The 104,637-nt window shown below is 40.4% G+C and overlaps 1 protein-coding gene across 2 annotated transcripts; it reads left to right on the forward strand.

Annotated features, from left to right (window-relative positions):
• The first annotated feature begins 16,373 nt into the window (after positions 1–16,373).
• Positions 16,374–83,175, forward strand: ATP2B1 (ATPase plasma membrane Ca2+ transporting 1). Of its 2 annotated transcripts, none has more exons than XM_082309034.1 (21): positions 16,374–16,431; positions 44,379–44,789; positions 49,736–49,933; positions 50,802–51,056; positions 51,137–51,262; positions 51,634–51,777; positions 54,722–54,760; positions 55,867–56,028; positions 58,032–58,246; positions 59,409–59,651; positions 63,140–63,381; positions 66,196–66,433; positions 67,875–68,054; positions 68,138–68,225; positions 68,552–68,658; positions 70,623–70,814; positions 71,016–71,229; positions 71,363–71,574; positions 73,497–73,604; positions 75,520–75,702; positions 81,697–83,175. In XM_082309034.1, exons 2-21 carry the CDS (start codon positions 44,585–44,587, stop codon positions 82,006–82,008), a joined length of 3,663 nt encoding a protein of 1,220 aa, XP_082165160.1. In that variant the 5' UTR covers positions 16,374–16,431; positions 44,379–44,584; the 3' UTR covers positions 82,009–83,175. The 2 variants fall into 2 exon arrangements, with proteins under 2 accessions (XP_082165160.1, XP_082165159.1); XM_082309033.1 differs by lacking the exon at positions 16,374–16,431 and adding an exon at positions 16,665–16,762.
• Positions 83,176–104,637: the final 21,462 nt, after the last annotated feature.

The following is a 104,637-nucleotide window of genomic DNA, read 5'->3' on the forward strand; positions in this document are numbered from 1 at the left end:
TATCATTAGCATTCATTTTATCAACATGACAAAGCTGTCATTATTTTGTCCTTGTCTGTCCCATTTTACATATCACACTATTTTTTACAGTATTTCATGTTCAAAAGAGCATTATATTTGCTTTACCAATGTATGACTGGAGGAGGCTATGCAGTGTTGGTGTATTGGCCTTGACCCCCTAAAGGCTTTGTTCATGTTTAAATGTTTACATATTTGAATTGTGATAGTTTCCCTAACTTAAGGCACTTCAGCTGCTGACATACTTCTTGGGAGTGGTTCACAAACAGACATAGAAGAGCAGGTCCTTGGCAGAGAAGATATCCCAAGAACATAACCTGTATTGTTCACCATTGTAACACCTAATAAAGCACCCAGTTCTGGACACTCTCATGTAACTAAGGAGATTCAGTTACTGACTCCCATGTTGAGACCTCCACTGTCTGGACAGAATCCAAGTGCTACCTTTCAATTTGAGAATATAGACCAACTATCTAACATTTCTCCTAAGAGCCAAACCCACAATCAGGCTATGTGTACGTAGGATGCAGCTCCAACTACCACCATAATTTAGACATACCTTTTCTCAGAAAAAAACACACAATAATTATGAGCAACTGCACTTCTGCATGACCTTTTCAAGCATACAGTTTCATGTGCTCAAAGGAGAAAACAAAGATAGTCAGAGGCTGCTTTATAAGTAGCAGATCTAAATACAGGACTTCTAAGCCCATTCGTCTTGAAAGCCCTGAGGGCCCAGCAGTCAGCAAGAAGACAGGAATATTTCCTCTTCCTTCAGACTGCTCTTGCAGACAATTTCTCCTTAAGTAGGCTGTCAAAAATGAAAAAGTATATGTATTTTTTTTAGCTCCTTCTGTTCTAAACCTTCCAGTCTGTCTGTCAGACAAGACCCATCAGATGACCACAAAATCCTTCTGGACAAATCTGTTGACAGAGTGATCTGTACAGTTCTACTTCATTTCATAGAAACTAACTCCTTCCTCTATGACTATGACGTTTCAGTTAGCTGAACAAACCAAGCTATACAGATAATTCCACTGAAATTTTAGTTCACTAAAAAAGTGGAACACTTTGGGATAACAAAGCCTGACCATACAACCATTACAGAAAAAAGAGTTGCAGTCTGCAGCTGACTTGTGTATATCTTATAACATTAACCAGTATCAATCAACTATATATAGCTAAATACACAAATCATCACAGATATGTGCTTATATATTTGTATTGAAAACTAAATGCAGAAAAAACCTCAAGGACATGCATGACTATTGGAGATACTAACATAAAACTGAGATCCCAAAGGGAATTTCATGAGCGCAATGAGAGAAGCAGCAGCATATATGGTACAGTGACAGTTCTCACAAAGGAGGACTGCTTATCCAATTTAGCTGCTCTATTGTACCTTGTAGAGGAACTGCCAATCAACCTTTCTTCCTTTAAAAATTGTAGGAAAGGTAAAAGAAGACATAGCTTTCTTGCAACAGCGAAGACTGTGCAGATCCAAGCTGCTTGCTCTTTTCCTGGGGAACTGATCTTAGTATTGCTGTGAAATAGCAACAATGCAGAAGAATTTGGGAAGCAAATTCTCGGCAAGAAACCGAGCACACAATGTAGCCCACTTTGCTTTGTAATCCCCATATCTAGATGAATAAGAATAAATAACTTCAAAATAGGCTTAAAAAAGCACGTTGGCAAATGAGAAGATATCCTATTCAAGAATTAGGGATGCAGAACTCGGAATGAGCCATATTATCCTCCAGATGAAAAATACAATGGTTTTGCCTGCCATGCTGTCAATAAAAAAATGTCCAGTTTTATAAAGTTATTTTTGAAGTTATCTTTAGCACATTGTGGTAAGAAATATTTTTCATTGTCACTGAACTATTGTTTCCATGGAAATTTTCTCACTAAACTCCTGTTTTATTTGCCCTTACACAGAAGACCAATTCTTTTAATGTCTAGTTATATAGTTACAATCAATTCAGAAATCTCACTGAATTCCTTAGTGGTTCTATGGACAGGGAGGGAGAGAAGGAAGAAAAGAAGAGAGGAAGGGAGGAAGGGTGGGAGGGAAGGGATAAAGGCAGGAAAAGATGAAGAGGAAAGGGAGGGAGAGAGGTCTTCTGCTTCTGAATACAACTGATGAAGCTCCAACACTCTTCTTCAATCTCCTCAAATGAAAAAGAGGGAAAAAAAAAGCACTGTTATAGCCATAACTAAGCAGTCTTCTCTGTCCTAAAGCTACACATGGAGAATAATGCAGTTGGAATTATAAAAGCAAGTAAGTAGGCAGTGCCTGGATGAAAACATTGAACCCAGTAAGCAATGAGATCCTGAGATTCAAGAAAATGCAGAAATTAACAGTGAAGCCTTAAAGACAAGAAGGTCACAGAACTAATATAAGGCATATCAAGCAGATCTTTGCATAAAGGCTTGAACCCTTTCCTCCTTAATCTGGTTTTGCTTACTGAGACTATAAAATCCTGCAGGTTGACAACTTCCTAAGACTGGGTTTCAAGTACCTGCTATGCCTTGAAGCACTGTAGAGCAAAGAATGATAATACTGGTGTGGTTCAACAGCCTCAGCATAGGATTAGGATTCATTTGTCATACTCCTTTCCAAAAGCTGGGAAAAGAAAACTCCTTACCACGGCCAGAAGTATGTTGTAAGCACCCTAAACACTGGTGTGCACCAGCCTAAAAGAATGGATGAGTCCCTCTCTTGCTAGCTGTGCAACCCTGCATGAAAGATTGATGCCTGTACGGTAAAGTCTGTTCCCTCGTATGTGCTGATCAGTCAGACTGCGTCTTGTGCAACTGAAATGCTGGGGCAAGGGTGGAAACTTTTGGCTGGGAACATTTTTAATGCCTTCAAACACAGGAATGTTACATAGAGAAAACAACTGTATCAGGCCAGGGATACGTAAGCTGTTACAGGATATATTTCTACATTTCACTAGCTGCAAATTCTTAACATTTTCTGCATTAAAGTGCTTCACTAGTTCAGATGTGCTTTCCATATTTCTTTTTTTACCTGAGACCACCCATCACACACGGCACTTAATTTAAAAAGTGATCTAAAATGGTTTCTGAAAAGACCTATTAGAAGTTTGGCAATTCAGAAAAATGACCAAGAAAGTATGGATTTTTTTTTTAAATTATCAAGGAAATGAAACAAGAAATTAAGTGAACTGAAGACAATATATCACAAAACAAGTAACTTGAGAAGTGCTATTTAAATCGGAAGTAGTATTTCACAGGTAAATAGTAACCGTCTTAAACCGCACCTAATAAAAGTACTGAAGTCTCATGAATGAGACTTCTTTTTTTTCTTCTCTATTTTAAATATATGATGAAAAGTGACAGGGCCATTTTTTTGTGCGGAAATTATGAAGTGTGCTCATTAGTTAAGCATGTAATAATGAGGTTATGAATTCCCAACATGCTGACAGAAATTTAGGTGTCTGAAAAAACATTGCAGAGCTGTGGCTATGAGTTTTCCCTTCAGCTTCTTCTTTCATTTATTTTTTTTCCTATGATAACTGAACATATGGAGATTAATTTAAGTGTGGGAGTGACAGTGTGGATGTCTAATTAATTGCCCTAGAAAATAAAAAATGTTTCTGCCTTAGTCATAGAGGCCATTTGGCTGAAGTGGTGCCTTGCATTATCAAAATCTGGATGTAATATGCAGTATTTGATGTAAAAAGTGAACAAAAGGCAGAAAAACTTAGTTAAGAACCTGGCTTAGCCATTAGCCAGAATTTCAAGTTGGAGTAGGCAAGTTGTGCTGTCACGTACGTGTGTTGGTTACTGCTTGTCTGCTATTGAAGAACTACAAATATGAACAGGTACAAGTAAAAGAGTGATGAATTTACAAATAAACCGAATGGTATGATCAAATAGACATACAGGTGAGTTTTCCTTCTCATCTTTAGCAGAATTCTGCTGAAGCAGAACATGGTCTGTTCCCCTTATATGTGTCAGATAGATAGATACCAGATTTATATTTCTAAGATTTTGGGCTTTATGCTTTGTTAATTCTGGCCTTATTTTCCCCTATGACCAGTTTCTCCATAGCATAAACAATATCTGGTGGATAACTTTTAGTAAAGAATTTCTATGCTTCTTATGCTACAGGGCCATGTTTCTTATGCTACAGGGTTTTTTTCTGAAGAAGAGCTAATGGACGTTGTCATTACACTGCGTGCAAATCCCCTCTTCTAAGGGGAATATGCTCAAAGGATTTTCAAGCTGTTACATGAGAGAAAGGTGTTTCATGGATAAAGCAGCTCCAACAACAATAAACCTAGAGAGAGTGTCTCTGAAAAACATACCCAAAATATGCAGTGATCTCTGTCAGATTGACTGCAATGCTGATGTAAAAACTCGGTTGCGCCACAGCACTTCAGACCATTATACAAGTGCTGCCTGATTATGGATTTGATGAGTAGACACTGTACTACAGACAGAACTCTTGAACAACTACATAACTTAGTAGTGAGACACTACACAACTTAGTAGTAAAAGACCACATAGCTTATAAAATAAGTCGGGTACGGTTAAAGGAAGACAACCATCCATCAAAACCAGAAACTTGAATTCTTCTCCTTTAAAGTGTCTCGTCGTTATCCTGCAGAGGCATAGTTCTCATAGGTTTATATTGGCTATGAAAGACAATTTATATCCCATTCAAGTCTTCAGAGGCAACACTATTTTTTCTTCTGTGTTTTCTGTTTCCAAATGACATTGCCCAATAAATCAAATGTTTTGAACCTTGCAAGCCTGACATCAAACATCCAGAGGTCAGGAGAACACTTAAGTGTGCATTAAATAAGAGGATAAAAGAGTGTGATGAAAAGGCAAATAGTTTCATCTAAGAATTGGCAGCAATTCAGTGGACAAAAAGAAAAGGATATATCATAGAAACCTTTTGTATGGGTAAAGTAAATTGTTTAATTGCAAGGTAATACTATCATTAAATAGGGAGTAGCAATTATATCAAACTATATTTGTAAAAATGTATCCCTATTATTATCTTGTAAAATGAAATTTAATGAGTGAACAATACATAAAACTTAAAGTGTACCAAAGGATAACAAATATCTCTTTGTAGATTAGATTTTATCTTTAAAAATAAGGATTGTAAACTTTATTAAGGAAATTAGAATTTTAAAATTTAGAGAACAAACTGATCTTATACACTGTTGATACATATTTTCTTTCACTATATCATCTGATTCTCAAAGCAATATTAACCCCATTGTTAGGATAAATATTAACTATGGAGGAAAGCAAATATCAGGGAAGACAAGAATAAAATATGGATACCTTTATCCCAGCTGTTCTTTAGACTGTTAGAAGCTTGACTCTGCCATGCTCATTCTGGGTGAATATTGCTTTATTTATTTACCTACTAAACTGGTACTATGTGGCATTTAGTGAATTAGTTTTTCTAAAAGCGGTTGCATTGATAGTCCATTAGAAGGCTGTTCTCTTTTTGACTACAATAAAAAGTTAGCATCTTGTCTTATCAATGTACACAAACATTATTTTAGCTCATCTGAATCCTCATGAACCTTTCATATGTCTTCCACAGTTTACACAAATATCACCTTTTACTCCTTCTTGCATTTGATTTTGATAATGTGAAATGTCTCCTTCTTCAGGGAAACCTGACTATATTTTAAACTTATTTTTGGCTTTGTAATCGGATAAATCATAATTAATGCATAGAATGTATTACGGTATAGGAACGCTGTAGAAGAATAAAATGAAAGCATCAAATACCAAAAATTATTTCTCCAAAGACATTTAATATATAGGAAAATATGGTAACTATTCTGCAATGGTAGTATTAATTAAACAGATCCTCCAGTCATCAGCTAAGTGTACATAATTTAGAGATAACAATGGAAAAGCAAGCCAAAAATAGAGAACAAACAGGCATTATCAGGAAGGAAGTATTGTATAAGAAGCATAGCGAAACGTCATGAGTCACGTTTAAAAACAAAATAAAACAAAAAATAACTTGTATGACTAAAGCCAAGCGGAAACAGACCATGCCATTGATGTTTATATAGATTATGGTATAAAAATGCAATATCTGTCTTAAACGCTAAAAAAAAATCTTTGAATCATAATTTAAATAAATTTGGATTTATTATACCTCTTATTTCACTGATGGCTCAAAATACAGATTAAAGGAATTGCAATACAGGTGAATGCATTCTATTTGATTAATTATTTGTATTTTTGTGCTCAGTTAGTTTTTAATTCCTGTAGACTGATAGAGTACCTCTAAAGACGGCCCTGAAAAATAGGAGATGGCTAGATTGCACCAGTCCGTGAATGAATATCGAAGATGCAATGACTCAGAGGCTCCTGCTTGAGATCCATTACCCCTCTGATTTCTCCTTACTCTGAAGAATAAATGTCTTTCTACTATAACAGGTCAACATATACAAAGTGGTAGCTGAGTAGGGTTGTGTGGAACCAGGACTTCATTGATTAATTTTCTTCCTTCCTCCCTCCCTCCCTCCTACCACTTCTTGAAAGAGGTGAACTCTCAGCAAAGTCATTCATCCTTTCCACACAGTGGGCCACAGGTAAAAACTGGGAAAAGTTGAATAATGAAATAAATTGGACCTGCCCAGTGATTTCTATTTTAAAAATACTTGCTGATCCTTGTAACCCTGCTGAAAATGACACACACTATGAGGCTTCAGATCAGATACTTCTTTGCTGTATTTCAGGACTGCAATAAAGTTGAAATATATTAAGAAAAAAAAAACCCAAACATTCCTTATTCTCATAACAATGGAAAATAAGTGCACATGTTTAAATTTTCAAAGGAACAGACTGGAGTTCTGGCAAATGATTTTTAATATTGCAGATGGAAAACAATGACTATACTGAGAGAGATACAGAAACTCCCTGATACAACACAAGCAATATATTTTCATGAGTTCCTTTAGGCAGTTTATGTCCTAAACCTGCAAAGGCATGCACAAGTTTAGCTTAATCTACATACATGTTTCTGTTTGGAGCTTGCAACAGAACAATAAAAAACCATCATCTGATACAGGTATGAGATGTATTATATTTATTGCTTTCTCTCACATAATTTTATTTACTTTTGTCAACCGTAAAACCAAAATTAAAATAAGAATACATTCCAATGTTCAGAACACATTGAAGGAGAAAATAGAAATCTTGTAGTAAGCTATTCCAAAACCCTACCCCTCAACCTCAAAACAAAAAATTTTGAGGGAAGGCAAAAAATTATCTGTGTTCTTTCCTATCTCAGTATTATGTCAACAATGAGGAAACCCCACACACCGAAAGTACTGCAGTATGGGATAAGAGTGATGTCGCTTCATCTCTGAATTTCCTGGCATTATGGGTTTAAGAGAGGTACTTTATCTTAGCTTTACTTGTCTGCCAATTTAATGTTTCATGTAGTTTTTTATCTAATTTAGAAAAGAGGAAAAGATCAGGGGTAAAAAAAACACCCTTATCTGTACAACATTACCTGTTTTCTGGCTTCAGAGGTCTTAATTGTCTCTTTCTGGTTTCATTTCTCATGGTTAACATCCATTGTTTACCACAAGAGTTCTGGTTCCTTTTTAAAAAAAGAACAAAATTTTGTATGGTTCCCATATAAAACCATCAGACCTCCTAACTTTTTTCTAAAATGGACAGTTTTGCTTGTCTTCTCAGCAAAATTAAAATGGATGGGGATATGCATGAGGAAAAGATCAGTTACAAGGAAAGTAACAATTTTGTTTTAGGTAACAAGCTGGATTTTCTAATGCCAACAGAACGTATGGACATTTTACTCTTGGTTTATAATTTTTAAATTTTTATTATTTTTGCTAAATGTAATACTGGTTTAGAGTTTAAGCTGGATGTATTTTTAGATTACAGTTTCCTTCTAAAGCAAGTTCTCTTTATGTATATGTATATTTTTCTATTTATTTGTACACAACAACACTATATTTTTGAGGGGGATTCTCAACACTTTTCCGAGTGCTGACTTTTCCCTGCACTTTGGCAGAGCATCATGGACTCCCACAGAACCACGTAAAGGCGGGAGGCAGGCAAACATATAGTGATTAGAAAGATCAAACCTTAAGTCTCAGTGTCACTCAAGTCTCAGTGTCATTTTCAAAATAGGCTGTGATAGTGCTGGCAATTTAATACTGCATCTCAAATCTTATTCTTAAGAAACTCCAGTATGGGACCTGCACTCATTTTCTTCCCATGACTGGCTGGTCTAACAACAAAGGATACAGTCTCAGGGGATTTTAGTCTAAACTAAAAGTCTAATCAATCAGGACCACAACCCACCAGCTCAGGGGAATTCAAGCCAGGAGCCATGTCCTGCAAGCCTTCTGCATGCCAGTATCGCTTTCCTCACAGATAGCTCCATTGGACTCAGACATACTTCACTCATGTTGTTACTTAAGATCATGTCATTTACTTCATAGAGGTTATTCACCACAATTCAAGTTTCTGTGCATTAATTACTAGAAGTTGTTAGCAAAAGTTGCACTAACTAAACAAGTTGCATTCATTAAAAATCACTGGCAATGTATAGTTTTAAAACCTGGTTCTCCTAGTGTATTTTTCTACTTTTGGTTTCTTGGCATACATTCTCCAGTTCAGTGGCCACTTAAAAGTAATGGCTGATAGATTAAGAGAGTCCAGAAAATCATGCAGTCTGAAAGAGAATCTCACATACCCACTGTTAACCTTCTAAGAGTTAGAAATTTAAACTACTCACCCTTGTTTGCCTCCAGAATTGAAGGAGATATATAGACAACGGTAGAATTATCCTAAACGTTAAACTTAGAATGACATATATTGCCTTCTGGAGGCTGCAGATTCTCACCATTTACTATAAAAGGAGCCTGGGGTTACTAGTACAGGTCTAGATGTGTCCCTTTTAGATGGACATATGAGGACAAAAGAATCCCATCCTACTGACAAGAGAATACCACACACCAACAGCACAAACTGCAAATTCATCATCTGATGCATTAGTTCCATGGGATGTTCTTGGGGTTTGTTTTGGTTTGGTTCGTTTGGCAGGAAGTGTGGGAAAGGTGTTACTTGGGAAAAAAAGCTAAACTGAAGGAAAAGTGAAGGAAAGAGTACATAAAGGGAAAAGAGGCAAAGGGAGTTATGCAAAGGAACAAAGGGAGTGGAAGAGTGTGGTTCAGGACTTTGGTGCAGGGCTGCCTAAGTCCTAAAAAAAGATCTCTAGAAGATCCCAAATGCCTACCTCGTCTGTTTCTGAAACTGCACTATGATGTGACTAAATCCTTGATTGGTTTGCCTCTGCATTTTCCCTATGTACAGCAGAGAAATATGAATGCTTGGGTCATCTTCATTATAAAACAAAAGTCTCCCATCCAGTATTTTTAGTCATCATCCCCAGACAATGGGGAGAGGTGATTCTAGCTGAGCTTGATTTAAACCTCCCACACTCCAGTGCCATTACAAGTCCTTCTGCAGCAACCTGTAGAGCAAGTATTCCTGTAGAGACTGATTAATTAACAGTAAGTAAATATGTGTTTTCAATGTATACAGCCAAAAACTGCACAAATGCGCTAGAATAGTGGTTCTCAGATGCTTTGGAACAGTGGATTATCACCGGCCCTTAACGTTTTTAAAAACCATTACATATGCTGTCAAGGACATCTCATACATTTACTCCTAACTATAGTCCCACAGACCAGCTGTGGGCCCTTTCTGATATCCTGGTGAACCGTTCTCAGTGTATGGCTTGCAGCTCAAAAGCCACTGCTGGGGCTTGGGGGCTTGAACGTGAAAAGCACTGAGAACTGGCTGGAACAGTGAAACGGACCTGGTTGTTTTTAACATTAAGCTGAGTGAAACACAAAAGATAAAAAAAATTAAGATTTACTGTAAATCTAAAATTGAATAGATCTAAAAGCCTTATATGAGGATTCATTTTTAAATGCCTTTCAGTAATCCAAGGTATTTTTAGTAACATAGGTGTCAGTTTTAGTAATTATTAAGCGTGTGCAGCTCTCACTAAATCCAGTCAGAACTGAAGGTAACAAAACTGTCAATGTTTGGACTGCTGTCATGTACAAAATATTTTTATATCTTTTAATCCACTTCTGCCCTAAACCAAACTGTCTTTACTGCTGCATAACATGTTGTAGCCTGAAAATAACCTACAGCAGTCCTATTGCTAGATGTGCCCATAACATGATATATTTAAACTCTAGTGGTTCAATACAAGGCTGCCATGTTATTCAATTGACAAAACGGAACGTACGGAGAGGAAAATCCTATTGATCTTTTTCTACTAGTACATAATAGAAATATAGTTGATGTCACAAGAACTCAATTTTCCTTGTTTTTATGAGCTAACAAGCAACATTCTAAATTATTTTTAAAAGTTTGTTCCTACTTACCTTAATATTTATAGTTGTATTATTAGCTGGTAATAGAGACAATGCCCTAGTCAAGACTTTCCTCTTTTGACTACCCATAATCTATGCTTAAGCACTCTAAGCATACTTGATTTTATATATACACAAGTATAAACATTTTATGTAATACTTTTGCTATAATTTATACTACTGTGAAGAGCGTTTTATTTTAAGGCTTTGATACTAGCTATTTTATATCTACACCTTTTCATAGATATCCAAATTTTTATCTTGATAATTTTCAGATCTGTTATTTGTCATTTGGAAACGATTATTCCTGAATAAGGCTTGCAAGGCTGAGCCCAGAGTTTTAAACTATACATGTAAAATAGGTCATTATCAATATTTTTAAATGCAATTTTAAGTAGGTGGGATATTTTTGTTAGTATCTTAAAAACAGGCAAGATGATTTAGAGCTGTATCTGACCAACAAAGAAAACAAATAATTTATTCAAGTATGTTCCAGTCATTGTTTATCGTTTGAATGATTAATTCTTGATTAAGGTGGTGGGAATAAGGTAGTGCATTTTTTCTGATACTCCTCCTTGAAGGAAATGCAGAATCGGAGCTATTAGCTCTAATGACTCTTAAATGTTTCAAAACCATCTTGAACAATCGCCAAGGGGCAGAAATGCTAATGTTTGCTGAAGGAACCTAAGACTTAACTGAATTATCTATTTTCTTATCCAAAGCACTTTGAAGTAGCATTGCTGAGAGACAATTTATTGTTCTCCTCAAGACAATTACCCAGCACTGATGAGAGAGAGGAGGGGCTACATTTACTCTTCCTAAAACTTATTTTTTCGGAGTCGGGAGCGGGACTCAGACTGGTCAGTGATGTTGATGTTAGCCTCAGAGAGAGATAGCTTGGTTACCTGTGTTGCTTCTTATCTCGGGGAGGGGAGGAAAAATAAACAAAACCCTTATCACTTGATCACAGAAGAGTGGATCACAACATTACAATTTATGAACCAGATATTCAGTCAGCATGAATTGGAACAGGCCCACAAAAACAGTGAAATCAATGAAGCTTCAGAAACTAACATCAGCTGATGAGAGGCTCTCAAAGATAAGAACACAACTTCATCAGACAAGTTCAGCAGAGAAGCCTTAAAAAGCAACACATCTAAAAGTACCCACGGTAGCATAAACCAAATGAACTAACACTTTTTATTTCAATGCGGAATTGTACATACCATGAACCCTCCAAAAGCACATTTGTACCTTGGTAATTATAACAGATATTCCCACATTTTGAGTCTTGGGGTGAAGGTAAGCGGCCTGACCGATACATATCCATACCATGGACAGACATGGAGAGACGATGGCTATTAGTAGCTTCAGGGAGATGGGCAACAGCAGTGTTATTTTTAACAAACCCTCCGAGTGAACTGGACCAGATTGCTTCTGGGACAGCCTTGCTTGAGACTTTGGCCATCCTTTAGGAATTCAACAATGAAGTGGCAAGGGTCGAGCCATGGGGGAGAACGTATCAGCTCCAAATTGGGGAAATGCTCTGTAGGAAAAGCCACTGCAGTGGAGGTAGCTGGGTGCTCGCTGTATGTATTTTTGAGATCTACTAGTATGCTGTTTGCAGAGTAATAGCATGCATTCATTCACCAGCCATTTCTCCCTTTCTAAGAGGCAGCCATGGTCATACTGTCTCATCACATCCATACTTGTTTTTTATTTTTTTATGTTTTATCATGAAAAGCTTCCCAAACATGTTTTTTTCCTGTTCTTTATAGCAGTGTAAAGTATGGTTATCCTACCCTGCTCTCTTTCTTTCTTCTCCTCTCTCATGCCTGATCCAAGTCTTTTAATTGGTCAGATTCTCCATCAATTTCAGGATTTTATGTTTTGTTATTTTTTTTTTCTTTGCATGTAGACATTGTGCCTTTGTTCACGAAATATCTTTCTAATCTTCCACCTGGTCTGGGGCTGTAACGCTGCTATGCTGTGGTGGCACCTGAAAAGAACATACAAAGAAGAAACAGTTAATGTATGAAGTCCAGTGTATTTTTTCTGATATAGTTCAAATATAACATATATGAAAAAGCGATTTGTTCAATAACTGTTGCTTCTCGCATTCCTTTGTTTCTTTCTTTTTTATCTTTCACCCTCCTGATCCTGCAGTATCACAGTAAAAGAACATAAATCTTAAAGAAAAAAAATTAAACCAAAAATGTTGCGAGGGAAATGGAATAGGGCAAAAAAAATTCAAGTATTTTAAATTATCATATGCATTCACAACAGGAATCCTGAGCTCCTGAACAGTCAAGGGAAAGAATTCTGAGCTGATAAAAATGCAAATGTTTACAGATAGGCCTCTTTCCTAAGGGAGGGGTGGACTATTTCAGGATGAATTGCGTGATATTGTTTTGTTTCACAAGGTCATTGCTAGGCTGCGGGGGTGGATTATAGAGCAGTTTGGTCATTGTGACACCTACAAGATGAGTGAGCGGTCAATTGTTTGCTTATCTAGACAGTTGTCTCATCTTTTAGGCAACAGACTGATCTGTTAGGATGCAGGATACTGAAACCATCACAAGATGCAGCAGCTCCACCACCCAGCAGTAATCGGGGCAGGGCCCCAGCCAGGAGCACAGAGAACAGGGATCTTCTCCAGGGTGGTCTGTGGAGAGTGGTCAAACAGTAATACTGGGCTGACAAAACTGACTGGGAGAAGTGTAGCTAGTATGGAAAATGTTTGGCTTTGCAAGCCCCATGGAAGCTTTGGACATTCATCCCTCCATGCTCACACACAAATATTCTCCCAACTTCTCACGCTTTCTCTGTGCTCTCCAGTTTCATCAAATTTAATTCATTGACTGCGTTTGAATAGGATCAGCACTAACAGGATAGTCAAGAAACCAGCTTCAAAAGGAAATAAAGTTTAGATCTATGCACAAACTAGGAAAAGTCTGTTTTCTACTTGTTCTTCTCAGGTCAAGCCCATAATGTGATTTTGCCAAAAGGTCCCTAGTTCATATGGGATGGTGAGGTGGTCACTCAGACCTTGGCCGCCTTACTCATTTTTGACCAAATATTGTAATGATCCCTATACTCCAATTAATACTCTTTTTATGTTAAAAGTCTCATAGTAAGTAGATCAGATTCAGGCAACCCACTTAAATTCTCTGTGACACATTTTCTGCCTCTGTTAAAATGCATGATACTTCTGTCATTAGAGTGTTGGTCACGGAATGAGTTGAGCTATTGTCACTGATTTGTCAAGTCTGGCCTTTCCAAATTGCCTGCAAACCACGCTGAATTTTCCTGAAATGGTAATGTTTCCTCAAAAGTTAAATGAAAGATCTCCAGAAATATTCCTTTGTGTATCTTGGTTTTGCTTGCTTTGTATGATTGGTGACCTACATTACATGGAATGTTTTCTGTTAGTCAATTACATGTCCTAACCTTTAGAAATAGGAGTGCCTATTTTCTCACAAAAATCATGAAGAGTGTTGTAGCTCGAGGATTAATTTGGAAAACATTTTTAAATCCTCAGGGAGAAGACTCTGTAGAGCTAGAAGGAATTTCTTCTTACTTTCAGTCAATGTGTTGCACGTTTTTATGCTATCCTCGTGTATCAGTGCAAGAGGAACATTAAATGATAACTATTTTCTGCCTTGAAAAATGTATCCACTTAGAGAATTCTACCATAACAGTTTCTCAAAAAATTAATGTTGATATGTACCCCTCCCACCTTTGCTTCCTTCCTGCAAAGAAAATAGGATATTATTCCCATTTCATAGACAAAGAACTGAAGCACAATCTACCTACCTTCCCTCAAGACAAAAGGAAGCAGGTACAGACATGTACCCAAACTGCAATGCGTTAAACACATCATCTCTTCCTTAGCTGTACCAAAGCTAATTTTGTCTGCCTGAGAGCTAAGGAATATGACAGAACTGTGCAGAACACATCTGCCAGTCTTATAAAGCTGTATCGAGAAATGCAATTTCCAAGTGCCTGGGGAAGCCTCGCTGAGCTACAGCGATCAGTGCAGAGGAGGGTGCTGAACTGCAGACAGAATGTATGAGAATTTGTTTTATATGTGTTCACATAGTTTTATATTCTTCTTCTGGGAAGAAATGCAAGAAATCTCCTCAACAGAACAGTCTGCAGGATTGCTTACCTCAGTATTTTGATTTTTCAGTTGACCTCTAGATATGGAGAGGTAAGGTGGTATTTTTAGCAACATCCAAAATGGGCAGGAGCCATTTACTGCTCACAGTCTCTTTTGATTGCCTCTCTTGAACAAGGAGAAAAATGTAACAGGCATTCAGGTAAGAAAGAAAGAGACAATGAAGCTCAGGCAAGCCATGATAATAACGTAGTTAGGATGATTTATTTATTTGCCAGTCCTTGTGGGCTGTTTTGTGCTGACTTCATCCTGTTGCTTTAACCCTCTAGGCTCTGCACCATCTCGGGTCTGCAACAGTAGTGATACATGAGCTTCTCCGTTTCATTTCTTTTGCAGCACTGGCTGCAAATCCAGCAGTGGGATTTGAGCGGTAACAAAGGAGAAGCAGGGTATTTATGGCAGGCTCAAAGAACCTGACAGACTGTGGCCAGTCATTCCAGCGAGATGCCCAACAGAGGGGCGGGTAGGGTGTCAAAACAGGGCTCGAAAAAACACACAAAGGGGTTACAGAATTACGTATGGTTTATGGATGGGGATTTTTCATTGGGGGTGGGGGGTGATCTACTGCATCGGGAGAAGAGAACTGAAATCAAGGTCTTTTATTTCCAGTTCCATTCCCAGCCCTGTTACTCACTTCCACCGTCTCCCCGAACAACTCACTTGGGCTCAAACGTTCATAACCCCATTTATTTTCCTTTCTCCAACCGAAGAGCCTTCGGCTGCAGACAGGGAGGTGCTCAACACCTGCGGCCCCCGCACCTTCCCCGCCCTCCCGCGGGAGCCGCCAGGGCTCCCCGAGCGGCGGGCACGCCTGACGGCAGGCTGGACCCGGTGCTCCCCGGTCCCCACCACCGGCAGCGAGCGACACGCTCGTTCCTGCCGCTCCGGACCTCCGCGGCCCCGCGCAACGGGGGACGCGACACCTCCCGGCGCGGCGCGGCGTGGCGCGCCTCGGGGCGCCCGCTTCATCCCTGCCGCCGCAGCAGAGCCTCGCCCCGGCTCCGCCGCGCTCCCCGCGCCCGCTGGTGAGGGGCCGCGAAGGCGCCGGTGACGCCCCCGCAGGCACCGACCCGGCGCTCATGGCCGCCCGGCTGCCCTCGGGAGGGGGGAGGCCGGGAGGCGACGCCGCCGCGGGCCCCGGCGGGCACGGCACAGCGCGGCACGGCGCGGCGCACCACGGCGTCTCCGCGCCCCCTGGGGCAGGGGAGGACCGCGCCCTGGGCGCGCGGGCGGACCGTTAGGGCGTCCCCGCGCGGTCACGCCTCCCCTCACGGCGTCGCCACCGTCCCTGGGACGGCCCCCGCCCACCGGGGCCACCGGCCCCGCGGAGCGGCTCCCGCCCGCCAGCCCCTCCCTCGCGGGCCCGCGGCCTCTCCCGCTGCCGGGGGATCCCCGCCCCCCGAGGCAGCGCCCCGGCCCCGGCCCGCGACCCACGGGCGGGGGGACGGGACGGGACGGGACGGGACGGGACGGGACGGGAGGGGAGGGGACACGCCGCCCCGCCCCGCCCCGCGGGAGCCGCTCGTGGCAAAGTCACCGACCCCCGAAGCCCGCCGGGCTCCATCAAACGCCGCGGCCCCGCCCACCGACGTCATGGAAACAAGCGCGTCAGCCTCCCGCCCGCCAGTGGCGGCGGCGGGGGGCGGGGAGAGGCGCGGGGCCACGCCCCCGCAGGCGCCGTGCCTATCGCAGCCCCGCCTCCTCCTCCCCCATTGAAGACGCCGCACGTCGGGACCCCCCTTCCCCGGCCGCGCGAGGGGCCCCCGTCACGTGACCGGCGCCCCGCAGGCGGTGAGGGGGGCGGCGGGGACCGGCGGCCGCGGCGCCGGCAGGGGCGGGGGCGGCGGGAGCGAACAAGTGAGTGACCGCGGCGGGCGGAGGAGGAGGAGGCGGCGGGAGGCGGGCGGATCGCTGCGCTCCGCCCCGCCCCGCCCTGCCCGGTGGCGCCCGGCGGCGCCCGGCTCCTGTAGCGGTTGCTCTGCGGCGCTGGGGCTCGGCGGCGCGCTCGGCGCTGCCCGGTGCGTGCGGGGGGAAGGAGGCGGGCGGCCCCCGGGGAGCGGCGGCGGCAGCGGCGGCGGCGGCGGGAGCGCCCGCGAGGAGGGCGAATCGCTGGTTCCTGCCGGTGAGGCGACGGGGGCGGGGCGGGCGGTCCGCGCCCCCCCTCCTTCCTCCTCCTCCTCCTCCTCCCCCGGCTCTCCCCGCGCCGGTGCCCCCTCCCTCCCTCCGTCCCTCCCCAATTCGGTCGCCGCTTCCCCCCCGCCCCCTCTCCCGCCCTCCTCCCTCCTCCCGCGGCCGCAGGGCGGGGGCGGCGCGGCGGGGCCGGCCGGCCGTGGGCAGGGCGGGGAGCGCGGGGACCTTGTGCGCTCGGCGAGCGGGCGGCGGCAGGTTCACGGGCGCCTCGTCCCGGCCCCCGGCTGGCGGCTGGGCGGCGGCGGGGTCGGCCCCGCGGCGCCGAGGTAAGCACGGCGGCGGCTTGGGGCGGATCTCCCCCCGGCTGGCCGGGGCGGGCAGCGGCGCGGCGGCAGGTGCAGCATTGCTCCGCTCCCGCCGCGGGGCTGCGGGCCGTGGCCGGGCTCGCCCGGGGAGGCGGCGGGCGGCGCGGCTGGTGCAGCGGGGCGGCCGCGGCGGCGGGGCCGCCGGCGGGGCCGGGTGCCGCGCTCCCAGGCTTTCGCCGGTTTTCGCCGCAGGTAACCGGGGCGCGCACCTGGCCGCCGCCTTTCAGCCGGGGCGCGGCGTGACCTTGAGGGCAGCGGATGCGGGGCTGAGCCTCCGCGGGAGCGCAGCCGCCGGGCGCGGCGCCGCCGCCCCGCCGCCGAGCCCGCGGCCGGGCAGGGCCGGCACGCCGCGGCCCCGCAGCCCCCGGCGGGCGGGCGGGCGCGCACACGCCGCGGATTGAGGTGGTGCTCAGCCCCCGCCGCCCGCCGGGTTAAGTAGCCGGGATTAGCCCGCTGCGGCTGCACGACACCGACATCCCGGGCGCCTCTCCGCCGCCCCGCGGGGGCCGGGAGCCCGGCACCCGCACTCGCGCAGCCTCCCCCGCCGCCTCCTCCTCCCTCCCTCGCCCGCCCGCCGCGCCCCCGGGGCGGTGTTCTTGGCCGCGGCTGGGTCGTACGCCGCTCTCCGTCGGAGCGGGCGGGCTGTTTTGATTTATCGATGCCTGGCCGGGCTGCTCATCGACCGGCGCGGGCCGGGAGGGGATGCGGCGCCCCTTCGGGGGCCGGGAGCGGGAAGCTCTCGGGGGGGTCGCGCCGCGGGTGAGGGCGGACCCGCGCGGGGCCGCTCGGCGGTGGGAAGCGCTTCTAACGGCGGCGGTGTCATCCTCGTCCCGGCGGTGCGTGTAACCTTTGGATGTGGCACCACGTGAGTTTGGGAGCGGGCCGGAGCCTCCGCCGGGGGATGGCTGGCCGCTGCCGGGCGCGGGAGGGAGCGCTCGCCGCTCACGGTGGAGCGGGGCGGGAGGGCGGGTGGCCGCGCCGCCGTCTGCCCGGGCTTCCCGCCGAGCCCCTCGGGCTGTCGGAAGAGGGCTGAGGTCGGAAGGATTTAGGATTTCGGGAGGAAGGTCTCCTGGAAAGCTGACGGGTAGAGGTGGTAGCCTGCTCTTCGGCAGCGTTTCTTCCCGCGCGGCGTCCGGCGGAGCGAGTGGTGGCTGCCGGAGGGGTGGGGGTGTTGGCCTGAGCCCCGAGAGGCGTTTGGAAATCGGGAGCTGTGGGTGAGTCTGTCCCAGGTTTTTCAACCTGAGGGGCAACCTGTTTGCACAGCTGTCATAGGAGTCTGTGCAGTGCTATGCGTGTTCCACACTCGACATAAATCCTTATGAATATTTAAATGTATTTTTACGTTTTACTTTTTAAACTGCATGGGGGGGGGGGGGGGGAGAAACATGCACAGTAACAATATTTCGTGGGCTTTTTTTCTTGTCATTTTAAGGTCCCCATTACAGAAATCCTTAAATATCTATTACGTATGGCATTCTTAAATTTGTAACTTCAGGTGTTGAGGCTTTCTTCTCAAGGTCTGTTCAAAAGGAACTGGTGATAATACCTTGTGCCTTGTCTTAAACTATCCTTCTGAGCATGTGTTTGCATTGGTATCTGGCTTAACAGTATCTGAGGGGTGACTAGCTAGGTGAATATTCAAATCGTGACCCTTAACATGTCCCTTCTTGGAAGCGAAATCCCAAGCCAAATGTACCTGTGAAACATGTCTTGCATCATTAGCGACTGGCAGTGTTGTCTTGCTGGGGGTGAAGTAGAGCATGCCTTTGGAAAACCACCGCCTGTCCAAAAGCTGTTGCATCTTTAAAACACTCATAGTTCCTAATGAATTTGAGTTGAAATAGTGTTTTTAGGTGCTCAAAAATATCTTGGCTAAATAACTTGCCAACTCCTTGGTTCATCATACAGTGTATTCAGAAGGTAGTAACTATAGCTGGTGCCATTTTTTTTTTTTTTGCCTGTTTGTTGGAGCTTTTCAAGGATTTGTTCCAACCACCACAGATCGTGAATTCCAACAGAAGTAAACTTGTGTATCTTTGAACTATTGGCTCTTTTCACAGGAATAGCTTCCAATGTACTAGGACTTTAATACTTATGGCATAATGAATGGAAACTCTCTCGGTGTCAGTGGAAAAAGTGGTCACTGAATTCAGCGAGGAAAAAAAAACTCGTACACTTTAATGTGAAATTTTTGGTCTGGAACAGCACTGTTGGATTGTTTGGTGTATTGCTGCTCTTTCTGTTCATTATGGTAACCCACCCAGGTTGGGTTATCTGAAGAAAAAAAGGGATCCTGTGTTGTGTACAAATACTTGAAGGTTTTCCCAGTCAGTGTTGCTATCTCGGTGCTGAATTGCAACATTAGTACTTCATTCAAAGAAAAATGATACTTGTGATGTAGATAACTAAAATGATACAAGTCAAAACTAATTTTAAAGGGAATTGTGACTGTACTCTGTATGCACACATACAGTGACTCACTATTGCATATTAAGCAGATGTGTTTGGGAACTTAAAGCAGAAAGCAGACTAGTGTCACATTAGCATTGGGTAAACTGTGTATTGGTTTCTTACAAAGTTGCATTACATACAGATAATGATATAAGCAAAGGATCCCCATTCATGTAATACACAATCAGCTAATAATCTGTGAGTGGTCCTGCCAATTAAAATGCTCTGCAGTCTAACGTTAAAATCTCATTTAGAAAGTGGCTCTTTCAGGGACTGCAATATAGAGAACTTCTGTCAGCTGTTAAAATTGAGAACCTCTAAACTCTATGTTGTGGAAGCTTAACAGGAAGCTGAGAAGCATGTAAATGTCCTGCAGCTCACAGTCATGAAGGTCCAGTAATTACTTTTTTTTTTTTCCCCCTGTTTGAGTTTATTCAGAAAAGAATAATATGATAAACTGGAGACAGTCATAAGATGAAGATATTAAGAAGGAAGAAACGTAGGTTGGATCTGCTGAAGCCACCTCAAAAATGGATGCTTCGGAAGAATTAACTTTCCCAACATTTAAGATTTTAGAGCTGAGAACTCAATATCAACTGACAAGTTCAAAATGGACTTGCCATAGCAAGCAAGTCTCCCTTGACATAAGGGTGGACAAGATAACCTGAAGTATCTTCTAACTCAAATTTCTTCCATTAAGGTAGACTAAATATTAATGGCACTGAGCATTCTTTACGGCTGAAATGTGACCTCAGTGATGTCTTTCAGTGTTTGAACTGTTTATTTTAATATACGTTCTCTTCTGTTTTTAAAGGGAAAATAACACTAGTGCAATGAGGATGCGTATTTCGCTCAGAATTGAAGTCAGCTTTCAGTTAGCAGAATTTAATCTAATGCAGAATAATGAACAGCCATGATTAGCCCAGGGCATTTAAATGTAAATATCTTTTGAGAGATAAGGAAGACTACTTGAATTTATAGGAGATTTCGTTACCGAAATGCATGCTTACTTTTCTCGGAAAGATCAATAAAATTGCAGTAATATTCTTAAATTTGTACTCTTCGGTATTCTCAACTTGTCTTAAAATGAATAATAATAACAAAACTTGTTAAAAGTTGCTGTTCAGGAGATAATGATCTTTCTCGGTAGAGTATTTTAATTAAAAATTAGATAAAATCTAGGGGTTGCAGTATTGTGTCTAAAAAGCTAAGATTAGCTCTGTCTACTGGCTTGCTATAGTGTGTGCAACAGTGTCAAGTAGGTTTATTTTTTTTATTCAAACCTGTTGAATTTTCTCTTGAAGGCATCATTTTTATTTCTCCTTACAAAGTTAACTGATTGAAGAACAAGGAGGGCAGCGGACATGAGGTGATACTGTTGCTTGTTTGAAAAAGAAAAGTGAACCTATGATGATTTACGTAGAGGTTGGGTATTTCTCACAAGCATTAAGAATTACTAATCTAACTCAAAATGGCTTGTCTTTAGATTTGGATTTCTTCAATTTAAATAACTGTCACTAATGTTAGTTTTCTCTTGGCTTCGGCTTCAAACAGCGGAAAAGACTGTATTCACTAATTGCACAACAGAGTGATAAAAAATAAGGAAAGAATGATTTTTTTTTTTGTTTGTGAAGCCCACCAAACATTTGTATCTGCATGTAAAAACTAAAAATGTGTTCAGCATCTCTGAAACAGGGCAGCTGCATACAGAAGATGGAAGCAATGATAATAAGCAGTACAGAAGGAGGATTTCTGGGTGGTACCACGTGCAATGAAATCAACAGGCAAAAAATTAGACTAACCCATCTTGGAACAGTTGCATCTCTTCACACCAAATGTAATTTTAACACAAGTGCATGGTATTGTCCAGTTTGTCTTTTATTTCTAAATTATCAGGCTTTCGAATACAGTTCATAAAAATGAGTTAGTAGTTTTCATGACAGGTTTCACTTGGTATGAACAGTGAATTTGAGAGATCTGCCTGTTCAGGCTATTCATATTCCAGTAAACATTATGAAAGTGGTTTCTGCTGCCACTTATAAATCTTATTCTAACTGACAGATGACAGCAGGAGGTGTTATTAGTTTAATTTTGGTGAATTGCAAAGTAGGCATGAGGCTTTCTCAGTTGGTATTTCAAAGGTCTGGTGGGAGAAGAAATGCAAAGAAAATGTAGGAGGCATTTAAAAAAAAAAAAAAGCCAGAAATAGCTCTGAAAATAAATCCAAATTCTTTTTGTCCAGTAAGAGGTAAGATGTAACAGCATGTTACAAGACAAAGAACATCTGCACTGCCTTTGGAGGGAAATGGACTGAAGAACAGGGTATACCCTGCCCTTACTGCTGTTGGCAACCATACTGTGCAGTTAAGGAGTACATGGATACATTTTGAGGATGACAGAGTTGATGAGCTTTGGTGCTGGCCACTAAGTCTGGCTGGTTTTGCCACTTAGAACATGACTGGTGTCTCACGCTCGGGGTAGTGTTGGCTTATTGCAGGCTGTTTCTGATACTGCTTTGGAGAAGGAAGAGAGCTAGGCAAGTTCCTGCGTGGCTTCCCACTTATGCAGATCACTGAAGTTCACCATGTCTCAGGTTTTTTTAATATTGCTTACAAGCTGGATGCTGCCTTAATTCCCAGTGAGCACAGGAAACACCGTGTTCTTGAAACACACTTCTGCGGAGTCTATCACTTGTAATCTGCTACCCTTACTTGTGCCCTTATATTCACAGAAAGATAAGGTGGCAGCAGGGAATACAACACTATTGGGTTCTGACCACTTGGTGTACAGTGTCTGGTCTACGAAGAGGAGGCCCGGGATGTACTGTACTCTGCATAGGTGATAGTGACAAACCCCTTCTCAAGGCAGAAAAGATGATTCAGGCATTCTTGGTTTAAGCAAGTATCTTAACTTCCTCAGACTCGACCCAACGTTCACAGCGGTGTGTGCTTGTTTTCTGCTTGTCTTGCATCTTCATTGAAACTCAAGGTTTCGTATTCATTTTAAGATTTTGAAACCAAGATGATCTTAATCACCTTCACAATACATGCACTAGTGGAAGAAAAATCAAGTGCTCTTTTTGCTGGAGTGTTACAGATGTGCCCTTACACAGAGATCACACAACCTGTTTTGCACTTGCTATTTGACAAGTGACTGGCAGCTTGTCCACGTGGCTCTTCCAGGATTGCTTCTGTTTCTACGCAAATACAAGGATGTGTTGCTTGCGGTGTGTACTTTGGCTTCCTGAACTACTGCATTTCTAATGAAATCAAGACATCTTTGGTCTTGCATAACAGATCTCTTAAAAAAAAAAACAAAACAAAACAAAAAAAAAACCACACAAAAAAAACCCCAAAAAACCCAACAAACCCCAACGAACCAAACAAAAAAACCTTCATCTGCGAATCAGATCAGAATATCTATCTGGATTTAAAACAAGTCAAAACGAACTGATAGCTCTGTATGGGGAAGGGAGGAAGAAGAGACATTAGCTGTGTTTGATGGAGTTCTTCCACTATAGAAAGAAATAGCTGTAGTGCTGTGCTCTTCAGTGAAATAAGGAGCTTGGCCAGTAGCAGTGCAGAAGTTTTGTAGCTACTGTAAACTTTTTTTAGGAATACATGTAGAATATTATAAAGAGTTAAGAGGATGGCCACAGGGACTCTCCAAAAGCTTGGAAAACATTTTTTTTTTTTTATGGTAGGTGTTTCAAGAGGTGGGAGTCTTTTAAGTCCTGATCAAAAGACTTGCTAGTTGCTTCTGTTAATAGAAGATGTTTGATTGATTGCTTTTTTTAATATTCCAGAGTTATGGCACACTTCTGTCATGACCTTCTGAAGATTCTGTGTTGATCAGCATAATCCAAGAGACTGTGAGGACAGCGAGACAGCCTCATTTGTACTGGCCTCTTTGGCTTGTCTCTGTGACTGGGAAGTTTCATGGGGTGGCTGAGAAGGCCAGACAGCTACTTTCATTTCCACCCTGCCCTGGGCTGCTCAATACTCCCCCATCCTTTGTGCCACCTCTGCTCCTTTGACTTGCTGTCCCAGTAGGTGATTTGTGTTACACAGTCCTTGTGCACAGACTGGGCTCTCCAAGGCGAGAGGTGAGGCTCACGTAAGGGAAGCAGCACGAGTCTTCGGATCGGTGCTGTGGGAACGTTCCTCCTTGTGCGGTTGTCAGGTGAAACCGTTTCCTATAGAGCATTAACCTTTTCGTATAGAAGAACTTGAAGTTACTGTTCTGACAGTAGTTTGGAAAGTAGTTTGATTGCCAGCCTTCAACTAATGGCTTTCCAGAAAAGGTTATTTGGATCTCTCCGTAAAGATCTTTGCACTAAGTACAATATTAAAGAATATTACAACACGTTAGCTGTATGCCTAGGTGGTTTCTGATACTGCAGTGGAGTAAATGAAAAACTGCTTGTTGTATTGTGCGTCCAGACTTGCTTTCTGAGGTTTTTACTTAGAGAAGACTGAGGAGATAGATAGTAATAAGAAATGGGTAGAAAAGATGGCAAGTATGGTTCGCCCTTAAATTATCTGAGAAAGGGTGGTATTTTTGAACCTCTCCTGGCTATTTAGGTATGGTAGAGACTAAAGCAGGATCTTAATATGTATATTGAGCAGGAGTTTTTTCACTTCCATCTAGGTGCTACTGCTTTCACTGTTGATACTGCACTTGAAATTGCTTGACATCTCTTGGGTCTGCCCATTTTTTTTCACTCAGAAGGGAAGCTGGTGCAAAACTTCATGAAGCCTATGGAATACAATGCAAATCAATACTTAAATTAGAGCAATGTCTAGCATCCTCACTCCGGTGAGGTTGTGTGAAACATGAAATGATTTAAACTGTCTGGCAGGATCTGTGCCAGACGGCTTTCAAATGCACATAGCTGAGAAGCTGGAGACTGACAGCTGGGGAGGGTAGGGAAGGTAAGGTGCTCTACCACTGCTAGCACAACTGCTTTACTTCTGCTTTATTAACAACTCAAATCACTTCAGCTTGTGTTCACCTATTTCAGCTCTGAAATCCATGTAGCTAACAGCGACTGATTTTCACATTCTGCAAAGAGCTTGCTTTGCATAGTGAAATGTCTTAATGTCTTCACAAAGTCTGATTTCAGATGTGTGTTTTGGTATTAGGTGGATCTGGCTGTGGTGACTGCAGATCTAGGGGCTTGTTTCTAAACTGGATCTGTATTTCTAAAGCAAGTTGAAAGGGATTTGGTAATAAACCACTAAATTATCTAGGATTTGAGAAAAGCATGGTCTCTTGCCTTTTGGGTTTGTTTTTGTTTGTTTTGTTTTGTTTTTTTTTTTCCATGTTAGTTGGTTTCTGTTAGTGGAGGCACTACTAGTGGAGCTATCCCTCAGATGGAGACAGCCGCTCATGGTGCGTGCCCGGTTACAGGAACCTTCTGAAAGAGCTTTAGTACGAACACGCACTTTCAAAAATGAAATAACAGCATATAAAGCAGTGGTACATACTAAGGATACTGTCTGCTTTTGAGTGAACAATTCACATGTGGCTTTGTTTTTTCCTTGTTGATCCTGGCGTTGCTGGGCACTGGACAGCAGCATCTCAAACCATCTTACCAAAACCACTCAGAAAAGGTTGTCTTGGTTATGCAAGGTCTGACACCCTAAAGCTGCGGTGTGAACTTAAGCTACCTCAAAGCACAGGAAATCAGTTTACCAGATGGAAAAATACAGGGGGTGGATACTTGAGGGGATTACTGTATATTTTCTGGGAAGATACTCTGGTAACGTTTAGATAAGTGGACTACTTACTCCAAAACTGAAACGCTGAATTTGCATAGGCTCAAAGTTTTATGTTCTCACTCTACTGTCAAATCGAAAGCTAGAGAAATGAATATGGAGAATAAAGCTATATATATAACCACAGGCAAAATACTTTGAACTGGACAAAGTAAATACATGTTTCTTTGAGGCAGTGATGATAAAACAGGCCTGTTTCAAGCTGCTGACGGGAGTTGCCAAAGGCCACTCCTGAGCATTACTGAGCTGTCAAAGTAAAAACAATACTGAAGGGCTTTCCTCTTCACTGCGAGGGTTGGCAGTAGCTGGAAATGGCAATGTGTGTCTGGTGCTGGATTGTGGTGGTAGGGCTGCCGGGTGGTCTGGATCCCTGGGGGTGAGGGTGAACAGGAAAGCTGGGGCTGTTCCGGCTGCCTGGCGCCTGTCCCCCCACGGTGGGGTTGGAGGAGGAGGTCTGTAGGAAAGGTCTCAGCCACCCTGCTGGATGGGGGAGCCTGAGTCAGCAGTGGGGTGCTCCTGTGCTGGTGAGGACTAGCCCATGCTGGGCTGCATTAGCAAGAGCGTGGCCAGTGGGTTATTGCCCTCCATCGTGCTCATGAGCCTGCATCCAAAATAATGTCCTGTTCTGCACTCTGCTGACAGAAGGAGGCCGGCAGAGGGTCACTAAGCTGGTTAGGGGCCGTCCTGTGGTGTGTGGGGAGAGATTGAGTGAGGTGGCTTTGCTTGACCTGGAAAGGAGAAGGATAAGGAAGGGACCCTGGTAACAGTCTTCAGTAGGGCTTCACAGGGACGATGCAGCCAGGCTCCTCTTTTTCCCAGGATGAACATGGGGGTGAGCAGAAGAGCTTTCATGATTGACTTGAGCTGGTGAAGCCTGTGCTGTGCTGGAGGGGGACAGTCCCAGTCACCCATGTGACCTTCAGGAGTTACCGCCGGCGTTGCTGCTGTCTTCCTTGTCACCGGTTCTCATCTAGGGCTGTCCCCTGACCTTGTGGTCAGGTGAGCGTCAGTGCTGGCACAAGCCAGGGCACAGGACTGCACCTTCTGGCAGTAGCGTAGGCTCGGATATTCCTAAACTAACTGTGAAACCACATCCTTCTCCTTCGTGTGCCTGCTCTGACATGGTGGTGCAGCTGCTTGATATGAGAGTTCAGCCCAGCCGACTGCGCTTAACTTCAGCAGTGCAATCCTGGCTGCTTACATAAGCATCTTAAAAACTGAAACTCGTCACTGTGGGCCTCTTCTGTTCTTGAAGAGACACAAGCATATCTAAGATGAGATCCATGTGACTGTTTTACATCGGGTCCTAGGTGGCTAAATTTAATCTTTTGGCAGAGAAGTTATAATTTATCCATTTCCTATTAAAAAAAAAAAAAGCCTAAAGTGCCCTCATTAGATATAGGTGTTACCTTTTGGTCAGGTGAATCTCACATGTGATGGGAGGAATGTCAAGTTTTAACCTGTGGAATGCAAACAGGCTTCAGAACTTCAGACAGGACCTCCAGGTAGTGAGAGGAGAAGGGGATGGGGAAGAGCACAACTTCAGCATTGCCTTCTAAAAAAGTTTTTGCATCTGCTGCACGCTGTCTATCACTAATTATTGCAGTACTAAAACTTGGGGAGTGATTAATACTGGAATCATTAATTGTTCAGCTGTATACTGAATGTAAGGTCTTAGGCTTTTCAGGTTAAAAACTGAGATAACAAACCTCCATAGATCCTTAAAGGCAGCTGTAGTAATTTTAAAAGTGTAAAATTCTGTGGAATTTTTTGTAGAAACTTATCCAAGTGCTCCAAACATACTCATGTTTCAAGGGGCCTTTCAGTGCTTTCACCACCCTACCTATTCCATATAAATGGATCGCATGTTTTAACTCTCAAATATAAAGGGTATTATAAACATAAATATATGCTATTAATAAGTTCACATTCTTTTAGGACTAATACAGCAGCTTTAAGTGAAGTACACTCAGCTGTCAGTGAGATACTTTTTTAAACTAGAAAAGGGAAGACTTGAAAGGAACAAAAAGCTAAGATGCCAAATTATTATTATGAAAGATACTAAATTATTTGGGAGCTTAATGAGATTCCAGTTGCAGGATGAATTAGATTTGTAGTATCGTACCCAACCAATGAATTGCTATGTGAACTTTTGGCATTCACCTTGCTTATACCACCTTTTTGTGACTTCATAGTCATAAATTCAGTCATGTCTTTTGAAAAATGCGCCTTTCCTGCAAGTATGGTTTCACATTGACTCAGGCAGGTTCTGTGTCCTATTTTGAGTTGGCACTGGTGTTGGATTATCTGTGTGGTGAGTCTGGGTAGCTAACCAGTCTGCCTGAAAACAACATTTTTCCTCTCTGGATCAGCTTCTTATGTATCTGCAGAAACTTCACTGTTGTCACAAGAGACAGCAATTATTCAGGGAAGGGCAGGAATGATCAGAGTGCTTGGGACGGATCCTGATACTTGGGCATCACTGTGTTTGTGATGGAAGAGGCAGGGCTTTTCCTGCCATGGTTGCCCTACATAAAGTGTATTTAGCAGCCTGGCCGGAGTCCTGGGAACTAGACGGGTACAGCACGCAAAGAGGAAAGGGTGCTGGAGCCCTGAATTTTGAAAGAAAAACCACGAGGTGGTCTTCGCCTGTGCTGGGGTGAAGCTATACAGTATTTAACTGTAAGCAAGCTCTGTAAGATGGGAACCAGTTTGACCCACTTTGACTTATTCATTTAGTGAACCTACTATGGGAAAATGAAGCTGGGAAGTGAACATCGCTCTCCTGTAGGAAATGGGGAGCAGAAGCAGCCATCTAACTTGCCAAAGGGTGGTTCTTCTATTTTCAAAACTTGAAACAAGCGAATGCTAAATTCCATAGCTACAGGCGCATTCTTCTTCTTGAGTAGGTAGTAATCAAAATCTAATGATTCAAGCTGTCAAAGCTTTTTAAAGTTCATGTGAAGTTTAAGAGGACTGAAATTTATCTTCTTTGGGGGGAGGAGAGTGTTTTGCTGCTCTGAGACTAAGGAGCTCATCACGTTTGTGTGAGGTTTTCATAATACAAATTTTTAAATAGTGAAAGTTAGAAATAGCCACCCAATAAAATAATATGATAAATTCTTAAGATTGGCAAGAACAGTATTTTGTCTTAGCTTAGCCTCTTACCAACAACTTTACTTAAAAAAAAAAAATAAAAATCTTGTCAAAATTTTGCAGTGTAAACAAGCAAGGCGTGTCTCTGGAGTTTTTGCCTGAAAGGTATGTTGTCTCATGTTGGCCTAGAGCTTAGTGTTCACCTCCATGAGGTGGCAAAAAGCTATCAGTCTGTCTGCTTAAAGCTTGTTCCTCTTTCAGACTGTTTCCACAGTGTCCGCTGTGTCAACACTGTTCAGTTGTAATTGCCAACTCCGAAGCAGACTGATCAATGGAAATGCTAAATAAAGCAGCAGAGCTCTTGCCTCAGAGGATGTGTAAAACCAGATTTGCCAGTAGGTGCGTGCCTCTGCGAAGGCCAGCAGAAAGGTTAGCTGTTTGTTACCTTTCAGTCCAACGCTGCGCTGTACCTTCCCAGCTCCTTTGCTAGTGTGTTGTCTTAAACTCTGAGTTTCTCAACTTTTTGAAATCCAGGTGAAGCTGCTTTTTAAGAAATAAACAACGAAAAGCATTTAGCTTTTCTGAAATTGAGAAACAGCAGAATCCATAGGAATAAAAACTGTTGACTAGCTTGAAGCCTAGCTATAGAACTTTTTTTTTTTTTGGCATATGAAGCATCAGGCTTACGGTACTTGTTAGTACTGTTAGAGTTGATCCTGCCATTTTTGTCAGATACGAGACTTTGAGATGTTACTGCTGGCTGGAGACCAGAAATAAAACACCAACTCTACTGGCCATTGACATACATGTCTGTGAAAGTCTGAGGAAGTTCTTGGCATGCTTTAAACTAACCGCATTAGGTTTGCAGCCGCAGCTCTTTTAGTGGTTTCTAACAAGGTATCTTTTCCACAGCTGATAAGTAAAATGATGTCTGTACTCCCTCTGCTGGCTCTGCAAAAATAGCTTTCATGAGTTTAAATAGTCAAGTAGCACCTCTTACAAATATGCCTGTGTGAAATTCTGAGTTAAGAACAGTTTAATGAATGGAAGAGGGATTTTCCTGAAAAATGGGTCAACAAATACTTACTGAAAGCTAATCAGGTGTCTCAGATGCTATCTCCCGCTATAATGGTAAACACTGGTGTTGTATATACCTTTGTAATTGTAGTCTGGTCTGTTTTTGTGTATCAATGATTGGATGGGGCTATCCAAATTAAGATACCAAATACTTGTGCATCTAGTCGTACATCTGAGTCCTATTTTTATAGGTATTGTGTGCTATATATACATAAAGAGGTATGATATCTGGAAGCCTTCCACAGGGAAGAGAACTTATATCCTTCCATAAAATACAGTGCTTTGTACATTTATTTGCTTATTCTGAGATTACTAGTTTCTTCCTATGTGAAGAGATATCTGATTTAAAAATTCTCAGCCAGAATGGAAGAAGTTAAGGCCTTGAATGAGGTCTTGCTATAGATAAGTGTTGTGTACATAATCAAACCAATTGCTCTTGGAAGTCAATGAACATCTTTACATGCCGATGCAGTTCATTCTGTTTTCTTGTTTTCTGATACTATTACTCTATTATACTAGTATTCTATTTTTGCTCTCTGGAATTTAGGGATGGTTTAACAGTTTCGGAGGACTGAAAGAGTAGCCTACCCTGCTATACTGGTCAGTAACTGGTCTGAAGCTGGATAAGTGGAATAACAAGCCAGACCGCCATTTTAGCATTTGCTCAAAAGTTCAGGATATCTCTGAACAAGAACCCCTGAGCCTTGTGATGTGGAGAGCCTGACTTCTGGTTGCTAAGTCTGAGGATGTTTACTGGCTTTTCATGCCCTCAAGGTGCATTTCCTGGAAAGCGCAGTCTTTTGTCCAGACATTTGCTTGTATAATTCATGACTGTCAAATATTTTCAAATGGTAAGACTACTGTGCAAACCTGATTTAAGAATTCAGTGCAGCCAAACACTCTGTCGTCCCTCCTGTTAGATTTCTCTTTGGGTATACCTGTGGCTGTCTGCAGATGTCTTTAGGCATTGCTGTACTGAAAAGGGACTGCTTGGCTGTATGAAAACAGGCAGTTGCCCAGGCGTTCACACAAAGGATAGAACAAGTCTTCCTCTCACAGCGAGTGTGTTTCCCCTACCAAATATCCTGCTCTTCCAGTTTTTCCCTTTGAGCATGCTAGTGTGGATTAAGGTCTTGAAGTTTAGCCCTATGACTTGCATATCCTCTACTTATGATCAGAATTTAGAGTTATTACTACCATGCTCAATAATCTTTGTTTTAATGTCCAAAGTTGTATTTTAATAATGTTAATGTTAGTTGACAAGTAAACCAAAGCTTTCGGACCTGCATAATATAGGCCATAAAATTTAGCTTAGCAATGCCTGCCTTGAACCCTAATCTTGTCAAGCAAGAACAGCTGAGGATTCTTAGTGCACAGGGAAATGCTTCCATTTTTCTAGGAAACCCTAGTGTATTTTAGAAACCTCCAAGTTAAGGAGTCGGAGATTTCTAATCTTAAAATAGCTTAAAATAATAAAGTAGCTTAAAATAGCTTGGTTTAGGCTTTCTTTGAGCAATTTTGCTGTGAGGCAATTGTTTAAATACTTGAAAATATTTGCTCAGTGAAAAATACTTTTTGACAGCTAATGGCTTATTTTAATAATAATTGCTCAACAACAAGGTAATGCTTTAGTAAGGACCTACTTCTTGAGTTTTAAGGAAGAAAGCTGTCTCAAAAGCTGTTTAGTCTTAATTATGTGCATAAAGCATCATGCCTCAAACTAGATTGTGGTTTTGACAGACAGCTATGTAACTGCCTAAATTTGTTCCTTTACACTTGGTTTGATTCTGGACTCTGAGTGTACACTGATCACATTGCTGAGTTCCTTTAATTAGATAACTGCTCTAAACTGTGCTCAAATACCAACAAAATAAGATTCCCCCCCTCCCCCAAAACAAAAACAAAAACAAAAACACAAAAAAACCCAACAAACCCAAAACCCACAACCATGACCTCAGTTTCATGCTGTTTTGGTTAGTGGGAAAGATTTCAGTAGGAATGGATATATGTGCAAAAATCCGGCTCCTGTAGCAGGAGTGTAGCACACCAAGAATCAACTTGCTATTAATAGTCTAGAGAAAGCTACTAGCTTTTGATATTGAGTCTACAAGTGTAAAATACAAAACTACACATAAATGTTCAGTGTAAATGCATGTTTGTTCTGAAGGTGAAGTGGAAGCACTGTTTATGAGCTGCACTGCTATACCTGAGAATGTTAAACGTATGAAGGATATTCAGGATTCTGTTGGCATAAATTTGTGTCTGTTTTAAAGCATCCCTTTCCTCCAGAAAAGGAAGAAACAGAAAGCAGTGTTGTAAAATATTGGAAGTAGAATCAAACTAAGAATTTAAGTAAACATGGATTAGAGACCACGATAAAACTTGGATTTCAACCTGCTTGACACAATGTACAGACTTGAATATGCATGTAACTTAAATGAGCCAAATTCGTAACATAACTTTAAAATGAGGCATGTGGTTGTTTGTTAATGCATAGGACTCCTCAGTAAGAAGTTTCAGTTCTTCCTAACCAGTGTTTGCTAGCCTGCCTAGAGAGAACTTACAAAGTCTGAAACTTGTTAGTGTGAAGGCTAGCAGACTTCATACTTGCACAGTTTTTTTTCTAAATCTCATCTACCTCAGGTAGGTTTTTGGAAACACTACTAAAATGTTACTTAACTATAAAGGTTTTCAGATGGCTTCTTCTGTACTTCCCTCGACAAACTAATTAAAATAAGTCATTCTTAGTAGGACTGAAATAATAAACAGGTTTTTGGAGAACAGTCCTAGCATAGCTGCTTCTTAGCAGTCTGCTTTCTCTTCTCTGTTAGAAATGGAGGCAGACTGCTATGTGTCCTTCAAGCTAAAGAGTCTGTTGAAGGTGCTGAGAAACCAGGTGATGGTATCCTGGGAGGAAGACAGGGGTACAGGAGGCTGCTTAGGAAACTTGGTGGAGCACTAGGAGGCAGAGGGGGGGAAACTTCTATGCGTCTTCCAAAATTACCTCTAGAAAGACTGAGTCCCTAACTGTGGGAGTTTTGGTAATTCGTGTTATCTTTTGTTTCACAGTGCTGTGTCGCTCTCATTTCGTGACACTCTAATGCTCTTCTCAGGCACTTCCCTCCAATGGGGAAATAGTCATTTCCCTGAGTCTTGCTAACCTCAGGCTAGAAGAAGCGCTTAGCTTCTCTACTCTGTTTTACCTGTTTGCTGCAGTAAGGGAAACTTGTGAGCTGTAGGGGTCAGATTAAAAATGTAGTTAGCTTCTGACTTAACAGGGCTGGTCTGTGAGCCCCTACTTGGCTGTATGAGGAAAGGAACTCACGGTGAGCTGAGGTACGCTACAGTCAGACATGTAATTGCAGTGGCCCTTTGAGGAAGTTTGTTGGAAACCATGAGCTGGACATAAAAATCTTGGTTCTTAAACCAGTTTGTGCCTTTAGCAGTGGCCAGTTGGAATTAGTCTCACATGCACAAATTCAACAGTTTAGCAGGTTGCTTGAAGTTTGTCACTTGGGTGGAGGAGCTGATACTTCTCTTCCCAATTCGCTTTCTTCAGAGATACTGTATGCTACTGCTAAGAAGAACCTGACTGCAGAAGTTGCAGAATGTTACCATGCTCCACTGTAAAATAAACAAACACTTGTGGGAAGCAGCTTTATATAGCAGGAACAAAATAGGTCTGACTTAGCTGAGTCAGAATGACTATCTGTAGTCTTCATGGATGGATAGACTCTTGGCCCTGAGGGTCAGCTGCAGCTGAACCAATGGCAGTAGGTTCCCAATTCAGATGCTGTCTTTTGGAAGAAGGAATATTACCGTTATTGAACTAGCCACTAGGAATTACGGCTGAGAATTCAGAGCTGCCTTAACAGGAGACTGACACATTGCTATGTATGCCTATGGTAGTTATTATACTCTAGGCACCTGAGTGCCTCCTGGTTTACTGCGTTATTTCTGATAGCCTTCTGCTTCTAATGGTCAGGGGTCCAACCCTCAGCACTGAATAGGTCCAGCCGGTTGCTACAAAGTTTTTCAAGGCATGGCCTTTCCCTGCCTAGAGGAATAAGCATTGTGCTGGAGCTAAATAGACACCTAGTTCACCTCTTAATTTGAATGCTTGCTGTTTAGACTGGAAGCACAACCATCTACAAATTGCATTAGGATCCACTGATAGTAGTGAAGAATTAAGACCTTTGGTTTACAGGAAACTAGGGGAGGGATTTCCTTACTGGGTGGAGTAGGACTTTTAAATATTATCATGGAGCATGGCTCCATTTGCATTCTTTTCCCCAGTCACTTTGTTTCTAGTGAATTAATTGTGCAACTGATGTTTTTGTGCTCTCAGAAAGCTAAGAAGTTATGCACAGTGCAGATCTTCACACCTGAAGACTTTAGAAATGAAGCTGCAATTGTTAATTGCTCATAGCCAGTTTGTACAGCAATTACTAAATAGCCTACCAAAACTGAGAAATGAATTATGTTTCCAAATCTGCTTGAGCTGCCATTTGACAGTCTGGTGAATTTGCTCTTCAGCTCAAACTGTGTCTGGCCTTGGCAGTGAAGTGATGTATCATGCGATTTGTTTAGTAGCACGTCACTTTACCTGAAATAACAGCGGGAAGATGAACCTTTCCTTGAATGGAGATTAACGTTATCTTAAAGGTGGCAGCAACAGAGTTCCATGATGAAGATGCTCCCAGCATTAGCTGAAGGTGTATCCCTTAAGTTGGCATACCCACATTGCCTTTATGACTTCTACAAATAAATGAGCTATTCTGGCATCTTGTGGAAAGACTTCTGGGGAATCTGTTGTGGTAACTTGTTCAGCCAGTAGAAACCTTGGTATGTAACTCTTCTGACTTTATTTTGTGGCTGGGGGGGAAATGCTTTTTGGATTACTGCTTTCTGTACCAGGCTGCTGCAAGTAGCCCACTCATAGACTGTAGAGAAGTGAAATGCATGGCTATGGTCACAGCTAGTGGAAGGGTGGAGGCTTGGGAGTATGCATGGTGCTTTCTATCACCTTGGATCCGGAGGGGCAGATTGCATTGCTGCCAAAAAAAATTCTGTTCTTAAAGATCATGGAAGTGCAGGGAGAAAGCAAGAGCAGTGGAAAAAGGATTAGTAAAGGAAGGTGCTAAAACTGATTGGAGTGCTCTGTGTCCCATGAGAGATGAACTTAGAGCAGGACCCAAAACGAAGTGCTGTCTCTCAGTGGCTGAGGTGCTGTGAAAGAAGAGTAAAAGGGCACATAAGAAGTTACTGTTCTGAGCCCTGAGTTGCCTGTGTGACTGTTGTGACAGCAGGCTTTCACAGAGTCTATTACTTCATTAACACAGTGCCAATTAATGTAGGTGGCTTTTCCCAATGCAAAAGGATAAGGGTGGCAGGTGTTAAGTTGCGGTGTTTTTAGTGTCAAATAATGAGAGCTGCTTCAGGACCTCTGTGGGTGGAAGTCTTATGCCTTGACACTGTAGTGCAGCCATACCTTTGGTCACCTGGGAATGTGACAGACTTGCTGCTTGCATTGTTAGACCTTATAAATTGGGACAATGGGAACCTCAGCTTTGTGCATCCCATTTACTAGCAGTGCTTACACACTACCTGTCTATGTTAAAGAAACAAGCTGCCAAGAGAAGAATTTATTACTTTATATCGAATGGTGGACCAGGGATTGTCACGTAACTCATACTGATCACACAGCGTTTAATTCAACATCATTCTATGGACAGGTACCAACAGCTATATTGCAGTAATGTTTAAATGTATGCAAAAAAACCCAAGCCAGCAACCAGCCCTGCATAAATGAGAAAGTTCTTTAAAAGGAAGAAGAGCTAAAAGAGCAGGACAGTGCAGGCAGCATGAGAACTTGGCCTTTAAGTGGGTGTCAGGCTTGAGAAAGACCAAAAAGTATAATCATGAGGAAGGACCAGTTTTGAAACTGGAGATGTGCCTGAAGGATAAAGCAGTATGTAGCCTCACTAAATGGTAAAACATACCAGATATTACTATGAGGCTCAGTTTACTGAAGATAATTCTTATATTGTACCAGAAAGAGGAAGCCCACTAGTATGGATTAGTGCGCTAAGCTCTCAAAATGTGTCAAAAAGAGCTAAAGGGACCCTCAGTATACTCATAATTAAGAAGTTTGCAAGAGACTCTACACCTATGTTTCTTGCAAAGTCATACAGTAGATTTTCAAATTCAAGTATCGAGGTTAAAAAAAAAAAAAACAGACACAAAAAACAACAAAAAACCCTGAACCCCCTCTTCCCCACCACCAGTAGGAACAGCAAACGTGCAGTAATTCTGAAAGAGCTACTCAAGTGTAGACTAGTTATGATATTTGAATTAAAAAAAAACTTTGGCTCCTTAAGAATGGATGACAAACAATTGCAGTTTATGAAAGGGATTCTCTCAGAATGACTGTTTAGCCAGTTTACCTGGTGTGTTTTTTGGGAGGCAGGAATTCATATAGCATCCAGGGGAAGCTAGCATAGCTTTCAAGTTACATATTTTTCAAGAAGTAAGGCTTTTTTAAGGGTTTAAGGGTAAGTATAAGCTGTGTTCTTGTATTTCGAAAAGGCTTTTGAAAAATCTGAAGATGAAACTCTTAAACTGGCATGTTACGAGACGAGAAGGAAGCTTCTTAAACTTTGGCCATGAGAGAACAAAACAGATATCCACTTAGCATCGTAGTGTGTGCTCATTGAGATGGGTGACCAGAGCTGGGGTTTTTGTTTTATTTTTTTCACGTTTCAAACCATTGCTTGGCAGGGATGATTTGGAAGATCATATATGGATGATTTACCACATAAATATTACTATTTATATATTATGTGTTTACAGTTCCATGAGCATATAGAATATTTCATAGTACTGTTTCTACATAGCAGTAAGCTAGTCCAAGGTAGCAAAAAAACCCCTTAAAACTTACTCACTAAGCTAATGTTACTGCCGTAATAGAAAGGAGTCAGTCATGATGCAGAGTGACTTTACAGAAGTAATTAGGCTTAATCTCATTAGGCATAAATATTTCCTAGTAGTTTTAAGACTAATTTTAAATTTATCTTGAGGTTTCCTGAATACAAAAAGAATCAGGTAGGGATGGACTTTTGCCCTTTGCCTGAAGGCTCCTAGCTCTAAGGACCTTTTGATACCTCTTTGATACCGGGAAGTATGCTTACATTCACAAGCATACCACTGTGCTTAAATGGATATTAATATGAAAGAATACTTTACAGAAGAAAAAAGAGGGAGTGTTCAAATCAGGATGAGATGGCAAGTGTCTGGTTCAAGTGTTACATACAATTTAACTTTAACATCTCTTAATTTAAATGGGTGCAACATGTTCTGAAACAAGGTTTCTGGTGTTAAGATATCCTGAAGTTGACTTGGAGCATTTCCACTAGTGCTACTTACTGTCTAATGACATGGGAAGGGAAGAAAATCATTGCTCAGACTGACTATGGGAATTTCAATGGTATGAATATATAGTATTGTGGGAATTGAAAGATGGAAGTAAAAATAGAGGTAACATCTGAAATGCATGTTTAGCTCAAGAGGTATCGGAAACAGGGTTAAGGAGAAGCAGCAAAAGTTAGAGGCTTTGTGAAAAAAGGAAAAAAAAATTATCAAGACAAGTAATATGCCTGTGGGAATAACTGTTTCGAGGAAGTCAGCTGCTGTTTTGCTCTGAGTCATAATTATTGTCAGAACTGACCAGCTGGATGCATTGCTTACAGGCATGCACTAAACTTTAAATGCAACAAGTGACTAAAATCCAGGAATCCAATTCCAGCTCTGTTGGATGAAATTTGGTTCCATCTCACTTTCCCTTTACTTGAAACTTGGCTGCATATAATGATGTCATATGCCTCATTTAACACATGCCTGACAGGTTTTGTGACTGAAATACATCTTGTAATTTGGGAATGCAAGCAAACTGTTGTAGTCTAATAATGCATAATTTCCAACTGTGGTAATCTAATAATGCATAATTTTAACAAGTAGGATGTCATGCTACCATCTCTTTTTCAAAAAGTTCAGCTTTTTGTATTGCAACTTTTGCCAATACCAAATATTGATAAGAAAAGTGTAGTAAGTTGTTCGTCAATCTATTGATGTGAATATTTGGCAGTGGATCACTTTACTGCACCCAAAAAAAAAATATACTTTTAGGTTTATATATGAAGTTACTAATATGACAGACCTGTTAATAGAACTTACTTTACAACATAATTATCCTGAATAAACAGGATAAAAGCCTGAACTGTGCAGGATTAAGAGACTTTAAATCCTCAGTCATCTATTTAGGAGTCAGTGGATCTGAAGTGAAGGAAAAGATTGATGGGTATTAGGCATTTTTTTTGCTTGCATTTTTAAACACGAGTAGGTGGAGCCTTGTGATATCCCAGGTTTGCCTTCAGCCATCAGCTACCTTAGTCCAAATTATGGCAGCTCCACTCATCTCAAGTTATCTGAGGAAGCTGGTGCACACGGTAAATGCATCTTAGGTACCTGAAGCATCTTAGGTGCTTGAACATGCTAGAAATAATGCCAAATGGGACAGAGCCATATCTAGAGGTTAAAACTTTTTTCTCTGGGATTATAATCTTAACTTGGAATTAGCTGGTATTATAAACAGCTCTGTCAAATTTAGCCTTTTTGTTTTAGTTTACGATGTTATCGCAGAGTGAAAAAGTAGATGAGACTAGTAAAAGGAAGTACTGAGAAGGAAGCCTGTGGGTGAAGAAGGGAGAAGCTGTCTGAGCGCTGGTCTGTGGACTGTAGGAGACCCTTCAGGACAGTGCTCTGTTAATGGATATCTGGAATGAGTAACTCCTGCTTTAAAGTAGTTAAAAACTCAACTCTTCTGCATGGGTTTGTGTCTTGAAGTGTTTGGCTTCTTGTGGGCAACTCGGCATTGTAATATGAAATAGGAGAGTATGAAAGCCTAGTAGTTTAAATATATGGGACACTTGATGCTTTTTGTAATAATGACCACATTGGTTTTGCTCCCTAGGGCTTTCCAGTATGTCTCAAAGTCTAATGTTCCTTGAAAGTGTTTGTAGGTTCTTCTGAAGCCCTACTTGTTGGATCAGTCTCCTGTATCTATTTAGTTCTCTCATCTTCAGGTTAAAATACCTTAAATTCAGAAAGCTAATAATGAGTTTAAGCTTCTGATAAAAGTTTTTCTACTCAGACTATTCTATACAGCACTTTCTAATCTTGTTTCTTAATCCAGCTGTCATTTCAGTGAGAGTTGACTTGCTTCGTGTGTAAAGGCCATGGCTTGGGAAAGGCAGAGCAATACAGGCCTGCGTGGTTGGTTCATGGTACAAGACAATGTCTGATCGTTTCCCAGGCTCCTTGCAGAAGCTGTGGAGCGAGCTGCTTTGTAAAAGAAGGTCATGTTCTTCATGCCATGCATAACCATTAATTCAAAGGAAAGCTTCTCAGCTGCTTGATGTATATAGTAAACCGATCCAAATTTGTTGTTATTAATTGCCTATTAACTCACCTTCAAGACTGTTAAAATTTTCCCTTGCTGCTACCAAAATAGGAAGGAATTGGTGAGGGAATCCTTTGCATGAACATTGCTAACTTGTACTACTGAATTGACTTCAGACTACTGAAGTCCTAATTTTTTAGCCTTAATTTCTTCAAGAAGAAATAGTTTGGGGTCTTAAAGAAACTACCATTGGATGAAGCTGCTACTGCAAAAGTGGCAATCATGGTAGGCACCAGCAGTCCTTTACAGTAAGTGTGGTAAATACCAGTGTTTACATCCACTGCAGAGTCCAGGAACAGCAGCCAGTTGTTATTTCAGTTAGGTGAGTACATCTGCCTCCCAAGAGATTAAGCTTCAGAATGAAGTTAAATTTCTCTTTGAAAACTCACACAGGAGTTGTAATAAGGGAAACTTGTCATTACAACACTGTTGGGCACATTTAAGGCTGAAGGTGATGTACTAAAAGCTCTGTTGGGGAGTGTCTTCCATGGTTGTGCCCTCTTCCTCTTAGTTGTTTGATCTACTTGTAATTGTCGCTTTGTAAGCCAGGCTATCTGAGGTGCTTGCACTAAAACAACAGCATGCCACTGAAGTGGTATAACTCCTAGTTGTTCAGTTAGGCACATTTAAACATACGGAATAGGGATCTATAAATGCATACTGTTCTGTATGAACTTTCTGTTTTATTTGCATTCATTTGTATGGTGAGTTTCTGTAGCCTTTCAAGTAGGTATGAGGGTCTGTCTTTTAAAGTAAGAAAACTGACCCTCCAGAGCAGAATACCTCAGACTTCTACAATGTGATTTCCGGATCAGTTTCTCAGTTACAATTGCTCCATTATAATATTATTACAGACAACATTTTTTTTTCCCCCTAAGGAAAAATGTCATGTGATGGCTTGAAGCTGTGGAACATACTCAGTGCTGTGCATTTCAAACTAAAGTATGCAAAGGCATATTATATTTTTCAGTATCTTAAAAGCTGGTTTTTTTGGAAACAGATTAAAATGGCATGACAACTGAAACATATGGGGACAGTTTTTATCACTGCAACCTCTTGGTATGTAGATCTGTCCAGTCTTCATTGAAGTAATTAGATTAAACAAAGGCTTTCCTGAGATAATCACTTTGCAAGCCTTTTCCTATATTACAGCAACCAGCTTTAGTGTGTTGTTGAAGGTCAAATGCTAGTACCAGCTAATGCTTAATATCTGAATGTATAGCGTTCAAGCAGATATATAAATTAAATTGAATGACACAGGATATGTAATTGCTAGAGCTTTGACTCTTGAGGTGTGAGTTTGCTTAAGTGTTTTAAGATTTAATTTTCTTAATATTAAAATGTATTTCCTGTAGGTTGGTGAAGCAAGTATTAATTGCAAATTCAATAATAGGAAAGGCTTGGATGGGGTCTAAAGTATGCTAGGTCCTGTGCATCTGGGCAATAGTAATTATGCCACTCTTGAACTCTGCTGTTCATGTTTGATTGCCAGTGTGTGGCCACTGCAAACTATCACTTCAAGGCAGCCTTAATTTTAATGAATGTGGAACACAGATTATAGCTTTCTTCCAAATAGAGGGAATTACTAAATACTAAATTACTAATTGCTAAATACTTTCATCTATGGAGGACTATTTCTGGAGTCCTTTTTGAAGCACGCTTGATGTTCGGGGCTCCCTCAGTAGTAGCTGCTTTTTGAGGCGGGGAAGGGGGGGAGATTAACATGGGTTTATATTTAAAGTGTTGTTACAAGAACACTTTAAGAAACATGTTCCAACTTGTAGCTTGGTCAACACGGTATGTTCTGGTGGCACTAAATAAGAGTTGTAATCTATAGTCTCTTCGTGCTTTGGTAAACATCTCTACATGTAGACTTCTGTTCAGAGCTTGTCCTTTTTCCAGTCCAACTACAGAGGCTTGTGAGGTTGTCAGACTTTTAACACTGATGAAATTATCTAACCTTTGTTTCATGGGTTATGGCTTTGAATTATTGTCTTTGTCTGGTAACAATGCATACTCACTTAACAATAAATACCAATCTGATTTGGGTAAGGAATTTAAGATGCAGTACTCCTCATGGGCAGCTGTAAGGACATGATACGTCAGCGATGCTATTACAGTCATAGAGAAGCAGGGTCTTTTCAGAGAGATTTACACAAGTATCTGAATCCTGCCTATGAGAGTATGGGCTGCTACTGTAAGGTGTCTCTGCAGTACAGGACTTTTAGTCTCTTGAGGGTGACAGACAATAGCTTTAGAGTTGCTCCTAGTCTCAGTGATACGTAAACAAAAGATTATCCAAAAGTTTATGAAAGACAGACTTCTCTTGATCCTCTTGTGTGCAGTTTGTGTAAGCTGGACATTAACATCACTTCAGCTGAATTAAACTTTAAATAAGATGGAACTTCAGTAATGTGTATAAGTGACTTTTAGTTATGATAACTGTTTCTTGAATTTTAAATTTGAGATACTAGCAGATTGGAAGTTTGAGGTGAGTTGCTTTTAATGATTAATGCTTCAGAGCTCATGCTGCTCAAATGGCTGCTGCAAGAATTGAGTTGAGAACTGGAACACTGGACAAAAATTAAATATTCCACTAGTTAGAGATAAATATTATTAAATTATCTATGTAGCTTAAAAATATGCTTTCTTTTATGATACTTGAATTTCACTGTTTATAGTTGCATTATGCATCTCGCCACTTTGTTACAAAAGTGGACTGTTGGAACTTGCTGTAACAGGAAGCTATTGAATGTTGCAAGGTTTGGTGTCAAACTGCATTAAGGATATTTCTTAAAGAAATTTGTAGCTAGATTTTTCTGTAGGAATCAGCAAAGAAACTATGTTAAGTCCATTCTGTACCCATGTGCCGAGAGGCTTTTGTACTGTCCATTGAAATGCCTGGTCAAAACGGACTACTGGAGCAGATTCTTTCTGGTCTGATTTGATGTAACTATTGCTAATGTTTAACCAAGTTTTTATGATTTGGAGCAAAACTGCTCTTGCTCAGTATTGAGAATTTGAAGGTTCTTCACACTGTTCCTCTCAGTTTTCCAGAGCTGTTTCCTAACATGGATGTGCCCAGTCGTCTGTAACACTACTAGAGCTGATCTGCAGAACCACACTGCTTTTGTAGTGTTATGTAAGCTTATTGAACTTGTCTGTGAACCCGAAGGGTCTGTTGGTGCGTAAGGACACCACTGAGGTACTTCAGAACATCTGAGAACCTCTTTCAGTGTAAACTGTTAGTAATAGCTAATCACTGGACTATTATGTCTTAACAAAAAGGAATCTAGATGCATGGAGCTGATAGAACCAGAGTGCAAAGCACAGTGTGAGCTGTGATTAAGCAGTGTTACTGCTCTTAAGATTACTTGCACATGAAAGCAAGTCTTGCCCTGGCCCAGTATTCAGTCTCAAAGCTTTTCAATGCCCAGTGAGCAGTGACTAGAGCTGTAACTTTTCCTGACCTCATGTCTGTACTTGGATTTGGGTGTATTTTGGCCTCAAGTGCAGGGCTCCTGCTAGACGCTTGAACAGAGCTTTTCTTAATTAAAATTGAATCAAGTTGATATAATTAGTTGTGGGGCATTCTGCTTGGTCTATTTTTGCCTAATTAGCAACTGCAGCATCTTCTCCATAGCTATACAAACTCATTTGTCTGATCTGCTTCTTGTTATACTGTCATAGCTTGTGATCAGATGCCAATTGATAAATCCTTCTAGGCTACTAGTTGGCCAACAGCATCCAGCTTTTGGGCATCAGATAAAGATGTGGTGTGGCTTTAAAGAGCACTCTTTAGTACATGATATACATGAATTTCTTCACTTACAGGGTACTCTAGCAGAACATGTTATAGTCAGCTGAAGAATGTGTGTTAATCAAAACTGCATCCTAGCATGCAGGTTAACACCATTGTCATGGACTCTTCAACTGTTGTAATATTTTTTGCAAGTAACTGATAAAAAAAATGAAGATTTAAAATGAATTTTTAAATTAGGTACCTTGTTGATGTTATTGGATGTTGAAGTTTTATGCATATGAATATTAATTGCTTTATGATTTTTGTCACTCTCCAGAAAACAGCCATAGACAGTGCTTTGGATCTCAACATAGGCACAGTGGTTCAGCCAAACAGTCCTCTAAGCCAGCAGGGTAATAGCCAGAAATCTTTGCTATTTGACACTTTGCCTTCATAAAGCAATGCAGTCAGTGGTAACTGTTTGCCTTTGCTAGGCATATGGCACCTGAGGTTCTTGTTGACCTGGAAGTGTCCAAGTTACTGTTAATCTGAGCCTGGCAGTCATAATATTTCATGGGGGGATATATTGTTACTTGTGCTCGCTGCACCCTGTGACATCAATAAAGCTGACTTACATGATCAGACTTCGGTCTTCTGCACACAGCAAATCTTTATGTAGGCATGAAGTGTTTGTGCATTCGCTATACTGTTGTGTAGATACACATGTACATGCAAGATGTGTCAGCTGAGTGGGAATTAAATAGAGAGTGCCTGTGCAGGTTAAGAATCCTGTGGGTAGATGTTAATTTCTCAGCTACAGTGCTCTGATAATCAGACGGAAGAGCTGCTCTTAGTCTCTCTGTCCCTTCTGTAGGAAGGTGGTATTGTGCAATTTTCCCCTCTGTTTAAAGAATTAAATGCAGATACTGTGGGAGACTTGAGTTGTGATGAAATGGGCTGGAGCGGGGCTCAAACTGTTGGGACATGAAAATGCATTAAGACCTAGGTCTGCCTGAAGATATACTCCTACTTACACTACAAAAGTACTTCATGCATGGGCTAACTTAGTGTTGAAACTATATTCCTTGAGGTTTGCGCAAATGAGTTCATGGGAACACACAAAAGCTTGCTCATCCCAAACTCTGAGGTGAAAACTTTGGTGAAAAGTCGGGATTTTTAACTGAGCTTGTTCTTACCCTGTGTAGTATCAGTGATGGATGCTCCAAACTCCATTTCCCTGGAAACAGATTTACTTCCAGGTGTTTTTAAAGGTTTCCTTTTGATAAAGAACCATATGGATATACCAAGCAAAATGCAAGACTTAAAGACAACAGCTGTACTAAGAATTAATGAGTAAAGAAAGTATAATAATGCAAGGTTATTTGGGGATGGGAAGCATCCATTTTATGACTCGTCGCTCTTGCCCCCTGAATGCCACTTAAAAATATTATAGGAAATATGAAGAAATTGTCCTTAAGCAGAAATTTGTTCTGTAACCTCAATACGAAGAGTAGGGTTGTCTTATGATGTATTTCAGTATAGCTGTTATGTGACTGAATGTATATTTATTCTTTCCCTAGACTGTACATGCCATTTGGCTTGGGGAACAGAACACGCCATGGGACAACCTCAAAGATATCTCTCCAGACGGGGTCTCTTACTTGGGTGATGTGTCTGCTCTCCTGACTGTCTTCATACCCAAAGGATTTATTTTCCTTTTGGAAATATTTTAAGTTGAAATCTTGTTCCTTCCTGGAAACTGTCTACACTAAAGACTGCAAACATCATGGGTGATATGGCAAACAACTCGGTTGCATATAGTGGCGTAAAAAATGCTGTAAAAGAAGCTAATCATGGAGATTTTGGAGTTACTCTTGCAGAGCTCCGTTCTCTTATGGAACTTCGAGCTACAGATGCACTGCATAAAATACAGGAATGCTATGGAGATGTACATGGCATCTGTACAAAATTGAAAACTTCACCGAATGAAGGTAAGTCGATTATAACACTGTTATTGAGGAAACTCCATTTAGGAAAAACCTTAGTCAAGCAACTACTTTTTTTTTAATATAAAAAAGTTTATAAAGCTATTTCAGTTGCCATGATAAAATACTGTTTCTTACTTCTCTAAGGCAGAGGTATTCAATGGTAATAAGTAAGCAAGAGTCTTTTCAATTGGTCTAACTGCACGTGAGATGTTGGATTAGTGGTGAAGCTGCACTTTGGAATAAAGTTCATTGACATAGACATCCACATATGAAATAGCAATGCAACGTAGCAATGTTTAACTTACTGTGAAAGTGCAAGTTTTGTGAATAGCTCATACAACTTATAGTTCACAATTCAGATCATGCTGTCATAGAACACAGTTTTAATAGTATAATGTAGGGCTTATCAATGCTTCTGTGTTGCTACCTAGGTCTTATATTCCCTAATGCAACAATTTTTAAAACTGGTGACATCTGTTTTATATTTGTACTTTGCTGAACTCTTAAGAGCAGGATCTAGTTTTTAAATCTATAGTATTCCTGTAGATTTCATTTGATCTATACAAAGTAACTATCAATAATGCTTTAGGCACTAAGAGGTACTGTCACTATTAGTAGAAGGTTTGCAAAGTGATCACGCAATCTTATTCTCTAGAAATAAGCATCTCTAAAGAAGTCTTTGCCATGTTGGACTTGATGGCATTCTGTGAAGTGTGGCTACCTGATGCTTTTGCTCTCTAGAGTTATTACTCCAAGATGGACTGTACAAAGGGAAGAAGGAAATAAATGTATCGTCTCCTTCCTGAGAGCTTTCCAGAAGTTTTCTTTAAGATCTGGCCCTCTCTTACTACTCTCTTCCAGTGTAAATGAAAACTACAAGCTTTAATTTGTGAAAGAAAGATGCAAGTCATATTGCTTAAGATATCTAAACCATAGTATCCTGTACAAATGTGTTTACGTATTTTTATCTAACATTAACTCAAACTTAATGTGAAGTCCCGCTGTTCGTAGTGATTGAGAAGTACTAAACCCAAGATTTTGGCAAATTGTGGTGTCTCAGCATTTAAGCACTCACATAGCTTTTAAACAATGTGGTGTCATGTTGGTGGCAGTAAAGTACCTGCTGTCTTAATCCTGGAGAGCTGTTGCTTTCTGTTCTTCAGAAATGCTGTGGAAATTTGTCTCCTTGGATCAAGAACAGCCTACTAATGCCATAAGGTATCTCTGGGTACATCTGCATTTAGCATGTTTTGGCTTGATCTGCTTTTGAAGCCAGACTCCTGATTTCCAGACTCCTGAAATTACTTCAGTACATGAATTGGGTTCCTCTTACCAAACTGAAAACAGCCAGCTCTCATGCCTGACCTGCCAGTGAATGGGAGTAGACTAGTTTTAGGCTGAAGAAGAAATTTCTAAAACATGAGAAGTGCAAACTTATGTTCCTCTGCATCAACAGAATTATAAAGTTTAGTGCATGCGTGTGAAGCCCTACTGTGTACAGGCAATGTAACACCTCTTAGATAGGAGCAGCAGTCTCTCATTACCCTGTTGATCTGTTGCATAGTATTGAAAGGCAGTCTCCTTTCTCAGTGAAAAGGGCTGTAGTTTTCTACTATCAGGAACTGAACTGAGAGTTGAATCCTGTTTTACAGTAATCTGAGAGGATTAAGGGCCATTATTATCGTAAGCTAAGTGGGTGTATGATTGTAGATGGCCATGATGCACTAAGCACCAAATACCTGGTATACTGCAGGATTCACTTCATGTCCCTTAATGTAACAAGCAGGTTAACACACGGGAATGATGAGTGTCAGCATACTAAAACTAGAAAGGGTTAGATGCCCTTTCCTGCAGATTGATTCTGCTGTACTGAGGACTGTGTGATCAAGGCCTTTCCCTTTCAAAAGGATTTGACATTTAGAGGTACTGTTCTGCAATCAGTTAAATACAATCACTAACTTGATAAAAGGGCGCCATCTTTTTTTTGAAGTGTGAGAGAAGCTCATAAACACAGCAAGGCCTCAACAGTTGAACACGATAATTGGCTCAGAAAACATTAAGTAAGCTGAGTTAGAGCAGTGTCCTCTGCAAAGGTGTCGTTTTGGCTCTAAATCACTGCATGAACCTTTAGAGAACCAGCCTCTCTGTCAGGTAAGCTGCTATAAATTTCTCAGAGGTAGTACTGGAGAGCTCTTGTAAAAGTAGAACTAGGTCTCTTCTTTTGTCAAATTCAAGTTGTACGTATAGAAATGGAGACATTTCTAATGGAGAAAATCTAGGCAAGATCCATGCAGAAAACTGCTATGTGTTACTCTAGTTCTAGCGCTCTCAAATCTCGTGTGTACACCTGCAAGGCCCTATGACACTTCTTCCTATTCAGAAGCTTTATGATATGAAATGCTGACTTGTGTAATTACCAGTGGCTTCACAGCAGCAGTACAAGTAGTTCTGAAATGCTACACAGTGGATGAATGCAGTTTGTATAATTTCTTGCTTTGAAGTTGTTGACAATGTAAGGCAGTGTCTGTTCTCAGGCAAAATGTGAATCAGACCTACCTGATTTGAAATGAGAAATGGGAACTGTCCTTTACCAATATTAGTAAAATAAGACACTGAGCAGATTTTACTGCTTAGCATTTAATGTTTATTATGTCCTTTATGTGTGTACTGATGTATACAAATGTGAATAAATGAATGTTTGACATATCTGTAGTAGCAAAAGTCCTTCCTATATTCTGGAGAGATGGACCACCGTCAGTATTTCCACAGGTCTACATAATTTTGATTATCTAGTAACTTCTAGATTTCTAATAAAATTTGTATATGAAGCTTTAACCTAGTCCCTTGCCTAATATTTTTCAAACTTAACCCCAAATAACATAAATTACCTTAGTTAAGGTACATAATGAACAATATAATGGCTGTAGGTTTGACCTCAGGACTGTGGATTGTGAACTATGAAATGGCCAGCTGTGTGGTAAATGTAGCAAGTTGGTGCATGGTGTATTATGGTCAATACTAAAAATACAAATGCTTTTTGTCTTTGCTAGGCTTATTTACTAATCTTCACTAAGTGGTTCTGATAGTAGTTTGACTTTATATAGCCTTGTTGGAAAACGCTTTGTATTCTTCAAAGACCGTTGCTGTATACTTCTGATGTTCTGCATCCTGGTACCCTGTGAAGGGAGGAGGAAAGTGGTGCAGCTGACATAATGTAAATAATTTTCCGAACTCTGCCATGCTAAAAGGAAGAGAGAAATGGTATCTGTTGCAAAATAGCAATATGGTCCAGCCTTTTGGAATGGCCAAGCTATACAAGAGGATCTAGAGAAACTCAGGACAGCTTGATTTTCAAAATGATCTTGCAGTACTCTGAGTTGAGAGTGAAAGTAAGCACCTCAAAGCCTGAACTTCAAGAAGTGTAGTGTTATGGCTAACCAGTAAAATTGCTCCTTTGTATTAAACCTCCAAAGCTGTGAATTCAAGGTGAATCTAAGAGTGTTATAATAAATTAGATTTATTCTATACACTAAGAGTATGTTTAATTTGTTTCACTTTTGAAAAGATCTGCACATAATATTTTGCTTTTCAGTTAAGTGATTACATAGCAGTTGTTAGCATTTAAAACTGAGCTTTGCAGTTCAGTAGTCTTTGCAAAGTGTCTTGAAACATCATGTGGTAGTTTTAGGAAATGTCTGTTAGAGGTGTTCAATACCCGACTTATTATAAAAGCCAGTTGCAGCAGTCACTCTTCTTATTGATTACCTAGAGTGTTTGCAATGCCTTTATCACTAAGCAGTTGGGTTAATGACTAAAAAAACTGCTAGTAGGAAGATTGTTGTCTTTAAGCAGGTGCTAATCATAACCGTGGGGCCCATATGGTTGAAGTATCCAGATCGTTGCTCTGAACGTGGCTGGACGTTTGGCTATTTTGCTTTGAAAAATGAGCTGGTGGCTTAAATTCTGAATGGTGGGTTAGGCAGCTGGAAACTGTCGAAGGAGTAAACGGGAGGTGTACTTACAGAAAACCTTGAGTGCGTGACCTTGCACTGAATATACTCGGTATTCCTTTATTTTTAAGGACTTTGCTAACTCTTGAAGCATGCAGTGCCTTTTAGTGAAGGCCTCTCACTCTTCTTGCCTGCTAGTGTCCCTTAAGGATGGTACAAGAGTTGAGAGAGAGAAGAGATATGAAAGAAATATGGCATATAAGAAAGATAGGTACAAAACTGAGGTGACAGACACTGCACAGTGCTAAATATGGGCTTTGTCTATGTGAGAGAAGATAGAATGAAAGTGAAGCTTCAGAAGAGCAAACTGCTGCTGTCCAGGTGGAAGCAGCATCACTAAGTGGCTGCCTCTCTCCACATGATGCCTGGAGAGCTTCACCAGCTTTTTATAGTATTTTATATCATAATTAAATAATACAAAAATATAATATAGTATTTTTATATTATTAATTATATTAAATATTTCATTATAAATGTTACATTAATTGTAGGATCCTAGGATGTTATCTCTGAATACAGAATCCCTACAGTGGGAACCAGAGCTGGCTTCACAGTCTGTGGTCATGCTAAAGCTGCATGGTGCTACTCAGTCTCGATAGTAGTAACTCTACTAATGATCTTGTCTTGCAAACTTGTTTACTTTGTATGAAGGTATGTCTGTTGCTATTACTCTGTTGCTATGTCATATTAAGTGCAAGTAGGTAGACCATCAGCTTTCTTTATATTGGCAAACTGTGAATTATAAAATATAACTGGCTTTCTATAGGGACTCTGATTTAAGGATAATACTTATGTAATTGTATTTGAGATATGACTTTTCAGTATTGTTACTGAAATACGGATTGGGACTTGACTCCATGAACGGGAAACCGTCAATCACTTCTAATGTGAGGGTGAAATGCAAATAAGCGTCACTAACTTTGTCTTGTTATTAAATAGGTTTAAGTGGAAATCCAGCAGATATAGAAAGGAGAGAAGCAGTTTTTGGGAAGAACTTTATACCTCCTAAAAAGCCAAAAACATTTCTTCAGTTAGTATGGGAAGCACTACAGGACGTTACACTAATTATATTAGAAATTGCAGCTGTAGTATCCTTGGGCCTTTCTTTTTACCAGCCTCCAGGAGGAAATGAATCACGTAAGTAAACTTTTTAAAAAGTAGGCATCTACCTGTATTATATTCCTGACTTTCCTGGTCCAACATGCCTATACTGTAAATTTGATGGGTTTTCAGTCAGTGGAAGAGCAGTTTATTGTTCCTTATTGAGAGAACGCTACTAGAACTCTAGCTTGCCTTAAAAGGGCAACATGAGATTTCCCTGGTCATGATCTGGTATCATTCTGACCAAAATAATGCCAAGGGTAAAGTGCAAGCAGTGGGAACAAGGACTTGTCTTAGATCCAGTCATGTTTCTGTGCAAGTGATTTTTTTTTTTTAGCTACGCCTCAAATATTTAAGCAATATATGATTTGCGGTCATGTGCTTTCTTTGGGGAGTCAGCAAGTCTTAAATTTTCCTTGATTTGCAATATGACACTGGTAACTTTCTAATTTAAGAAATGAAGCTATATTTATACTTCTAAACGGAAGATGAAGGGATCTGGCCTTCATTGAACTGAATTTTTCCAATGATATCTGGCTTGTTAAGATAAAGTGGGAAATGTTGACAAAGCAGAAGGTGGTTAACTAATTGTCTAGTCTGGCATGCTTATGCCATCATTTAACAAGATAATAAGGACAGGTAACTTTCTATATCAACTTCTTATGTTCAGGTAACCACGGGTATAAATTCTAGGTGGTTTAACTTTCTTGAGCTGCTCTAGCTTTCAGGTTCTTTAGCTTCTTTGTATGTTACCCTTACTGAAAATAAATGTAAAATTGTAAAGAAGGCTAGCATAGAAAATGTTTAGCAACTATTAGTAGTTCCTTCTGTTTGGCAAGACTTTTTTGTTGTTGAAATAACTGTCTACGTGAACTTTCTTAAATCTAAAACCTGTTTTCTGCAGTATGTGGATCAGTAAATATTGGTGAAGAAGAGGAGGAATCTGAAGCAGGTTGGATTGAAGGAGCAGCAATCCTCCTATCTGTAGTTTGTGTGGTATTAGTAACAGCTTTCAATGACTGGAGTAAAGAGAAACAATTTCGGGGATTGCAGAGCCGTATTGAACAAGAACAGAAATTCACAGTCATCAGAGGTGGCCAAGTCATCCAAATACCAGTAGCTGACATAATTGTTGGAGATATTGCACAAGTGAAATATGGTAAACATATTTTTAAAGTTGAACTTTCTTTTATTTTTAAAAAAGGAACTGCAGTCAACATACCCAGTGATCTCTCGTAGGTGATCTTTTACCGGCTGATGGTGTACTCATTCAAGGAAATGACCTCAAAATTGATGAAAGCTCACTGACTGGAGAATCTGATCATGTTAAGAAATCTCTGGACAGAGATCCTATGCTGCTGTCAGGTGTGTGATATTTGACAATTCTTGAAGAAAGTTGTTTGTTTCTGGAGGTGAACTGATTATTTAAAATTTTGAGGTTAAAATCTGGCAAAGTGGACCTTATCTAGGCTGACTCCTAAAGTATCTAAAAACAGTGCAACTAGTACAAAACTTTGTCAAAGCGAGCAGACTCTTAAAACTGACAAACATTATGTGTAGTTGCTTATGGTTTTCTTTTCCAGATAGTTTTGGCAATTAAAGCTCTAGGGGAACACAGCACTATCTATACACACATCTTAACGGTTTCATCAACATGAAGTCTGAGAACTCTTTTCCTTTGTGCTCTGCCATATAACTGCTCAAGACTCAGTGGGAAACCTCATTCAATCTTTCAGGTACACATGTGATGGAAGGCTCTGGAAGAATGGTAGTTACTGCTGTAGGTGTGAACTCTCAGACTGGAATCATCTTTACCTTACTTGGGGCTGGAGGAGATGAAGAGGAGAAGGAAAAGGAAAAAGAGAAGAAGGACAAGAAAAGTAGGCATAATAATCTTAAATCCCTGGGGATGGAGGGGTGAGCTCCTGAATGTTACTGGATAAAAACATGTTCTAGTCATCTGGAGCCAGAAATCTTTTTTTTTTTTAAACCTCATACTTTCAGTAGGTTTTACAGGAAAAAAAACCTCAGGTCCAGTGACCTGGGAGTACACCACTGCTAATAACTTTTGTCACATGGATTTTTAATTAAACTTCAGATCTCATTGATCAATTAGAGGTTGGAAAGTTTACAACTCCTAACCAGCCATACCACGTATAAATTGTTAAACTGCCATCTTGTGTAACTTCACAGTACGTTCATGTCTAATAGCAAATATTTGTTTATGGCAAACAGGTTATTACCAATAACTCAATAAGTATCTAGTTCTGCTTTTGACAGATAGAAAGTGTCCTATATAGGGAGTTCTTCTATGACACTTGAAGGGGAAAAGCTTGTATCATTGATACTGCTGAGTTTGTGGATATCTTAAACATAGAGAAGACTGATTTCGATAAAGGTGAGCAGACAGCTGCTTCTGCCACTCCTTTGCTTCCAGAGCTGAAATTTTGAATGTTCAGATATATACGCAAGGCAAATCTCTAGTGGCACTTTACTGTAAACTTATTTTTGGAGGGATGAGGGATTTGTAACCCAGAGCATTTTGGAGCCCTTCTATGAAGTGTGAAATGGATTGTCTTCCTTATTCTGAAAGACTTGCTCAGTAGCTGGAATTATAAGGTCACTTATCTAAGCCATAGCCTTTATCCTGAGAATCAAAGCTTAGAAACATTAACCAGTAATATTTTGATACTAGCTCTCACAAGGTGTGTTCAGGACTGAGCTTTACCACAGCAAAAATTTTTGTAGAAACTGTTGTGAGGTCTACTGGATGGGACTGAGTCTGCAGATTCTTGGCAGAAAAATATGCTTTTTCATTAGAGGAATATGAAACAGTAATGGAAAGCCATAAATGGAAAGCTATAGAGAAATGTGCTTAGGAATCTCAGTGCCTTCAAACTGAAGTGGCAATTGTTGAAATTCTGTGCAGGAATCAGGATTGAACTGTGCTTTTTGTCGTCTTGTCCTAATCCACAAATATATTACGGTTCTGACTCTTCTTGAAATGTAAAGGAGTAAGTTTCTTCAGAAGTAAGTTACAAGAATTGTTACAAGAAGAATTGTAAGTTCAAAGTTAGTTTCAAGCTCAAGTGTGGTAGTGAAGAGTAAAAGGTGACCTGCAGTGCTTCCAGGGATTAGTGTGGAGCAGTTTCCATCCTTTGCTCTTTCCCTTACAGAGGAAGGAGGAGGAAGCAAGCAACAGTACCCGCTGCTACAGGAGATATGGAGAAGATTATAGCTTTTATTAATAGTCTGCCAGTGTATATTACTCTATAAGCAGAAGTCTTTTTGACAAGTAGTGTTTTGGTGTATCCTAGGGCCTGAACACTTGTGGGATTTTTTTGTCTGCCAAGATAGACAACTTCCTCTTTCCCTTAAGTTAGATTCCTGATAAGATTCTCCTTGGTAAAACTCAGGTTAAACTAAATTAGCTTCTCTGTGAATGTTAAGGAGATTAAAGTGGCTATTTTTAGTTGTCTGTGTATGGCTTGGTTCATAGTGAAAGCAAATATATGTGCAAGGAGTTAGAAGTAACTCAAGTTTAGAACTTGGAAAGAACAAATACTAAATTAGGAGACAATGTTGAATTCTTAAGTCTGAAGTGGCATCTTCTGGAGAAGGTGAACATGCTTTTCTTTTTTTTTTTTTTTTTTTTTTTTTTTCTCCCCTCCTCAGCTGTTCTGAGGATGCTTGGGGTGAAATCTTACGTACAGAAATCAGACTATGTCTACAATAATAATGTAGTGGCGGTATTAAATGTCATGCCAGACAGGCTGCTTGACAATTTGATTTTCTTCTACCTGAGTGCTACATTTTGGTCTACATAACCTAAGTCCAAAGACTTAATGAATTACCAGTGAGACTGAAAAATTCTGGGTTTAATTCTAAATTCCTCAATTTTGTGCTTTCATTTTAGGTTATTGTAAATAGTAATATAACCCCTGCTTTCTCTACTTAGGAGAAAAGTTTGTCACTTGCCAAGGTAGTATCTAAACCTTTTTATCTGAAAACCCAAACAAAAAAAGGTAGTGTGCCCCCCAGCCCCAATAAGCTACACGACGTGTTGGTCTTCTAGTTACCTTTAATGTTTCACTCATTAATTTCTTCCATGATTTCACTGTTGTTTATATCTTGTTGAGCTCCATTTCTGAACAGAGGTAGGAGCGACATTTTATTACGAACTTGAACTATTCTCTTAGTGGTGTAATACTGGTATGTTGCCAACAGATTATAGTCATGCTTGCGTAAACAGGGTTAGCATAGATCCAGTAATCCAGTGCTGCACCTCCATTAAGCTTTGGTGTGGATTTATAAGTATTTTATACTACAGTAGCTTCTGCAATGTTGTACAAAAGCACTGATTCTGGACTTTAGAGCCTACAGTTCATTTACAGTAGTAGTCAGATACAGTTGTCAAGTGTTGGAAGAACAGAGAGCAGACTGAGGCCACCAGAATCACTTTAATGTCACAAATTTCTTCCCTAGAAAAATGTTTAGGCAAGCCTTTTGAAAGCTTTCCTCACAAGTAATAAATGTCTGTGTCAGTAATTTGTGTGAACTTAATTATGGTAGCATAACACTACAGGAGTCTTGTATGCGAAAAGTGAAGTCCAAAAAACTGATGTGAGCTGTTTCTGTGAGTTGACTTATACTTTTAAAGCCTCAGTTATGTCATCCCTCTGTCTCCAGTTTGTTCTACACTCTTTTTAAAAATGCAGTTGCTTGTTTCAGCATATGGTAACGGATGTATTATATATAAATGTAAACACTGAAATAAACTCTGCACAGCCAATTTAAAACACAACTTGTTCCCCTTTGCAACAGGTAAAAAGCAAGATGGAGCTGTTGAAAACCGTAACAAAGGTAAATGCAGGTTCTCTGATCCTTTCTTGCAAGTCTATGTTCTGAGAGTGTATGTAATGAATACATACTTTCCTATGAAAATGCATATTGAATACTTAGATCCAAAGTGCTTATGCTAAAGACGGCATAAGTGAATCTGTGCAAAACAAATGCTTAAATGAACTTGGTATTCTCAACATAGGTAGATAGTACAAAAGTAAACTTTACCAAGGTTGTTCAAGCTATCTTGTTGAGCTGACTTAACCTTGGCTGGCTGCCAGATGCCCAGCTAGCTGTTCTCTCACTCCCCCTCCTCACCGGGATGGGGCAGAAAATAGAATGTGGTGTGAGATAAGAACGGGGGGATCACTGACCAATTATCTTCATGGGCAAAACAGACTTAACTTGGGGAAGATTAGTTTAGTGCCAATTAAAAATAGAGTAGGATGGTGAGAAACAAAACCAACTAAAACCACCTTCCCCCCAACCCCCCTTCTTTCCAGGCTCAACTTCACTCTCAACTCCTCTACCTCCTGCCTCTGAGGAGCGCAGGAGGATGGGGAATGGGGTTTTTTGGTCAGTTCATAACGCTTGTCTCTGTTCCTTCCTCCTCACGCTTTTGCCCTGCTCCATCTTGGGGGCCCTCCCATGGGATACAGTCCTTCATGAACCTCTCCAATGTAGGTCCTTCCCCCGGGGAACAGTCCTTCAGGAACAGACTGCACAAGCATGGGTCTCCCATGGGCCACAGCTCCTGCCAGGAGCCTGCTCTGGCACGGGCCCTTCACAGGCTGCAGCTGCCTTCAGGGCACATCTGCCTGTTGCGGTATGGGGCCCTCCATGAGATACAGTGTGGATATCTGCTCCACTGTGGACCTTCATGGGTTGCAGGGGGACAACCTGCCCCACTGTGGTCTTCTCCACAGGCTGCAGCTCCCCTGCTGCCAGCACCTGGGCATCTACAACCAATATGCTTCTTTAAATATTCATGTGCAGTATGGCATCTCTGGATACAAGGTACTACGCAGTACTGGTGTTTAGTGGAACCTGGTGTTACTGAGCTTTTTATGTATCATTGACATTGGGGACTCCGGAGTGGCTAAACTTTATTTGGTCTTAACTTCTAGCTAAAGCTCAGGATGGTGCAGCCATGGAAATGCAACCACTGAAGAGTGAGGATGCTGGGGATGGAGATGAGAAAGACAAGAAGAGAGCAAATTTGCCAAAGAAAGAAAAGTCGGTTCTCCAAGGCAAACTGACAAAGCTCGCAGTTCAGATTGGCAAAGCAGGTATGATGTATCAGTACTCTCCTTATGTTGATGTCATGCATTTGAATAAAGTTGGAACATGCATGATTTGTGATGGGATAACTTAAGTAGCTACCCTTGACCAGTTTGATTATTTTAAGTGCAAAATTCCAATGCATGCAAGTATGTGATTGTGCCTGAGCGTGCTGATGGCTTTCCAGACTGTGTCATGTGGATGGCTTTTATTTTTCCTTGAACTAAGTAGATTCAGGCTTTAGAATGTCAGCTTCTGGGAGAGAAAATTTCAACTTCATAACATTGGACAACTGTTACAAAAGACGTTTTCAGATAAGATGCAGCATTTAGTAATGTACCTAGAGAACTATAAATTGACTGAAGTCTGGAAAATGTGGTAGGGTCAACCAGGTTATCTCTGGTACTTCCAGAGGCTTAAGAATTTCCACTTAACATATGCCTCAGTGATATGTAACATTCTTATTGGCTTTCTACTGTCCTTTAGCTCTTGTTACTCTTCTATCGCCTAATATTCAGCTGTCTTGTCAAGACATTTGATAAACTGTTGCTTCTTGAAAGTAGACTAAAACACCAGTGAAGTTCAGTGTAAATTTTAGGCTATGTTATCTAGTATGTAGAGGTTCAATTCAAATATTCAGGATTTATTTTAGTGCATGTAGAATTGTTGAAAGGTTTAGGCTAGAAGGAACTTCTAGAAGTCTTGTAGCCCAGCCCACAGCTCAAAAAGGACTGACTTCAGCATCTCTGTCATAAGACAGTTACTATGTGAGGACAAAGCAATTAAACTTTTAGCTTTAGCGCTCGATAGTTACGTATAGCAATGTTAATTTTTCAGAGGAACTTGTACTAACAGACATTGAATGAAGCTTCCATGGTATGCTTAGTGTAAAATACTGTTTTTATCAAGCAATTTTTTTCATATCTTTCATAGCAGCTGTTGTTTTCCTTTGTGCACCTTTTGACCCGTTGTAATTCCCCACACGCCCTTAACGCTCATCTACTTCGTGCATGCATTTTTCCGTCCTGCTGCTTTTGGATGGTCCACACACTGAAGCATTCTTATATAAAGAGCTGACACTTCAGTGACTTCTGTTCCTTTATTCCAGCCAGGTCCATTTTCATAGAATCATAGAATCGTTTAGGTTGGAAAAGACCTTTAAGATCATCAAGTCCAACCGTTAACCTAGCACTGCCAAGTCCACCGCTAAACCATGTCCCTAAGCGCCATGACTACACGTCCTTTAAATACCTCCAGGGATGGGGACTCAACCACTTCCCTGGGCAGCCTGTTCCAGTGCCTGACAACTTGAGGCAGTTTCCTCTTGTCCTATTGCTTGTTACTTGGCAGAAGAGACCAACCCCCACCTGGCTACAACCTCCTTTCAGGTAGTTGTAGAGAGCAATAAGATCTCCCCTCAGCCTCCTTTTCTCCAGACTAAACAACCCCAGTTCCCTCAGCCATTCCTTGTGTAAGACTTCTTTTTTTTTTTCCCCTTCACTGTTTTCCTGTGATGTCTTAAGTGTGCTGCTCAGCTTGCTAACAGCAGTTCTGATTTCTCTTCCCAGTTACTCCCAGTTCATTGAACGCTGTGCTTACCTGCCATATTTAATCCCACCTTCAGCAGGAAGCATGGTACAGACTGTCAGCAGCTTTCTCTACTGAATAAGTTAGCAGTACAATTGTTGAAGGCCTGCTGAATTATTTCAGTTCTTATTCTGCTTAGTCAGTTGACTTTACGTATTGGTCCCTCCTGTTCATAATTAGATCTACACTTTTCAATTAAATGGGAAGAAAAAAGAAAATATTTTAGAAGTTCCTAGGTGAAGTGCATGAGGAAACACTTGCATTGGAAGTTGGAACACCTTTGAGAACTACCTCAATGTTTCCTGGCTTGCCTGTTTGATATCTTAGCTATAAACTAACTTCTATAAAGGCAAAAGTGTTTGCGCTTGATTTATCCACAGTCTGTGGATAACTTCTGAAAACTGTTTTTTCTGTTTTTAACAAGGTTTATTGATGTCTGCAATCACAGTCATTATCCTTGTGTTGTATTTTGTAATTGATACCTTCTGGGTTCAGAAGAGACCTTGGCTTGCTGAATGTACACCAATTTATATTCAGTATTTTGTGAAGTTCTTCATTATTGGAGTTACAGTCTTGGTGGTGGCAGTACCAGAAGGTCTTCCACTTGCAGTCACTATATCTCTGGCTTACTCTGTTAAGGTAAGTGGATAGATGGGGAACAGATCTTAAAGGTAGGTGGGTGTATTCATCAGCTGTAAAATCTCGGTTGAGACACGCTGCATCACATGTACGTAACAGATTGGGGAGAAACTTTTGTTGTTTCCCTGAACTGTGTAAGAAATCCACCCCAGTGTTTTTCTTAATCTCTGAATACACACTAACATGAACAGTGAGCAGTGAGAGCCTGTTGTCACCAACTAAAGATTAATGGGTTTAGCTCATAACATTGTAGCATTTGCTTAAAATAAATACATGTGTTAACTCTTCTGTAGACGTGAACTTCTATCTAACTGATGTGTTAAGCAACTACTACAAAAGTTTCCAGATTCATTCTGCTTGAGGACTGAATATTGTAGAACATATAGATTTCTATTTTTTACACAGCATGGTTTTTAACTCATGTCCTATTAATTTTCATATTGCTTCAGCATGCTGGGACTGGTTATTGATCTGAAAATCTAATTGTAAAGACAATGACTGTTCAGGCTGTGTTCTAAAACTTAATAACTTACAGTACTAACTAGAAGTGACCTTAGTATTTTGTCATTTGAAGTTATGTTACCCCTTCAAGGTTAAAATACTATCCAAACCTGTTGAGTAAAGAATTTAAAGTGATGTTTGACATGGAATTTGCATAGTCCTCACTATCATAGCTGAAACATTAGGCTCCCAGTTTGTATTTGATTTTTAAGTCTGACTCTAGCATCTTTGAAATACATATCATCTGATGTTCGGATAAGTCTGTAACAGTTTACTTGATCTTTCTTGTAAGCAGAAGGACTTTTTTTTTTAATGTTGTATCTGGTAAAGCTCAGTCTGTACCTTTCTATTTCTAAATATCATCATAAACTATTTGCTCATAACAGTCAGACTAGTATCAGTAGTCAGTGTGACATGCAGATACAGGAGATGAAGACTGTATTTATGAACCTTGTTCAAAATGAAGTTTACTGTGACATGATAGACTTAAAGGAATCCGTACAGAATGTGGCAGCTACAGTTCTTCCTCTGTAAGATGCCAGATAACTTAAAGGCTGAGAGTCTTCTGAAACTGCTGTGTAAGACTGGCCACCCTAAATGAGAGTTTCTGAAATGTGAAGTAATGGTCATGGCTAGCTGTTGACTGCTTTTATTTCCTTAGAAAATGATGAAAGATAATAACTTGGTGAGACATCTGGATGCATGTGAAACAATGGGCAATGCAACAGCTATTTGCTCAGATAAAACGGGAACATTGACCATGAACAGAATGACAGTGGTCCAAGCCTACATCAATGAAAAACATTATAAAAAAATTCCAGAACCAGAAGCTATTCCAGAGAAAACTATGGCTTACCTTGTGACAGGAATTTCTGTTAATTGTGCTTACACTTCCAAAATACTGGTAAGTGGATTTCTTCATTCTAATCAAGGTAACTAAACAACTTCCTCAAAAGATGCAAATTGTCTGGTGGCCACATGGTTGGCAGTTAAGTGTAAGTGTGTGGCAAAATGCAGTGTAAGGTATTTTGTACCTGCTGTAAATTAGTCAACTGTTTATTTCAGACTAAACTCCAAAAATAGCTTATTTCAGTTAGAACTGATAATTCAAAGACAGTCTCAGAAAGATAACTTCCTTTAAGTTCACAGTTGTTTCTAAATTTGTTTTTATAAGTGGGGCTGTTTACCTTACTTGAAGAGCATCTTGGCTTGATTTGAGTGCTACTTCAAAGTAAACATGTAAGAGAAGCATAACATTAGCTAGAGTAATAAGCAAATGCAAGTACAGATGAAGATTTTCATGGACTTTTATTCCAGATACTGTTGTATGAGTTTGTAGGCTTTAGAATTGTAACACCTTTGCTCATACCTCGCTTGAGACTTCCAAAATATTTTTAAATAAAAAGAATAATGGACTATTACACATTATAAATACTGGACTATTAAGCGCTCTTGTGTGCATCATTTTCTGCAACTCCAAACATAGCTTCCTTGCTGTAGTTATTCCAACGTGTTGCATAACTTATATTATTTAAGGCAGCAAAAAATAATAATTAGGATTTAGCTTTAAAAAAAAATAAGTACATTAGCACTTCAGGATTTAGTAGAAGCCTCCACTATGAATGCTTTGTACAGGAATAGCAGTAAAACCCCAGTCCAAAAGCTACTTTTCAGCCAATAAAGATGGTACCTCTGCAAGAATTTCCTTAATTGCAGCAGTACTTGAGGCGGCGCATCAAGATGACCAGCATCAATTTCTCTGAAACAAAACTGAAATACTACTAATGAGTTATAGCATGTGAGGAGTTTGACAGTTTATTTTCTAAAGATCTTGTTATAGAAAGAAGAAAAAAAAGTAGCTGCATGTAAACCGAGCAGGTCCCTTATTACTACAATTTTAATCAAATTGTATACAATGCAGTCAGAGTTAGTCTGTTTTACAGAATCACAGAGGGCTGAAAGGGACCTCTTGAGTTCCTCTGGACCCACTCCCCTGCTCAAAGCAGGGTCAGCCAGAGCACGTTGCTCAGGGCTATTTATGTCAGGTTTTAAGAATCTCAAAGGATGGAGACTGCAACCTCTGGGCAACCTGGTCAAGTATTTGACCACCCTTAGAGTAAAAAGGTGTTTCCTTATGTTCAAATTGAATTTCAGAGTTCCAGTTTGTACCCATTGCCTGGTGTCCTCTTGCTGGGTACCACTAAGAAGTCTGGCTTGGCAGTCTTTACTGTCACTTCACCCACCTGCCCCATTCAGTCATTTAATACACACTGATAAGTTTCTTCCCCAGAGCCTTCTCTTCTCCAGGCTGAACAGTCCAGCTCTCTCAGCCTTTCCTCATATGTCAGGTGCTCCAGTCCCTTTATCATCTTTGTGGCCCATGGTTGGATGTGCATGTCTCTTCTACTGGGGAGACCAGAACTGGACATCTTAAACTGCACATGAAAATAAACATTTTGAGAGTGTGAGTATTCAGTACAGCCAAATCTAAGATCTTGCAGCTCTGAATGATCACTGACTTATGACCCAGCACTCTGTGCTAGGTTAAAAACTGGCTGGACGGCCGAGCCCAGAGAGTGGTGGTGAATGGAGTCAAATCCAGTTGGCAGCCGGTCACAAGTGGTGTTCCCCAGGGCTCAGTGTTGGGGCCAGTCCTGTTCAATATCTTCATTGATGATCTGGATGAGGGGATCGAGTGCACCTTCAGTAAGTTTGCAGATGACACCAAGTTGGGTGGAAGTGTCAATCTGCTGGAGGGTAGGAAGGCCCTACAGAGGGACCTGGACAGGCTGGATCGCCGGGCTGGGGCCAACTGTATGAGGTTCAACAAGGCTAAGTGCTGGATCCTGCACTTGGGTCACAACAACCCCATGCAACGCTACAGGCTTGGGGAGGAGTGTCTGGAGAGCTGCCTGGCAGAAAAGGACCTGGGGGTGTTGGTTGAGAGGCGCCTGAACATGAGCCAGCAGTGTGCCCAGGTGGCCAAGAGGGCCAATGGCATCCTGGCTTGTATCAGGAAGAGTGTGGCCAGCAGGACCAGGGAGGCGAGAGTGCCCCTGTACTTGGCACTGGTGAGGCCACACCTCGAGTACTGTGTTCAGCTTTGGGCCCCTCACTCCAAGAAGGACATCGAGGTGCTGGAGTGTGTCCAAAGAAGGGCAACGAAGCTGGTGAAGGGTCTGGAGCACAAGTCTTATGAGGAGCAGCTGAGGGAGCTGGGGTTGTTTAGTCTGGAGAAGAGGAGGCTGAGGGGAGACCTTATTGCTCTCTACAGCTACCTGAAAGGAGGTTGTAGTGAGGTGGGTGTTGGTCTCTTCTCCCTAGTAACGAGTGATAGGACGAGAGGAAAGGGCCTCAAGCTGTGCCAGGGGAGGTTTAGGTTAGACATTAGGAAAAACATCTTCACCGAAAGGGTGGTCAAGCATTGGAACAGGCTTCCCAGGGAAGTGGTTGAGTCTCCATCCCTGGAGGTATTTAAAGAACGGATAGATGTGGTGTTCGAGGACGTGGTATAGATGGACCTGGCAGTGTTAGGTTAACAGTTGAACTCGATGATCTTAAGGGTCTTTTCCAACCTTAACGATTCTATGATTCTGTGATTAGTATAGTTCAGTTCTAGCTGTTTGAGGAATGTTAGGCAGAGTAAGTACTGCTGCTGTTTTTGCTACAAACTACGCTGCAATGTTTTAGCTGTGTAAGCTCAGAAATATCTTGAGAGAAATACTCCTTTACTTATAGCACTAGTACATGCATATTTCACATTGCTGAGATAAGAAACTTGTTCTGGTATTGAAGGGTTGGAAACTTGTTTCTGAACTCTTTCTAGTTAAATGGGCCATGACCTGGAAAACAGAACTTGTAATGAGACTTAAGAAGCTTAAAGACTAAGTTTGTTCAGTAGAAGGCTAACAGGTGATGTGATTGTAGTCTAAGTCATTGAGGAAGAGTTATTACAGGAAAGGATACTTTAATTTAGCAGAAATAATGCCATTTAGCTTGCTTAAATTGGTTTAATTAAACTTATGTGTACTTTCAAAATGTGAAATAATTATTCAGGGGCTACACTCAATTGGTCAGATAGATATTTCAAGCAATGGAAAATGCCTTCTAGAAGGCTCATGTTGGGATTTGATACAAACTTAATGGGTGGGGTTTTTTTTGAGTCTGAGAAAGGGACTGAAAGATCCTAAACAGGTACAGAAGTAACTTATAAAAGCCAGCGGTATGATTCAGCTCATGACTTATAGGAATTTATAGAGTAAACATTGTGAAAGAGAAACTTGCCCATCCCAGAGCTAAGGTTGGCCTTAGCTTCCTTGTTTTCTAAGTGCTGTACTTCAGTGGTTCATAAGTTAACCTCCTAATCAGCAAAGGTTCTTGTTCTTTTTGCAGCCTCCTGAAAAAGAAGGTGGCCTACCACGTCATGTTGGAAATAAAACTGAATGTGCCTTGCTGGGATTGCTCTTGGATTTAAAACGTGATTATCAGGACGTAAGAAATGAGATACCAGAAGAGGATTTGTACAAAGTGTACACCTTCAACTCTGTTAGAAAATCTATGAGTACTGTGTTAAAAAACTCTGATGGCAGTTTCCGGATATTCAGTAAAGGTGCCTCTGAGATAGTTCTTAAAAAGTAAGAACAACTACTATTGTACTTCAGCACCTAAATTTGGCTAAATGTTGTGATAGGTGAGGAGACGGAAGTGCTAAACATTGTGCCATAGCCCACGAAATATTTCTGTCGCCCTATTCAGAAACAAGTGCAGCAGTCCTATACCCTTGTGATTGCAGCCAGCTTCCTAGCTTGTCTGCCTCAATTGTTTGACTTTATACAGTAAGATGGGCAATTAGCATTTCTGTTACTTCAATTCTCACATCCCACTCCCAAAAAAAGAGTGGGTCATGATTAATTTTAACTTGTGAACTCTGCTCTGATACAGGAAAGTGTCTATGAATTGATCTGTTATCTAGTTAAACTATTATAGTTTTAGGTGTGTTTGGCCAAAATGCTCACCTGTCTTCCAGTAAAGTCGCAACAGCTGATATGCCTAAATTCCAGGAAGGATTTATGCCTTTGAAAAGTGATTACTTTTAAGATTACTTTCAGCTTCAAAAGACACTGCAAGTCAGTGTCCAAGTTGATCATTTTAACAGGAGGTTGAACTTGGCCAATGGAGAAACTTGAGGGTTTTTAACGTGAGAAAGCAAACTGCTTCCTTATGCATCTGCCCATCTATAGAGGATTTATTAGAATGAGATTAGGCTATTAGTGAGACATTAGTCACCACTGGGACAAACCTTCAGATGTTAAGAAGGCTGTGGTAACTCCTAACTAGGTGAGGAGAGCAGTCAAGCATGCATGCGTCATGTTCTCTAGGAACAGCAGTTGTAACCAGTCTGGTTTTGGTTCTAATGTCAAATTATTTCTAATCTGAGTAGTGCATAGATTATGTTCATCAGTTCAATTTACCTTTTTGCTTGCTACTAGCCCCTCAAATCATTATCTGGAAAAGTACTAATGCACTAAAGAAAAAAAAAAAAAATCTTCCTTCTCCTCAACCTAGTGCTGACAGCAAAAGGTCAATCTTTAAAGGGCTCTTATTCCTTTTGATATGGAACTTAGATTTAGATGTGATTTCTTTCATAGCTAGATTTTAAGATGTCTCATCAGTGAATAAATATAGTATATTTGCATTATTTCTACCTTCAGAAGTATTTTATACCTTATTATCTCGAGCAGTTGAACTGTAGAAGCTGCTGAAGCTCATTCCATCCAGGCTCATGTGGTCCACTTAGCTTCATAACTGAGATAAGAAAATAAATAGTAAGGACATTTGGCAAAGAACAAGAAAACCTAGACTGATTTGGATAGTATTGGGGTAGTTGTAATTCCAAAACTATTTCAGAGGATGCACGGGCTAGGAAAAAGCCTTAGTATCATAAGCCACTTTCTTTACCCACTACCTATGCAGTGCCAGAAATTAATCTCAGAGCTTGTAACCTGGTTTGTCACTTGTGCTGCTCATTCTTTATTATAACATATATGACTATTCTCGAGCCCTGAAAGCTTAAACATTAATATTTATATGACACAAATGGGTCGCTAATAAGTGTAGAAGAAATGCAGCAAACTTTTTCAAGCAGAGCAGTTTTATTCTTCTTTCCTTACCATCAAGTCAAATATTTGAAGTGAGTTTCAATGAAATCTTTGCATAAAGTTTATTGGCTTCCATTTAGTCATCTTGGAATGCTTTGAATTTATCACAAGCCCTATGATAGCAGGTAACACAAGATATCCTTAGTGGTTTCTGACATTTCAACCAAAATCCGGAAATTCAAATAGACTTCAAATTTCAGTTACGATGAATTCTATGAAGCTTTAAGGGACTGCTTCATTTTCATTTCCTGGCTGAGGTGGAAACTTTTTTATATATATTGCACCTGGGAATTCCCTCAACCCTTGCACTAAATACTTAAATATAACAGTAGGCATTTTAGCAGATCTGCCAGGTCTGCACTTGGTGTTTTAAAAAAATCATAAATTCTTATCTTTTTTTCATTGCCACGTTAGTACTAATTTGTAAAACAAATGCTTATGGCATTGCTTTATGACAAAACTTTGCTAAGGATGCAGATGAACAAGGCTAAATTTATTGTTCAAAATATTTGGTAGTGTTGTATTCATGGCATCAATATTGGTGAAGTATGTATGCTGTCTATGAAAGCAGTAGCACCTTTGGCATGAAGAAACACAACTAAAAGAGCATGTGTTAAGAGTACGTAGTGTTGATCTAGTCTCTTTAACAAACATTTAAATCAGATTTAAGTGGTTTTCATTTAATACTTCACATTAAGAACTCTATGCTAGATGCTCTCTGAATGGTCTGTACTTAGCTGGGGGGCGGGGAGGTGGGGCAGCAAACCTTACTACTCTGAAAGATAGCATTAGTTTCATCATAGTACCAGAGTTTGCTTTTAGTGCTGTAAGTTTAGTGCTTACAGCTGATTCAGCACCACATGCATGTTCTGAAACATATCGTACTTCTGAGACTTGTCTAACTCCTAACAAGGTGGGATTATTTTGTTGAACTTGAAACTGGATTGACTGTCTCAACCAGTACAGACACTAGTCTGTTTATGTACGATGGAGAAATGGATACTTCTGGGATGTAACTAATGTTTATGTCCTAAGTTCATTGGACACTGTTTTCATCCTAAGATGACTGGCTCAGTTAACTTTCTACACCTAGTATGTTTTTGCAGTTGGAAAAAGATTAAGTGCATACGGAGATGATTACCTTAGGGATGCTGCTACTGGCTTTTTGCGGGTGTGTGTGAGTCTAGCGAAAACAAAGCTTGTGGAAACTTAGTGGAGTTGACTAGTAAGCCATTAAATGGGCTGAACTTCTGGTTAAAACTTGATAACTCTTTAAACCTTCCTTTTCAGGTGCTTCAAAATACTGAGTGCTAATGGAGAACCAAAGGTATTTAGACCTAGGGACCGTGATGATATTGTGAAAACCGTAATTGAGCCAATGGCTTCTGAAGGGCTCAGAACCATCTGCCTCGCATTCAGAGACTTCCCAGCAGGGGAACCTGAGCCAGAATGGGACAATGAAAATGATATTGTTACCGGTCTGACGTGCATTGCTGTTGTTGGGATAGAAGATCCTGTGAGACCTGAGGTAGGGTCACTGACTAAACTGCAGCGATTCTGTTACAACGGATCTTGATTCATGTTGTTGTTGGTCATGCAGCGAGTACAAGGAACTGAATTGCTATTGTGTGCCTTAAGCACAGTTGATAAATGAAAACCTAATTTCTTGGGGGGGGAAAGTTAATGGAGCTATAAAAGCAGATTAAAACTTCTTAATGTCACTTATGCTGTGTTACTGAAGCCGTGTACAAACTAATGACTTAAGGCGCTTACTGTGCAGGGTCTCAGTAGATGGAACAACTTGCCATTTTTTTTTACCTCTTGGAGTATTAGGAGTATTGTTTAGGATAATATTAGCCATTGTGCTTGTTGCCAGCTTCTCATGGGGAATGATGGAGAGGAGGGTTTGTCACCTGAGAACTGAGGTAAGGAGTCTGGCTTGTGGTTGAGGTCTGAGGAGGGCAGTATTTTTCAATAGTGAAAGCTTTTATGCCACATATAAGGAGAACTCCAGTCTGAGCTGCACTATCCACACTAAAAGTCATGGATGAAGTAGTGGAGTGTGAGCTGTAGTTTATTTCACATAATCATAAATGAAAAGCCAGTACTTAGTACCTTTGACTACTACAGCCTAATATGTCATGAGGATTTTTGTGGGTTTTTTGAATACTGCGCTGACTGCGCGCTGAATTCTCTCAGCGCCAGGAGGCACACAAGGCGCGAACATCGTTCTTCTACTTCGATCGGTCTGCGGCTGCGTGCCGTGCCGCTTCCCAAGAGTTCCAGCCTGCACCATTCCTCTCAACCTCCACCATCCAACGCCAGGTCGTTTTTGGGCGACCCCGCTTTCTTCTTCCCTCTGGAGTCCACCCAAGGGCCACAGCGCAGTCTTCTGTCGGGTTTTTCCTCAGGACATGACCGATCCAGTTCCATCTCCTCCTCCTCACTTCGTTACTGATATTCTCCATCCCTGTTTTTTTTGAAAGTTGATGCTCGTCGTTTCTGCAACTTTTTATTTTTTTTCCGGGAGGAGGTAGTTGGCCTCCTGCCCAACCCCCATGACTTGGAGGGCCAGTGGTTTTTCTGTCAGGGTGGCCTTCCCTTAGGCTGCACTGGTTCGCGGCACCTTCTTCAATTTTATCCGGTGCACCCTCCAGAGAGGGATCCCCTATCCACCACCCAGGGGACGCGCCTTCTAGCCGTGCTTTTGAATACTGCAGTATTTGAAAAATGAAGGGAGGGGGGAGGGGACATGACAAAGCCCCTTTGGCAGAATTGCCTGTGTTTTTCAGGAAAAGAATTGTGGTAAGCTACTTAATTTTTTTAAATGTTCCATAACAACAGTCTTGATTTTAAAATAAGAGTTATCCTGGATTGAGCCAAAAACATTCTTTTCATTTGCATGTCTAGATTTATTCAACTAATGTGCAGTCTCTGAGCCTGTGTTTGTTTGTTTTTATTGCTTACAGGTACCTGATGCAATAAAAAAGTGTCAACGTGCAGGCATAACTGTACGTATGGTCACTGGTGATAACATTAACACTGCTCGTGCTATTGCATTAAAATGTGGTATTCTGAATCCTGGTGAAGACTTCCTGTGTTTAGAGGGCAAAGACTTTAACAGGAGAATACGCAATGAAAAAGGAGAGGTAAGCATACTGATTATGTAAAGCAGATCAGAAGATATTCTAAGTCTCCTAACTGTAAAATATAACCAATGCTCTTTTTGCAGATAGAGCAAGAGCGAATAGATAAAATTTGGCCAAAGCTTCGAGTTCTTGCAAGATCTTCTCCCACTGACAAACACACTCTAGTAAAAGGTAAGTAAAAGCTATCTGAGCTTCTAAGTAAAGCTAGATTTTTTTTTTTTCCCTGCTTCTAGAAAAAAAAATCTAGGACTGAGCATCTAGGACTGAGCAGTGGGGAAATGCCTATCAGGGTGTCTTCATTTGCCAACTGGTTTTTTGTTTTGGTTTTTTTTTTCCCTGCTTGAGAAATGGACCCAACTAGAACTCTGTGATTTTTTTTTTTTTTTTCTTTTTTTTAATGACTCTGAGGAAGGCAAAAACTGGGTTTCTCTTTCAGGTTTAATCTCTGCTGTGTTGTCAATTTTGAACTGTAACACTGAGATGTCATTTTATTTTAGGTATAATTGACAGCACTGTCTTTGAACAGAGGCAAGTTGTAGCAGTAACTGGTGACGGTACCAATGATGGTCCAGCTTTGAAGAAGGCAGATGTTGGATTTGCTATGGTATGATTTTTTTTTATTTTTAATCTTCAGTATTTTGGAGACCTATTTTGATAAAATAACTTATCAAATCACTTGGAGATTAAACAACCTTGCTTGTTTCATGAGCCTGATATACAACTAAGATAACAGAGTCAACATCTCTCACACTTCATACTAATTACTTTTTCCTCCTCCCTCAGTCTTCCAACTTAACCATGTTTTTATTTGATGGAAAATGTCCTTATGGCATTTGCCATTGAATAAAACTTAAAAAATACAGATCCCCAGTCACTTGCAAATCAAAACCTTTTTACACAAAAACTTGTTGCAAAAAATGTAGGAATAGAATTACAGATACTAAAGATTTCTGAAATGAGATCTGTTCAACATAAGGCAAAATGACTTTAGGTGGTAAATAGCATACTATGTTGACTTTGAGTAAAGCTTATACACAATATAGAATGAGCTTATTCATCTGTTTTCCATGAAATGATGCATAGGAAGAGGGAGACTCTAATGAGAGAGACTGCCAGTTGATGTTTAAAATGGCTTCGAAGGCTATACTAAGAGACATCTCTAGTACAACTGAAGTAACAGCATTTTATGACAATCTAGGATCTGCATTTGTCTGGATGGTTCCTTAGATTACTTGGCTTTCTCAATTAAAATTCTCAATTATCCTTTCAAATGGTAGCCAAACCAAGTCTTGGCTTTAAGTGCTAATACTAGATAGACTCATGCCTTATGTGTGTCGGCTTCAGCTTTTTTCTGTCTCTTTCAAAACATTGTACGATAGACTCCTCAAGCTTCCTCTTGCCTCAATATTCCTCCTCAGTCTTAAAGGTACAGTTTGGTGCTAGTAGATCACTTTAGTCTTTAAAAAGTCATTAATAAGCATTTGAAGGAAAAAAAAAAGACCACCACACTCCTCCTACACCACATGCAGATACACTGACTCAGATGCTAATCTTGAAGGAAAAAATGGGAAGAGGAAGAGCTTTTGTGTCATTTTCAAGGAGCATTTTTCAAAAGCATAACTTACAAATTTGACAGCTACACATGAAATGTTCACTAGACTGTAACAGTATTGTTTTAACGGGTATCTGTTTTCTGCTGTTGTATAGTTGCTATAGTTGGCACTGTCAGGGGCAGATTTTTTTCATCTTCCAGAACTTAAATGTTTCCTGCAGTTGCTGTCTTATGTTCATCTGTGTAAGAAACGAATTTCTCTAACTTCTTATCTAAATAGCACTTAAAATATACCATCTACTATATGATATTTAACGGTACCTTTTAAGGTGTACACATAGCTGTGCAGGTGACTCATGTCCTTGGCCAAATAATGTATCAAGAATAAGGATCATAAAATTTGCTATTGAGTTAGTGTTTTTGAAATGCTGAAAGCAAAATAAATATCCTTGAAGTAGGTATTACATAGAACTCAGCTTAACTGTTTTGATACTGTAGGAGACTACAGGTGCTTAAAACTTAAGAATGTCATATTGCATTGCAATGTCATATGCAGTGATATTGCATATTCTACTGTTTGCCAATGCTCTTCTGGAAAAGGTTTTTGATAATGTGTATCATTCTACTGTGTTATGAACACATGCATTGCCCTGCTGCTGGAATCCATGTAGCAAACTTGTTAGGACATAGACTAAACTGTAGTACTGCACCATCTGGTGGCCTTTAACTTGAACAGGGATCAGTAATATCTCTTTGGGAGAATTTACACAGTGTCTTTATTGTCAACTTGAGGATTTTTATTAAGGTCTTTAAAATAAAGACAAGATTACCCTTTTTTTGTTTACATTTTCCCATGCTTAAGTAGAACTTGCAAGCAGAATTTGATTCAGTAGAACAGAAGAGTCCTTCAGACATGGTGCATCAAAGTGAATACTAACAAAGAACGTAATAATAGCTTCTATTACATAATTCAGTGCATCCTGTTATATTTCATAGTGTTTTTCTTTTTCTACCAGGGTATTGCTGGAACAGACGTAGCTAAAGAAGCTTCTGATATTATCCTTACAGACGACAACTTCACAAGTATTGTTAAAGCAGTTATGTGGGGACGAAATGTGTATGACAGCATCTCCAAATTTCTTCAGTTCCAGCTTACTGTCAATGTAGTAGCAGTAATTGTTGCTTTTACAGGAGCATGCATAACACAAGTACGTACTGGTGGTGGATTGTTTCTGCTAATAAAGGTTGAAAATGTAATGACGGATTAACTCTTGAATTCAAACTTTCAGTTAAATACTAGTCCGAAGAACATAATGCTCTTCGAAACATGCCCATGTTGTATAATAAATCCCTTTAATGGCTGCAATTTCTTCACTTATATTGGAGGGTTTATGTGTCTATCTTTATAGGATTCTCCGCTTAAAGCTGTGCAGATGCTGTGGGTAAATCTCATAATGGACACATTAGCTTCTCTTGCCCTGGCAACAGAACCACCCACTGAAGCTCTTCTGTTGCGAAAGCCTTATGGTAGAAACAAACCTTTGATTTCTCGTACAATGATGAAGAACATCTTGGGTCATGCATTCTACCAACTCGTAGTGGTCTTCACACTCTTGTTTGCTGGTAAGAATACCGAGGCTTTACAAATTTATTTTAAAAGTTGTACAGAGATGTGATCTTAAAACTAATTTTTTTGTTGTAGTGTGTGTGTGTAAATACACCAATTAAGCTGCTGATAAATGCCTTTTATACACAGGTGAGAAAATTTTTGATATCGATAGTGGAAGAAATGCACCTCTGCATGCTCCTCCTTCAGAGCACTATACTATTGTATTTAATACATTTGTGATGATGCAGCTTTTTAATGAAATTAACGCCCGAAAAATTCATGGTGAAAGAAACGTTTTTGAAGGAATCTTTAACAACGCTATCTTCTGTTCTATTGTTCTGGGGACATTTGTTGTGCAGGTAAGTAAATTCTTGCAGGGCAGGGGAGAAATGCACTTAGTACACTGATGTACTTGCTTACCCTGGAAATGTTAATCAACCAGTGCCAGGCATTTCATTTCTGCAATGTGAAAAACCTTCAGTGTGAAACACGCTATAAATCACTTGGAAGTGCTGCTTGACAGGGTTTTCAGGTAAGACCTCTTTGAAATTGGTAAAATTGGAATGTAGAAGTACTTGTATTTACCTGATGAATTTTCTAGTCCTTCAATTTGATCTTAGTGTTCTAGTCTCTTGACAAAATGTGAAGAAGATATGTTCCCCCTGCTCCCTGCCCCAGTCAGAACTCTTCCTCATAGTGTCTGCCTGTGCATCTGAACAAGAGCCCATTTAAACAATTATAGAAAAGTTACAACTTCTCATATCTTTTTAATGAGATTAAGACATGAATAAGCTTTAGAAACTTAAGTATCGTTTTTTATCTCCCTGAGTCAGAAATCAGTTTGTATGTAAAATATCTGTATTGGTACATATTTTACAGTTATCTGTATAGATGCTGCTGGTTTAGGTGAAAACCACTGATGCCTAGGGACCTTCTGTTGGTGCATCTAGGCAGAATTGTAAAAGCTAGTTAACTCAGTATGTGCTAACAAATGAAATTATCTGAAATTGATTGGGTTAACACGCTGGTGTGGAGAAACACCAAGTCAAAATTAAATCTAAAGAAAATAGTTTACAAGAAATAGTTACACCTTCTAAATGTCCTTAACTTTTTTAGTTCGTCAGAAGAAATAACCAACAAATCAGTATATTACTTTTTTTCAGAACTCTTTTTCATTTTGACTTAAGTCTGAAATAATTTAAGATATAACCTACGCCTTAAGCTTCTCTTTAGACTTGGCATTACATGAAGCTTACCAGATTCATAGTGGTTCAAGCAATGCAAATGTACGCACCTCTGCTTCACGTAAAGTTAGTTCACTTATTCTCCCAGGTTTAGATTTTTTTTTTTTAGAGGATGCTTCTTCAGAAGCTACTCTTATTTTTAGGGTTGCATATGCAGCAGACTGACTGTTGTGCAACAAAGTCAAATCTGTAGAAATTACTCCTGACTGCAATTGTGTTCCCTTATAAGCTTGGCAGACTGAATGCCTTCCCAAATAAGTAACTCCAGAGTTGTCGTCTCAGTGTTTTATTCTGTGTTGATAAAAGAAGATACTCTTGGGCTTTTCAGCTGTCAGGTGTCCTACTTAATGGTCAATACTGTCTCCTTTTCACGCCTGCCCTGCTACTTGAATTGTTGATTCTCCAGGGCAGACTTTCATGCATATAATTCCTATGCAGAGGGATACCTTGCTCATTAGGTCCTGTACAGCTTGTTGTAATAGGTAAGTCAGTAGGAGCTCATTTAATTTAGCTTTTGAGATCTCTGCCCCCTCCCCCCAAGACTTAGTACATAGATGTCATACCGTGATGATTTAAAGTCTGACATTTAACACTGATGGGATACATAGTAATATTCTGTTGAATTATTTCTGAAATGTTTTGTCTTGTGGATCTACAACTTCTATTAATAGGAGTTCGTTAATCAGCTTGGTTCTGAGATGGGTGTTCATATGAGAAATAATCACTGTAAATTTGTAGCATCAAATACATGCTGTAATTGTGAAATGAAGGGAAAGAACTGCAAGCAAAATGAAGTAGTCAACAGGTTTTTGTGAGTGTGACATTTGAAGAATAAATACTGCAATACTGAAAAGCATAAGAAGATGGCTTAGGTTTGGAAACTTGCTCAAACTGCTGAGACAGTGGAAGTGTATGCTTAATAAGATGGGAAATCCTATGTTCTAATGCAGAGTTGTCTGTAGTGATCTTGAAGCATTAGGAAGTTTTCTAGTAACGGATCACTGATGCATGTTGTTTAATGATGTTGCTCTTCACAGATAATTATTGTGCAGTTTGGTGGGAAGCCTTTCAGTTGCTCAGAACTCTCAATTGAACAGTGGCTGTGGTCCATTTTCCTGGGCATGGGAACACTACTCTGGGGCCAGGTAAACTAGCTTTTTCAAAATGCCAAATATCTACTCACATTAGAATTCTTTACATGGAAGATACAAATACACTATCTTTAGCATTCAGATCTTTCAAGTGGACTATATGAATATATGGAGATTTAACAGTCAATACAGACTATAATTGACTAGTTCAATAGCTAGAAAGTCCTTAGTTAGATATTCCTTACTCTGACTTGGTCAATTAGTTACATTTTATAACTAGATGCTATGGCTGATTTATGTTTAGTAACTTTTAACTAGAAGCAGCTGTAGTTACCTTTTAAATATGAAATTACATCTTTAGCCAGACAATTATTAGAAGAAGTTCTGTAAGAATACAGATGCAATGAACATGTTAATGTTGAAATATATTTAACTTAGTGTTGAATGGTTTTCTTTAAAAATCAGAGTTGTTAAACTTGCTAGTATTTTCTTGATTTAAAAACTTTCTGGAGTAGCAAGAAATGCAGCAAAACTCAAAACAACTTTCTCTTTAATCTTAATTTGCAGAATTATGAAATAATTGGAAAGTTCTCCCACCTATTAAGCTATTGTATTTTGATTTTTTTATTTGCCCTGCCCCAGGGTTTCATTATTATTGCATGCACAACAGTGCTTGTAAGCAGCAAGCTTATTTACATGAAACTTTAGAGCTATGGAGTTTTCCATTATTTAATGACATAGTTGTCTAAACTTTTCATACCACATGAAGAGTTTTCCATTACAGTTTCTTTCCTTCCATTTTGTAACAGATACTTCAGGTTTCAGTATAAAATTGGTAAGGTGAATTTTAGTTGCGAATACGTCATAGATGCATATTCTAAAAGTGGGTATAAGCTTTTTAATGAGGTTCTCTGGAAAATGAATTATTTAAAAAAATCAAATAGAGTCACTCTGAGGTTTAAAAGTAGCCTAGAAGAGAATCGAGATGGCTTGAAATACCTTTGACCCAAAGTGTCTTGCAAGGGCAAAGCTTCTGTGCTGCAGTTCATGCTGCTCTAGCATCTCATTAAAGTCAAAGAGCTTTTGACTTTTTGAGAATAGTAGAAACTGAAATGTGATCTGGGAGCATTCATAGTAGCAATTTCAGCATAAAGGGCTGTTTATCTTGCTTTTGGAGCAGTCTTTTTCCTCTGCAGCTGTTGAAATGGTCTTCTAGGTTTGTGATGATCAAGGAAAGCAGTCTTGGAACTGATCTGGATCTGCTAGATGGGACGTATCAAAAGATGACTCCCCTTAACCACATAGTTCACCAGAATAGCCCTGAAGGTGGGGATGAAAAGGAAAGCTGGAACAGCCATATGTAGCTTTTGTTTAGTTTAAGATAGATGAACTAGTGTACACCAAGTAGCAAAGCAACAGTTTGGGATAAAGGTTTTGGAAACATCACTCACCTTGCAAATGGATTGATACCTTCCTGGTCACAAAAGAAAGCATGTCTGTTCTGTGTTTCTGAATTAACTGTGGCTGCTTTAATTAAATGATGTAGTTCTCACTTGAGGTAACACATCATGCTCATCAAACTGGTGGAGCTCTGAAAGCTCTAGATACAAGCACAATCTACAGAATTAATGGCTCTTCTAGCTTCAGTACTGCTCCTTCCTGGCACAGTCAAGTAACGTTAAAGTGGAATTCTTTGTCCCTAGCAAGGATGTTTTGTTTTCTAGGGTTGTAGGCCAAGTTTAATTTCACACCTCAGTTGAGGTGGTAAGGATATTCACAGCTTTGCAGCTATTCAGCTGGAGTGATTGCTCTACGTTGATGCACTCATCCCATTTACATAATTTGGTTTTTCACATTTGCTGATTGTACGCAGGGTATTATGTTAAGCCTTAAGCCTGGTATTACGTTTATTATTAAAAAAAAAAAAAAAAAGGAATAATCCTGATTTATATTCTTCATTCACTGTTAGTTGATTTCAACAATTCCAACCAGCCGTCTGAAATTCCTTAAAGAAGCTGGTCATGGAACACAGAAGGAAGAGATTCCTGAAGAAGAACTAGCAGAAGATGTAGAGGAAATCGATCATGCTGAGAGAGAATTACGTCGTGGTCAGATCTTGTGGTTTAGGGGCCTAAACAGGATACAAACTCAGGTATGGTATTGAAAAAGGTAGGACGCAGTGGATGTTATGAGGGAAATCTCTCTTCTTCATCTCCAGTCCTTTGACTAAGGTGGCAGTTCTAACTGGTGTGACTGAGACTGTCAAAAGGGGGTATGGATGGATGTGTAATCCCTCAGGGTCCTCTGTTTTCTTCAGCTCTAAATGCAACTCTTGGCTGTGTATCTGCTCTATAAAAAAAAAAAAGTGCCTTTTTTCTTTACTTTTTATGTGTTATAGATGGGATGGTCCTTTCTCTTGTTCTCTCTCTCTCTCTCTTGCTGAGCAAGCTGTCACAATCTCTGATTCCTTGCAGATGGATGTAGTGAATGCTTTCCAGAGTGGAAGTACCATTCAGGGGGCTCTAAGGCGGCAACCCTCCATCGCCAGCCAGCACCATGATGTAACAAATATTTCTACCCCTACACATGTAGTGTTTTCCTCTACTACTGCTTCTACTACTGTGGGGTGTGAGTGTGTGTTCCTAAAGTGCATGAAATTAACATTTCCTAATTCACGTACCTAACGTTTCTCATTTTCTCCTTAGTACTTAAAACCATCGTTCAGGCTTTTATAGAGCTCTTCCACAAAGTGGAGTCCTCAAGACTTTTTTTTCTTAGAGGGCTGAGAACAGGTGGAACAGTTTCAACAAAAGACTTTAATGTGAAAGCTGTGAGCCTGCACATCCTGTGCCTTCATCCATTCGTGTACAGAGGGATGTTTAAGATAAAGTGGGAAGACTGTTGTAAATTTTCGAGTATATGCCTCTTAGGGTGACTTACATTGAATAAATGAATTAACTGTATAATCATGGACCCAGGTCAACAAAAACAGATGTCTTACACTGCAGCATGAATGATACTTAAGGTGAACAAGCTGATGGGAAAGCAAATGGTATGTTAAAAATATGAATGTAGTTAGAACATGGAGCACTAAATGCGTTTTCTTTGTAGCCTGTAAGGAACTTCTGAATCTCTGCTTTTGTTGGACCTTTTTTACTGAATAACACAACTTTCTCAACATCAGGATTCAGGTGGCGAAACAAAGGCTTCTAAAATGCGTACAAGTCAGAAGAAACATTTAATTAGCTAATATAAAAAGGAAAAAAAGGTTTAAGCATTGAATGGCGAAACTTTCTTTCAAATCTGAAGGGTTTTTTTTCCTCTCTAGGTTCTTCCGGCCGCAGTTCATAAGCCGTCAGTGAAAGTAAAGTTTGTCTCACCTTAATTCTGCCCTCTGGATATTGTGCTCTAAGTGGCATTTCAATTTCAGCCTTCCTCTCTGTAGAGGCTAGAGACTTAATTACTCATGTATGTAGGCTTAAACTCTGGAGCCTGAAGATGCTTAACAGATGTAGTTGAATACTGATAGCTAATATCTATTGTTGAAAGAGTTTTCCATCTTAATTACATATTACATGTTTAATTTCCTTCTCTAACTTCCTAGAAACTGGTTAAATAATTGTTTTCTAAAATAAGTCTGAGAGGGCTTCTTCCCTCCCCCTCCCCCCCTGTTTTTTAAACTTTCAGATTACCAGATGGATGAAGACCCTTAATTTCAGGTGCTGTCTTAAATGAAATGTTCTCTTCTGATTTTTTTTCTTTTTTTGGCTTGGCCATAATTCCTGTGTGAGCTTGCACAAATATTTACCTCTGTACTCGTTCTCCATTGGCGAGACAGGTATTTCCTTACCTTGCAGTAGTATTGAGAAGCTCAGCTCACAAATTCACATGCCTCAAGAACACGAAATAAAAAGTAGATTTAACAGTAAGGATGCACAGGATTGCATCTCCTAGTTAAAATGCTAATTAGTAACCTGTATCCCTAACTACACTCAAGAACATTAATTAGACATTCAGAATTCTCTAGAGAGCAACTTCATGCCATGCTGCCATTTGAGCAGAATCTAATGGACACTGCAGCATCTCATTACATCAAATGACCAATGCAGATACGGAGCTACAATAGCAGAGAACTAGTTTTTAATCCTCACTTAGTAGTACAGCCCTCTGCTACACCCTCCAGGAGAACAACTTTTGATAACTAATATGTATTAATAGGAAGTAGATGTGTTATTTTATCGTGTCTCTCTTTCAGAGCTGTTTGTTGGAAAATAGTGCAGCTGTTCCTATGAAGTGAGGTTGCAACTCTTAAGCAGCCATCTGGCTAGGAGGATTTGGAGTGCTTACTGCATTCCTTGCTATTCTGGTACTAATATGAGGAAGGCCTGATGACAGTATAAATTACACATAACAAATTGTCTTGTTTGCTCCTCACTTATGCAATTTATTTATAGTTACCTCTCTGGTCTAATTATCTTGAGTAGTTGAAAAGAAAGCCTTCAAAACACTAGATTTTCCCTTTTTAAGTATAACTTAAAATGCTGATAGTCTGATTTCTGCCTTCATGACTGGACTCTGAGGGTCCTGGGTTCAGTGGAGTGTCTAGACCACTTGATTAGTATGCATTCTGCATGGGAATCAAGCCTTTATTGTGGGTATGCTTATATTCCCATGATAATTACCGCTGTCTGGTTAAGCCAAAAATTGTTTTCCATTACTGCTTATGTTCTAACTTACCATCTGTAAGCAATGAAAAACCAGTCCCACGAGGCAGTCATATTTCATTTTGCCACATAAATCAGTGGCACAGTGGGATGCAACATGCCAAATAAAGGCATTGCAAACTTTCAGTCTGGCATTGTCACCACTGATTTTCTTGGTAAGTGCCAAGACAGTTTATGCAGCTTGCTGGATTTGTTTAAAGCTCATGTAACATGCCAACTCCTTAACAGAGCACTCAATTTTTTCATGTGCTGAACAGTAAAGTACTAGCTGCTTTTGTAATCTTTTACTTCTCAAGCACATTCACACTATTCCCTGTCCTCCCTTTATTGGTGGTTATGTCCTCCCCCTTGTGTGCCCATCCCCCCGCCCCGCACCATGGTTTCCATGGTTAATGGGGCTCAGCCATGTACCTGTAGTATAAAAATGGGGACATGATAGCTTTTGAGTAAAATTCTTTGTGCAAGTGCTCTGAGGGGGTAGGGGAACAATGCTATTTCTGGAGCTCAAAGAACACAGTCAGGACCGAAGACTTTATCATGTGCAGTGATTCTGTGGTAACAAATTTGATAATGTCAGTCTGACCTTGGTGCCAGGGAAGGTTATGGAGCAGATCATCATGAGTGCCATCACATGGCATGTACAGGACAACCAGGGGACCAGGCCCAGTCTGCATCTGTTTATGAAAGGCAAGTCCCGCTTAAAGAACCTGATCTCCTTCTGTGACAAGGTGACCCACTTAGTAGATGAGGGAAAGGCTGTGGATGTTGTCTACCTGGGTGTTAGTAAGGCCTTTGACACCATTTCCCACAGCATTCTCCTGGAGAAGCTGGCTGCTCATGGCTTGGATGGGCATATGCTTTGCTGGGTAAAAAAACTGGCTGGATGGCTGGGCCCAAAGAGTTGTGGTGAATGGAGTTAAATGCAGTTGGTGGCCAGTCACAAGTGGTGTTCTCCAGGGCTCAGTATTGGGGCCAGTCTTGTTTGATATCTTTATCAATGATGTAGACGAGGGGATTGAGTGCATCCTCAGTAAGTCTGCAGATGACACCAAGCTGGGCAGGAGTGTTGATCTGCTGGAGGCTAGGAAGGCTCTACAAAGGGATCTGGACAGGCTGGATTGATGGGCTGAGGCCAACTGTATGAGGTTCAACAAGGCTCAGTGCCAGGTCCTGCACTTGGGTCACAACAACCCCATGCAACGCTACAGGCTTGGGGAAGACTGGCTGGAGAGCTGCCCGGTGGAAAAGGAGCTAGGCGTGTTGGTTGACAGCCCGCTGAATATGAGCTGACAGTGTGCTCAGGTGGCCAAGAAGGCCAATGGCATCCTGGCTTGTGTCAGGAATAGTGTGGCCAGCAGGACTAGGGAAGTGATCGTCCCCCTGTACTTGGCACTGGTGAGGCTGCACCTCGAATACTGTGTTCAGTTTTGGGCCCCTCACTCCAAGAAAGACATCGAGGTGCTGGAGTGTGTCCAAATAAGAGCAACAAAGCTGGTGAAGGGTCTAGAGCACAAGTCTTATGAGGAGCAGCTGAGGGAACTGGGGTTGTTTAGTCTGCAGAAAAGGAGGCTGAGGGGGGACCTTATCCCTCTCTACAACTGCCTGAAATGAGGTTGTAGCCAAGGGGGTGTCGGTCTGTTCTCCCAAGTAACAAGTGATAGGACGAGAGGAAACAGCCTCAAGCTGCACCAGGGGAGGTTTAGGTTGGATATGAGGAAAAACTTTTTCACCGAAAGGGTAGTCAGGCATTGGAACAGGCTTCCCAGGGAAGTGGTTGAGTCTCCACCCCTGGAGGTATTTAAAAGACATGTAGATGTGGCGCTTAGGGACATGGTTTAGTGGTGGACTTGGCAGTGATAGGTTAATGGTTGGACTCAATGATCTTAAGGGTCTTTTCCAACCTAAATGATTCTGTGATTCAATGATAATGCATTGCTTTTGGGGAACCCTTCTCTGTGTTTACAGTGAGGTGGTTTGGTGTATCTTAGCTGTTTTCAAGTCTGTGCTCTTGATCTGCTTGACCTTCCAATTTCATTCCTTCGCCTGGAAGTCACTTTATTTTTATGATCAAGGATCTCCATGGAAGCACTAGACATGATGTGTTTCTCAGCTTAAAACAAGTCATCTTGGATGTGCTGAAAAAAAAAAAAAAATCTTTAAAATTCGACTTACTGTTTGTAACAGTCGCTCTGCTGCTTACTATACAACAGAGGAGCTTTGGGATTGAAACTGTGCTTTGCTGGAGACTTAATCAGCGTAGTGATGTTGAGAATTGAATTGGGAGCTAACCAAACGTGGAAACTATATCTTGACGAAAGTGTTGGACAAAGAGGTCACTGACTTCTGCCTAACCTTATTTGTTTTATCAGTTCAAGAATGAATCCTGAATTCCTGTCGTTGGTCAGGGAAATGTGTGGGGCGTGGAAAGAGAAGGGGAGGTGTGTGCAGGTGGTTTCATCATTCAAATTACAATTTGGAAAGCTTAAATTCAAGTCAATGTGGACATGCACAGTTTGCAAAATGAAGCTGTACTTTATCTAATTTCACTCTGAAATGTTTATTTATGAATTCTGTAACCTTAGCTTTCTAATTTGAAAAATGTTAGTTAAACAATGAAAGCACTTGAACTAATATTCAGCCTGGGAATTTTGTCCATGAATTCAATGTAAACTGAAGACTCAAGCAAAGGCTGATCACCTGCTTTTCTCATACTTTGTGCTACTTGGAATAGTCTCTTCAAAGTTACAATCTGTCATGGCTACTTAATTGTACAATACAGTATTCAATTTCCTAGTTCTGGTCTTAAGTTTCCAAGCATTATTCAGTAAGGAACTTTCTCTAGTGTGGTAAATGGGTATATACTCGAATATTTACAGCTGTTACAGTGATATCCTTTTTTGCATGACTCTTCGTAAATGTCCGGTCATTGTGACATTGGCTTACACTTGCTTGGCTTTTTCATAGTCAGTTGACATCCTAATTCCTAGCATGAGAATTAGTAACCCTTTTATCCTCTAACTTATTTTCAGCCTCTCCCCTCCTTCCCCCAACTCTCACCTCCCCAAGTATTCAATAAAACTCTCATTGAGATTTATTTAATTTGTGAATAAGTAAATAATTGTTGGCCTCACTTCTGAAAAATGCTTAGCCCATGTTAAGTAATTGAACAATTCTAGTGCCATGTCTGAATTTTTAGGCCCTTCAGCTTTTTGCAGTACTTTTACAATCTTTATTCCTACTGTGCAGACTGGCAGTGCTCTACTGAAATGCTCTTCATTTTTTACAGTTTATTGCAAGTTCCACTGCATCACATACAAATTTGATTCACTCATGTCTAGCTGTTTGTGGATTCAAACTCATAAGAACCATGCCATTACCAGTAAATCTGCAGCATTTTAACAGCCTTTTTTCTTTGTTTACAGATCCGAGTGGTGAATGCATTTCGTAGCTCCTTGTACGAGGGGCTAGAGAAACCTGAGACACGAAGTTCAATTCACAATTTTATGACGCATCCTGAGTTTAGAATAGAAGACTCTGAGCCTCATATTCCCCTTATTGATGATACTGATGCTGAAGATGATGCTCCAACAAAACGCAACTCTACTCCCCCACCCTCTCCCAATAAAAATAACAATGCGGTTGACAGTGGAATTCACCTTACAACAGACATGAACAAGTCTGCTACCTCTTCATCCCCAGGGAGCCCGCTACATAGTTTGGAAACATCACTCTGATTGTAAGCTGAATGTTAACACACTAGCTGCATTGTAAAGAAATTGAAACTGGGTCTCTTCACACATTATGATGGACAAGATGATATTCTTGTCTTGGACTTCAACAGAAGACACACTTGTACGAATGTAGATTTATTTTTTTAAAAAAAAGCTTTCTGCCAGACTGGAGGGTGCTTTTCTGGGGGTGGGAGTAATAATGAACTCTGACAGATAAACAGTAACTCAGCATAAGTGACCTGTGGATCATCTGTTGTACTTAAGAATGGTCCTGAACAGTGTGTTAGCAGAGCTTTAGTTTATCATGATCCTTTTCTGAGGGGAAGGCTGGGAAGGGCAAGGAGGCCCTGGATCATTGAATTGATACTTTAATTTCTGCTGTTGGCTGTTAATAATTTGGATTATTTATGTTTATAAATGATACAGATCTGTTTACAAGGTTTGTAGATACTTTTTTTGTTCCTGTTCATAGATGGGAAGCTTCCTTATAAATGATGCAGAGGAGGAAAAAAAAAAAAAAAAAAAAAAAAAGAAAAAAAACTAGTCCTTCAAATACTGCTGTATTTTCAGGAAAAGGGTGTTTCTATTGAAACTGTACTAAATTTTGCCTGCAATTTACCTTGTTAAATATTGTAGATAAATTGCTAATACTAATAGCCAAATAGATAACACTAATGCTTTGTAAAAACATGAGCAGTGGTGTTCTAATGAAGTTATGGCCTCTGTCCTAATTAGTTTCTTAAATACATTTACTACTTAATGGTTTTGAAACAACTGTTTAATTTTTAAAAATTTTGAGAAACTTACTGAATAACTTTTGTTCCGAACTTAGTAGGATTGTTTAATGCAGGACATCAATATGTGATGGAACTTGCTTGAAATATTTCTGTTATCTCGGGCAAAATGGATTAAATCAAAATACATCAGAATCTTAGTCCTTTGTTTTTGTCTAAACATGTTAGTTTAGTGCTGTCTTGGTGAACTGTGAGTGGAACTGTGATTTTTTTCTAATCTATAGAATCCTTCATGCAGCATGAGGGCTGTTGGCATTTTGAAAGGTTGTTAGTGGGTAGCATACATGTTCTCCTTTTTGTTTTTGAAACTTGTTTGTAAACATGAATAAATCTGCCCTTTTGTTAAAATAAAATTGCAGCAATGGTTTCTTACAGATTTTTTTTCTCAGCTCCTTCACTGGAAACACTGAAAAGTACTCTTTTGTATTACTGGTTAACTTTAAAATGCAATTTCAAGATGGTAACAGCCCCACTAAAAATAGTACTTTGGGTAAATGGAATCATGGTGGCTGCCTCCAGAATGAATGTAAGCTAAAGTTCTCAAAAGTCTTCACTGAGCCAAAAGGATACTCCTTGGGAATGAATAGGTCTGCCTGAAATTCCGAGACTTACTGTGAGTACTGTGTAATATGTGTATCCCTGGCCACTTAAGTGATGGGAAACCGAGAACTGACATAGCATGGGTGAAAATACATTTTTCAGTTGATTAATATCTTATGCACCAAAACTGACCTGCTAGCAATTGACTGAAGCAGTTATGGTCTGCCTCAAGTGTACCATTTAAACAGCGAAGGATGATGGAACAGTGCTCGATCTGGTACTTCCTTATGTTTTCTAGGTCCAGTACTGCTTAGAAGAGCAACCGAAGAGATGAGTTGTCAACGTTTTTTTTTCCTTTCTTTTTCCAGCTCTGTGTTCTTTAAAATAGCGAGTGAATTTTTTTGCCAAGTAATCCAGAATTTTGGAGATATTTAAAGGGGTCCTTTCAAAGGAGTGCAGGAATTAAGCTGGTAATGAGGGAGGAGATAATACTAGAGCAAACTACAGAAATGAGCAGGTTAGGAAGCTCAAGCGTATCTTTCGCTTGTGGTGGGATACATGCATGCTTGGGTGTGTCGTTTAGTGGCTAATGTTCAACCTGTAGCACTGTATCCCACTGTCAACCATTCCTGAATTCAGTCTTTTCTATTGTACTTAAGTAAATACACTGAATTCTAGGCAAGGGGGGTTTGCACTTGACACTTTGTGTAGTAATTTCTCCCACACGTTTCTAGCATTTCCCTTACATCATAGTTCTTACCTAGAGTGCTTGGTAGGGGTATCAGTTTTTATGTAAGCTGTTTTGTCCCTGCTACAAAAGTCAGATAAGCATTGGCTTAAAATAACGAGAGGTTTTTTTTTTACCCATGAAGTACACTGCCATGTGATAAACTATCTTCATTTAACTTCATTAACGCATCATAATTTGACCTCATTTGAAAACAGATTTTAATTTTTCCCTCTCTTCTAGCTGTGATCATGACTGCGTGTTCTCTTTTTTGGAATAAAGTCTACACTTAAGCCTTTGCGGGGTGGGGTGGGAGGGTGAATGTAGGCTTTGTACATCGGTGGTCCCTCTTGATCCTGTTAACATCAGCATGCTGTTTTTACAGGAAATTTCCTTAATAAATAAGGAAAAGTTGTTTAAGAGGGGGGTACGCTTTCTTTGTGATCTCAAGAAATCATAACATGTTGCCTAGATTATGAAATGGTTATCACTAAGCTCATGAGGCCTTCATTGCCTTTCTGGTTGTAAGGTTTACTTGTCTTTCTTCTTGTAACTGAAATAAATAAAAGTGCTGTTCATCTCAGTCTGTATGGGGACTGAAATTCTTGAATGTCAGTACAGTACTGATTTAAACCTGAAATGCATGCCAATTCTATAAAATAGTTCTTGCTACAACTTTAAGCTCATTCCCTTGCAAGAGGTCATGGTGCTCATGGAATTATGATCAGGCAATAGTAACTTTTAACATAAATGCAGTTCTAGACTGACTACTGTTTGAAGTGGCTTAAAATTCAGTATCCTGGGTAGTATGTCTACTATATTTGTGTATAAGACAAACATTAGGACACCTAATCTTGGCTTTGAGGGAGGGATGAAAATTGTTATATAAGAGGACTCATTTTTTCTGTATTGGTCTTAACAGGAAGAGGAAAATGCTGCATCATGGAGTAGTCTGGAGAGAATAATGGAAACAAATGCCTTAATGCCAAACCAATGGGTAAATGCAGGGGTCTGTAGCAAGTGTAAGCAGTCACAAATATGAACTAACACTCTCGGAGACTTTCTTAGAATAACAAGAAGTTTTCCAATGTGTTTCGAAGTAAGAAAGCAAATGTAATATTCATGGAAGGATAACTCTTGTATGGCTGACTATATTGGGAAATTATTCCAAAGGCCTGATAAGTTCAGTTTCTACTGCCAGTAGTGCCAGCCTCTGCAGAGCCCTAGAAGAATCCAGATCATAATTAAGCCTTGCATAAATTAAAGTAGAATGTCTTAATGTCCATACTGCTTTTCTGATGTTAATACTTGGTTCTAAAGAGCTCCTGTTTTTTTCCACTTCCACCTTCTCCCCAAGCAGTGCGTATCTTCTGATCTTACAGATTTCAAGCCCTCACTGAAATACCTTAACTTTGTTGGATGAGCCTGGCCAGCATGGAGGGTCCAGCACCAGCTTATCTCCAGACTGAACTGGCCTTATTATTCAGGGCCATATCATAAGAAATTCTGGGCCAGAATCAAGAGCCTTAGAGCTGTTCCTGCTTACCTTCTCCCTTGGACTGTATACAGAACTACCTAACCACTTTCTTCAAGAGACTGCAGCATCCATCAAGGAGATGTGGCTTACACGGTGTCTGAACCAAAAGCCTCATACAGGTACTACTTGTCCTTTTTGTTCCAAGTCAGGTCTAGGACAAGGATTTACTTAGAAAACTATGGGATGGGCTTAAACACCTGAAAGAAGACAGCATGAAAAAGGTAGCTCACTAGACAGAGGCAGCACCATTCTAGTTGCAAAGCATAAAGCTAGAGCTGGGGGTTACACTGCAAATCTGACAAAGCTGGGAATATTCCCCAGTAGGGGAAACAAATTGGATGTGGCTCTTATGCTTTCATAGTAACTCAGCAGCATTAATAGGAGATTATATGTAAAAGGAGAACAGATTGACATAGTTTATGTCAAAACATGAACAGCTGCCAGGAAGCAATCAGGTTTCTCCTGCCCTGTATGGAGCACGCAGAGGACTTTGTTCTGTGTCCACATACAACTTTATGACCACTTCAGATCTTGTTAGTGTTCTGGGTGTATTCCTTTAAAAGACAGATAAGGATGCCTAGCATTGCAGAAGATGGGCAGTAGCTTGCTTCAGCCATATTTGATCTTCAAGATTTAGTGAATTCCTATGTAACTCTTTACTACTGTTATGTGCACCTGACATGTCCTACTTTTCTAAAAATCTATAAAATTGTTAAGCTGGAAAGGGCTCCTTGGCTTGCCCCTACTGGAAGATGGTGGGAATTCAAGCTTGGAAAAATGACTAGCAAGGGGATTTCTGGGAATTAACAGCTTTTGGTTGATGGAAGTGTACATTCCAGAATACTGGAACATCACCTGGCATCCCAAATTCTGGTGTAGTGACAAGTGTCAATCCATCTATGAAGCAACAGTTGCTCACTGAAATGCAAGTATGCGTTCTGTATCCCTTTGGTTCATTGCAAAGCTAGCAGTATCTAACAGTATTTAGAACATCTTGATCTGCTTTCCTAGGCTGCCTCTCTTACAGGGCATGAAGCTGAAGTATGCTGGAAGACCGTAAGTATGATCATACAGAAAACTTTCTATGGCTTCCTCCATAGGCACAATCTGGGTCTCTGACAATTGCTAAGGCACAAAGTGAATACCAGCTTTTCCTGTTTAAAAGCTTTCAGAGTCTCCTGTAGAGAATCAGAACGTACAGTTCAAAGGCTTCCAAACGTTGTATGAATAGCCTCCCAAAACTTCTGATTTAAGGTACTACAATTAAAAAAAAAAAAAAAAAAAAACTCTACAAATAAACCTTAGAAGATACATCTGTTATCTTTCACAATTTCAGTTTTACAAATACAGAATTTAACCTGACATTTTCCCTCTTCCATAAGTTGGTTGCTCTGATGGCTGTAGGTACAAAGCATTTTCAGTTATGACCTAAGCTAGTCTCAAGATGTCCTGAAGGTAAGCCACTATTTGGCTGATGTTTGTGGGGAAATACAGCGCTTATTTTGAATACTGTGCTGGCTGCTACTGCATAGTGTTTTGTGCTATGTATTGTAGGAGAGAACCTGCAAAGCTATTAATTTAGAACATTCAGATCCTTGTCATAGGACCTGTAAAAGGGTACAGGGGTCAGCATAGATTTCGTGAAATAAGGAGCTCTTGGAATTGATATTTTGTTAGGAAGTGATATGATTTTAAGCCAAAGCAAGAAAGGAACTGACACTTGTCTTTCTCTTATCTTAAACTGAGCTGACCAATGGGCTTGTTGATATTTGCCTGCTGTCACACTTACTGTGATATCAGAGCTTGGATCACTTTTGCTATAGTAAACCTTTTCAAATGATGACTGACCGGGAAAGTCAAAAATTAATGTCTTAAAATGGCATCAACTTTAACTATGTTCTGTAAAGACACAATGGGCCTTCTGGAATCCTGATGCGCTAAGTAACCAGCTAAGCAATTCTGGTGATAGCTCTTCTGCGCTGCGAAACTTTGAAATGAAACTCATACTGTTGTTTTTCTAATGGGGGAAAAAGCTGTCCCTCTATCTCAAAAATATATATTTTTCAAAGCTAGTTCTTTCCATACATCTTGTCAAATGAGCTCTCTCCTATGAGTTGCTCTAGATGACAGCGCTAAAAGAAGCTACCATTTAAAAAGTACTCCCAAAATGATATGATTAAGCATAAGCAACTCTACTTTGCTTGTTTTTTATCTAAAATGCTACAACTTTCAGGCTTTAAGTTACTGCATGCAAGATGATATCCTATGCTTCCTGGCCTGTTAGGTATCCCAGAGGATTTCTTACAAGGGAGGGTCTCAGGTTGTCTAAAATGTCAGTGGCTTTGATCTTTTTTGGAAAGATGGGGCAATTAGGTGCAGAAGAAAGGGGAGAGCATATGTGCATTGAAGAAAACTTGCAGTTCCTGTTCCTTTGTAAAGCATCTTAAAATAAGATAGAAGCATTCATTTCTCTTATCTTTTAGCAGCTCTTTCTCATATCATCTTACAAGTTGAAAATGGAATAAAAAGAATTAAAAGTTTGTCCTATGGCTAATGTAAGTAACATGAAGCTTGGTGCAAATAATGTTACTTAAGTGTTTTTACAGTTCTTAAGAGTTGTTCTCTAGTGAGCTGAACTTAAGCTAAAATCTAATCTTGAAGTCTTCAGTGGTTATATTTTTAAATTTCAGAGACGGTCAGGCATTAAGTTACTGGTCATGAATGAAAACCTCCTTGTAGGAAGCTTCAGATACCTTGGCTTTTTTTTTTTTTTTTTTTTTTTTCTCTCCTAGTGAATACTAGTAAAGATCCGTGAAGCTTAAACTGGACTTGAGCTTTTCTCATCTCCTGTTAGGAGAGAAACCTGCAGGAGAAGTAACACAGAGCTTAGTTTTTACTGTTCAGTGCTGAACAGCATAGATTTTGTGTGGCTTCTAATCCCTGCCCCTTCTCCTCCTTCCTAAGCTTATCCCATCACAGTGCAATGAAGTTCTGCAGACAGCTGTCTAGGAAGATATTCTGAGCTGTGAAGAGGGATACTGGGTTAAATCAGTGTTCAAATGTTCAAAATAACAGCTTATTCAGTTATTCTTTTGTGGAGATGGAAGACTATTCAGCAGAAAATAACTCTTTAGTGAGGAAAATTCACAGCCTTTTTTTCTTTGCAGGCATTAAAGGAATGATGCTTCATGAAATAATCTGAATGAAACTTCATGAAGTTCTACTGCTTTGAGCAGGAGTTTGCATTAGATTACTTCCCAAGGCCCCTTCCATCCTGAACTATTCTGTGATCCTATTCTTAAACTGTCTTCAATGGGTATCTGTTAAACTTTGCTTATGCCTTCTAATGTTTGTGTTTTATAGTACAAGCCAGACATGCTTGGCCACTTCAAAGTAACAGGCTGTAATTCATAGGAAAGCCCACAGATTTTAACGTGATCTCCAGAAAGCTCTGCTGCAGACCTGTGGAAAGCAGCTGCTTCTCAAGGAAGAAGAGGATTTATCACTCTGTTATTTGGCTCTTTCAAATCTTTCAGGTGTATAAAGAATAAAAATTGTAGCTATTTCTAAGGAAAATGAAAAGCTGACTTATTTGTAGATTTGTGTTTTCACTGCCCTGTGCTCTACTTAGGACTCTCTTGCAAGAACCTGCTCCTTTTTCTCAAAGCTACTGTGTTTTTTTTCTGATTTTATGTGTTGAAGGTCAGTTTCTGAAAAAGAAAGTTCTCTTGCAGGCATATGAAGTTAACGAAATCTATATTATTGTTCTAACTGATCAAGAATAAAGAGCACTGAAAAATATATTTTCAATTATAGAAGCCTATAATTTAAACGGAATTGAAAAGCTGACTTTTCTCAGTCATAGAGTGGTGGTGTTACAGGCTTTTATCTAATCGAGCAAAGTATCAGTGAAATTAAATTAAATGCAATATCAGTTCTGCTGTTACATACAAATGCTCCCACTTTTGCCTTGAGTTACAGAAATACTTTGTTACACTTGGAGAACTTATATCAGATTTGGAGTCTCTTTTTACTGGTTCTCAGATAATTGCATATAAAACTTTAAATGCTAATGTGGGAAGCCTGACATTACAAACTACCATTCTGGTCTTAAAAAGGATGTGATAGGAAAAAGCTTCTGTCAAATATTTCACATATAAGCTGAACAGTAAAACTAGCTGGTTGGCTGACCAAATGTTAAAGTAATGTGAGATGATTCAAATAGAAATTTGACATTCTAACTACTGAAAAAATAGCTGGGTTTCTGCAAAACAGTTACCATAGCCTTTTTTGTTATAAATAACACATTGCTTTTAAAACTAAAACAGATTTAAAATAAGTATGTTTAGAAGATGTGGGGGATTGCCTACACCACTAAATCTTAATATGCTGCGTTCTGGCTTTCTGCCTCAACGGTGCAGAAATCCTTTGAATTTTCTTCTGTAGGGCCAGTATATTGCAGCATGTTTCATTTCAAAGGTATTAATGTTTCAACAGAAGATGAACTAAACTCTACAGCGAGAGGTTAAAAGTATTCTGAACTGCCATTTTTGAAGAGCTTGGGATAGCAGGGGTCCCCAGCCATTCCGCAGGCATGTCGATACTTGAATACAATTATTACAGCTTTAAATCTCGCTGACTTCATTCTTTTTCAAAAGGGCCAGAAACAGTCCAAGTCTGAATATCAACTAAATGATCATGTGTCAGCTTGATACCAATCAACATGATCAGCATTTCCTATGTTTGAATGAAGAAGTGCTACAGGCTTTTTGATCACTGGATGAGGAGTGTGAGCTGATAAAATACCACTTGAGAATACTACTTTACATCAGCTTTCTTTGTTACTGTCCCTGAAGACAATTAGCACAACCAATAGACCCTTCAGTGTTTATTTTCTGAAGTCATGCTTGATCTCTGACAATCATTCTCAAAAAGACTGAAATGCTGAAACTTACTCCTGCATGCTATCATAAACCCAGTTTGAAATGTTGCACTTCTTAGAATCAATCCAAGTTCAACAGTTGAGCCGTAGACGGTTATTTCCAAACTGACTACATTTGGGATATTGCCAAATACAAGACAAGTGCTCCTGTGGCTTTCTTGTCTTGTTTCAGTCTTGCAAGGCTTGATGGTTGTACTGTAACTTAGAAATCAGGCCTTTGAGGAAACTTCATGGAGAAATACATATAACCACTAACCACCCAATAAAATTATACAGCTCAAGAGGTTTGCTTTGCGGGGGGCGGGGGGGGGGGGGGAAGAGTAACGTTATGAAATAAAAGGGCTTAGCCATTTCAAAGAATGGAATTCGAGGGGGAAGTGTTATTTTTTTGTTAATGCTTGTTGCTGCTGATACTCTACCACCTCCAAGCTTTTGAACAAGATTTGACACTTGTCAAGGAGGATCTCATGGTACTGGGGATCTCTTTTGCTATCCCAGTGGAAAGCATGGACAAGTTGCAACCTGTTACATATCCGTATAGTCAGCCCTGTCCATTGTTCAGCAAAATTCTCTGAAAATTATACCTGTTCTGAGCAAACTGCTTTGCCTGGTTGCAGGGGGATGCAATCGGGTTGCAACTGAGCCTTTCACACAGCAGGACTGTAGTCCATGATGCTGGCTCAGGTTACCTCCTCTGCTCCGCTCCTCTCTTCCTGTGGTGTCCCCTCAGTTGTGCCATTTCAACAGCTTCGGTGACAGCGTGGTGAACCACACCGGAACCGCTTCTGGGTGAACGGCTGCTGTAAGCAGATGCTTGTTGGATGCTATCGGCTGCATGGGCTGTTCTCTGGACAGCAAAACTCAAGCAGAAAGGTGCTCCCCTCTGTGGCTCCTAGTGCCCCAGTAACTAGAGCTGGAGGAAGCAACAGCTAAAATACTGTGGATGAAGGAAGTTAAGTGGGAGTTGAAAGGGGAGAGTGGAAAGAAAAGCATGAGCAGAGAGGAGGTTGATGAAAGCTTCAAGGGAAGCAAAGCAGGATCACAGGATAGGAGTGAGAGGAGCAAAAAAAATGAGTACAGAAGTTGAAAAGCATGTATCTTAAAGCAGGCTCCGCCAGCTTGAGGCACTGATGTCAGGAGTGCTGCAAACTATGTCTTCTATCAGTTCATACTTTTGCTTGAGCATTTCAGTCATCTTCTTGTTTTGGTTTGGAGGAGAACTTACTACGATCTGTACTGTGAATCTGAATACTGAAATTTGACAACCACTATGGATCATTGTATGATTTCACATAAGTGATGATAGGTTAGAGGGAGTGTTACAAAACTAGAATACCAAATACTCTAAGTAAACTGATGTAAGAAACTTAATCTAGTGCTTTTTATTTAAAATACCAAAGTTAAATGCAGCTAACATAATTAAGTGGTGTGTCACAGTAAAATGTGCCTGTCTGCAAGTGTTCATATGATTTTGGTGAAGACATAAGTTTCACGATCATATTCAATACTACGGCAGGAAAACTTCCTTGCAGGAGGAATGATCTTGAAGGCAACACTTATAGCAAGCATGTAGGACCCTTTTCTGACAACAACTGGGAAATTCAAAGCACATCCTATCTGTTCTATGGGTGCAAAAACAAACTGTTTGTACTAACAGCAGGCTCTGTTCTACAAAACGAAAGTCTAGTTAAGGATGAATTCTCTTAAACTAGAGTGAAAGTAGCCGGCAAACAATTTCTAAGTGAAAATTAGTGCAAAAAAATGCAAGCAGTGTACAGAATAAGCTAGGTGCTATAGGAAGCAGAATGAAGCCCCAGTTATTGAAGAGGTAATAGTCACCGACCTGCTCCTCAGGTGGCAAAGAGGGCCAATGGCATCCTGGCTTGTATCAGGAAGAGTGTGGCCAGCAGGACCAGGGAGATGATAGTGCCCCTGTACTTGGCACTGGTGAGGCCACACCTCGAGTACTGTGTTCAGTTTTGGGCCCCTCACTACAAGTAGGACATCGAGGTGCTGGAGTGTGTCCAAAGAAGGGCAACGAAGCTGGTGAAGGATCTGGAGCACAAGTCTTATGAGGAGCGGCTGAGGGAGCTGGGGTTGTTTAGTCTGGAGAAGAGGAGGCTGAGGAGTAACCTTATTGCTCTCTACAACTACCTGAAAGGAGGTTGTAGTGAAGTGGGGGTCGGTCTCTTCTCCCAAGTAACAAGTGATAGGATGAGAGGAAAGGGCCTCAAGCTGCACCAGGGGAAGTTTAGGTTGGATATGAGGAAAAACTTTTTCACTGAAAGGGTAGTCAGGCATTGGAACAGGCTTCCCAGGGAAGTGGTTGAGTCTCCACCCCTGGAGGTATTTAAAAGACATGTAGATGTGGCGCTTAGGGACATGGTTTAGTGGTGGACTTGGCAGTGCTAGGTTAACGGTTGGACTCAATGATCTTAAGGGTCTTTTCCAACCTTAACAATTCTATGATTCTACCTCTAACAGGCTGCCTTGTGATCATTTTAGCATGAATTTAATATTTTGTCTCCATCAGAGAGATTGTGTGGTGTGAAAATACTTGTTAGCTTGCAGCCTCACAGCATACTGAAGGAAAACTGCCTGTGCTAGTTGTGAATGGGCAGAAGCCATCAGAGCACGCTTCCTGTGCGATTCCTGCTACTGCATCTGCAAAAGATGCAGCGCCCAGATATCCCTTCTAACTTTGAAAGGGGAGGTACTTTGACTTCTGTTTTCTTTTCTGTAGTGCTCAGGGATTACAGTGATACTGATATGCTGCATGTCTTGTCTGCTATGTGGCCCTATTGACCCTCCCCACAGCTGGGACGAGTCTCCATAGCACCTGTATGCTAACTGCCACTGTAAAACACCCTGCAGAATCCCAACCAGATTGTGATAGAGATTCTGGGTATGATGTATTCATATGCAGCAGCCTTGTGATTAGAAGTGTGCAAAATGATAAAAACAAGTAATGTTTTTGATGCAACAGAATGCTACAGGGAGCCTGAGCAGTGTTCTCACAAACTTGTTTTAACAAGAAAATTAGGGGCATTCTTTCCTTCTCCATTTTGTGATATTAAGCAGATGCCACCTTCTGCTTCTCTCCACTGTACAGTATACGGGTTGTTCAGCCATTCAGAAATTGCCACTCTCTGAAACAAAACCAATTATGTTGAGATCAGCATAAAAGTTCATAATATTAGAGTCCCTGCAAGAAGTCTTCAAGCAAGCTGACACACATCCAGCTAGGCATGTATACAGCCTTCCTGCAGGAGAGGAAAGGGAGTTTAAAGAAAGAAGGTGTGGAGTAGGGCCCATTGGTTAGATTTTTATCATTTCATAAGCAGCATTTGACAACATGTAACTACACCACTTACTCTTCGTATCAGACCGGTGTGTAGCTGTCTCATTTATGGTGGCAGCTTTTATACTCGATGCGGGCATGCAAACAGAACAGTGTACTTAATAATAAAACTTCTGAGAGTCTGAAACTACTAGTACTCCCTTCATCATTCTGTGTGCATCAGCCATACAAGTAATATTCAAGAGAAAATCTAAATGGTAGCAGCAGGAAACATCTGTGGTACTCTGTCACATTGTGGGTTTGCCAACTGTCGTGCTGGAAAGTTCTTCCTGCCCAAGCAACAAGTGCTGCAACAGCAAAAAAAAAAAAAAAAAAAAAAAAAAAAAAAAAAAAAAAAAAAGTACAGATGCAGGCTTTCCTTCTTCGGACAAAGAAGTCCCTACCCTGCTCTGGTATAGCGATGATGAACACAGATCAATCAGCATTTAGGGTTGCCTATGAAGTGGCGAAAATGTAATCTGTAAGGTTTTCTCTCTTTCATGTGACCCAGTTTTCTCTGTAACAATCCTGAATCTGAAGCAGCTGCCACTGCTGGCCAGAAACACCTTGCCTTACTCCTGTCCCTCTGGAAATTAACCTAAGGGAAGAGTGGCATCAAGTTCTCCTAGTTATTTTAAGTGTACTAACAAAAATCTAGTTCAGGCCTGGTAAAATAAACTGGTGGTTCAGTCCTTAGATACATGCCACAAAGGGCAGCAGAGGAGAGAGCAATGATATTTCTAATTCAGTGCTCAAGTCATCTCTGGACCAGTCATGAGATACGGAGTTCAAGATCCTTTTTAGAGGATGCATGGATGATGTGGAGCTGGGAGACTAGCATTATGACATTGCTAAACAAATGCATATAGCACAGCCCTGTGCTAAGCACCTGAAGTCTCTGATGGGTCAGACCCTGGCCTTCAGCAAGCACCAGCCTGTGCAGTTGAAGACTATCCCTGCTCTACTGAGTGCGCTCTTCTGCTTCCTTCTCCATCTCTCTGGATACCATGTTCCCCCTCCTTTGCCACTATAAACAGACCTGTTAAACTGGAAGTCATAGTGGAGGACCCAGAAGAACAATTGGCCCACTGACCTCCCCTTGTGACTTTTTCACACCTACATACTCCTTTCCTCCGCTTGTAGCTGCAGGCACCACTAGGTTCCTTGTTTTCCAATAATAGAGGCATATTGCTTTTCCTCAGTTGTTTCTGTAATAACATTTGTTATCATTTCTCATACTTTGTACCTGGCAGTTCTGGTCATTGGTTTCAAGCACTTGCTTTAATTTTTCTGTTGTACCTTCACTGTTCACTCATATTTGATATGTTTATGTGTGTTTTCCCCTCGTCCTCCTTGGGTAAGTGCAGACAAGCAAGCTTATGAAAGACAGAAAGTAGGGTAATTTCCATTTTCCCCTCCCATCAGCAGCAGAAAAAATAAATTAGCATAAGAATCATGATGGTTGTAGTTACTGGTTGAGCATGACGTAGTAGCTGTATGCTGATGAAACTAGGAAAATTAATTGTCTAAGGGTGTAGTTTGACAGCTTCTCTAAGACAATGTATTGGCTAAATATTGCCAAAAGGAGCAGTCCTGCACTCAGCAGCAAGCTCCAACCACTTAATGTGTGCCTGTTACCATAGATCCGATCCTGAGAAGAACCAATTCAATGCACTAAACTGGCAGAACACTAAACCAACAATAAATAAGCAACCACCACACTACTGTTCATGTTGGTTTAGCTTTCTAAACCACTTCACTCCTAGTTCAGGTGACCACTAATGCCAACATAAAAAGAAGGAGTGATGATGCCCCTTTTGGCAGCAGCTAACCACTACATTTATTTATGTCTGTTTTGGTACTACAACTAAGTATAAATATGGTACAGGGATGCAAGAGAATTCAAAATTAACACAGAAACTTGATTTTAAAAGCACCTGAAATGAGCTAGTCTTAAACTAGCATACTTAGACTTACTGTCAATGCACAAACTTTGACACAGCTTACTGATACTGGACTGCCCATTAAGCTTCAGCCTGAGCTAGGAGACACTTAAACCAAATTTAGAATTTATCAACATAAGCAAGAGATATTTAAAAAAACCCCTTGAGTTCTGATTCAAGCCTAAACCACACTGTGAATCCAGGTACTGCCTACATACCTATATACCTCTTGCTATAAACCGCCATATCCAAGGTAATGCAAGAAACACAGAAACAGCCATTCCCTTGTTCTTCCATATGACTCTGATACCACAAAAAAAAATCCCCAACAAATAGCTAGTGGAAAACAAAAGCTACAGACATACTCAAATAAAATACTACTGGTGTGAATTTAACCAGCTAAGATGACAGAAGTGACTACTTCTGTCTTAAACTTAACATAACATGAAGAAAAAGTACAATAAGAAATGGGACCTGAACAAGGCATGACACAAAACATTGGTCGAATCTGGAATAATATCAGGACTATTGTACAGAAAGTGTCATTAGCCAAGTAAGACTGTGTTGTGCTCATTTATAGGTAATTTTAGCAAGTGGCCTTACTTAAAAAACAACTCTTAGAATTCTAAATTTTATTTCTACATAATTTTGGGGGGTAAGTACTTCCTAGAGGCACACTAGTAATTTCTTGGAGCCCTGAAATCAGAATTGAGAATCAGACATTAATTCTGTTTCTGATTTTGCTATAATCCCCCATAAAATTAGTTTCTTTGGAATGCACATTTTCAACAGCAGTCTTCCAATAGACTTCACCACCGTGTATGCTTCTACAGAAATGTGAAAGCAAGCAACTTCCTACCTGTAGAACAACTAATAGAACTAGAAAAGTACTTCACAGTCTCTGAATAAAAAGCACCATATTAATGTGTCTGATTATTTTTGCTATAATATACATATCTTCTAATTTTTTCATTCAATCCTACTAGTTCCCCAAAGCCTCATCGTAACACCTATGCATCCCTTTCTGCTTTGTTCCTTCAAGTGCAGAAAAAGAACACATTCTTGTCTTTGGTCTTCGCTGGTGTATCATCACCTACCCAACCTCACTGATATACTCAGGAATATTACACAGCCTTCAGTTCATGTTTCTGTCTCATACCCTGTTTGTTTACCTATGTACAAAGTAAAATATGTGCATTTTTCAGAGTGTTTCTAATAGCATTTTGGTTTCCTGAAATATACTGATCAGTTGTAATCGGAGGTGGTAAAAACAGATGCTTCTCTACATTTTCTGATTAAAGCTAATGCATATAGTGGTTTTCCTTTTGAAAATCTGAGTCAAGCATGATCTATTAAGGTTTTATCATGCCTTATATTCTCCGTATCTTCAGTTTAATGGTTGAAAACCTCACCCATACAGTTTTAATGTAGTCTGGTTTAAAACAAACCACATGAACTTGTAAAATACCTACTAATATGAATCTGCTATGTTCAAATACCAAGTTTCTCTTTAACACCCAGCAAACAGATTTACTGCCACCTTTTATTCATAAATTTGTCAGCTAAGCCAGAATTTGGTATCACAGAGTCTGGACTTCAATAAAAGCTACATTTTTTTTCTAAAAAGTTCCAATATCAAGAGCTGATTTTTCTAGTTAAATTTCTTATTTTAGTTTCTCTTGGTCCTGTTTATTCCATTCCCTAGTTCGTTCTCCTTACCAGATTCTCTAGGTGAAGTGTTGCCTTGTGATACATACCTAAACAGATACTTCACCAAGCTAGGTATCTCCATACAACAGTTCACTGTTCATCAATTTTCATCAACTCACTCTTGCTGTTAATATCCACATTATACTAGATGATGCTGTTGTTATGCAGTACTAAGTGGAAGATATTCTATGAACACCATTCTAGATGGCATCTGATGAAGCATTAATAGATTTGTTCTAACCTTTGCTACATTGTACTAAATTCTTCTAAACTTGTTCTAACCCTCATGAACCCAGTAAGACACAGGAACAGTTCTTGATTTTAAACACACGTTACCAGTTTGCTGAAGTAACTTGATTCCAACACATTGAATTTTGCAGCATGACAGTTTCTCAGGTATTGTATACAATGGCAAAGAAAGAGTCATCATACCACATATCTATTTAGAAAACAATGGCTTTACTTATTTTTAGGAATCATAGAATCATAGAATGTCCTGAGTTGGAAGGCACCCACAAGGATCATCGAGTCCAACTCCTGTCCCTGCATAGGACAGCCCCAAAAATCATACTATATGTCTGAGGGCATTGTCCAATTGCTTCTTGAATGTTGTCAGATTTGGCGCCATGACTACCTCCCGGGGGAGCCTGTTCCAGTGCTCCACCACCCTCTGGGTGAAGAACCTTTTCCTAATGTCCAACCTAAACCTCCCCTGGCATATCTTCCTGCTGTTCTCTTGGGTCCTATCATTGGTCGTCAGGGAGAAGAGATCCACGCCTGCCCCTCCTTCTTCCCTTGTGAGGGAGCTGTAGACTGCAATGAGGTCTCCCCTCAGTCTCCTCTTCTCGAGGCTGAACAGACCCAGTGACTTCAGCCGCTCCTCGTACGGCTTCCCCTCTAAACCCTTCACCATCTTTGTGGCTCTCCTCTGGACACTCTCTAGTAGCTTCGTATCCTTTTTGTACTGTGGTGCCCAAAAGCGCACACAGTACTTGAGGCCGCACCAGTGCAGGGTAAAGCAGGACAATCACCTCCCTCGACCAGCTGGCAATACAGTGCTTGATGCACCCCAGGACACGGTTGGCCCTCCTGCCTGCCAGGGCACACTGTTGGCTCATCTTCAACTTGCTGTTGACCAGAAGCCCCAGATCCCTCTCTGCACAGCTGCTCTCCAGCCTCTCGTTCCCCAGTCTGTATGTATATCCAGGGTTGCCATGTCCCAGGTGCAAAATCCGGCACTTGCCCTTGGTAACTTCATATGGTTGGTGATTGCCCAGATCTCTCTGCAGGGCCTCTCTGCCCTCAAGAGTGTCAACAGCTCCTCCCAGTTTTGTGTCATCGGCAAACTTTGATAACAAACCTTGTAGTCCTGCATCCAAGTCATTTATGAAGATATTGAAGAGCACTGGCCCTAAGATGGATCCTGCGGAACCCCGCTGGTGACTGGCTGCCAGCCCGATGTAACCCCATTTACTATAACCCTTTAAGCCCAATACATCAGCCAATTGCTCACCCGTTGCATTCTGTATTTAGCCAGCTGTATGCTGGACATTTTGTCCAGGAGGATACTGTGAGAGACAGTATCGAAGGCTTTACTGAAGTCCAAAAAGATTACATTGACTGGCTTCCCTTGGTCAACTAGGTAGGTAATCTTGTCATAGAAGGAAATCAAGCTTTTCAATAACTCCCAGAATAAAAGCTAATGCAAGTGCATTGAAATAAAAATATATTTACCAACATACCCATGTTATTGGCAACACAGCAAACACTACTGGTATTGATCATCCATTTAAACATTACCCCAAAAAAAGAAGAAGGAGAAAGATGTTCTTTAACTTTGGAATTGCATATGGGTATCGAGCCAGCTAGTGATGCCACTACTATAAAACACCATAATAGGCTTATCCCAGAAAATTCCATAGTCAAACCAGTCCCGTTACCAGAAAACAATCACTGGCTGCATACATTCTCAGATTCAAATAATGCACATATACATTACAGAGAGTATGAGTTATAATCTGACACTGAAGGTAACACTGAGAGGTTTACATGCAGCTCAGTGTGTACTTCAGCTGCATATTACTATGTTAGGATTTTTACTGTGCTGTTTGGGTACTTAGGGAGAAACATTAAGGAATTTAATCCCTGTAGTCATTAGAAAGATATGTATCTTTTATACAAAAGCATCAAATTAAAAGGAACAAACAGAAAAACCCCTTTGGATAACATACCCACTTTTATACAAATTCTAATGACTTTAAGACAAGTTCTTTGGCAGAGTAATTGTCACTCTTGGCTTCTAATCCAGATGGTTTAAAGTGCTGGTTTTAAATTATGCCGCTTTCCTTTACACGTTTTCCTTCAGGCACTTTAAGTTCTCTTATTTATCCTTCAGTACTAATGCAATCTATACACTGAACAAGGAAAAATCTCAAATATCTATCATCAGCTACAATAGCCCTCTGATAATTTTTGTGGCCCTCCTCTGGACCTGCTTGAACAGGTCCATCTTTCTTGTACTGGGGGGCCCAGTGCTGGATGAAGTACTCCAGGTGGTGTCTCACGAGAACAGAGTAGAGGGGCAGAATCACCTCCCTCGCCCTGCTGGCCATGTTACTTTTTATGCAGCCCAGGATACAGTTGGCCTTCTGGGCTGCAAGCGCACATTGCCGGCTCATGTCCAGTTTTTCATCCACCAATATTGCCAAGTCCTCCACAGGGCTGCCCTCAATTCATTCATCCCCCAGCCTGTGTTGGTACTGGGGATTGCCCCAAGCCAGGTACAGGACCTTGCACTTGCCCTTGTTGAACTTCATGAGGGCTTGTTGAATGCAAGTACAACTTGCCCATACAACTTCCCATGTTGAACTTCATGGGCCCACTCCTCAAGCCTGGCAAGGTCCCCTGGATGGCATCCCATCCCTCAGGCGTGTCAACCACACCGCTCAGCTTGGTGTCATCCACAAACTTGCTGAAGGTGCACTCAATCCCACTGTCTATGTCATTAATGAAGATATTAAATAGTACTGGTCCCAAAACAGACCCTTGAGGGACACCACTCGTTACTGCTTTCCATTGGACATTGGTTTGATCTCAGAAATGTTACCTCTGTAGTATTATCAGCTTTACTCCTGGAAGAAAGAATGTCTAGTCAAAAACATCCATCTGCTAATCAAACCAGAATCGATTTCATCAGCTCCATCATCCTTGGTAATGCTGCTGGATGACAGTGCCAAGTTTTTAACTTTTATTTAACAGTTTTCCCAGGAAACAAGGAACAGCAATCATATAATCATAGAATCATAGAACAGTTTGGGTTGGAAGGGACGTTAAAGATCACCTAGTTCCAACCCCCCTGCCATGGGCAGGAACACCTTCCACTACACCAGGTTGCTCAAAGCCCCATCCATCCTGCTCTTGAACACTTCCAGGGATGGGGCATCCACAGCTTCTCTGGGCAACCTGTTCCAGTGCCTCACCACCCTCATAGTGAAGCACTTCTTCCTTATATCTCATCTAAATCTACCCTCTTTCAGTTTAAAGCCATTACCCCTTGTCCTATCTCTACATGCCCTTGTATAAAGTCCCTCTCCAGCTTTCTCGTAGGCCTCCTTCAGGTACTAGAAGGCTGCAATAAGGTCTCTCTGGAGCCTTCTCTTCTCCAGGCTGAACAACTCCAACTCTCTCAGCCTGTCTTCATAGGGGAGGTGCTCCAGCCCTCTGATCATCTTCAGACACTGGAGCCATTGACTGTAAATCTGGATGCAACCGTCCAGCCAATTCCTTATCCATCCAATAGTCTATCCATCAAATCCATATCACTCCAATTCAAAGGCGAGAACGTTGTGGAGGACTGTACTAAAGGCTTTATGGGAGTTCAGGTTGATGACATCAGTTACTCTTCCCTTGTCCACTGATGCAGTCACTCCATCATAGAAGGCCACTAGATTAGTCAGGAATGATTTGCTCTTGGTGAGGCCATGTTGGCTGTCTCTAATCACCTCTTCATCTTCCATATGCTTCAAAATAACTTCCAGGAGGATCTGCTCCATGATCTTACTGGGCACAGAGGTGAGGCTGACTGGTCAGTAGTTCCTAGGGTCTGTGTGTGATATTCCCTTTTCTCCAGTCACTGGGGACTTTGCCTGACTGCCATGACTTTTCAAATATGATGGAGAATGGCTTAGCAACTACATCTGCCAATTCCCTCAGGACCTCAGGATGTTTCTTAGACTACGTGTTTCTTAGACTAAAAGTAACATCATATATATTACAAATCATCCTTGCATTTCAAATCTATGTGTACCTACTTGATATCCTTTTCCATTTTCTTGCTGCTGTTCGCAAACATACTTTAATGGGATTTTGATAAGAAAATTTCAACAAAACCAAAAAAACAACAGTACTCCACAAGTTACTTTACAGTCTTAATATTTATTTTCATAACCATTTTGATGTAGGAGAAAAAAAGGTAGGATCAGAGGTTAGAAAGATGCTGGAGGCATAAGGTATAATGGTTCTACAACTGCAAGACAGCCTATAATTAAATCCTTGTGCCCTGAGACTACATATTTCTCCTGCATGTAGGTGGATGAATAACTGACACCGGGCTGACAAAGCGTATCTCACACTCCCCTCTAGCGCCCACGGCGCACCACCGCCTGCTCGTCCCCTGTCTGCCAACAGCCTGAGGGCCAAAGGCCTCTCCAGGGGTCTGGGCAGCTCTGCTGCTAACACAGCTGCTCCCAATACGATCCCACGTAAGTAAAGTTGGGGTTCTCAGTTTTATTTTGAAGTAGGATTAACATTAAGTTAAAAGTCCTAATTTTAGATATGTCAGAATTTTAGGTGGGCTACTATGTTACATTTGCCCCTTGTGCACATGCATTGTATTACCTCAATTATTATGAAATCATGTGTGATCAGTGTAATTTATGTGTGCATTGCAACATACATGCACAAAGGGTACCAAGTTTGTCTATGTGTCCTTGAATTCTACACGTACTTTTACTAGGTCCTTTCCTACAGTGACCATGCAGGCTGCATGAACCTTGAGTTACAATCTTAAAGTGTTCCTCTGTAAACATGATTTCAGTTTGGACATATACTACCATAACTCAGTGCCTGAGAAAAAAAATTCACAGCTGCTGAAACAACAGCTTACTGAGACATGACGCTCGGAAGATATTTTCTGATGCAGTATTTATCATAGTCATCACAGTGCACAACAACTTAATACAGTAGATAGCACTTGTATATCACAGAGCAGTTATTCTCAAACTTAAAAAGACAATGCCAACTCATAATTTTATTAAATTATTAGGAGTTACAATACTCTTAAAATCATTCTAAAAATAAAATCTATGCATGCTAATGAGAAAAAATGATCAGCATAAAAACTGTTACCTGCCAGCTTTATAACTACAGTCATTATAGTTAATTATATGTCTGCAGCAAGGGAATACTTTGCTTCCTACAAGTATTTGGGAATCTTCAAAACACTCTCAGGTGAGGAAAAGAAGCACGGAACAGACTAACTTTGCAAGCCCTACAAGTTGAGAAACACTCTTCCAGCAATTTGTAGAAAGAGGCATGCCGCCCTCTTTCTCTCAGTAATCGCAGTCCTTCCTTTGCTTTCACCTGCCAGTTTATAATTCAGGAATTTTGTGGGCAGGTACAGATTCCAGTTTATTGCTGGCACCCTAAAATGAGTAAAGGATACTGAGCTGCTGGATGTGTAGCAGCTGTGAAGAAGGCAAAAGGAATAAGATTCAGTATGACTGGGAATTGTCATTTAGCTCAGCTTGTAAATAAAATAACATGTGCTTATTTCCGCTGGGTTTTAAGGAGCTTCCAGAACACATCTGAACCTGAAAACATAAGGTACCAGAAATATTGAGATACCATAATACACAATTACTGCAGCACAGAGTGTAGTTTGTCTCATTCAAGAGAAGAGAAGAGAAGAGAAGAGAAGAGAAGAGAAGAGAAGAGAAGAGAAGAGAAGAGAAGAGAAGAGAAGAGAAGAAGACAAATAACTTAAGATCACTCAAAGTTTGGTACTAAACCTGCTTACCAGAGGGACAGGATCTAAATGTAGCTTTGCTGTCTCCCTGCTGAGAGGCGTCATTCACAGCTGATAAACTCTAGGAGAAAGAGGATAGTTGGAAAAAGAGTTGAGAAATGGCTGGAAGACTTCAGTAGTGGTGAAGAGGACAAGTGAATTTAACTAGTTAACTCACTGCTCCTGCAACGGAGTAGAATGTGGGACATTTAAGACTTATCATTACCAACTTTTTTTAATGCTATGTTTTACTCTGTGACAACTAAATCATGGGAGCTAAAACAAAGGCATGGGTGAATGAGCTGTGTAGAAAAAAACCCCAAACTAAACCAAACCAAACCAAGAACAAATAATAACATAAAACTGTAGCTTTAGTTAGGTCCGAGTTAAAGTCAATGTGTCCTGTCCCACCACTTTTTAAAAAAACTTCTTTTATGTTCTGAAGCTGTAAAGGCACATTATCAGCCTGCATAACATCGATGTAAGAAGTGGCTAGCAGATTTTCGTGGAAACCTTCTTATATACTTGTTGTGGTAATCCTGCTTTTTTCATCACTTTTAAAATTATTATTTTAAATGTGCATTTCATGGTTAAACACAATTGATTTGGAACTGTCCTATAACTGACAGATCTTACATGTTGGCCTAATTACTGACCTGATTCTATAGATGTAAGAGTTTAACGTCATATGAAACTCTGCAAAATGCAGACTGGATTTAAAAAAAAGGGGTAATTGCAGTATAAGTTACTTCTTCATGAACACTTGCATATCGAATGACAGTTTTGCTATCACAGCCCTCCCTTTTGCTAATTGATGTCAACCCTCTTTTTGCTAGGATAGCTATTGGACCAGTATTTTTCCAGTGATATTGGTTCCCTTATCTAGCTTACCATGAAGCTGCATAAACATTCACAGCACTACTAACATCAGCACTTCTGTGTTGTTTGGTTTTTTTTGTTGTTTTTTTTTTTTTTTTAAAAAAAAAAAAGGTAGTTGTACTTTCTTAGAGCATTAAAGGACTGGAGAAGAGGAGG

The sequence above is a fragment of the Platalea leucorodia genome (genome assembly GCF_965183815.1).
Source record: "Platalea leucorodia genome assembly, chromosome: 4".
Taxonomy (NCBI): domain Eukaryota; kingdom Metazoa; phylum Chordata; class Aves; order Pelecaniformes; family Threskiornithidae; genus Platalea; species Platalea leucorodia.

Excerpts from the sequence above, each read along its gene's own strand:
- ATP2B1 (XM_082309034.1), top strand. The coding sequence starts at position 44,585 with ATGGGTGATATGGCAAACAACTCGGTTGCATATAGTGGCGTAAAAAAT. Across the intron at positions 51,263-51,633 it reads AGATCCTATGCTGCTGTCAG|GTACACATGTGATGGAAGGC; the intron begins GTGTGTGATATT and ends TCAATCTTTCAG. Across the intron at positions 73,605-75,519 it reads GAACACTACTCTGGGGCCAG|TTGATTTCAACAATTCCAAC; the intron begins GTAAACTAGCTT and ends ATTCACTGTTAG.